Raw genomic sequence first — 144179 nt, forward strand, 5'->3', positions numbered from 1 at the left:
GTTTGCGTCCTCGCATTGCACGTGGGCCTTAGTGTCCGATCTCGGCTTCGTCGTTTCTTCAGGTCATGGCCGGGGCATACCGTAGTTACTGCGCTGGGCGGCGTGGTCTGCTTGCAGTATGGTCGTGATGTCGTCTATGACGTCGTGTGGAGCGGCGGTGAAATGGCTGCGTCGTCGTTAGTGGTCATCGGCGGCGGAGGATGTTCGTCTTTTCGCCGTTGAGCAACCTCACCTCCAAAGGTTGCTCTGTTTAGTTTCCCATGCGCGGGCTTGGGGACCTTCCGCGCATACTCTCATCATAGGTACGGCCTGGCGACGCAAAGCGGGCCCTGTACGGCGATGGAGATCTGAACCGACGGCTTGGTGGCGCAATCTCACTGCTACGCAGATAGTTGTCAATTTCTTGTGGTCGTTCACCTGGGCGTGGTCGTGGAGCGTCGACTGCAAATCCGCGGAGACCGATTCGTCGGTACGGGCAGTGTCGCAGAATGCGGCCGGTCTCACCGCAGTGGAAGCATAATGGCCGGTTTTTTGCAGTCCTCCAGGCGTCGGACTTTCCGGGGCTTGGGGGTCGTTGGTAGGCTTGGCGGGCGGGGGCCAAGGGGCGGCTTTCAGGAACAGGACGGTAGCGGCGAGGGCTCGGAAAGTCATCACGTCGGGGCGCAGGGCGACGTAATGCACCAGCGTAGTTCATTGCTGTTGCCTCTTGAGCTGGAACAGTCGCAGCCGTCGCTTGAGGAACGCCCAGCGCCTGCTGAACTTCTTCACGGACGACGTCCGCGAGCGTCGCCACCTGGGGTTGTTGCGATGATGGCAGCATTCGGCGGAGCTCCTCTCGCACGATCTCCCAGATTATGTCCCGAAGGTTCTCTCCGCTTGCAGATGCGCTGGGGTAGTGGCATGAGTAGTCTGGTTGAAGTGGTCGCTCGAAGTGGCGCATCCGGTTGTCCAACGTCTTCTCGATGGTCGATGCTTCACTTTCAAATTCTTCCACAGTTTTCGGCGGGTTCCGGACAAGCCCCACAAAAAGCGACTCTAACTCCTCGCATTAGTAATTTCACTCTTTCACCTTCGGTCATGTTAGGGTCGGCTCGGCGAAACAGGCGTTTCATCTCCTCTACGTAGACCAGGACGGGCTCGTTTGGTAGTTGAATTCTTGATTGGAGGAGGGCCTGAGCTCTTTCTTTTCGGGCAGAACTTGTAAAGGCCGTCAAGAACTGTGCTTTGGATGTCTCCCAATCCTTCAAAGAAGTCTCGTGATTTTCAAACCAAATTCGGGCATGTCCTCGATGAACAAAGTAGACCTGCCTGAGTTTCGCAGCGTCGTTCCAGCCGTTGAAATCTGCCACACGGTCGAAAAGGTCCATCCAGTCTCCCGCATCTTCATCCGGTAGTCCATGGAAGCAGGGGGGCTCACGGGGTTGGACGACAACCACCGGTGCTGTAGGCTGGGCCATTGTCAGCGTCGATGCCTTCAGAGATCGAATGGGGTCAGGCAGCAGACCGTGTTCGGGTTGTAGGCCTTGAAGTCGGCTGCTCGCTCGGTGACCTGTATGCTGGTCTTCCACGGCGTCAGGAACACGGCTTGGGTCTTCGCTTGAAGGATCAAAGGCAGCACCTCCACCAGATGTCACGTAGTTGTGACGAGGTCGACGACACAAATGAAGGGGTCGATAATTGCACTAAAGAAACTCTTTATTTGGGCTGACTTGCGCACGCAAAAGAACTAAGCAACTCGGTGGCGGCGATAGAAACAAACGTGCTCGTCGATTGTCTAACAAAGAATGCCCGTCACACTCGGCAACGCTCAATTTAAAGGCTGCACAGAACAATCTAGATAACGTCGCAAACAGCTACCAGCACGGGCTGGAACATTGTGGAAGGACACCCGAGTGGCCGGAACCTTCGAGACAGATCTCGGTGCGTCTTGCGCTACAACAAAACTGATAAAGGTGTGACTCGCGACATCGAGCAGTAACAAACAAAGATTACGGAACTGATACGCGGTCCAGAATCAGAGTGATAAGCCTGTATGCCGGCGGCTGTTAAAAAACAACAAATACTGTTTTGAAGGTTTCGCGGCAATATGACGGTAGGACAACGGTTACACTATACAATTACCTTCACTCTAATCAACTCCTGTCTTCGGTGAGTGTATGTTCCCTTTCGGTTGCGTTCAGACAGAGCTCTCAGCAACAATCACCTTTTAACATGCTTTAAACTCCTTTAACGAATTTACACCGCGTCGATTTTTGAAATTAACTTATTCAATGTCGCAAAGATGGTGCGGTGCACGCCACCCATTTCTTACGCTCTTTACAGTAAGTAGTTTTAATCCATTCAACCATTATATTAATATTTTATTTCAGTTGCCATACAGCTCTTCATGCTCAAACAAAACGTAGGGTTGTGTTTTATTTTTCAGTGACGCACCCGGCACTTCCGTTGCTGCAGTTTTCGGGAATGGCAATACGCGTCACAGACCAACCAGCGCACGTTTCCACGCAATCCCACTTCTGACACCACGCACACCTCTATCCTTCAACTACTGCGTCCTCGTTCCTCCGTGTTCCTCCGTGACAATATCGAACATAGGATCCTCATTCAGTTTAGGTTAATAGAGAAGCCTGAATACCATGCCTAAGTGGTTGCTGATGATGGCGATGACAATGAAACTCTTGAATTTCTTATCTCTTATCTGCTAGCAGTTCTTATTCGCAGGCCACGTGTCCCCTAAAGTATGTACTTCTACTCTTCGGAAATCCCGTCGTGTGCATCAAGAAATTCTTCAGCTTAAGGAATGTTACAAATGCAGGTAGTTGGTTGTGTATATTTAAATTATCAGCGCGCTGACACAGTGCTTAAGTGCTGCTCGCCTTAATCTCAAGAAATGGTCACCGTCATGTTGCAGTGAATATATTCACTTGTTTCTGAGGATTTTTCACATACTCCACACGTCTGATCTTCTTGATTAAATTTCCTTTTTTTGCGACACCAGCCAGCTCGGCTCGTCGCGTAGGCTCGTATGCTCGTATGCCGTAGCCGCAAATGACAGGAGCTGCCAACTTGGGTCTCTCGTTTCACATGCATGGGAAGGTTATGTCTGAATCAGCCTGCCAGGACACAGGTATTTACGTTACCCCTATAGGCCACTCAGGCACGTTCATACGGCTTGGTTAAAGCGGGGCTTTATATGTGGGATGGTAGCCTACGCTGTCGCGCGTCATACCCTTAATGGCAGTGCTTAAGTGTCCCCCATATTATCTGCAATAAACGCCTTTACCACCACCACCTAAAACGCCGGTGAAATTAGATGCCTTCAACGAAACGATGGTTGTGTTCAATGCAACGTTCGGTTGCCCGCAGCCAAAGCTTTCGCTCCACACTCGTAGGCCGTAGCCACAAATGGCGGGCACAACGGAACCTTCAGGAGATGACGTGCAGAAGAAATGGTCGAAGAGCGCGCTGCACGTCTCGAGAAAGGAAGGCAGAGGGCTTTGGCCGGAAACGTCGAAGGGAGTCGGCGCGCAGACTTTGCACAAAGAGTGGGCGAACACGAGTCGGCAACGCGAGAGTTTCACCGCCGCTTCACGAACAACCCCCTTGGAAGTGTGTGGTCTGTGTGCGACCGGCTGTTGCATAAAAATGATCTAACACCGGTGACGCAACTTATGCATCCGACTCGCTTGACCTCAAGCGTAGCCATGCAGCCATTGCTTTCGATATTCAACTACGGTTAACCAGAGCTCAACCACAGCCAACTTTTGTAGCTGCGTGTTCTAAGGCACCCTGATCTAGCTTCAGATCGTAGGGCACTGCCTCTTGAGTGGAAGGATATAATTTGCGAATTGAAGAGTATAGTCGTTAGCCACCCATGGTGAGGAAGCCATGAGAATGTAAAGAAGAAGACTACATACATTCAGCACTTTCTGAGCAAGTTGAAAAGCTTTCGCGTTACAAAGCTGTTCGAAAACAGCTGAGGTCGAGGTCAGAAGGAATGAGATTGTGAGAAGATCCACCGCTCAGTGCGTAAAGTTCAGGTCGCCCACTCTAGGAAGAAACTTCCCCCGTGATAGCCTTAATTAAATGTTTTGTCCTTTGTTCTCTAAATGGTGAGCTGTAATTTGCTCCTTTTTCCACCGTATATACTGTCCAAATTACATCTAATGACATTAAATAGCGGCATGAGCTGGATGAAATTTAGATATTCTTCAGCTTTCACATTTGCAATATATTGACTTTATATTGCAGCATTTATTTCAAGGGTTTTTTGCTGGCTCTCGCGCGTAGCTCGTAGCTGTCTACGATACTGATCACAATTACTTGAATATATTGGGACTGCTTATATGCACATTCTTCAGTGAATATCCGCAGTGGTTGTGCAGTTTTTTGAATTAATTTATTGTGGTAACTCTAGTTCATTTCGCCATTCATGTTGATCGCCTTCAGTCACCGGTTTATTTCAAGGACACGTTGTCATCCGATATATTGTGTGTAGTGCGTGTAATGTTCGGTGTTTTTCGGAATAACACCACAGCTCGTGAGCGTTGATGCCCAGTGGTCGCACAAAGGATAAAATATGCCGCTATGAGGCATCAAACTGTCGATAAAAACTTACGTCACTCATAAACGAAGGCTGGCAGTAATCACAAGACCTAAATTACACACCTAAGCCGGCAGTTTCACACTCAAGCGAAGTTCTTGCTTTGCTTATGTATGTCCGTGCCATATGCGTTAGGCTGCTCAGTGCGCTATTTACTTGCCTCAGTCCGCTGTGCAAATCACTATTTGAACCAATTAAGAGCGATTCACCCCGAATGAAACATTGTGTTAAACTGCGGATGTAAGGTTTGCATCTCTGTTCGTGCTTCCTCTTGTTGCCTCTTTCTTAAATATTCCATGGAATGTCTGCTAAAGTGGATGAGCAGAAGTGGTTGCGTTCTTTTAGACTTGGCAAATTATGAACGTAGGGAGTGGTCCTTTTTCAAGTATACTTCAGAATTTCGTCTAACATAAATCAGGATCGCCATGACCAAACTTGGCCTTCGCTTTATTGGCTCTTGGCACAACGAACGTCGAAGACGCAGAAGAATGCTGTGCGTGATGAAGTCATCGTTAACGGTCTAAGACCAATAAAACTAGGTAAATTGCCTCGCAGCTAGCCAAGCTTCCCTATCAGTGGGTTTTGTGCCGGGGAAATGACCTACCCGTAAAAGCAATGCCAGGTGTCAAAGAGAGGGGTGGTGAAACTGTCTTCGTGGGCCGCGCCATGCACAGCGATGATGTAATACCGGGCAAAATTCTCCGCTGCCGAGGCTTCTGCTACGTGTCCTACGACCAGTACGAGTACTACTGCAGGAATTACCAAGTAATCAATGCGCCATTGACGTAGGTATCCTTTCACGAAAGTCTGTATTTGCATATTTATAGTCGTCAATACTTCCAAGATCTGCTTTTGAAGGTTTGTGTTTTTGTGAGCATTTGGTAGCAGGGAATTCGTTCGGAATATGCAGCACACGTGTCGCAATGTAAAACTATTTTCGCTGGTCTATGAAACGTTGCACGTGTTATGAGGTTTTTCAAATTGACATCCCTCCGCAATAAATGCTGACTTATCCCTACACTTGAAGGCATGGTGTTGCGCCGGCTATCGATACGATGATTTAAAATGGCTTCGTCGCCATGCCACGCCTGAAAGAAATGATAAGGCCTCGTTTGGTTTACGGGGTTTAACGTCCCAAAACAACTCAGGTATGAGCGACGCCGTATATAGTGTAATGAAGGCCTCCGAAAATTTCGCCAAACTCAGTTTTTGAACGTCCACTGGCATCGCACAGCACACAGCACACAGGCTCCTAGCTTTTCGCCTCCACCGAAAAGCGACCGCCGCGGCCGCGATTCGATCCCCATCCCTGGTTAGTCGAGCACCACTGCGCCAACGCGGACGGTCGAAATGTATAATCCCTGTCTGCTATCTTCCCAGCCATCCCGAGGGGTGAAGCATTTGATGAACATTATTAGTATGGAAAGAACTTGAGCTTACCATATCTTAAACTCCCGTGTTGAACCCTTCGTTTGGGTCCCTTAGATTCCTTTTGTGTTCGTGTAACCTGGTCTTCAGGCATCTAGCTATCTCCCTGTTCGGCTTTATAGATGTTTCCGCAAGATATGGGAATCGAATATACATCTTTTTCGCAAATCACGAGACGTGGACGGCGCCTCGTAAATGCAGTCGGGTGCATGTTCGGTGTCGGAAGTTACTCCTTTACACAACTGATGCAGTTTCTTTGAGCCTGAGAAGACAGTATCGACTGCCGCTCTGTTTCCTTTTCTCCTCAGTTTATGGCAACCGCATGTAAGTGTGGTATCACCGCTACGTTAATTTGTTCGACGTTCCTTTGTGGTGGGCCCCTTTCCAGATGAACTAATCCCTTTCATGCTTGAAATTAATTAGCGTCAAGCTTTGGGAACACTATATGGGTTACAGCAATCACATTAATGCCCTAAAGCGGGTTTCTACGCAGAGTATTCGGCGGCGATCGATTTCTGTGCCACATGGAACCGTCGTTTCGCGTGAGTATCTCAAATCTTTTGAAGCGAAAAGCTTCCCTATGCTAGTCAACTCCGAGTCTCGCGTGTGGCGGCAGGCTGAGTTGACATAACCGTCCCTTGTGAAACGTGAGACCCAAGTTCACAGCTCCTGCCGACCACACAGCGACGAGCGGTTAGACCTGGCGTAGTATTGCTTTCGCAATAAAAGTCACAGCTGCGCATGCGCAAATCACGTGACGTCACAGGAGAGTCGCAGCTCGTCGGAGCCGCCGCTGCCGCCGCAACCGCTGCCGCGACGCAGCCGGTTGGTCTTTAGCCGGTGCCGCGCGCTTTCACCGGGCTGTGTTTATGTCTGTATAGAAGTGTAACGGTGATGATGATGTGGAATGGGAATAAAGTTTAATCTTATGTGATGTACAGCTGTAATCAATGTTTCACCGTGATAATAAGCCATGGAATATCTATAAGGTGCAACTGTGAACAACAAGATAAGCCACAACTACGCCAAGGAACCACAAGCTAAGCCATGGCATCTCCGAAGCTTTTGGCTTCTGATATCCAGGCTTAACCAAGCTAAGCCACCACCATTTTTGTTTTCTTCGAAAGTCCAGTTATGTGCTCACTGAGCCGGTTTGAAGCTGCATTTACCCCATGAATTACGGTCACGATATGGCGTTGAATATATCAGTCACGTTTAGCTCCTTTGCAGGCGAAGCATGAGAGGTTGGCTGCTGTTCTGCTTTGACAGCGTGTTGGATGCGAGGATCGGAGGCAATGCAACTGGCGGCTTCTCAGAATGACTAAAAGAAAAAGTCGGAATGGTAGGAAAACATTTTTGATGTTGGCTGAGGCTTTGATAAAGCGTTTAGTTCAGGAATTCGTTTTGGATAATGTGTTCGCAGGTACTGTTGTTCCAAATACATTAAAATATCCATGAGTATGATGAGCGTAATGACCACGGTGAAGACGATGGCCATGCGTGTGATGGAGGCTTCTGTGCTCTTCAAGCAATTTATAGTGGTCCCCATAGTTGCTCTGCCCGCAATGCCTATGCAGGAATGACCAAAATGCATTCCGTTAGCGTGTTTTTATTCACAACCATTTATGTTCGTTCATTTTCATTCCAATAATTCGCGATTTGTGATGCCACCAGAAGCGTAAGGCCATCGGGAGCGCTTCCGGACGGCGGCATTTTTGCGGATATTTTGAAAACTTGGGAGAATTGCCTGCACCATACTCTCCAACAGAGACTCTCATTGCTATGACTGCTCAAATTCAAGGCCATACTATCCAATAGAGACTCGAATTGCTATGACTGCTCAAATCAAAGCAACCTGCCCTTTGCTGCATGCGACGTTCACCAGAGATTTCGAGCAGGATTCACTCTTCCTTTAGGTGCAGGAGTTGTTTTAGTCTCTCAGAAGTTGACTGTCTTGCAGACGAGGACCTCGTACTCGGTGTAGCGATGCTCGACGCCGCCGTAGGTGATTACCGCGCAGCGCTGAGAAGGCTGCAGCCTGCTGACAGTCTTCATTCCCTTGTAGAGAGCGCGTGCAATGTAGAGCGGCTCTCCATCGGAGGTCACGCCCCCTTGGATGGCTCTTTTCAGGACTGCCCCATCAGTAGCCGCCTGCCACTCCAGGCAAGCACCATCGGAGACGAGTGCCTGCGAACCAGATCGTTACAACGCGGTGTGTGATTAAACTGGCTGTGATTGGCAACAAAGGATGTCATCGATCAAAGACATGAAAGGCGGGCAATAGGGTCTGAAGAACAAAGTCACCTCATTTTTCACATTATGGAAGCGTTCTCATTTTGATAGGCGAAACTGCAGAAATAGCGAGCTTCACTTGATTTGTCGCGCTTTACGATGAGCCATTTGCTGTAGCCGTACTGCTACTCTCTGCTGAGCTTGTTTTGAAAGCTTACGCGCTGCATTTTTACAATTGTAGTGGCCCACAAAGCGAGAACAATGTTCATACTAAACACAACGTCGCCTGCAAGTAGGGAATAAACCAACAGCACACAGAAGCAACCAAATGGCGCAGATGCGGCAATTACATATCCACCATCATTAAACATTTGACCTTAGTTTCTTGGCGGTTCGAACCCGCCGAAAAAATAAGGCACCGGTGCATTTAGGACATGGAGTCGACATGTACCAACTCGGACTTATCCCAACGCCGACATAAAAATCAAGCTACGGACCTGCATTTTTCAAAAAGGAAGAGAACCAGTAGATTTCTATTAGCAGGCCGGTGGCCTTTCTTTCTTTCTTTCTTTCTTTCTTTCTTTCTTTCTTTCTTTCTTTCTTTCTTTCTTTCTTTCTTTCTTTCTTTCTTTCTTTCTTTCTTTCTTTCTTTCTTTCTTTCTTTCTTTCTTTCTTTCTTTCTTTCTTTCTTTCTTTCTTTCTTTCTTTCTTTTTACGCACGCTTGCCACAAGGCATATTATAAAAAACCCGTGTAAATTATTATCCGTAAGGAACCGGAGACGGCTCTTATTGTTAAAGGTGAGCCATTTAGAGAAGTCCTCTTCCCTTGTTGCGGTTCTGTTCGGATAAAATGCTTGGACTGAGACGTTAACTGCTGACTTCCTTCGAAAGGTTGCTTGGAACCTACTGCGTGTTCAGCTACACATTTTTATCAGCTTTTAACCCTACTTTGTGTCTCAGTTTCTTGGAAAGACTTTTGTACCACTTTGCCATTCACACTTTGGGAAGACATTTCTGTGTCCACCCCTGCAGAACTAACCTGAACACCAATATCGGCCCGAGATCACATAGACAGCCGAATGGCGACCCATATGTCTTAACGGCGTACGATTGCCGTGTAGGTAGCAGGAGAGGTCAGCTGTGTTCTTCACGAGAGCGCAAACGAACACGAAGACGACGAAAAGGAAGGAGTAAACGAACGAAACAACCTCTATATGCAGAAAAGATGCGGACTCGGAGCTCCTGAACCGCGTACGTGCTGTGAAGGCGGGAGTATGAATGTGTTATCGTTAGTGACGTTTATTTTCCTTCCTTTCTATTTTTATTTTTGAATGCTTTGACTTTACTTTTTGTGTATTTTGTTATTTTAGTATATTTATTTCATTATTTTCCATTCTTTTATGAAACTTTCAACTGCACCACGCATTCACTAGATCTCCCTCTGTTTAGCTCCAGCCAACCGGCATTCGTGACCTGTGAATAGCGCGCGTAGCCAACTCGCAACCTTAAGGTGCCACGTGGTTTCGACTCCCACCCTACCTAAATGTTCCTAGTTTCAGCTCATTTACTTTACTTTATTTAAATAAAGCTTCGTCAGAACGTTGGTGCTGATTCAAATATTTTGACTTGCTTTTGAAGTGGTTCCAGCAACAACCATAGCCCTGCATAAAGAAAATAATAAAATTAACATAAGAAGCGGTGTTTGGAAAGGCGATAGGATACACGTAGTACTGTTAACCACATCCTTAAAGGATATATTGACATACGTGAATTGCGAGCAGTTAGGGTTAAGGGTTCATGGAGAACACTATAGTAATCTCCGAATCACTGATGACGTTGCGTTCACCAATAATGATTAGTGATCTAGACAGGAAAAGCAGAATGGAAGGCCTAAAATTAATATGCATGAGATTACAGTAATGGTGGGCATAAGATTAACATACAGGAGATTAAACTAATGTTCAATGGCCTGGGAACAAAACAGGAATTTACGACAGGTAGCAACATATTAATGTTGTATGCTAATATGTCTACTTGGGACAGGTAGCAACCGCAGATTCTGATTACGAAAGGGAGATAACTAGCAGAATAAGAGTGGAATGGAGCGCATTCGGCAGACACTCGCAGATTATGACTAGCAACTTGGCGGCATCGCTCAAGAATAGTATACAACACTTCCATATTACCGGTAACTCCCCTATATGGTGCAGAAAAGTAGAGGGTAGCCAAAAGGATTCAACGTAAGTTGAAGAGAGCGCAGAAGACTATGGAGCAGATATTTGTGTTGTGTAAAGTTTACAGACGGATATTGACAGGTCATGACAGTTTACACTACACTGCAAAGCATTGCAAGGGCCAAGAAAGGTATCTGCTTCAAGCAGAAATGTAACAGGTAGCATGGACCACGATAGTTAAATGACTAGGAGACTACTTTTAAGTGCGAGAACGTGAAAAAAATTAGGCTACCTTGTCAAGTGCAAACACATGCTGCGCTACATACACACAGAATTATGAATCATGACTACGCGTAATGTTTATACAAACTCTACACCTTACCTTCATTTCGTTTATAAATAAAGAGTCGCTAGTCATGCTACATTGCATAATGACTATGAGTCAGAAGACATGATTTGGACAGTGAGTCATGATTATACGTCGCGTTTGTATACCAAGCCTACACCGAACGTTACGTTACTTCGTAAGGTACTAAGTCATGCGACATTGCAAAACGAATTTGAGTCATGAGTGATGCGTATAACTGTGAGTAATGACTGTGCGTAATGCCTGTACAGACTCTCTACAACTTATAGTACGTTACGTTTCGAAGTACTCTTGTCTCGCTACGCAGCGTAATAAAAATGAGTAAGGATCTATCTCTGGTCATTCCTGAGTCACGCTTTAACATTCATGGCTATAGATATCATCTTACATACGTTGTGGCGCCGTTCATGGGCGTGATCACGTCATTCGAGTCTCGAGCCACGGACATCGTCGGATTTTGGCTTATGAGACTAAAATGATTTCTCATTAATAAAAATGAAATCAAGTGCATTGGCAGGCATCCGCAGGTCATGAATGGCAGTTTATTATCGACAGCTGTATCTTTCCAGTACTCACAAACTTAAAGGCTAACAAAAAAGAGTCGAAATTAGAGTCAGGACAGCGTAGTAACGTAAAGAGAAAATTTTATGTACAGTCTTTGTCAAAAGTCCAGAGCCCAGGGGGTGTGCTTCTGAGCCACTTCGGGCGGCTTATAATGCATTTTCTGTATTTCGAATCGTTTGATGGTAATATTTTTTGTCCTACCGTCTCCGATGGGAAGGACCTCCACTAATGCTAAATCAGCGCCACTGCATGGCTCAGTGGAATACTTCGTGGGATCTACACTTTTGAAAGGGCTGTATATGCAACGTACTAAGAGTCAGGAAGAGAGCTGGATTGACTAAGGAATAAACGTGAGTCAATGACATACCTGTTTAAATTGAGAATAATAAATAAGCACGACCAGACTAGGCAACTCGAAGGCAACATAACCGACGGTCCCTTAGTGTAATGAACTGGGTTCCGAGGGAAGGCAGACTAGACACGATGCCGCAGAAAATCACAGGCGGGGGATAAGTACATTTGCTGGGCAGAGGTGGGTACTGCAGCTGGCACGGGACAAGACTAACTGGTGAAAAACACTTCATTGGGAGCAGTTCTGATAATGACGATCATGATGATGCTGATAGCAATTATTTTTTGCCTTTAAAAAGTGCGCACGCGACCTTCGGACGACACGGACTTGGCTTAGACTGTGGAGAGCAAAACACATTCCTCAGTGGCATGCCGAGGTCGCTGGCCACCTGGCCTGTACATGTTCTAGACTTCAGCTGCTCTCATGAAGTTGCATTATAGTTCAGAGGAGGCCCAGAAAGGTGGGAGCTGTTAGCACTAAGCCACCTACTTGGCAAGGCAGAAATTTTGTTTTTGCTTAAATTATATCGTAATAGCCAATGATTTATCGAAATTAGAGTTTTCTGAAACATGGACTTATAATCATCGCCTAGCAGTCCAATGCGTATATCATCTCCCAGGAACCGTGAACTTGCGACAATATTACTTTATAGACTCTTGCCCTTTCGCCGGATGTGAAACGTTAGTTCTGATAGCTTTCATTCAGTGGTGTCTGAGTTTGCAGGAAACAAAGAGGGGGGAAAATGCAGCTTACCCTTAAGCTCTGCTTTTAAGTGCATTTGGCGCTATAGCGTTGAAGGCTCTCGTCTGCGGCTCCTTTTTGCGGTGCCTCTTTCGCGTACATGTAGTTTCTACTAGGTTAATTACCAATCTTTTAATTTTTGCCTCAGATATCTCATACATTATTAGCGTACAGTGTTAAACTACCACTTTATACATTTACCGGTCACCCGACACTCCGCTTTAACCAAGCCATATAAACGTGCTTTCATGGCCCAGGAGTAACGTGCCCTCGAAGGTTGATTCTTATTCCACCTTTGAGGGAGTTCTCAAATTATGAGAGACTCTTCCACTCTGGCGTCTCTCATGACCTGGGTCTATTAGGTACATTAAGCTTCTCATACCACCGTCTATAGGAGCCATTTCCCGCACCAAAATCCAAGCTCTCTACTTACACCCACGTGACTTGGACCACTGCTTCATGAGTGGTGCGTAAGTGGCAAGCGGCGGAACAGAGTTGCAAGATTCTTTCATTTTGCACACCTGGCAAATTTGCCACCATCACAGCGTGTGTTTCGCTGCCGACTCCGCCATGCGCGATTCTTCCCGCGCTTGTGATCGCAACTTCTGTATAATTAGGCGATCATAAATGTATAGTGGAGACCCTAGCAGCGTGATAACAATGCATGTGAAACAGTGAGAAAATCAACGAATCAGACCTGTTGCGCTGACCTGGTAGTGTTCAAATTTATCGTGACCCACGTAGCAATAGGCGAGGATGGTGAGCACCTTGCCAGATATCACGTTGCCCTCGTGCACCGCGCGTCCAACATACGTAATCTCGCCTCCCGTGTCGTCGCCTCCAGGCACCGCGTTTACCGGCACGTATCCTCCTTTGCAGATCACCCAGACGCATGGAGACTTGTAGCTGATCGCTGCGAGGCAATTTCAAAAATCCATCACATGCGTTGGTGAAGAATTTGCGTAATGCAACGCTTTAGAAAGAGAACTCCATTTGAAGTTATGTCTCCGCGCACGTTGTACAGTGGTTGTTCGAGTGCTCAACAAGACGCACTCGTTGCGGTGACACGAAACGCAGTATGATCGTGAATAGAAATTTCTAAGCTAATAAACATTTGAGTCTAAATCAACTCGGGCTGCTCTGCCTGTGGGACATGCACCACCGTTCACGCAGGCTCCCAGCCAAATGTGACTCGGCACTTATAGTATATACATAGCTGTCGAACATAAACTACTTATTCAACACCCTGCCGCATACGCCAAATTACGGCTGTCCTTCACTTGATGGTACAGATATTTTTTAGCTGAATTTGTTTTCGGTGCCTATAGTGAACAACTTATAGTGAACACCTCAGCCAACGGTACAAAAAGCTTACCAGAACAATATACTGTTCTGGTAAGCTTTTTGTACCGCTGGCCTTTAAACCATAACCACATCACGTCAATTGTTGTTCGCTGCGTTATAGGCGCTGACACACCGTGGTCCGTGGACACGTAGAATCATCTTAGAGTGGTATATAATCATATTCGTGTTCATCAGAAGCCCTAATTCGATGTATTATAAGAAGCTACTAACCCTTAATGGTGAAACTTGTATGCTCGCGGCGCCCGTCTTTGTCGCAGAAGCAGATATAGCTGATGCGTGCAGTACTAATGCAGTACCAGAGCGGAGGTGGAGGGATGTGACGCCAGAAAGGAAAGGAATCACTCCCGGCACAGTTCTGGCTTTGTGGCGGGCTCTGCCCACAGGAATCGTTTCCGGCACAGTTGTGGTCCACTAATGCTGGCTGCCCGCACGAGTCATTCTTGGCAAAGTTCTGGTTTGGCGATGCTGCCCGTTGAAACGGAAGCTCCTCGGCAGTGTTCTGGTCCCGCAATTCTATTTGCCTGCGTGAGTCGTGTTCGGTACAGTTCTGGTTCGGTGAGGCTGTCTGTCCATCTGAGTTGTTCCCCACCGCACAGTTCTGGTTCAACGATGGTCCTTGGTCATAGGAAGCGCCGTCAGCACAAATCTGGTTCGGCGGTGCTGTCTGCTCACATGAGGCGTCCATGACTCATCAGAAGCAGCACCCGAGTCACCAGAGTTGACTTGTACTGCAGGAGACGGAAGTCCACGACGGTCCAGCTTCTCTCGGCCTCTTTTTTCCAAATACTTGCGGCAAGGTGATGTCCGCAAGCTGCCGGCTCCGCTTGTTCTTCTTCTTCTTCTGCCTTGATAAATGGCACATACCCACGAAGGGGGATTGGGTTCAGTGTGGACTGCCAAGTGCCCTACAGATACTGAATTAGTGCATTAAATTAATCATCAAGTAAACAAAAACCTAAGATTTAAGATCACAAAAGTGAATGAAAGGAAAAAAATGTGAAGCAAAAAATTTGAAAGTTTGTAAATTTGGAATACAATTAGCAAGGGAATGTGTCCGTAGCTGCTCGCCGAACGTAAGTGCGCGCCCGAGTCCACGAGAACAGGAACACGATGCCTGTGCTACGCGTATTGCATTCCCTGCAAACTGCAGCAATGGAAGTGCCGGGTGACGTAGCTAAAAAATAAAACACAACAAAAAGGCAGTCAATAAAGCCAATAAAGGTATAAGTTTTCTGAGTATACATTGAAGGGCACAAGCTAAAATGCATACGCAATAAAATAGTTTTATGGATTAAAACTGCTTGCCGTAATCCTCTGGTCATGCCAGTTGCATCCGCCGCGCTATTATCAATATGTTGAATCAAAACGAAAAAGAGCGCATTTAAAGAACGCTTCCCGTCGCTTCTGTGGCGCAATAGATTCATGCCACGTACGTGACTGAAAGACATGTGCTCGATTCCTGTAGGTACAATTTTTTATTTTTTTTTTTAATTCACAACATTGAAATAAAATACGACCATATTTCCTGGGGTATGTTCCCCTTTAGGTTGCATAATACCATGTTTTTTTTCTTAACAGCAGCAAAACCAGCCACGAATGCAGACATAATATGATAGTATGACAACGGTTACACTATACAATTACCTTCACCGTAATGAACTCCTGTCTTCAGTGAGTGTCTGTTACCGTTAGGTTGTGTTCAGACACAGCTCTCAGCAACAATTGCCTTTTAACATGGTTTAAATTCTTTTTAACGGACTTACGCCGCGTCGAGTTTTCAAATTAACTTATTCAATGCCGCAAATATGGCGCGACGGACGCCATCGATTTATTACGCTGTTTACAGTATGTAACTTTGATCCATACAACTATTATATTAATATTTCATTTCAGTTTCCGTACTGCGCTTCATGCTGAAACAAAACGTAAGTTTGTATTTTATTTTTCATTGACGCACCCGGTACTTCCGTTGCTGCAGTTTTCGGGGAACGGCAATAATACGCGTCACAGACGGGCGCACGTTCCCACGCAATCCCACTTCTGACACCACGCACACCTCTATCCTTCAACTACTGCGTCCTCGTTCCTCCGTGACAATATCAAACATAGCATGCTCATTCAGTTTAGGTTCATGGGGAAGCCTAAATACCATGCCTAAGTGGTTGCTGATGATGGCGATGACAATGAAACTCTTGGATTTCTTATCTCTTATCTGCTACCAGTTCTTATTCGCAGGCCACGTGTCCTGTAAACTATAGTACTTCTACTCTCCGGAAATCCCGTCGAGTGCATCAAGGAATTCTTCAGCTTAAGGAATGTTACAAATGTAGGTAGTTGGTTGTGCATATTCAAAGTATCAGCGCGCTGACATAGTGCTTAAGTGCTGCTCGCCTTACTTTCAAGAAATGGATACCACCATTTTCCAGTAAAGATATTCAATTGTTTCTGGGGATTTACCACATACTGCACACGTCTGATCGTCTTGATTATATTTCCTTTTTTTTTTTTTTCGAAAACAACACTACATTCGGGAAGCGTGCCGAATGTGAGCGACCAGCTCGACCAAGAAACAAGACAAGAAACAAGAAATATTAATTTAAACAGCGTGAACATGAAGACAAGCAAAGTATCTTGGTAAGAAACAAGAAGCAAAAAGTCGCCACTGGTGGGATACCCACGACCACGTGCCGGCGGCGGGATCGCATCCCACCAGCCGCTCGTGGTCGTTTTTCCTCTACTTTATAATCAGTTATCTCAATGCTTGCATCATTATTTGATATTAACCCCTCCCCCCCCCCCCCCCCCCCCCCCGCTATAATATATACTCTTACGGACGAGGAAAAAGCGGGCAATGTCGCGGGCAGAAGAGCTTGCGCTAGGCCCACCGCAATTCATTAAATAATCTCTCAGTCATCAACCATCTTCCCTCTCTTTTCTCTGTGTGCATCGGCTTTGCCGCCTTGTAACGTTTGCTGGAGATGCGGGGTACGCCATCATCACTCGTCATCCTGGCCCGGAGCTTCGGCGCCCTGCGTCTTCTTGTGCCGTTGGTAGAAGGTCTAGAAGGCATCACGTAGCTGGTCCCCAGCCTGCCGGACCCGATGCGACCTCTTCTATTTATTTATTTATTTAGAACATATTGCAGGCCTACAGTAGGCCCAAGCAGGAGGGGCGAATACACAATATATGCAAAAAGAACAGGATTAGCAAATTGAAAAATGTTAAATACAAGTTGTAACACAAAATACAACAATAAATACAAGGCTCAGATGCAAAATACAAAAAGTAAACGTAGAAATAAATGGCTCTCAAATTAAATGCTATGAAGAAAACATTGAGTCAAAAGAATCAGCTCTGGTTAAAAGATCTGGCGGGCATCTGTTCCACTCCTCAATGGTGCGTGGAAAAATTGAGTATTTAAAGACGTTAATCCTAGCACTGTAAGGGGTTAATGATTGTGCATGATGATTTCGTGTTTGGCGCGTAGTGTTAGGTTTAAGGAAGGGGTCTGCATTCATAGACAGTTTATGGTTTTTTAGCAAGAAAAGTAGTTTCAGTCTGAATTTTCCGGCGCAGCTGTAATGTTTCAATACCGTGAGTTCTCATGAGTGTCGTTGGTGAGTCAGTTACACGATACTTTGAAAAAATGAAACGTACGGCTTTGCGTTGAATCATTTCGAGGGCCTCGATGTTACGTTTAGTGTAGGGATCCCATACGGTGCACGCATATTCTAGAGATGGCCTTATTATTGAAAAGTAGGTTAATTTTTTAAGTTCAGGTGGGGCAAGTTTTAGTTTATGTCTAAGAAAGCAGAGTTTACGAAAGGCTGAGGAGCATACGTTTGATACATGTTTATTCCAGCTCAGGTTTTTCGTTATTGTAACTCCTAGATACTTGTACTCGCTGACTTCGGTCAGAAGGTGAGATGAAATATTGTAAGGAAATGAGGAGGAAGCCTTTTTGTTAGTTATCTTCATGTATGCAGTTTTCTCTAAATTTAGCTTCATATCCCATTTATTACACCATGTATGTATGTTCTGAAGATTGGAGTTTAGTAAAACTTGATCATCTTGGCAAGTAATTTGGTGAAATAAAACGCAGTCATCTGCAAATAATCTAATTTGAACAGGGGTAGTTATAACGTTAGTAATGTCATTGATATATATATTAAAAAGAGGAGAGGTCCGAGGACGCTTCCCTGTGGGACGCCTGAAGTGACCGGCAGGTGATTTGAATAGCAATCATCAATACAAACATATTGTGTGCGGTGAGAAAAGTATGAGGAAATCCAACGAATTATGAAATTAGGAAGACCAATAAGTTCAAGTTTGTAAATTAATTTGGCATGAGAAATAACATCAAAGGCTTTGCTGAAGTCTAAAAAAAATAACATCCATTTGACCAGCGCTATTTAGTACACTTGCAAAAGTATGAATGACAGAAGTTAGCTGAGTGACAGTAGAAAATCCTTTTCGAAACCCGTGCTGATGGGGGGTAAGCTCCTTGTTATCGTTTAGAAATGTAGTTATGTAATTAGCTATGATATGCTCAGCAAGTTTGCAACATGTGGAAGTTATTGATATGGGACGATAATTAGCAATCAAGGCAGGATCACCCTTTTTCAGCACGGGCAGAATCCGCGCTTTCCTCCAGTCGGAAGGAATGTTTCCTGTTTCAAATGATTTGCGGAAAATAACAACCAGGAACTCTGTGATGGCTTCTGCATAACGGCGCAAAAAAATATTTGGTATCCCGTCAGGTCCAGCGGACGCTTTAGTTTTGAGGTTGAGTAGCATGGAGAATACGCCAGATGAAGAAACAATGTTGGGGGTCGAGTTGGGAGACATGGTACTGGGTTGAACAAATAAACCATGATGGGAAAACACACTCTGAAAATACTTATTGAATGCCTCAGAGATTTGTGATTTATCAGCAAGCTGCACACCTTGACATGAAATGCGCGTAATCGTTTTTTTCTTTTTCGATAAAAATTTCCAGAACTTATGTGGTGAGTCACGAAGGAAATTTGGCAGGCTATACTGAAAGTAATTTTGTTTAGCCTGCCGCAAAGCGCTTGTGAAGTTAGCCTGATGTATTTTAACTATGTTTCGACAGGCACCCCCACGCTACAGTCGTTTGATTTTTCTTTTCAAATGTATTATTTCTCGCGTGATCCAAGGAGTTTTTTTACACGTTTTCTTTGTTCTATTAGGAATGTAGTTATCAATGCAGTACGTACAGATTTCTTTAAATTTATTCCAGAGTTCATCAACATTAGTTCCTCGAAACATGTCAAGGCGTAAGCTGAAGTAATCTAACAAACTTTCATCATTAGCTCTGGAGAAGTTTTTCACGGAAATAATTTTTGCTGGTTCACTATCGACATTTTGTAGAATGGGACAAGTAAAAACCACCATGCAGTGATCAGATAACCCAGTTTCAACTGATACAGTAAAACGTTCTGTTTCTTGGCTGAGAAAGACGAGGTCGAGAATAGATGCAGCTTCACCGTGTATGCGCGTTGGGTGCTTAACTCCCTGTTGCAAATTATGCATCAGCATAATATCACACATGTATGAAGCATTTATGTCATTGATTGTACTAGGGAAGGGACTATTCCAGTCAATATTTGGGAGATTAAAATCACCGACAAGGTATACTTTATCACGGCGAAATTTAGACATGTGATCGGCCAGATCACATAAATATTGAGGTGGTGAATCAGGTGGTCTGTATACAGCAAAAAGCACAAATGATCTACAACCGTACGACAGTTTTAAAGGCACACTTTCATGATTAGCTATTTGCTGCAACGTGTGTGCCTCTGTGTTTTGATTCACCAGGACCGCAACTCCCCCTCCACGTGTTGCTCTATCACGGCGAAAAACTTGATAAGAGCGGGGGAAAACAGTTTCATCATCAATATCATCTCGCAGCCAAGTCTCGGTTATAACTACGGCGTGTGGATTGTGAATCAACAAGATAGCCTCCAAAGCCTCCGATTTATTTACAACACTACGTGCATTAATATTAAGTAAGCGAAATTCCTTAACACGAGGTTGTGAAAGTCAATCTTTGCTTTAATAACTGTTTTTATCACCGAGTTGAACTCTGCTGTTATCGCTGTCATCCCAGGCGTAAAGCATTTTTTCGATTCGCAGCTTGTCATTTATCAAGGTAACTTTTTTCCCTTCATCCCTTTCTGTTTTTGCGCTGTCCCACAGTAATTTACGCTTCCTAAGTGTGTTTCGTGAATAATCGTTCTGTATTGAAATATTACTGCCTTTTAGTTTATTGCAGTTTTTAAAGAGTTCTTGCTTTTCGTTATAGTCCTGGAAGAACACAATTACAGGGCGGTTTGTTGCCTTTTTGCCCAGCCTGTGTATTCTGCCCACAGAACTGCAAGATACTTTAAGCTTTTTTGCAAAAACTTTAGTTAGAACCTTCTTTTTCAAGTCAGCCTCAGATTCCCAATGTTCCTCTTTTACTCCAAAAACAATAAGGTTTGAGCGGCGGCTACTGTCTTCTAAATCAGTTATTTTCGCCTGGAGTTCATATATTGTTTGTTCTAGAGTGTCAATCCTGTTTGTCTGCTTCTCCAAGGCTGTAAACCTTAGTCTCATATCATTCATGAGTTTTTCCATATTGCTCTGTTGCACTCTCTAAACAGTCACTTCAGTGGCTAGGCCCTTTTGCCCTTCAAGTAATTCTTTCAGCATTTCATTAGAATCCGGACCGGGATTAGTTTCAACGTCTCCACATAGGAGCAGTTTGCACATACAAAAAGCATTGTAGGCAATTTCAACGCACTGCTGTGGGCACGGCAAAACCAGAAGACAGCGGCAATCACTTTTAACAGAACAGTAATCAGTACTAACCTGCACAAGGCAGAAGAGAAGCTTGTGAGACCACATGCCTACGCTGGTTCCGCCGCGCCAACTGAAGACAAATTCCTGTTGACGTTCTTTTAAAGGCGATTCGGACAAGGTCACGTGGTGGCTAGGTGGCGTTCCAGGCTTGATGTCACGCGGGAATGGACAATCAAAAAGAAGAGGCTCCAAAGGTGACGGTGCAGCCAGAAAACACGTATCGATTGCTGATCCATTTACTGCAGTCGTTGATGCGGCAGAACTGGGCAAAAAAAACCTGCACAAGGCAGAAGAGAAGCTTGTGAGACCACATGCCTACGCTGGTTCCGCCGCGCCCACTCAGTTTTCTCAATGCTTGCATCATTATTTGATATTAACCCCTCCCCCCCCCCCCCTCGCTATAATATATACTCTTACGGACGAGGAAAAAGCGGGCAATGTCGCGGGCAGAAGCGCTTGCGCTAGGCCCACCGCAATTCATTAAATAATCTCTCAGTCATCAACCATTTTCCTTCTCTTTTATCTGTGTGCATCCGCTTTGCCGCCTTGTAACGTTTGCTGGAGATGTGGGGTACGTCATCATCACTCGTCATCCTGGCCCGGAGCTTCGGCGCCCTGCGTCTTCTTGTGCCGTTGGTAGAAGGTCTAGAAGGCATCACTTAGCTGGTCCCCAGCCTGCCGGTCCCGATGCGACCTCTTCTTTCCACCGTCCCGTCCCTCGCCCCGACCACAAGACACGACGAAGGAGAGACTGACACGAGACGCCACCCACACAACCACAGGACACGAAGAGAGAGCCGAACACAATACGAACCCACTGACCCGATATGGCCCGAAAGCATCCTGGGCCAGGCTTCATCGGGAATCATCGTGTCGACAAGCCGTTGTCTTCTTCCCTTTTCCTCTTTTTCTTAGGCCGTTATAGTCACGCCCATTGTCATGCCATGGATCTCATCGGCATTGGCAAACTTCCTCGTCCACGATCGGGGCGATCACTTGGTGGCCCCGGGCAATGTTACGGACGAGGAAGAAGCGGGCAGTGGCGCGGGCAGGAACACTAGTACTAGTCCCCACCGCAAATCATTAAATCATCTCTCAGTCATCGACCATCTTTTCTTTCTCTGTTGTTTGTGTGCATCTTCTTGCCGTCCCGTAACAATATAATCTCCTACGCATTCATCTGCGTAAGTGGCCGTTAACTTCCTTCGTATTTATCTCGTAATGAGTCTTCTCATTTCCTCTACATTGATCTGTGGATTAGCTTAACAAGGGCTTCGAATCTGGAAGCCTTGATGTCATAGGTAGTATAAGAGGGTTCTCACAGCTGCCAGCCTGCCCGCGTTACATCAAGTTCTACATGACACTTGGGGTGTCACATGACGTCCTCGTCCGCTAGTGTGGAGGAGGGTGTTGGTAGCGAACATACCAAGAAGGTAGAAGATTGAGCAGCAGCTACCGTAGCCAATACCACTGGAATCATCTGTTCGTCAAGGATGTCCACTGTCTCCACTGTTGTTTGGCTTATATCTGGAACCCCTCTCTCTCAGTATAATTAACAGTGCAGCCATCCGTGGTTTCTCTCTGACTCAATGTGAAGTTAAGATTTTAACTTACGCGGACGATATCGCCCTCTTTTGTTCTGACAAAAAGAGTGTACTTGAGGCTTTACACTTGACTGAACAGTTCTGCGATGTATCAGGCGCGGCCCTTAATTTAGATAAATCCAAAGGTTTTTGGTTGGGACACTGGGGCACTAGACCAAGCCAGTTTGGAGGCATGTGCTGGGACTGTAGTCCTCTTCAGTACCTAGGGGTTCCGCTGCACCAAGTTCGTAACAGCGCAGCTTACTGGGATTCACAAATCGTACCTATGCGGCGACAAACGCAGGCTTGGATGGGTAGGGAACTCTCAGTGTTTGCTAGGGCACAGGTCTCTAACATATTTTCTTTTGCAAAGCTTTCGTATGTCCTTCAAGTCCTGCATTGTGCGAGGAGGAAAGTACAAGTTATATACAGAATATTTGCAACATTTGTCTGGCGCTCTCAATGGGAGCCCATGCGGCGTGACTTGTTTCTTCCCTTAGAGTCTGGTGGAGTGGGCCTTGTTCACTTGTTTGTGCATCAACTTGTTTCCCGTTTTTTTCTTTTTCAAATCTGCAAACCATCCGTTTCTTGTAACTGTGCTCACTAGGCGTCTTAGTCCACATTTGCCTTACTTATTCGCACCAACTGGGCAGGCTCGTGAGGGGCGTTTATGGGGATTCCTTAAGGAGGTTGCTGACACTTTCAATTTTCTCACTGTGCGTTTCTCTGTAGGTTACCTGTATAGCCTCTCGAGAAAGCAGATGACCCAGGCTCTCAATGAGTCTTTGTTCCCTACACCGTTGTATCGGCAGCCTTACCTGGGGTTTTTGGACACCACTGTTCTAAAGCGTGTTAGGCAAATGTGCATTCAGGCAGCTGCAAAAAAGTTCTTTTTCAAATTACACACAGCGACGTTGCCTGTCAAGACATTTCTTCACAATAAGGAGATGTTTGTGCCCTGGTCGGTAAATTGTCGTCTCTGTAACGTGCCTGAGACAATTGATCATTGCTTTATTCTGTGCCGTGATGCTATGTTCTTTTGGGACATACTACAAAGAACTCTTAAAAAGGACATTGAAATTACGCCTTATACAATTAGATTTTTGCCTCCTGACAAAAACTCTGTCGTGCCTTACGATCTATTTGTGTTGATGGGACTGTTCAGCCTTTGGAAAAGCCGCATGATCGACAGGCATGCAGAGCCACCAAGATCTTCCAAATCCGTGTTTCGGGAGCAGTGTGCTTTGGTGAGAAGTATATATGCTGCACGTGAAGAACCTCCAAACTGGATGCCGTATCTAGACGCATGTGTTTGTCTCCCAGACTTTTGATGTTCTGATGATTGCGCATTGTCGGGATGGGTATATGACGGGCTCGTATTAAGCAGCCCGGTAACTTTAGACATGGACAACATGTTTAAGTAAGTGGAGTTGTTCCTTTTTTACGGAAGTTTTTCCATGCAATAAAGAAAAAAAAAGCGCCGTAGCTCAGTTGGCAGAGAATTGGACGCGAAATTCGGAAGTCGTGAGTTCGAATACCACCGGCAGAAATGTGACAGCTTTTTTTTACTTTCTAGCCAGCTACATCCACAATGAATTATTTATTATCATTGATAAAAACATCTCCAACGCTTTCGTTTATGTCAGTGGCTGTTGGCTCCCTTTGTATACTACAGTAAGTACTAGAGAAAAGTGCAAATAAACGTTAGAAATAAACGATTAGGCGTTTAGTAGTATTTTGAGCATTGTTCTGGAGATTTGTTTTCTTTTTGCTGGAATATACCGAGGAACGTTTATAGGTGGAAAACGCACCTGTTATTCAAGGCAGTAGTGCCCAATAGCTGGCCGTCAAGTCTCTGGGCTGCAATAGTCCTTTGGTAGATTTGGTAAAGTAAATTTATTTCATGGCGTGCGATGTAACAGCATATAAGTCGCTCCTCCGATTTGCGATGGCACGTGTGAATTAGAATTCACAAAAAATACAACTAGTTATTCGCTCCAATACGTTCGACCCAAACTTAGAACATGCAAGTTACACGGCACAAATAGCTCCAATTAAAAGTAAATGGTATCAGTCACCGAAAGCTAGTCATTACGTTCTTCTTTTTATTTACCCTCTTTTCGATCCAGTGGTAATTTATTGTCAGGTACAGACAGTGACACATGCTGGGCTATTGATTATGACGGGACCTTGTGGCCCACTCCTGATAAGTAACATGAACGAAAGTACTTTCTCAGCACCCGCTCCGGAAATCGCCGCTCCTTGTTTGTCCTCCAATTTTCCCATGGGAAGATAACAGATCAATCATTTGGTACGGTAAGCAATTTTGCCGCTCATTCCCAACGAGCACTAATGTTTCATGGATTCCGTCACATCAGCCCATGGCTCCTCAGAAGTTGAGCGCGTCGCAGACAAGGACCTCGTACTCGGCGTACTTGTGCTCTTTGCCATCGTAGGGGACGTACAGACACTTCAAGGACGGATGGATCTTGCCGATGGTTAGCGTGCTTCCGTGCCGGGCACGGCCGATGTAGAGCGGCTCGCCGAGGCCGGTCACACCCCCTTGGATGGCTCCGCTCGGCACTTGACCGACAGATGCTGGCAGCCAAGACAGTGAAGCGCCGTTGGAGACGAGCACCTGTGAAACAAAGCAGCTATTTCCATATTGTGTGGTGCCACCCGTGTTTCTTTGTGTGCGTTCAGTCGTTTTTGATAGCGGCAGCGTAAGGTCGACCCTTAGATAACTGTGGACTTTTATCGCAAGCCATTTTAGTAAACACTCTACAAAAGAGAATTAAACTTGAAAAATTAACATTGCTGTTTACGGTTCACGACAACAAACAAATGGCTATTTTGAACTCATGCCGCTCTCATGCTGTGTTTTTCTATACATTTTTTGGTTATTGTGTACGGAAAGCAAATACGCAGCAGTTCTGAAAATTCAGAAACTTTTAAAGCCCCAGCTCCGACAATTTCTTCTTCTCGTACAAATAAATTGTCCAGCACAAAGTTCTAGATAGCGATTTCATCAGCGACACCCACAGGGGGCCAGTGGCCGGACATTTGAACCTTCGGAGAGAGAGAGAGAGAGAGAGAGAACCAGAAGGCCGGAGGGGGGGGTCAACATAAAGGATGTATGGTTACATTAGACCGAGGTCTGATATCTGGGGCCCCTTTTACTACTGAGGCATCTATCGGATACTGTCAGATAGACTGTTATACTCATGTTAATAGGAAAAGTCTAAGCTTCCGATGCATGGCAAAACGATACTTCTAAAAGTTTTGCTGCGCTCCTAGTGAGCAGTTAAAGCGGCATAGAAATCCAACGGGCGGCCTTTTTGAAATTAATTGTGAAGCTACTGCCGAATATTGCAACATATACCTTCATGGCCATATAATACAAATGGTCTAAGATTTCGATATGTAGAGAAAATTCGCTTTTGAATTTTCTGCTGTGCCGAAAACGTGAAGTTAAGGCTTTCCTCAGAAAACAATTGGGGTGTGTTTTCAAGTAATTTTGAGACAGCTGATAAGAATAGCAAAATACTTTATGAATATAATGAGAGAAGCGGTCTAAACTTGGATGCTTTGAAAAATTTTCCTTCTGAAAAGTGAGTCTGCTATAGAAAACCAATGGGGCACGTTTTTGAAAATAAATTCCAATAGAACTGTCGAAGATACACGGAGGTATTAATTGTTATCGTGATGTTTAACATTGCGTTCAGAATGTCCGAGAAATTGAGCACTTTCTGAGTGTGGGTTATAACTAATCATAACGCTGTTGCTTAAATAAGATAACTTTGTGGCCAACAAAAGGGGGGGGGGGGGAAGGAGGGGCTCTTTTTATTTTTCCCGCGGCTCTATAATGATAGTGAAAAGAAAACTGGAATGCGAAAAAAACAAAACATGTGATTATATGCAATAAATAGCGCATACAGCTTGTTCGGTCGAAGAGGCGCCGTCGTGTCTTAGGTTTGAGAGGAAGGCGACAAAACTTGTCGCGAAACAAGGCGCACGTAATTTTGGTATCAAATAAGGATGCAACCGTTTTTTGCACAAAGTTCAGGGTGGTGCCATATATATAATTTTTGTTTCCCGTTAGCGTCCATCTAGTAGTCAACCCGAGACGTATGTGCCTCCAAATCTCATGGCAGTAATTGTAAGTGTTGCAGTGCGCCGAGAAATGAAAGAAATACGGCACCTTTCGGTTTCCCAAAAATCTAACCTACTAAATATAATTAGCACTTTTCCAAACTCTGTGCCAATCTCCGAGTGCAAAACCACCGAGTAAAACCATGAAAAACCATGATTTTTCACTTCTTAATAACTTTGGGCAGGGATAAGCCCCTTCTAATCTTACGCGATAGCGTATACACCTCGCTCTGCCGAATGGAAGCTATTGCTCTGACTTGTGATCGCGCCAACAGTCGCCTAACGTGTCGGAAAAGCACGCACGCTATTGCGTCAATTCTTCGGCGCTGCTTAAGCGTCTCCAAAGATTTTTTGTTCGGACGAAGAGAATCAGTCATGACGACAGTTCACTTGCCTGGTATTCCTTGTACTTGTGCTCGCGATCTTCGAAAGACACATAACAGGCGCCTTGAGAACGGGACACTTTTCCCGGTAGCATGTCACCGCCATGCGCGACACGCCCTACGAAGAGGGTCGCGCCTCCCACGTCTTTACCGCCAGACACAGCATTGTTAGGGATGCTGTCTCCGCGGCACAAAACCCAGTGGCATGGTGGGCTGTACTGGCTGGCTGCGAGGTAACATGAGTAAGGGCTTATGACACCCTTATGTGGAAATTCCAAGCGCGTCTAGTAGTGGGTGTCTACCCCGGTGGGCATGACTGTCCTGAGTGCTCTCATAAGGGCCTAAGGAATTCAGTGCCAAGCCATGCCACTTCCTCCACCTCTGGCGCATTCACTAACATACATACCGTGCAGATTTCCAGACAACCAATCTATATACACCGCACATTGTGGTGCAACCACGCAGTTAAAACTTACGTCCGTAGTCGGCCATATGTGGCTGCCGTTGATCGGAATGGTTCTTTCTTCGCTGTCAGTGATTTCTCTCGTATAATGGGTGCTTTAAGTAGTGCGACTGCAGTAGCCTGTAAATGCTGAAATTCGCGATAAAGAAATCAGGAACATGGTGCTTTGGCAAACAGCGTTAAGCGAATCAACGCTACCGCGTTTGTTATCGCAGCATCTCTCTAATACTCTTTCTCTGCTTGTCGAGGGTGTTTGATTTCATGCATGTGACGCCAGCCAGGAACTCGTATTCGGGATCTACACGGAGTCCTTTTTGCCTGATTCAGCGCCCAGCATAGTTTTGAATCATACTGAATTTGCGTCATATCTGTAGTTCTGTTTATATATGTGATTGCACTCGGTTACATAAATCAGTGAAAAAAAAAAGTGTAATTTCAATTTTTGCTTTTAGATTAAGGATATTATGAAAATAAACTACCAATTTGTCACTCATGAATACCTTTGGGCTCAACAATGTCTGTTTCTTTAGACACAGGTAGTTCGCGGGTCGTAGTTGTCTCGTTTCAGTCTGTTTCTTTTTTTTTTTCCCCTTTCATGGCTCCTTTACACCGCGTTCATTTGCTGTCCTTTTTAAACTACCAATAAATACCATTAAAATACCATTAACTTGCTGTAACTGCCAAGATTACACGTTGTATGGGTACATGGGTCGCTACGCAGTGCTAAAATCAATAGTCTGACTTAGAGTCACTATGCTGAGCTGCAATTATCCGCGATCACAGCTCTTTTAGTACAACTGTCAGCTTCCGTGCTTTTAAGAGTAACGCAGTTAGCGATTTTTAAGGGATATATATTAGGAGTAGTTTTTTTTTTTTTTAATTTTCATCGCAATCTGCTAGATCGACAAAGTAATTTGTCTAAATTGACATTGTTTGCTTGAGCCGAAAGCATTACACACGACTTTCATCGACTTTTATAAGGATTTTTTTTTATCTGGTATCAAGAGCTGAAGTGGCCCTATGGAAGGTGAACCGTCATGTGTAGCTTAATATGACTGGATCTGAGTGCAGTGCCTACTCAAATTTGAAAAAGAAAAAGTTGATTTTCCAGGATAGTGAGCACACGTGTGAGCACAGCAATAACCGACGATTGAAAAATAGTGATTTTTTAGGCTAATGGATGTTCTTGGCATGTTCTTGGAAATCGTAGGATTCGTTTTGTACAATTTCCCAAACCCAGAGGCGGGGATGTTAGAGCGCGGGCCTGATTCCCTTTCGTGTAGTTGGTCTCATTTGCCAAATTCAAGGTACAATGTGCGCAGGCCTTAACGCGCTTAGGCTGGTTCACTAGATCATTGTGCCCTTGCGCTTCCAAGAACTTATTCTGCCGACATGTGCTTGCCATGTCCACCCGGTTTCGTGAGTTATGATCACCGTTGCATCTTCGACGGCGCTGGTGGAGCGGAAGGATTTGAGGTGCGACAAAACGTCGGCCGGCCGGCAGGAGCACGGAGCAGTCATGCCGTTTCCGGCTGGAAGAAAACAAAAGTCGCAAAAGCCGCTGAAGAGGACTGCGAAGCGCACTACGGGCCGAACAGAGGCGAACCCCGACAACGCGATGCCCCGTTCGCAGAGGAGGATGGCGGTGGATGCTGGTGAGAGGGACGGCGTGAGCGCCTGCGCAAGTTCGGCTCTTCAGAAGAGACAGTGAAGTCGAGCAGAGATAGGCGATTAAGAAATACGTAAGATCGCGCTGGTAGAGTCAGCGATGCCGGACCTCACCTCAGCCGTTGTAAACTGACCGCTAGCCGATACTTCCGAGAAGCCCAAGGCCCCGACTCGTCACATCGATGCGTGCCGAGACGCCCCGAGAAAAGAAAAAAAAAAACCGATCGCGTGACGCACCGAGCAGGCAAACACAGCTGACGAGATGAATGACACCCCGTCTGACGTGAGCGCAGCACCGGGGCCGGGCCAACGTCCCCAACAAGCTAGTGGGTGAGTGGCATCTGAGCCTTCACCCATCAGGCAGAGCAGAAAATCAATAAGGTTTTTGCCAGAATGTTGACTGTTAGCTCTGTTCTCCTCACTTCAGCAGAACGTAAGGTACTATCTGGAGTTGCTTTGTGATCGCCCTATGGGGAAGATCACAAAGGAACACTGGATTTGCTATGTAAGTCCATTGATCCGACACTGATTATGAGGGATGCCGTAGTAGAGGGCTTCAGAAATTTAGGCCACTTGGGGTTCTTTAGCAAGCACTGACATTGCAATATACACGCGCTCCTAGCTTTTCGCCTCCATCGAAAAGCGGCCGCCGCGGTCGGGGTTCGCTCCCGCGTCCTTGGGTACAGCTGTCGAGCGCCCTGATCACTGAGCCACAGCGGCGGGGCGGACCCAATAAAGCACCCACAGAAATCGAGGGCTCGATAAATTTCCGTCCCTATATTACTTCGCAGAAGTCAAGTGTATCAGAAAGAGGTGAAGATTATTATTCAGGATAAAAACATTCGAATGGTCATAGCCCTGGTAACAAGTGTACCGGCACTTTCACATGCGTAATTTTTTTAAGGAATCCATCGCTTCTATGAAATTGCACCCGCAATATATTGTCGAGCCCTCCCTCATCGTACTTTGCATTTCATTTTTCATTGACGCATTCAATCATCAGGTAACAAAACATGCTTCCTGCAGCTAAGCAATTCAACACTCACAAAAAGACTGACAGTGCCACCCCCCAACCTTTTTTTTTTTTTTTTCTTCCTAGGCGGTATAGGCAGGTGTCGGTCCGGGTAGCAATATCGCTTGCGCCACGTATACGCAACACCATGGCGTAAGTTTCTACTTTGTACGCGATTTATTTCAGTCGAGGACTTCCTTATCCGCACGCAGTTTTCTAATAATATTCGACTAAATTCCCTGCAGATATTGGCCTATTTTATGCCGCCCGCAATAAAAGCTCGTGAGATAGATGCAGCGCCCATACACTTCCGAGTTCACTCAAAGTCAAGTGCAGATAAGGATGACCCAAATTCCCTGTCGATAACTACTCGTCATGTAATAAGCCTACATATGGGCTGACTGCATGTTCTGCACAAATCAGCTCGTAATCTAGGAGAGGAACTGAAAAAAAGGTGACTAGTGAATGCTTTTTCTGCCCTGTCTTCCTTGCATTCCTTCTCCTAGCTTTTGCGCTAAAGCATTATCAAAGCGAGCTGACTACATTGTGCATGTACGTCGCTGTTCAGGCAAATAACTTGAGGTCTCCTCGCTATGAACTGATATCTTAGTGTACATTCGACCTTATCGCAGTGTACAGTCGTGCGAGTAAGCCCCTGTTTTATGGAACTGCCTCTGAAACAATTATATAGAGAGAATAATATTGGCATAATAATCGCCAATGGAGGCGAAGGGTGCATGAAGTAAGTGCACTACTGCTTTTTTTTTTTTTTTTTTATAACCGATGTGAATAATGGCTTAGTTTTTCCAGATGAACTGAGACATTCACAGTGTGAAGCATTTTGAACACATGGGTTTCCGAAATTACATGAACGCCCTAAAGCGGATTCACTGCAAATTAACTGACGAGAATACATATATGTGCCATATGCAACTATCGTTTCGCGTTTGTGTATTTCTAAGATTTTTCTCTGAACGTCCAGTTGGATGTGCTCTGAGCCGGTTCGAAGTTGCTTTTACAAGTGAATTAAGGTCACAAAATGGCGTCAAATATTTCCGTATAATTTAGCTTCTTTACAAGTGAATCATCCGAGATTGACTCCTGTTCTGCTCTGATGACGTTTTGCATGTGAGGATCGGAGGAGAAAAACTGGCTGCTTCTCAGAACGACCATAAGGAAAGACGCAATGGAAGAAAAACGTTGTTGGCGTCATCTGAGGCGTAGATAAAGCAATGAGTTAAGGAAGACTAGATAATGTGTCCTCAAGTAGTGCTGTTGTAAGTGCATTTGATAAAAATTTATGAATATGAGTGCGACAATCACGGCGATGATGATGTGGATGATGGAGTCCCGCTACTAGCGCTCTGCTCTCCAAGCGGTACAGAGTGCTGCTTTTAGTGGAACCGCCCGCAATGTGTAAGCATGCATAGTCGAAATACACTTATTCAGTGTCACTTCTTTTTATTCACAGCCAGCCATTTATTCTCGCTCAGTTTATTTCAATTTATTCACAATTTCAGGCATGCCGTCAGGAGCGCAAGGTAACCGCTCGCTCTTCCAGACAATGCCATCTAGCGCATATTTCAGTAACTGGGCGAATTTCCTGTACCTATTCATCCTTATGAATAAAGATTTATCTGTCTATCCCTATCTATCCATACTCTTCAACGAAGACCCGCAGTGCGACGACTGCGCAAATGAAAGCAATATGCCCACAGGTGCATCCGTCGTTCGCGACCAATTTCCGGCAGGATTCACTTAACTGTAGTTGCAGATGCTGTTTGAGATGTTCTCAGAAGTTGACTGTCTTGCAGACGAGGACCTCGTACTCGGTGTAGCGATGCTCTTCGCCGCCGTAGGTGACTATCGCGCAGCGCTGAGAAGGCTGCAGCCTGCCGACAGTCTTCATTCCCTTGTAGAGAGCGCGTGCAACGTAGAGCGGCTCTCCATCAGAGGTCACACCCCCTTGGATGGCTCCGTTCGGCACTGCGCCATTAGTAGCCGCCTGCCACTCCAGGCATGCACCATCGCAGACGAGCGCCTGCGAACCAGAGTTACAACGCTGTGTGTGGTTACACTGGCTCTGATTGGTAACACAGTATTCCATCGATCAAATGACGTGAGAAGCGGACAATAGGGTCTGATGAACAGACACCTCATTTTTCACATTTTGAAACGTTCTCATTTTGACAGGCGACACTGGAGAAATAACGAGCGTCACTTGATTTGTCGCACCTTTTCTTTTTGTTTTTATGAGCCATTTGTCGGATCCTTACTCATACCTTCTGCTGAGTTTGTTTTGAAAGCTAAACCACTACATTTTTACGCGAGTAGCGGCCCTCAAATTGAAAACAAGTTTCGCACTAACCCCCAAAATTTGCAGCAAGTGGGGAAGACACTAACAGCACATCGAAGCAACCAAATGTCGCAGATGCTGCAATAACACATGCACCATCATTAAACACCTGCCCTCAAAACACAAGACACCGTTGCATTCAGGGCATGCAGTCACCATGTACCAGATTCGGACCTAGCCCAACACCGGCATAAAAACCAAGCTACAGATCTTCGGCATTTCTCAAAAAAAAAAAAACAACAACCGACATCTTCGCCTTTTTTCAAGCCTCTTTTATGCCACTCCACTTCCATAAGCAGGCATATTTCCTTTCTGTTCGGATAAAATGCTTGGACTGAGTGGTTGACTGCTTGACATCAAAAGGGTGCACAGGAGTTACTGCGCGTAGCGCGGCACATTTTCCACAGCTTTTAAACCTTACTTTGTGCCTCAGCTTCTTCAAAACACATTTTTTCCCCTTTGCCATTCACACCTTTGAAAGATATTTCTGTGTCCGCCCTGCAGGACTGACCTGGTTAACAATACAGAGACAAGCTCAACTAGACAACCGAATGGCGACCCATATGTCTTTAACGGCGTAACATTGCCATGTAGGTGGCAGGAGAGGTCAGCCATGCTATTCACAACAGCGGAAACGAACACGAAGACGACGAAGAGGAGGCAGTAGACGAAGGCGATAGAAAAGACACGAAGAGCTCCTGAACCGCATACGTGCTGTGAGGCCGGGAGTATGAATATGTTAGCTTTAGTGATGTTTGTTTTCTTTGCTATCTATTTTTATTTTTGTTTTGATTTTGCTTCTTGTGTATTTTGGTAATTCAACTAATTTTTTATGTGAGTTTCTAGTCGTTTATGAAACTTATGACTCCACCACGCATTCACTAGACTTCCCTGTGTGCAGCTCTGGCTAAAGTGCATTCGTGACCTGTGGACAGCGCACGTAGCCATCTGGCAATCTGAAGGTCCCACAAAGTTTCGACTCCCATCCTATCTAAATGTTTCTAATTTCAGCTCATTTACTTTCCTTTGCGGAGGTAAAGCTTCGTCAGAAATTTGGTGCCCATTCAAATATTTTGACCTGTATTCGAAGTGGCTGCAGCAGCAACCATAGTCCTCCATAAAGAAAATAAAATTCACGTAAGAAAAGACGTTTGGCAAGGTAATTCGATACACATAGTACTGTTAACCACTTGCTTAAAGGAAGTATTCAGAGACGTGAAATGCGAGCACTTAGGGTTAAGGGTTCATGAAGAACACTTTAGTAATCTCCGATTCACTGATGACGTTGCGTTAACCAATAATGATTCTTGATCTAGACAGGAAAAGCAGAATGGTAGGCCTAAAATTAATATACATGAGATTAAAGTAACGGTGGGCATAAAATTAACATACATGAGATTAAACTAATGTTCAATAGCCTGGGATCAAAACAGGAATTTACGACAGGTAGCAACGTGTTAATGTTGTATGCGAATATGTCTACTTGGAACAGGTAGCAACCGCAGATTCCTACTACGAAAGGGAGTTAACAAGCAGAATAAGATTAGGATGAAGCGCATTCGGCAAACACTCGCTGAATATGACTAGCAGTTAACCGGTATCGCTCAAGAGGAAGATATACAGCAGTTCCATCTTTCCGGTAACTGTCCTATGAGGAGAAAAGTGGAGGCTAGCCGAAAGGGTTCAACGTAGGTTGAAGAGAGCGCAGAGAGCAATTTATGTTGTGTGATGTTAACAGACGTGGATTGACCGGCCATGACAGTTTACACTACACTGCAAAGCATTGCAAGGGCCAGGAAATATATCTCCTTCATGCAGAAATGTAGCAGCTAACCTGGATCACCGTAGCGAAATGACCAGGAGACTGCTTTTACATGCGAGAATGTGAAATAAATTCACTATTTTATCAAGTGCAGAGCCATGCTGCGTTACATACACTATGAGTCATGACTATGCGTAATGGTTGTACGAACTCTACACATTGCCTTCATTTCGCTAATAAATAAAGGGTCGCTACTCATGATCGGAAGTTCGGTATAATTAGGCGCTCATATATATTGCGGAGTCTGTAGCAGCGTGATACTCAATGCATGTTAAATAGTGAGAGAAAATGAAGAAATCAGTGCCGTTGCGCTCACCTGGTAGTCCCGGTATTTGTGTTCCTTTTTGTTGTGGCCCACGTAGCAGTAGGCGAGGATGGTGAGCACCTTGCCAGGTATCACGTTGCCCTCGTGCACCGCGCGCCCAACATAGGTGATCTCGCCTCCCGTGTCGTCACCACCGGGCACGGCGTTTACCGGGATGTTGCCTTCTTTACAGGTCACCCAGACGCATGGCGACTTGTAGCTGATCGCTGCAAGGCAATTAAAAAAAAAACCATCACATCAGGTGGTGAGAACTTTGCGTATTGCAAAGCTTCTGAAAGTAGAAACAACTAAAATTTGTTGTTTTCTCATAGAACAGCGGTTCTTCGAGTACTCAACAAGATGCACTCGATTCGGTGTCACGAAACACAATATGGTCGTGCATACAAAATTTCTAAGCTAATAAACTCTTGTGTCTAAATTAACTCTGGCTTCTTGTGGGACATACACCACCGTTCACGCAGGCTCCCAGCTAAATGTTACTTGGCACTAATAGTATATACATTCCTGTGCATTGTTGCGCTTACGTAGGAACTGGGACACAATCGGAGACGACACACGTAAGCGCAACAATGCACAGGAATAACAACCACCAACTAGCCCAATTTGAAACTCTCCTAATAAGTATATACATAGTTGTCGAACATAAACTACTTATTCAACACCCTGCCCCATACGTCAAATTACGGCTGCCCGAATTTTGACTTCACTTGATGGTACAGATATTTTATAACTGAATTTGTTTTCATTGCTTATAGTGAACACCTAGGTTATACAGTTCTGGCAAGCTTTCTGTACCGCTGGCCTTTCCACATTACGTCGACTGTTATTCGCTGTGTTATAGGCGCTGACACACCGTGGAAAGCGGACACTTAGAGTCATATTAGAGTCGAATATAACTTATTCGTTTGCATCAGACGCCTTAATTCGATGTATTATAAGAAGCTACGTACTAACGCTTGGCGAAGCTTGTATGCTCGCGGCGCCCGTCTTTGCCCAAAAAGCAGAGATAGCTGATGCATGAAATACTAATAAATGCAATTCATAAAGCCATTATTCATGTTGTGAATATGGTCAGATTTTATCACTAGGTGTTCATAGATGCGGAATATCCGATGCCTGAAACCACCGACGTGCTTTCCGAAACGCGCGATGTTGGCGTTGCTTTGTCGGCTACTAAGTCGTTGTTCGCTTCCCTGTCCCCTCAGTAAGTGCCACAAATTAATTCCGAAACCTCACTAATGTCCCCCTTGAGCCATTGAAAAAACAGATACCCAGCGTAACGTGTGTCATTGTGTGCCTGCTTTGAAGGTACGTATTACTCTTATATGCTGAGTTCTCCGGAGAAGCTCGTAGAACTGAGCGCAACTGATAGCTCATGTCGGAATCAGTGAGGCCTTGGACACTGGGTCAAGGAGCGTTGGCTTGACGGGTGCTATGCAGCACTGGTTGCAGACATATAAGCGAAGGACCCGAGAAAGAAACAAAATCTAAACAAGGAAATGAATTTAAAAAATATCATTTGAGGTAGCGACACCAAAAAGAAAATAACGACTGAATAAAGACGGACTTTTACAATTTGAACATGCAACCTCAAAACTATGGCTCAGTAGATAGGGAGCTTGTATACAATCGCACGAATATTCTAGCGCGTTGATTACTAACGGAAGGATCTGCCTCACGATCTCAATTTGGGGTATACACCGCGCCCAGTGCTCTCACACTTCAGGACTAGAATGGCAAGCGTTTGTACGTACTATTTCGACAATACAAATTAGCAATATATTCAACAGCCATGATGGATCTCTTTAGCCAACAAGAAAAATGCATCATGAAGCAAGGAAGCCATACTTACATCCGTAGTTCGCCATTGCTTATAAGCTGTGGTGGCACGGTCTTCACTACCACTATAATTTTCCTAGCGAAACGCGGTCTATATATACGGCAGCACAGCCAATGAGATCCACCAGACATTGCTGGAGATAAGCGAACCATGAACTCGTTATAGAGGTGGGATTAAGATTGGTTTGTATGCAGAAACGGGTCATCTCACTATTGTTTTAGGACATCGATTTTTACCTCTGGCTACATCAATGTTTTTAATGTTTTAATGTAGAGAGCATATCCTTAATATATAGGCTGATAATCGGCGGGCGATGGGGATAACGGCGTGGGTTCTAAGAGAGGATAAGCATTACAGTGGGCGGCACAGCGTCGGGGAAATGATGCGAGGGAACTTGCGGAGGTGAAGAGTCCGCTGCCGACGCAGAAAAAGCCGCATTGCAAATCATTTGGAGATGTCCTTGACCCGTAGCGGACGTACAACAATAAGGACGTTATCTTTTCAGTCTAAATGTAATGCATTGGCGGAGTGCTCTTGCTGACCGAAGGCAATTATCGTCCCTTCATAAACATATTCTGCTCTGCGATCTGTGCACCTGTGACGGCCTTAGCAAAATCTGTGCTTAGCAAAACCTTTTAAGCGTTGCATGCCTGCAGAGGGAGGGGGGGGGGGGGGGGGGAGGGTTAAAAGCGATTTTAACCTTATCGGTTTTGAGAATTAGTGGCATATATATTTGGGCGCAATGTTCGTAAATAGAAAACATTTTTCATTTCATTTCAAAAAACCCATACACAAAAATTGAGTTCTGCGTTTATCGAATGAAAGCGCAGTGTTTTATGCATATTTAACATAACCTTCAGCATTGATGACAAAAGACAAAGTGCAGATTAAATTTTGTCCGCCGGGGATCCGTTTTAAACAGAGTTTTCAAGGTTCGTACAATGTTGATCATACGTTTCTGCGTTTACGTTTTTCTTCTGGATTTTACTACGAATATTTAACGTACAAACATAATTAAATTAACGGAATGCAGTACCAATACCTTGCCATTGGACTGCAACAGTAGCAACCATATTATCTAGAATATTGTCAGTGAGGAACGAAGACGAAGTAGTTAAGGGACAGATGTGTGCGTTTTAGTGCCGGTGCTTCATCATTTGTTAATGCATAGCTTGTATCAACGTTCACAGGGGCTTATACAAGGCGAGATATCCATCGGCGTAGCATCACGGCTCCCGTCAACAAAGCTAGCAGGCTCTTGATCATAGGGTCTTTCTTCTGTGACTTCATAATGACTGAAAATCTGTCGTGGCTAGGGGCGTATACCGGGCAGGTGCTGGCAGGGTTCGTTCGGTTGCCATGCAGGACCACTGCAGTAGGGAAATAGCTAAAGCCCGGGCACGAACCAGAGCGGAGGTGGAGGGAATGTGAAGCCAGAAAGGAAAGAAATCACGCCCGGCACAATTCTGGCTTTGTGGCACGCTCTGCCCACAGGAATCATTTCCGGCATACGCTTGTGGTCCAGTAGTGCTGGCTGCCCACACGAGTCATTCTTGGCAGAGTTCTGGTTTGGCGATGCTACCCGTTGAAACGGAAGCTCCTCGACGGTGTTCTGGCCCCACAATTCTATCTGCCTACGTGAGTCTTCTCCGGTACAGTTCTGGTTCGGTAAGGCTGCCTGTCCATCCGAGTTCCCCACCGCACAGTCCTGGTTCAACGATGGTCCTTGGTCACAGGAGGCGTCGTCAGCACAAATCTGGTTCGGCGGTGCTGTCTGCTCACATGAGGCGTCCATGACACATCAGAAGCAGCACCCAAATACCCAGAGCTGACTTGTAGTGCAGGAGACGAAAGTCCGACGGGCCAGCTGCCCTCAGCCTATTTTTCGCATAAATACTTGCGGTAAGGTGACGTTTGCAAGCTGCCGGCTCCGGTCCTTCTTCTTCTTCTGCCTAGATAAATGGCACATGCCCACGAAGGGGGATTGGCCAGGGTTCAGTGTGAACTGCCAAGTGTCCTACAGATACTGAATTAGTGCAATAAATTATTGTCAAGTAAACAAAAACCTAAAATTTGCGATCACAAAGTTGAGTGGAAGGAGAAAAAAATACGGAGCAAAAAATTTGGAAGTTTGTAAATTTGGAATACAATTAGGAAGGGAATCTCTCCGTATCTGCCCGTCGAACGAAGTTCGAAGCTCGAGGTTTTATTGGTAGATTACGTCATCAGTTAAAATGCTAGCGCTAAAACACTTCACATGCATTACCTACAGCCTCTACAAATTTGAGTTCTCAGAATATCGAGGAATTCTCTAAAAGTGACGCAGCGGCCCTTTAAGCAGGACAAACCATCGTGTGAAAACTAGTACGTTAGCTTCGTCAGCAGTACTAAAGCAGGCCGTAGAACGAAGTGAAAATTCAAGGTCGCAACGCAACTTCGACGAGGCGTAATCGTGCGCTGGCTCTGAGCGGGCTCTTATATAGCTTATCATAAACTGCATAGCATTGTGCGTTCAAAATAGCATATAGATTGTCCTTCATGTGATCTCATATCGAAAAGTGGCTAAAGGCTCAAAAATTAACTCTCATTATTTGCGGCGCCCAACGCTGCATGAGTAAATTACAACAGGGAGAATTAATATTATGTACTTAACATGCGACTACTGATTACCGCTATAGAGCAATGTCGCGAACCTCGCATTTTCCACCATGCTTGCGTGATTGGTCTGCAGTCTGTGAACACATTCCATTATTCCTAATGCAGCAATAATTTTTTGCTGTCCTTCGAGAAAGTGGCTAGTTGATAGGGTCTCGAGAGTTATGGCGGCATGGATGCTTCCACATGAGCCATTCTAAAGTGCGCCGACTGTTTGGGGCAGTTCCCCGCTAAAAACTGAGATCGCATCGTATAGCGTTCAAACCACCTCGTTTCACAATACCGCAGTAAGCGGCAGAACGATTTCAAGGCGCTTTCAATATACCTCTTCATGGCCGCACTTCTTTTTGTGATCTCCTGTAGAAAGCTGAAACGACCCTGATCATAAAGAGATGATAATGTCAGATCATAATGTCACTGCTGGAGCTAGGTTCGCGATATTTTTTTCTAAAAGAAAACTGCGGCATCAAAAACAAAATACATATTTATAGCATTTTTAACAGTAAAAGTTGCAGTAAAAGGTGCAAGAGTAAACTTTCAACTTTACGAATTTTCAGGAACAACGTTTTCTACCTCTTCCAATATATGATTTGTGTGTGTAAGGGGGGGGGGGGGGGAGAGGACTACGGCGTGTTGTAAAACTAAGATTTATTCCTTTGTGTCTACAGATGTGCCATCACATATGAAAATTTCTTTCAGTACGAACAAGAAAAATATATCATATTGGACCTCGATCGCCGTACTTATCTGAACACACCAAAAACAAGATATATCAGTATTTTTTTTATTGCATGTTGGAGCAGGACATGACACCCGGGGCGAGCCGCCACATGATGCGACCCTATCGAGTCACGCTGTGTTGTGCTCTCCTGATACCTGCAGCGCGCACTGAAAAAGAAAGAAAAAAGATGGTGGGGGTTAAGGCATGGCTTGAACCTTATAAGAGAGTTATAAGAGAGAAAGCTCTAAGTTTCTCTGGCCACTCATGTCTATCAAACGCACGAATCCATTATTTGTAAAGGCGTCATCGAATCATTTCCTAGGAATATCCTTACTTCCCAACTATTATCGTCCAACTATAGCAGCTATGTCATCTGGCCACTCACCGTATAGTTTGCGCTTAGCATGGACAAGTAGTTATCTCTCGATATATCGATGTCGTCATCGACGAAGGAGCGAAGAAAATCTGCTGCTCCTTTTTTTTTCAGTCTAGCGATTAGCTGATATTATGAAAAGATATTCTAAAGTACGCATCACAGGGGTAGTGAAAACATTTAGAGAGCACTTAAAAGCTCTCAATAGCACTAAGGCACAATCCTCTCGGCGGCCATAATCGGTGGCGATGTTGGGCTCTCTTTGCGCCGCATTGTTTCACAGCTGCCGACAGGAGGCGTGCGGCGGTGTGTCAGCCTAGAGGTACTATAAAATCTATATAGTAACTCTAGGTCAGCCTAGAGCGACTGCCTATAGAGTCATCTGCAGATCAGTGGGGTGCGTTACGCGTCGCTGTATGGTCCTGACATCGGCGCAAGTCGGCTGCGGAGATGGTGCTGCCGACACCGCTCGGCGGAGTTCTTCACACGTACCGGTGCGGACAAATGTACACGATGCGCGCTGTTTGCTCCTAAAATTTTTACCGCATTGCATAAATTAAACTGGCAGGCGTGGTATGTGCGAACCGGTAGTAGTAGACGCCAGCTAGTGACCGCGTCCCTCGTAAAATCAGTTACAGTACACGGAGGGTTGCGTACATATCCGACGAACAGCTGCTCTTTCGCACCTTGCATAAGGTGACACACCTTGTTTGCCTCCGACATGGATGGATATTCGCGGTTGAAAAGCCGAGTAATCTCCTCAAACATCGCGACGCTCTTATTAGACCACTGCGCTCTCTACTGTAAGCCAGTTAAGCCATCTCTTTACTTTCATATCTGCCGAATATTCCGAGCAGCTGCCACCGTAAATCTTTCCAGAATAAACATTCAACAACTTGTGCTCCTAGTCCTACGTATTAAACGCAGAGACCCGGTCGTTGCTGCTCAGCCAGTCCTCACCGTCCTCAAATTTTTCGTGCGAACACTATCTGCCGACACTCTCTGTCCACAATTCATGTCAATGCGTCCCATATCTTGCAAGGACGTTATTACAGGCTAGTTGGTGCATTTCGTAAAGTATGTTTCAAGCTCTCAGTAACGGGAGACAAGAAAAAGAGTAGACAGGATAAGGCGACACGAAGCGCATAGTCCTGTCTACTATTTTTCTTGCGTCCCGTTGCTCAGCGCCTAAGACATAGTTTCTATATCTTTGTTGGTTATTATTTCGTTTTAATTTCTTAAGTTTGAATTGTTTCCCAAGGCATTGTTTCTGTAGCCGTCTTGTTACGCCTTGCTTCACTGTAGCTTAATTATTTGCATATTCACTGACAATCTTGGTGTATATTTATATACACTAATACATCCCCCCCCTCCCTCCCCAACCGAAAAAAAAAAGGGGGGTTTGTTCAAAATCTCGCTTCTGGGGTTATTGAAAAACGAGAAATGAACAGTACACAAAAGCCACTGCATTCGTGGCCAGATAAATTGAAACGCTCATGTTAATAGACTTATTCATTTAAGGGAATTGCCCGCCGTGTTGGTCGAGTAGTTAGGGCTCTAGACAGCTGAGCCCAAATCCCGGCCACGGCGGCCGCTGGAAGCGAAAAGCAAGGCATCTATGGGCTGGGCGATGTCAGTGCACAATGCTACTTTGAACGCTCAATGCCGATTTAGCAGCTCGTCGCAGAGCCAGCCCCAGCATATGTCTCGTGGAAGTTGCGTTGTGGCCTTGAGTATTTCACTTCGGGCGATGGCCTGCTTTCGTACTGCTGAGTGCTGACGAAGCTAACGTACTAGTTTTTACACGAGGGTTTGTCCTGCTTAATCCCTTCTGTTGCAGAGAGGTTCGGGTATTCATCGAGACATCGAGAAGTGACGCATATGTTAAGGGAGCTCACAAAAACTGACTTCCAAAAAAAAGCATAACGAGTTCTTTTTTTTTTTTTTGTTAAAAAATGTAAAATACCGATGTAATTATTTTATGACTGAAATAAAATTATTAAGGCAGCAGAGAATAAAACCACATGGCGCCGGTGGTATTCGAAATCACGACCTCAGAATTTCGCGTTTGGGGCTTTACCATCTGAGCTCCGCCGATGGCTGCTCAACCTTCTATTTTCGTAGGTATTTGTACTGCGTGTAACCAAGCCCTGAGAGTGTTCACCGGCACCACCCTCACCCGCAGCGGAGGACGTGGAAAGTCCTGCTTTACCGCTACTATATCGTGTGGAGCGTAATTTAACTGGGAGGCTGGGAACTGTGTTAAAACCCTCTTATGCTAGCTATACGGTGTCAATGTTGCCAGAATCCACGCCTTGGTCTAGCCAATCAGCAAACCAATGTGACAGTTACTGCACCCATTCGTTTCACTTAAAAGTGGTTTTCAATTTTCACGCGTTACTTGTACGCGCATGTTATATGAGTACATGACGTCCTGCACTGTTTCGATAATATAATTAAACAAAATTTCTTGAAAGTAAGGCGAGTAGCACTTAAGCACTATGTCAACGCGCCGATACTTTGAAGATGCACAACAAACTACTTGCATTTGTAACATTCCTTAAGCTGAAGAATTTCTCGATACACACGACGGAATTCCCGGAGAGCAAAGGTACATACTTTACGGGGCACGTGGCCTGCGAATAAGAGTAGCAGATAAGAGATAAGAAATTCAAGAGTTTCAATGTCATCGCCATCATCAGTGATGACTTAGGCATGGTATTTGGGCTTCCCCATGAGCCTAAACTGAATAGGCATGCTATGTTTGATATTATAGGTAATATGGTTGCTGATGTTGCGGTCCAAAGCATGGTATTGGTATTGCGTTCTGTAAATTGAGGTATATTTGTACGATAAATATCTGTAGTAAATTCTATAAGCACATTTCATTTTATATCATTACTCGACGATGCAACTTAGAAGACATTTATGGCCGCATTTTATCTTCCCATTCATTCCTTTTAATCTCCTCACGATTCTTTTGCATCTTTTCCTCCCCAATTCCCCTTCCTACACAGAGTAGCATGTCAGCGAAATTTAAACGCCGGCTAAAATATCTGTTCTTCATTAAAAGATCTCTCTCTCTCTCCAGAAGAAAAAAAAAATTAAATGCGGAAACGCATATATGATCCACCGTTTTTGCAAGTACTTTTAAATGTTATTTAATATGGAGCCCCGACGGAGAAAATTTAATTTACTCTTCTCTTGCCTGGACGTTGAAGGTTATCATAAAGTACATGCATAAAGTACAGCTCTTTCGTGCGATCAACACAGAACTGAATCTCTGTGTCTCGGTACTTTAAAATGAAATAAAAGAAAAAACAAATTCACTATTAAAAACATTGCACCCAAGTATATATGCAACTAATTTTGAGGCTAATAAGGTTAAAATCGTATTTAACCCCCCACCCTCCTCCCCCCAGCAGGCATGCAACGCTTAAGAGGTTTTTGCTAAGCACAGTCTTGGCAATCATAGGAGCAGAAATCATAGAACAGAACATGTTTATGAAGGGACGCTAATTGCAATCGGTCAGCAAGAACACTTCACAAATGCATTACATTTACACGGAAAATATAGCGTCCTGATTGTTGTACGTCGGCTACGGGCCAAGGACATCTCCAATTGATTTTCAATTCGCATTTTTCTGCGTCAACAGCGGCCACATCACCTGCACAAATTCCCTCGTGTTATCTCCTCGAGACAGTGCTCCCCACTGCAATGCTTATCCTATCTTGGAACCCACACCGTCACCCCTAGCGACCGCCGATCATCGGCCGATACATTCAGAATATGTTTTCCACGTTATAACAACAGATGTAGTGAGATGTAAAACCCTTTGTCCTAAAACAATAGTGAGGTGACCCGTTTTTGCACGCATACACCTCGGCCCTAATCCCACCATCATAGCGAGATCATGGTTCGCTTATCTCTAGCAATGTCTGGTGAATCTCATTGACTGTGCAGCCGTATATATAGGCCTCGTTTCGGTAGGGAAATTATAGTGGTAGTGAAGGCCGTACCACCACTGCTTATAAACAATGGCGAACTACGGATGTAAGTATTACTTTCTTGCTTCATGATGCATTTTTCTTGTTGGCTAAACAGATCCATCGTGGCTGTTGGATATAATGCTTATTCGTATTGTCGAAATAGTACGTACAAGCGCTTGCCATTCTAGTCCTTAAGTGTGAGAGCATTGGACGCGGTGTATGCTCCAAATTCAGATCGTGAAGCCGCTCCCTCCGTTAGTATAACTAACGTGCTAGAATATTTGTGCGATTTCATACAAGCGCTCTATCTACTGAGCCATCATTATGAGATTGCTGGTTCAAATCACAAAAATGCGTCTTTGTTCACTCGTTATTTTCTTTTTACATTCGTTTCCTGAAACGATAATTTTTTTTTTTTATTTATTTGCTTGTTTGTATTTTATTTATTTCTCGGGTCCCTCGTTTATATGTCAGCAACCAGTGGTGCACAGCACCCGTCATCCCAATACTCCGTGTCCCGGTGTCCAAGGCCTCGCTGAGCCCGTAACCAGATATAACATTCGGACATGCGCTATCAGTTGCGCTCAGTTCTACAAGCTGAAAGACATACGCTGCGTGCTGCATTGGATCGTCTGGACGCTCCCCCCTTAACGGAAGGGAAGATCTTATGACCAAGGCCACAAAATGTATCTGCGCTCAAAGCCTACAAGGCACTTCGCTTTTTCTGAGTGACTAGCCTGATTGACAGACTGTGACTTTCTCCCCTCCTCTTTTCTTCTACCCTCCCCCTTTAATCCCCCCATTCCCCTTCCCCAGTGCAGGGTAGCCAACCGGAATTATTTCTGGTTAACATCCCTGCCTTCCGCCTCCTTTTCTCCTCCTCTTTCCTCCGGATAATTCAGCATATTTGAATAATACGTCGCTTCAAAACAGACGCGCAATGACGCACACGTTACGCTGGGTATCTGTTTTTTCAATGGCTTAAGAGGGACTCTAGTGATGCTTCGGCATTACTTTATGGCACCTACTGAGGGGACAGGGAAGCGAGCAACGACTTGGTAGCCAAAAAAGCAACGCCAACATCGCGCATTTCGGAAAGCACATCGGTGGGGTCAAGCGTCGGATATTCTGCATCTAAGTAGCACCTGGAGATAAAAAATAATCATATCCATAACATGAATATTGGCCTTATGAATGCGATTTATTTGTACTGCATGCATCAGTTATCTGTGCTTCTTCGACAAAGATGGGCGCAGCGAACACAAGCTTGACCAAGGGTTAGTGGCTTCTTATAATACGTTGAATTAAGACTTCTGATGAAACGAATATGATTATTTCTTTCAAGCAAACTAAGTGGCCGTCGTGTCCACAGTGTACCGGCATCTATTACACAGCTAATAACATACGACGTGGGTTGAGTATGCTTTTAACGCCAGCGATACAAAAAGTTTACCAGAACAGTAACCTGTTCACTATAAACCGCAAAAAATTATGTCCTCTAAAATATTGGTACCATCAAGTGAAGCCATATTCCGGCAGTCATAGTTTGATATGTTCAGCAGGGTGTTGAATAAGTAGTTATTGTTCGACAACTATGTATATACTATAAGTGCCAGTCGCATTTGTTTGGGAGCCTGCGTGAACGGTGGTGCATGTCCCACGAGCAAAGCAGCCCGAGTTGATTTAGACTCAAGATGTTATTCGCTTAGAAATTTCTATGCACGATCATCTTGCATTTCGCGACACTGAAACGTGTGCATCTTGTTGAGTACTCGAAAAACAGCTGCTCAACGCGAAAACAGCAATTTTTAGATGATTCTACTTTCAGTAGCTTTGCAATACGCAAAGTTCTCACCAACACATGTGATGGGGTTTTTGAAATTGCCTTACAGCGATCAGCTACAAGTCGCCATGCGTCTGGGTGACCTGTAAAGAAGGCAACATCCCGGTAAACGCGGTGCCCGGAGGCGACGACACCGGAGGCGAGATCACCTATGTTGGGCGCGCGGTGCACGAGGGCAATGTGATACCTGGCAAGGTGCTCACCATCCTCGCCTACTGCTACGTGGGCCACGACAAAAAGGAACACAAATACCGGGACTACCAGGTGAGCGCAATGACTTGAGTTCTCCATTTTGTTCACTGTTTTACATGTATTGTCTATCACGCTGCTGCAGCCTCCGCTATATATATATATATATATATATATATATATATATATATATATATATATATATATATATATATATATATATATATATATATATATATATATATATATATATATATATATATATATATATATATATATATACATATATATGATCGCCTATTTATACCGAAGTTGCGATCACAAGCGCGGGAAGGATCGCGCATCGCGGAGTCGGCAGCAAAACACACGCCGTGATGGTGGCAAATGCCAGGTGTGCAAATGAAAGAATCTTGCAGCTCTGTTCAGCCGCTTGCCGCTTACGTACCTCTCATGAAACAGTGATCCAAGTCACGTGGGTGTAAGCAGAGAGCTTCGATTTTGATGCGTGAATTGGCTCCTATAGACGGTGGTATGAGAAGCTTAATGTACCGAAGAGACTCAGGCCATGAAGGACGCCAGAGTGGAGGCCTCGGTAATAATTTCGGTCAACTATAGGCTCCTATAGCTCCTATATGATTTAGCCTATATATGCACGGTTGACTAGTCTGCAGATGCGGCACCGCCATGAGCGCCGGCAGCAGCCATGAACGAAACTTGATGGCATGGAGGTATATATACTTATAGGCTATATCCGACTCAGATAGTTGGGCTCTCTCCTCTAATGCATTTAGTGGACCCTCACGGGACTGGTCTGTGCAAGCAATGCCGATGCCATCACTTTGTTCTCTTCCGCCCGTGTGGACGGCCCTTGACTTTTCACTTTCTGAGCTATTTGTTTGGCAATTTGGAGACATCTTAACGTTACAACTTTAAATGCCTCGTTATCAAGAAAATCCGGCGCCGGCGTCCGTGTTGTGAGCGAAAAATGACGGGCATGGAGATGGCAGGTTGTAGCTGGCAGCTGATTCATGGCCGGGCACTGATTCTTCGATGGTTTGTTCGACGACCACGTGATGGCATAAAGTTGGCAGGAGCTGCCAACTCGGGTTGCTCATTTGTAGTGGGAAGGTGGAATATATTTGAATCAACCGTACAGCTGGATGTCGAGTCAGGCAGGCAACTCCAGGGACACGCGAGCTCGTTCATATGGCTCGGTTAAAGCGGTCCTTTATGCGAGGTGTTCACCTACGACTGGTAGGCGTATAACGTGATATCTTACCGCTGTATGCTTATAATAATGTTCAAGCTATCAGAAGTACGAATTACAGACAGCTAATTAATCCTGTAGAAACTGCATGTACGCGAAAGAGGTATCGCAAGGGGAGACGTAGATGGGGACAATTAACGCTATCGTGTTACATACCCTTAAAAGCGACGATTAAGGGTCCATCATATTTTTCTTTGCTCTTTGTTCCCTGCAAAACTCAGACCTCACTGGAGGGACGCTATCAGCAATAAAATTTCCCTGACCACGAAGGGGCAAGAGTTGTTAAAGTAATATTGTCGCAAGCCTCAGGCTTGTGTCCTGTTAACATGATAAAATTAAGGTATAATTTGCACAAATATTACTCTCAGTCATGACTTATAACCAAGCAGTTATGTAACGCAGCATGCATGACCGGCAATTTACAAAGTAACATAACTGTTTTGCGTTATCACTCATAAGTAGTCTTAAATACCTCTGCCATTTTTTTTTCTAGGTCATTCACTCCCCATGGTCCAGGCTGCTAGCTTTTGCATACCTGCCTGAAAAAGATACGTTTGCTGGCCCTTCCAATGCTTCGTAGTACGGTGTAAACTGTAGTGATCTTCCGAAACTATCGAACATTTTACTATTTACTCTCATGCCCCACCATTTTCATTTGCCTTTGTGGGTTCTCTTTCATACTTTGGATTTCTTCCTTTCAGTTGCTTACCCAAGCAACATCACCAGCGAATCAGAAATTACTGAATTACTTGCTTTTATCCCCAAAGCTACCTAATCAAGTTATCTGAATGCCTCCTGCCTGTAAGCACATAATGAATAGAATATATACTGTTAGGCACAGCCGCCTCCTTTAAGGGGCCGTAGTAATGAAGAGATCGTCTCCCGGCCTAACACTAGTCCAAGATAGAATTATGTCGCTTTTTTTTATGGAAGGCTATGCCGCGGCTGTACAGCCGCTTATCAATATTTGGGAGTAAATTTCCTTATTTCGAAATTCCTGTTTCACTGCTGAAATTTTGACTAAGTTAAATGTTCCTTGCGATATCTATAAATCACTATACACCAACACTGTTTTCAGGGAAGTTTTATGATTTCACGGTATACCATCATCCAAAAACGGATTCTGAAAGTCTGAAACGCCGTTCCAAAGGCGCAGCTTGTTTAAAACACCGCGAAAGGTATTGCGGTAAGACTAGAGACTAGGGTGCGCGACTCATTAAAACACTTGTTCACAAAACTTATAGACAAAATGTTCTCGTTCCATAACATTTTTCTCGCTTCCAGGGGACCAATTTGCGAATGTAGTCGGCCGAGCGTTAAATAGTTGTGACGAAAGCGCATTTTTGAGCAGTTTCATTCGCCCCTACTGAATTTCGTCCACATACTACATCCATGCTCATAAAACAAGTTTTTTTGTTATCAGTATTCCTTGGAGTTGACAACCACACTACTTGTTAGATATGCTGCAAGCACCTTGGGTACCGCTTATCCAAGGGACTCACTGCCTACGACTGGTCAGCGATCCGATCTATTCTTTCGCAACTGTGTGCTGAAAGTTTTCTGGCCAGTGTGCACACTGTTTGAAATAAAAATTTGCAGGTGCGCCCACGATTCGTTAGGGGGCAACATTAGCGCGGAACGTGTTCCCACTGGTTCTCACAGAAGCCGCGCTATTATATGGCTAATGATCAATGAAACCTGTAGTTGCTGAGCGCCGAGCATAGTACGAAAACCTCAGATTCGTTAAGTGAGACAGTGACGTCATTACCTGGAGCACCAAGTTACAACCGGAGACCAAATTTCTCTTAGCTTACGTGACATTACAGTTCTTCATCAGTCTTTCTACACTCACCGCAGGGCAAACGGTTCTCCCTTATTCCCCCAACAACTAACCTTGTCCTGGACCAGTTGCAACCATGTAATCTCCACGAGCTTCGTAATCTCATTTGCCCACCTAACTTTCTGTCGCCCCTTGCCACGTTTGCATTGTCATAGTATCCACGTTTAGCGACCATCGATCTTGTTGCTTTGTGTTACATGCCCTGCCCATACCCATTTCTTCTTGATTTCAACTTAAATGCCATTAACTGGCATTTGTCTTCAAACCCACTCTTCGTGATCTCTTTTTGTTACCATTACACTATACCATTTTCCACTCCACAGCCCTCTGCGCTGTCCCTAATTTAAGTTCAACCCTTTTCGATAGCCTCCAAGTTTCTGCCCCATGGAACTGTAACATTAAGATACACCTGCTATATATTTTCCCCTTGAGGGAAACTGGCAAGCTGCCATTTGTAATCTGAAAGCTCTTCCCAAACGCGCTCCAGTTCAAACTTTTCAACTCAATGTTTTCCCTTCTTGGTTCAGACCTGTTGCCACTACCTTTTTTTAATAGACGCATTCGCCTACCACCTTCGGCCCCTCGCTATACATGTCGTAAACTACTGTTTCTTTCCGAAGTTGTTGATCGATTCTTTAGTCTCCTGCATAGTAATGTTTAGGCCTTCCGTTCTTCTTTGCCTGTCTAGATCATTCATCATTTGTGAGTTGTTGCCTGGATTGCTTAGCAATGTCAAGAGAAAATTGCTGTTAACAGAGGTATTCTCCATCAACTCTTAACTATACTTGTTCCCAAACCAGGCCTATGAAGACTTATTCTAAATATGTGATGGATTTCGTTTATAGGAATTTTATTTTATTTCTATATGGCTCGAGGACTATGTTGATGCGCAGCCACTTCAGAAATAGGTAAAGTATTTGGGTTAGTGCCAAATTTTTAAGGACCATTTATTTATTTATTTATTTATTTATTTATTTATTTATTTTTATTTATTTTTATTTATTTATTTATTTATTTTTATTTATTTTTATTTATTTATTTATTTATTTATTTTTATTTATTTATTTATTACATACTGCAGACCCTTGGGTCCAAGCAGGGGTGGGGGGGAGGGGGCAAGATGCATACGAAGTGCAAACAACACAGACAAAAAAGTGTTACAGATTTATACAATGTTAGTCGCTCTGTATAGCCATCTGTAAAATATTGTTTCAGTCTGATACTGTCCGAGGGAAAAAGGAAAACGTAAACGTGTCAGTTCCAGCATAATAGGGTGTCAGTGAGCCACGATGATGTCTTGTGTGGCATGTTATTGCAGGAGATACATAAGGGGAGTGGTTTATTGCAACCTTATTTCTTATCAGGAGAGAAAGGAAGAAAAAAAGATTCATGTAACCAAATGAAAGTGAATGAGCTGAAATCGAAAAAAAAAATTTGTTGGGGGTGGCAATTGAAATGAGGACCTTCGGAATGCCACATAAGCACGCTATCCACAGACCACAAATGCCTTTGTCCTGCGAGGAGCAGAGGCGGGCTGGTGGACCTAGTGAATGCGTGATGCAATCACAAGTTATAGTGAGATTGAAAGAAAAAAAAGAAGAAAATGATGGAAGATAATAAAATAAAGAATATAGATGAACGAAATACGTAAGCAGAAAAATTGAAGAAATTAATATTTAAAAAAAAAGGCCAAGAAAACAAACACAGCTAACGATACCACATTATGAACTTCGCCTTCTTTTAGCACGTACACGGTTAAAGTGCTGTCCGCATCTTTTCTATCGCGTCTGTCTCCTCCTTCATAAACTGCTTCCTCTTCGTCTCCTTCGCTTTCGTCCATGCTCACGTGAATAACACGAATAAGCTCGCCTCCTAGCTACGCAGCAATAGTGCGCCGTCAGTCCTCAGGACAGACACAGAGACATGTTCCCCAAAAGAGTGAATGTTAATGTGGCACAAAAGTGTTTCCATAAAGATGAAAGATCGGGTTAAAATCAGATGAAGATGTGTAGCGCACCGCGACGCAGGTCCCATGCAACCTTTCGTTTCGCGTCAGTCAGACAACCAGTCAGGCCTAACAGAGTGCCATCGGCCTGATTACGGAAATGGAATGGCATACGAAAGGCTTGTAAACCTACGAGGATGTGTATTCCTTTCTCAGGTCACTTCATTATAACTTAATTGTTTCAACCGGCCCCCTTACCTACCCTCTCCGGCACGGCACTCAAGTATCCGGGAGAGGAGTACTACTAGACTGACCATTCCTTTCTCTTTCTTTTTAAGAAACGCAAAAGGTTTTAAGCTTGGTTTTTGTGACAGCGTTTGGATAGGTCCAAGCTCTGTACAGATAGAGATTGCATGTCCTGAATTCAATAGTGTCTTGATTTGTTGGCGGTCGGGAACCACCAGGGCGGGCGTTTTATGATGGCGCATGTGTTATTGTCACATCTGCGTCATTTGGTTACTTCGGAATGCTTCTTTTTTTCCTCCACTTGCAGGCCCCGTTTGGGGTTAATTCGAATCTTCTACTCGCCTTGTGGGCCGCTACTTGCGTCAAAGCGTAGAAGTTTAGCGATCAGAGTAAACTTAGCAGGTGGGAGTGCTAAAGCTCCGACGAATGTCTAACGAAAAGCGCAACAAATAAAGTGAAGCTCGCTAATTCTCCGATATCAACTATGAAGATGAGAACTTCTCCAAATTAGAAAAATTAGGTAACTTTCAGCTTCAGAACCTACTGACTTCATGACTACTTCATGCCAGTGTAATAACACACCGCGTGTTAACTCTGGTTCCCAGGCGCTCATCTGCGATGTAGGTGACGTTGGGGTTACTGAGAAACTTGTTCTCGATTTGTGGGCCACTACAATTATAAAAATGCAGCGCGTAAGCTTTCAAAACAAGCTCAGCAGAGAGTAGCAGTACGGCTACAGCAAATGGCTCATCGAAAAGCGCGACAAATCAAGTGAAGCTCGCTATTTCAGCAGTTTCGCCTATTAGATGAGAACGCCTCCAAATGTGAAAATTAAATGAGGTGACTTGGTTCTTCAGACCCTATTGCCCGCCTCTCACGTCGTTTGATCGATGACACCCTTTGTTACCAATCAGAGCCAGTTTAATCACACACCTCGTTGTAACTATGGTTCGCAGGCGCTCGTGTCCGATGGTGCATGCCTGGAGTGGCAGGCGGCTACTAATGGCGCAGTGCCGAACGGAGCTATCCAAGGGGGCATGACCTCTGATGGAGAGCCGCTCTACGTTGCACGCGCTCTCTACAAGGGAATGAAGACTGTCGGCAGACTGCAGCCTTCTCAGCGCTGCGCGATAGTCACCTACGGCGGCGAAGAGCATCGCTACACCGACTACGAAGTCCTCGTCTGCAAGACAGTCAACTTTTGAGAAGTCCAAACAGCATCTGCAGCTACAGTAGCAGTGCATCCTGCCTGAAATCGTTGGCGAACGACGCATGCACTAGATGACATATTGCTTTAATTTGCGCAGCCATCGCTATGTGGGCCTATGTTGAAGAGTATGGTGCAGGCAATTCGCCCAAGGTTTCAAAATATGATCAAACATGGCGCCGTCTGGAAGCGCTCACGATGGGCTTACGCTTTTGGCGGCACCACAAATCGCGAAGATATTGAAATGAAAATTACCGAAAATAAATGACTGTGAATAAAAAAGCCATACTTGTGGGATTCGGGCTTGCCGTGGCTGCACTTTGAGCGGCCGCCGCCCGTGCCCGGTTGTTCTCTTCGTTCCCTTTCTCGCGCCGGAGGCGGTGGAGAGATGTTCGGACGACTTGTCACTGCCGTTCGGCCACAGCTCTGTCCTGGCGTCCCAGTGGCTGTTCTCATTGGCACCTTTTGGCGGGAACACGGCACCGCTTCGACGGCCGCGCTCGCGCAACAGTCCGAGCGGAGCCCAGAGAGAGACCCCTCCGAGAAATCGCAAGGTGCGTACACTACTGTTGTTGTATGCCGGCCTTTGTCCGCGAAGACCAGTGTGTACTCGAGTTCGCCCGCTCCGGGTCGTACCTGAGAGCGAAGCTCGAGCATGTCGATCGTGATCCAACGATCCATGACAGGCGTACCTTGTGGTGGTTGCCCACTCGCTCTCAAAGGAACCCTCTGGTCACTGAGAGAGAGAGATCACAGCACCCCCTTGCGTGCTTGCGGCGTGCATTCTTTGTCACTGCGTACGTTCAGGGGAGCCTTGCTCCTCGCGTGCTCCCGGGACGCGGTGACTGAATGTTTGTGTACCGCTGGAGGACGGTGTTGAATAAACGTCTTCTGTGCCAACTAGCAGACTTGTGTTTCTGCAGCGAAGCGCTCTCCTCCCTACAGAGGTTGAGTGCGCGCTGAGGTATTTCAGTGTGCGCGTGGTGACGGCTGATCAGGGTTTTGGCTCGCGCGACGCTCGAACCCGCGGTGGTTGGTGGCCCGTGACCACGTAGAAGCCAGATACTATAGGAGTGCATTTTGGCCATTCGTGTAATAGAGGTTGCGGGTGGGGCCACCATGAGAACCAATATAAATCGCTAGGAAAGCAAAGATCCATGCTCGTAGCACGCCTTCATCACCCACATCGCCATCGTCATCGTCATGGTAGTCACGCTGATGGCAATAATGGTTTTTAATGCATTTGGAACAGCAGTACCTGCGGACATATTATAAAAATGACTTCCTAAATTAATCGCTTTATCAATGCATCAGCGAACGCCAAAAAAAGTTTTCCTACCATTCCCCCTTTTTCATTTCAGTAAATGTGAGCAGCCGCCAGTTATATCGCCGCCGATCCTCACGTCCAACACGTCGTCAAAACAGAATAGCAGCCAAACTCTCATGTTTTCCTGTAAATGAGCTAAACTAACTGATGCTGGTCTATAGCCTTTAGTCTGCGAGAAAGGATTTGACTGAGTCGAAATTTAGTAGTAAAGCAAGCATTCCGGAATTATGCACGATGTAGACGAGGCATAGGAAAAGTTACTCCGAAATATTTATAGTGTCTCTTGCAGCCGGCATGGTCCTCCATTACGAAAGTAACAAAATCCAAGTCTAGAAAAGTATCAGGCCAGGAGGCGATCTCTCTAGCAACTACGGCCGCTCAATGGAAGTTGCCGTGCCTACTAGTATATATACTATTCATTGCATGCTTATAGGCAGGAAACATTGAGAGGAGTGGATTAAGTAAGCGTTGGGGACAAAAGGTATTAAACTTGTAATTTCAGATTCCCTGATGATGTTGCCTGCACAAGTAACTGAAAGGACGTATTCCGAAGCATTATCGAGAACCAAAAAAAAAAAAAAACAGAATGGTGCGGCGTGGGTGTAAAAAATTAAATATGCAATAGACTCGGAATTTCACGACAGTTTACACTGGACTGCAAAGCATTGGAAGGGCCAGCAAATGTATCTTCTTCATCCAGGTATGAAACAGGTGGCCTGAACCACGGTAGCGAAATGACGAGGAATAAAATACAGGAGAGACATTTATATTAGTGTTTTATGCATATATAACAAACCTTCAACATTGATGGCGAGAGACAAAGTGCAGATTAAATTTTGTCCGCCGATGGTCTATATTAAACAGAATTTTCAAGGTTCATACAACGGTTGATCATAAGTTTCGGCTTTTAATTTTTTTCTTCTGGTTTTTACTACGGATATTTGACGTACAAACATAATTCAATTTACGGAACGCAGTACCAATACCTTTGCCATTCGACTGCAACATTAGCAACGATATTATCTATAATATTGTCGCGGAGGATCGAACGAAGATGAAGTATTTGAAGGACAGAGGTGTGCGTTTTAGTGCCGGTGTTTCTTCATCATTTGTTGATGCACAGCTTGTATCAACGTTCACAGGGAGCTTACACAAGGCGAGATATCCATCGGCATAGCTTCATGGCTACCGTCAACGAAGCTGGCAGGCTCTTGATCTAAGGGTCTTTCTTCCGTGACTGCATGAAGTACTGCAAATCTGTCGTGGCTGAGGGCGTATACTGGGTAGGGAAACCACTACTAAGCGATGCATCCATTGGAGTAGCACCATCGCTCCCATTTACATCACTGGCAGCCTCTTGTTCTGAGGGTGCTTTTTCAGTCACTGAACAATGATGCTGATAAGGTTTCGTGTCTTGGGGAACATACCCTATAGGGCAACCATAGTAGGCTCATTTCCAATACTGCCGACAGGGTTCGTACGGTGGCCATGTAAGACCACTGCAGTAGGGATATAGGTGGAGCCCGGGCACGAACCAGAGCGAAGGTGGAGGGATGTGACGTCAGAAAGGAAAGAAATCACGCCCGGCCCAGTTCTGGCTTTGTGGCACGCTCTGCCCACAGGAATCGTTTCTGGCATAATTGTGGTCCAGTAATGCTGGTTGCCGGCACGAGTCATTCTTGCCAATGTTCTGGTTTGGCGAAGCTGCCCGTTCAAACGGAAGCTCCGCGGCGGTGTTCTGGTCACACAATTCTATCTGCATACGTGAGTCGTCTCCAGTACAGTTCCGGTTCGGTAAGGCTTTCTGGCCATCCGAGTTCCCCACCGCACAGTCCTGGTTCAACGATGGCCCTTGCTCATCGGAAGCGTCGTCAGCACACATCTTGTTCGGTGGTGCTGTCTGCTCACATGGGGCGTCCATGACTCATCAGATAGCAGCACCCGAGTCACCAGAGTTGACTTGTACTGCAGGAGACGGAAGTCCACGACGGTTCAGCTGCCCTCAGCCTATTTTTTTCACAACAATACTTGCAGTACGATGACGTCCGCAAGCTGCCGGCTCCGTTTCTTCTTCTTCTGCCTTCATAAATGGCACGTGCCCACGAAGGGGGATTGGCCAGGGTTCAGTGTGGAGTGCCTAGTGTCCTGCATATACCGAATCTGTGAATAAAATAATTGTCAAGTAAACAAAAACCTAAGGTTTATCATCACAAAACTGAATGAAAGAAAAGAAATACGACGCAAAACATTTGAAAGTTTGTAAATTTTGAATATAATTAGCAAGGGAATCTGTCCGTGCCCGTCCAACTAAGGTACGTGCACGTGTCCAATAGAACAGGAACATGGTGTCACAGACCAGCGCACGTTCCCACGCGATCCCACTTCGGACAACACGCACACCTCTGTCCTTCAACTACTTCGTCTTTGTTCCTCCGTAACAATATTAAACATAGCATGCTCATTAAGTTTAGGTTCATGGCGAAGCCTAAAAAACGTGCCTAAGTGGTTGTTGATGATGGCGATGACCAATCTTGGATCTATTATCTATTATCTGCTACCGGTTCTTATTCGCATGCCCCGTGTTCCGTAAAGTATGTACTTCTGCTCTCCGGAAATTCCGTCGTGTGCATCAAGAAATTCTTCAGCTTAAGGAATTTTACAAATGCAGGTAGTTGGTTGTGCATCTTCAAAGTAGCAGCGCGCTGACATAGTGCCTAACTGCTGCTCGCCTTACTTTCAAGACATGTTTGTTTAATTATAGTATCTAAACAATACAGGACGTCAAGCACTCATTTAACACGCGCGTACAAGAAACGCGCGAAAATTGAAAAACACTTTTAAGGAAACGACTGGGTGCAGCAACTGTCAGATTGGTTTGCTGATTGGTTGGACGAAGGCATGGATTCTGGCAACCTCGACATCATATAGGTAGCATAAGAGGGTTTTAGCACAGTTCACAGCCTCCCAGTTAAATTACGCACCACGCGATACTATAGCGGTAAAGCAGGCCTTTCCATGTCCTCCGCGGCGGATGAGGGTGGTGCCAGTGATCGCTCTAAAGGATTGGTTACATGCAGTGTAATAACCTACGAAAATAGAAGATTGAGCAGCCATCGGCGGAGCTCAGATGGTAAAGTGCCGGCTGCGAAATTCTGAGGTCGTGGGTTCCGAATCCCACCGGTGCCAGATAGCTTTCTTTCTCTGCTGTCTTATAATTATATTTCAGTTATAGATGAATTACATCGGTATTTTGCATTTTTCAATACAAACAAAGCTTGTCTAAGCTTTTTCTTTTTGAAGTAAGTTGCTGTGAGCTCCCTTAACATACATCACTTCTCTATGTCTCGATGAATAGCCGAACTTCTCATCAACAGAAGCGATTAAAGGGAAACTGCACTGGTTTTAGATTTCGATGAGTTTCGAGGGGTCGGACGTTTATAGCTTGCAGTTTAAGCATGCGAAATATCTTGGCGCTAGCATTTGAATCAGTGGCCCAATTAGCGATTCAAACCACGACCGTTATCAGGCTTCTCTGCCCCGCGCAGCTGTGGGTGGGAGGGGCATGATGACGTCATTGACGGTACCAGTACATTTCCCGCATAGAAACATTTGGTTTGAAAAGTAAAAAAAAAAAAAAAAAACTCTATCGAAAGCAAAGCCCTTTCTTTGTTCGGCGGCGTCAGGAAATGCACCGCTGGAAGTGAGCGAGAACAAGGATAAGGATGTTACCGTCCGTGACGTCATTACCAAGCTTCTCTGGAGACCTTGAGTGGTGTGAGGGGAAGCTCGAGTTTTAATCGTCGATGACGCCATCAGTTTGAATGCTAGAGCAAAAACACTTCACATGCATTACCTGCAGCCTCAATAAATTTGAATCCTTGAATATCGCGGAATTCTCGAAAAGTGACGCAGCTGCCCTTTAAGCAGGACAAACCCTCGTGTGAAAACTAGTACGTTCGCTTAGTCAGCAGTACTAAGGCAGGCCGTAGAACGTAATGAAAAAGTCAAGGTTACAACGCAACTTCGACGAGGCGTAATCGTGCGCTGGCTCTGAGCGGACTCTTATATACCTTATCATAAATAGCATAGCATCGTGCGTTCAAAATAGCATATAGATTGTCCTAGTTATGATCTCAAATGGAGAAGTGGCTAAAGCTTTCATTCACTCTCATTGCACTCAGTGCGCCGACTGTTTGGGGCAATGCCTAACTAAACTCAGATCGCATCGTAGCGTTTAACCCACCTCCTTTCACAATTCCGCAGTAAGCGGTAGAACGATTTCAAGGCTCTTTCAGGATGCGTCTTCAGGGCCGCACTTCTTTTTGGTCATCTCTTGTGACAGCTGAAACGACCGTGTTCAATGTCTTTGCTTGAGCTAAGTTCATGATTTTTTTTTTCTAAATCAGAATTGGGACATCAACAACAAAATACATATTTATAGTGTAGTGTCACACCAACGCTCGGTGAATGTCGACGGTGACAAAAACGACAAGCGTATGTGGAAAAGGCGCGTGCTACGAAGAAGACGGCTGACAAAGAAGAAGACGCAAGAGACTGACGCGCTAGTTTAACGTTCGACGAGAACACCGACCTCAGACTGAACGTACTCTTACAATAACATTTTTAACAGTTAACGTTGCAGCAAAAGTTGCAAGAGTAAACTTTCAACTTTACGAATTTTCAGGAACGGCGTTTTCCACCTCTTCCGATATACGATTTGTGTGTGTGTGTGCGGGGGGGGGGGGGGGGGGGCGGAGTACGGCGGGTCTTGTAAACCTATGATTTATTCCTTTGTGTCAACAGATTTGCCCATCACAACAGATTTGCCCATCAAAGTAATGTCGCGAACCTCGCAATTTCCAACATGCTTGCGTGAATATTGGTCTGCAGTCGGTGATCACATTCCATTATTCCCAATGCAGCAATAATTTTTTTGCTGTCCTTCGAGAAAGTGGCTAGCTGCTAGGTTCTCGAGAGTTATGGCGGCACGGGTGCTTCCACATGTCTAAAGTGCGCCGACTGTTTGGAACAATACCTCACTAAACTGAGATCGCATCGTATAGCGTTCAAACCATTTCGTTTCACAATACCGCAGTAAGCGGCAGAACGATTTCAAGGCGCTTTCAATATACCTCTTCAGGGCCGCACTTCTTCTTGGTGATCTTCTGTAGAAAGCTGAAACGACCCTGATCATAAAGAGTTCAATGTCACTGACAAAAGTTCAATGTCAGGGCTGGAGCTAGGTTCGTGATACTTTTTTTCTAAAAGAAAACAGCGACATCGACAACAAAATACATATTTATAGCATTTTTAACAGTAAAAGTTGCTGTAAAAGTTGCAAGAGTAAACTTTCAACTTTACGAATTATAAGGAACGCGGTTTTCCACCTCTTCCGATATACGATTTTTTTTTTCTGTGTGTGTTGGGGGGGGGGGGGGGGGAAGTACGGCGTGCCTTGTGAAACTAAGATTTATTCTTTTGTCTCAACAAATCTGCCCATCACATATGAAAATTTCTTTCAGTACAAACAAAAAAAATATATCATGTTGGACCTAGATCGCCGTACTTACCTGAACACACCAAAAACAAGATATATAAGTAGTACTTTTTTTATTGCATATTGGAGTAGGACATGACAGCCTGGGCGAGTCGCCACATGATGCAACCCTATCGAGTCACGCAGTGTTGGGCTCTCCTGATAACTGCTGCGCGCACTGAAAAAGAAAGAAAAAAAGATGCTTAGGGTTAAGGCATGGCTTGAACCTTACAAGAGAGTTATAACAGAGCAAGCTCTCTGTTTCTCTGGCAACTCGTGTCTATCGAACGCACGAATCCATTATTTGTAGAGGCGTCGTCGAATTATTTCCTAGGGATATCCTTACCTTCCAACTATTATCGTCCAACTAAGCGTTTGACTGCGTAGATCACAGCAAATTGTGGCAAGCTCTCCAAGAGATGGGAGCTCCAAATCACCTCATCTGTCTCCTCAGGAACCTTTATGAAGGGCAAGAGGCCACAGTCAGAACTGGGCATGGTCTTACTGATTGGTTTCCGATTGAGAAAGGGGTGAGGCAAGGCTGCATACTGTCGCCCTGCCTATTTAACCTATATGCAGAGTGCATCATGAGGAAGGCCGGTCTGGACGAGTCTTCAGCTGGAGTGAAGATTGCTGGAAAACGTATCAACAACCTCAGATATGCGGATGATACCACTTTAATGGCAGAAAGTGAAGTGGAACTCAAGAGACTTCTGATGCGCGTACAAGAAGAGAGTGAGAAGTTTGGGCTTAAACTGAACATTAAAAAGACGAAGATCATGGCGTCTTGCCCTATCAAGTCCTGGAGCATCAATGGACAAGAAGTGAAAGCTGTGACAGATTTTCTGTTCTTGGGCGCCAAGATTACCTCGGAAGGAGACTGCAGCCATGAAATTAGGAGACGCCTGCTTCTGGGAAAGAGAGCAATGGTTAGCCTTGACCGCCTAGTAAAAAGCATAAACATTAGTCTGCCAACCAAGATCCGTATAACCCGTGCTATGGTCTTTCCAGTTGTGATGTATGGATGCGAGAGTTGAACTGTGAAAAAGGCTGACCGCCGAAGAATTGACGCGTTTGAATTGTGGTGCTGGCGAAGACTCTTAAGAGTTCCTTGGACTGCCAGAAGATCAAATCAGTCGATATTGTCGACCATAAACCCTGACTGATCATTGGAGGGTCAAATTCTAAAGTTAAAGCTCAGCTACTTTGGTCATCTGATGAGAAGAGAGGAGTCGCTGGAGAAAGATTTGATGTTGGGAAAGGTTGAGGGTCGCCGGAGAAGGGGTAGGCAGCGAACGCGATGGTTAGATGGCATTCTCGAGGCATTGCAGATGAAGCTATGTGATGTTAAGAAGATAGTGAGAGACCGGAAAGCGTGGCGTGACATGGTCCATAGGGTCACGAAGAGTCGGACACGACTGAACGCCTGAACTGAACTGATAGCGGCTATGTCATCTGGCCAGTCACCGTATAGTTTGAGCTTAGTATGGACAAGTAGTTGTCTCTCGATATATCGACGTCGTCATCGATGAAGTAGCGAAATCTGCTACTTTTTTTTTTTTCAGTCTTCCGGCTCACGCTTCAGTCCCGGTATTGTTTGGGCCCTCTTCAATGAGCTGTTCCACTAGGAAGCGATTAGCTGACATTATGAAAATATATTCTAAAGTATGCATCTCAATAATATTGAAAACAATTTAGAGAGCACTTAATACCTCTCAAACGCCTTAACGCACAAAGCCTCTCGGCGGCCATCCTCGGTGGGGATGTCGCGCTCTCTTTGCGCCGCATGGTTTCACCGCAGCCGGCAGGTGGCCTAGAAGTGCTATAAAATCTATATAGTAACTCTAGGTCAATCTAGAGCCACTGCCTATAGAGTCAGATACAGATCACTGGGGTGCGTTACACGTCGCTGTAGGCTCATGACATATGGCGCAAGGCGGCGGCGGAGATGGTACTGCCGACGCCGCTCGGCGGAGTTCTTCATGTGTACCGGTGCGGGCAAAAGCAAACGAAGCGCGCTGTTTGCTCCTGATTACCGCATTGCATAATTGAAACTGGCAGTCGTGGTATGTGCGAACCGGTACTAGTAGACACCGTGCCCGCTTCCCTCGTAAAATCCGCCGCAGTACACGGAGAGTTGCGTACCGGACTGTAAGCAGCCATCAAATCTTTCCAGGTGGTGATACTAGACTCGTGTTTTTCGAGCCACATCTTGGAAGCGTACTTCAAGAGCAAAATAAACATTCGGCAACTTGTGCTCCTAGTCCCATGTATTAAACGCAGAGACCCGGTCGTAGCTGCTCAGCCAGTCCTCACCGTCCTCAAATTTGTAGCCATGAAGCGAGGAGCATAGAGGAACAGCGGCTGGGCACTCACAGGGAGCTGAACGGTCTGGATTGCCGCCCAGCTCGTCATGGTTCGTGGTATAGTAAGGCGAGGGGACCGCAATCAGGAGCTGAGCCTCTCAAGAGGGTAAAAGTGTAAAGCGTGGCGAAGAGGTTAGGCTGCACTCGTGTGCTCCATTAAGGTTTTCCCATGGTTGCGTGTACTCATTGGTGGGTTCTCGCTAATAAAATTAGCTCATTAGTTTCACTTTATTTGCAGAAATAACCCTAAATATTATACCTAAACTATATATTAAAGATAAGAAAAAAATGTTTCAACATTGCATGTTTTGCAGTTGTAAAATTTGAGCGGTAAAAGGCTGATAAAGGACTACTGGCAATAGTTACGTGATGTTTCGCATGCTGTATACGTACCGTGTTTTAATACACTCGGCATGTATACTGCTCGAGTCGTTTCCTGTGTCCAGCAATGTGGACAGTACTTCTTGGTCGCGTTTCGGTCGATTGCGCATGAGAAATTCGATTATTGGAGCCGTCGAAGCGGATGCCCGAAACCGTCAGAGAAGCCAACGCTTGTGCTAGATTGAGTCAGTGGGCCGTGCGTGTGCGGCCTTGCCTTTGCTCAAGAAGCTAAAGAACACAACCAACACAACCACCCGCTTTCACACGACATGCCATTATTTGTTCTGCTCAGTCAGTAGGCGCTGTAAAACACGCTGCCCGCTGCAGTTCGATACAGGCCACGTTATCTAACACTATCTCATAGGCACCCTAGTGTCAGAACAGTGTCACTATGTTTGCAAAACAAGGTGCCGAAAAGGATCGGGCATTCGGTTTCGTGTGTAAATTCTTTTTTTCTTTCGCTTCAAATGGGGATATCTCCCCATACCTGCGCTTCCTTAGGGCTCTAATTCTACAGTTTTTCACGTCTCGCTTGTTAGGGCACGCCACCACCTTGACCAACCTTCGAGCTCCCACAGTTGCCTAAACTTGGCAAACGAACTAGGGAGTATTCAGCTAGCAATATTGAATTGCGCCGCAGCTTCGTTCCATGCATCGCACCGCACGTAGTGCGATGCACGCGGCCTCCGTGGCATAGAGCTCTAGAATATTTCGTGGTACCGCGTTTTTCCAACGTTGCCAGGTTGCCACGCCGTAATTTGCGCTATTTTTGGTCCAAACGTCGCGTGGGAAGTTCTGGTTGCCATGCGCGAAGTACCATCTTTGCTGCGAACACGATTAACAAAATCGTAGAGAGAGTTTACATGGAGGTCCCGCCGCCGCTTTCGCTCTATAGTATGGTTTGCATTAACTCTATGAAGCCTCTCAAGCAGCGGCTCGCCTTGTGCACAGGTTGTAGCTGCAGACGCTGGAGGCACCCAGAAACTCTTCGTGCATGAGATGTACTCAGCAAGCAACATCAAACTGTCACAGAAGCCGGGAGAACAAGGAAACAGATTTACCGAGCGTCACGAAATCGGCGCACATTTTTATCAAGCAGGCGCGGCGCGAGGCCCGCGCGGCGCCGCATCGAAATTTCCACAAGGTTCTAGAAAAACCTCTTTCCCCGCGCGAGAGAGCGCGTAGCTTGTACGCGTCGCCGTCACCCTCTTTCTCATTACCCGGCGATGACGGTGGTTCATCCGTCCGGAAAATGCCAGACGTCTCCAGAAAATTGTATGGGACCTAGCCAATGACGACCCGCGGCTCGACGGGAGGAAGAGAGCGCGCTCTAACCAGCGAAGCTATGTGTGTGTGCGCGCTAGCCTTGGCGCGCCTTAACAGACAGACGCGGCTCGCCCTATTTATGGAGGCCGCGCCGCTTGTGTAGTCAGTCAGTCAGTCAGTCAGTGATTGCGGCGTGTTCGCAAGTGCGACAACTGGACTCCCGGGGATCGCCCGCTGCTGGCAAGCCCACGGACCTGCGAGGGAGCGGCGCTCGTCTTGTATGGCGGCCACATAGTGACCCTCGAGGCGTCGGACTGCAACAGTGCCCGGTGAACAATTTGGTGTTTGTTTATGTGACTCTCTCGTGTTTGATCTGTGTTGTAAAGCCTCTGTGTTATTGAATACCTTTGTAGTTGCATGCTTTGCGTTTGTTTTCTGTGAACCTCTCTCGCCTGTGCATTTTAACTGTTCTTGTGTATTGTTCTGTATCGTCCCTTGTTGTGTATAAAGTTTGTTTTGTTTGTTACTTCTGACTCCGATCCTTACTCTGGCTGGAACCGGCGACAGCTGGGCACCAAACGGCTACCCCCTTCTGTCACAACAAGGTAGTTGAATTCCGGTTGAGCTTGCCACGCGTAGAGGGCATCTCCTTTGCGACCGGAACAGCCATATCCCACTCACCATAAGGGTGTCTGAGAGTGTGCACACCGTTAAGGGCGCATCGTTAATAATACCCTCTAATTATTAACGGGTGACACCGAGCACTGCAGCACGCACAAGCTGTAGAAAGCAGACATGGCTAGGCTAACCTACCCTTGAGCGAGCTAGCTCCGAGAGCGAGATGAGCGCGTGCCAGTCTCCCGAGCTCGATCACATGACGGCACCAATAAGTATTTAACACTACGGCAATATGTACTAATTTTTTTATTAAATCCACATTCTCTAAACGTTTGTGTGGTGGAAAAAAAAATTAAATACTCTGGATCTCAGCAGACTTCAGTGGATTGAAGGAAACGTCCTAACTTTCTGAAAATCGATTATCAAATGGTTTCAATAAAACTTCATAAAGTAGTCTCACATATCATCAAACCACGGTGGCGAAACTGTAGACAGTAGCCGTCTGCACCTAAATGAAAAGTGCGACACGAAGACTTTTCTCAGTCATGTCATGCTTTGCTGCCTGTCCGCTATCAGGAATGTTGAAGCAGGGCTGCTCCGAAAAGGAACCCCTTTCGCGGCTTCTTTCGCGGGGAGACACGGCGGCGATAAAGCCTCCTCGCAGGCGTCGGCGTACATGGGCTGAAGTTTCGCCAGACTAACAGCCAAGCTCGCCATGAGCACTGCACCGTCTTTGCCAAAAGTAACCGAGCAGCCCCGCCAGCCTGCAGAGCAGGCGTGGGCGGAGTGGCGGCACGGTGATCGACGTTGGTGGCCGCTGTTCCCCGGCAGCGAGTGTAAAATCGCTGACGTGAGGCTGCCATAGAGAGACTGCTCCCTCATGGCTCCCTGGCTATTGTTGCTGGGATGATAAAATATAAGCTGGTAGCATATGCGGTTCCAATTTCGTGTTTTCGCGGAGCGTTGTGCTACTGAGAGAGGGCGCTGCGCACAGCTAAACTTACTAATCTCGCGCAACGCTCTTTTTTGACTATGCCTTGAAACAGCCATGGGCTGTTTGTTAGAACACCTTGCGTGTTTAATATCAGTACGCAGCTCGTGTAGATACAACGAGTAGGAAAACAAGTGCATTTTTCTCGTTTCGAGTGTTATCGAAGTAAAATGGGGCACGGTTCTCGAACATTCGATGTGGTTTTTTGCCGCGATTTCTATTTGACGGATGTGACGCTTCATTGAGGTGGAGGATACAGCATAACGAGGCAACATTTCCCTCTGTTTCAAGCGCGACTATTGCTGCATATGTAATGAGGCGTATCCTTCAGTGCCGCGCTTGCGGCCGCTAGATAACGCACAGAAGTGCGTTATGTTTTGGCGACTGTAACCTGAGCGCGGATGCCGTAAATTTGATTAAATAGTGCAACTGCGTCAAAATGTTTGGGCAGTATATCATACGCGTAATGTAAATGCCCCGTAACGTATTGTCCCCCAAGAATGTCTCCCTATTATGAAGGGCGACTACGAAGAAATTGTTTCTCTATTGCAATGAACCTCCCGCTCTCACCATGTTCCGGCGACACTTAGCAAGAGCGACAAGTTTTAGGCTCCGAATGTGATCTTGCGTGCAACTGGAAGGTTGCATAGAGCGTTTTAGAGTTCCTGATGCTACCATTCTCTCAGCGGGCGCTGTATCATCAATCAACTGGCTCGGTAATATATAGTAACACAAAACTAAATCGCATTTCTTGTGCCGCTTGTGCGGTTTTCGGTTCATGTCTGGAACATTCTTGTGAAAGCCGTAAAGAAACTGCTGCACGTATTGAGAAATTGAGTGTGAGAATTAAATTTTTTCATGCGTTGTGAACAAGAGTCATGCAGATTAATGTAAGAATCACCGCATGAAATGCATTACGCCCTTTTGCACGTTACTAAATGACATGCTGTACGCAACAACAGGTGCACTTGAAACGGCTCGAGATCTTGTCTAGCTTTTTTTTTTCCTCTTCCCCCCTTAACGAAGCGTAACAACAAAGCCGGTCGTGGTCAAAAAAGAAGTTTGGGACCAGCAGACAACTGAGCATCAAATTTCGGAGATGCGTTTTTTTTTTTTCTTCCTTTTTCCCCGATATGCCAGAAGAGTAGCAAAAATAACATTTGTCTTATCTTGACAGCTGTAGGAGCTTCGTGATGGTATTAAACGCGCAAGTTATTCTAACAAAGAGAGCAACTTCACAGCTGCAGCCAGATAGGAGCGTTGAGCGAAGTATGCTAAGCGAGAGAACCACGCGCACGTATATGCGGAAGCTATGCAGAGCGCGCAGTTCCGCCAGAACCAACTGATGATGATGCCGGAACGGCGAGATGCCTTTAAAAGAAAAAATAATGTTACGGACGTGCCTATTAGCTTCAGAAATGGCGCGAAGCTATGACTGGCATGAAGGAAGGAAAAACTTCATCCATGATGACTGGCACGCGGTTGCGTGGCCGCTACCCGCTATCGTCGCGGTTTGATAAGGAACCTCGTGGAACAAAACTATATTTGCCGTGGGCGTCGCTGATTGCCTGCTGCAGCGGGCAACTCAGAATTTGAGCAAGCGACGTTTTACCATGCTCGTGAGGAGCGATATTTGAACCTCTTTCTGCGCCGGTTGTACACTGGTTGTCTCACAATAATTGAGGCATGGTTTTAGAAATAAAAGGCACTTCGGACGGGAATGGAACCTGATGCATAATGTTGGCACTAGCCTAGTATTACACAGGCTGTTTTGTTTTCCCCTTAACTAACATATTAATTGTTTAGTTACTCAATTTTATAGGTGCTGGCTGCGTACCTCAAGTATGATACGCAAAGTTGTTGCGCGTCTTTAGAAACCTCCAAATAAAATGGTTTATGCACAGTTTTCCCGTCGTCTTTCCTCAGCGTTCCAAAGAAGCCTGCGAAATTATGAAAGAAAACGTTTTGTCGTTGTTCGAAAACATGGATGCTTTATTATCTCCGCGGTTCTCGGCCATAAACGCGCGTTTGCGCCATCGTGCGACATGCAGCGGAGGCCCACATAGAACTATAGCCTCACCCCGGTGGCCCATCACGCTGCAGCCAAGGTCGGCTGCATCATCCATCACACGGTTGAGAGCGCACATTAGCGATGCGAAAGCGTCTTTTCAAGAGGCCCTGTCAACTTCATATATAGTTAGCAAGCAAATAAAAAAGTGGCCTGATTATAATTCTAGACTAGTTGGAAATTAAGCCCCCGTTCCATACCCGTCCGAAGTGCATTTGATTTTTAAAACGGTTGGCTCAAGTCATGTGGGACAACCTCTATACTTGGACACGGTTAATTAATCGGCTGGACAATAGAAAGGGCCGGATTCTCTGCTCATGCTGCGCCACTAGCCTGACGTTTCGACTTTTGCCGCTGCTCTTTCGCGTTTAGATTGTTGAATTAAGCGAATTTGAAAAGCATTGACTGTAAACTAAAATCAGCCGAAAGAGCGAGTTATCGCGAGACTATTTTATGCAACCACCCAAATAAACATTTGAAGTTCTGATTAAAAAATTACAAGGATTCAACGCTGCTGAATCAAATATTGAGCGAAAGCATTAGCTGCGGGTGATTCTGAACGTGCCTTAGTGGCCTATAGGGGTAACGTGAATGTCAGGGTCCTAGCAGGCTGATTCTGACATAACCGTCCCATGTGAAACGAGAGACCCAAGTTGGCAGCTCCTGCCAGCCCGTGTGTCATGTGGGGGTGTGACGTCACAGCGCCACGTGAGTAAGACGTAACTGCGGCCGGGTCACGCGAAGGCTTAAAAATGCGAGTAGTATTGAAAAGAACTTTTTATAAGCAGCCTAACGCATTATATATTAAGTTAAGCCAATGGGCCCAAAATTTGGATATGCAGTGGTAAATGTTCAGCGTTAAAGGGACACTAGGGACAACTCTACCAAAATAATATTGTCAGCAAAATCCGATATTGGGTGGAAAAAAACGCATTTATTGCTGAACGATTTGGGTTCGAAGTTGGAAAAGCCTTTTTCCTAACGCTCTAATTTAGAGTTAGGACTGTTTTTTAACCTAATCACCGAAAAATAACGTAAACCCGGACTCTGTCATTACTGGTGGAGAGCGGTGCGGTCTAGCAGCAGCCGAAGTGAAGGTTACTGCTTGCCTGGCGTGGCAGGCATCTTTGATCAGCTGTCAATTCACTCGGATTAGCCTCCTATGGATCTCTCTCCCAATATCGAAAACGATGTTCGCGCTAAAAGCTACGGCCTGTACTTCAAAAACATCAATCAGCCCCAGAGTGCGTGCGATTCTTTACAGGCTTGAAGCGACTGGACCAAGTGGATAGCAAGAATACGTGGGCGTCGATGAGCCGCCACGCTGTTAGGCAACAAGAGAAGCTCTAGTGGTGCGGCAGCTGTCGTCGCCGAACCATGGTCACGACTGTGCGGAGTGGTTTGCTAATGTAGAGGCCCATTCACATTAGCTAATCGCAGGTGCTTTCCTCTGCGTTCTCTGAAATGTGACTGCAAAATGCATGGTAGCTGTTTCTCGGACCACTGCAAAGTATGGTCTTAGATGACACGAGTGGTAATAAATTATCGAATGCATTTGCCGCTCGACTAGGAATGAGTATGACACACCACCCAACCGGCTAATGGCCTGCTGCGATTCGGCGCACGACTCTTGTAGGACAACCTACGACGTCACATTGCCTGACCCTTTTCTTCGCAGCAGCCTTCATCTTCGTTACAACTCCGGCGCTGAAGGGTTCGACCAAAGGACAACCGACGGCGCAGTATGTCTGCGTATTTTGGCTGTGTGTGGCGCACGTGGAAGCATGAAGCGCGCAGTGCCATGGAGATCAGGGTAAAGTGAGGTCAAAGACAGCGCAAAGAGCGTTGCAAGTGATTGGTTAGGTATGAACTTCGTCAGAGGAGCACTAATAGGGGCACTTGGATTTCCTACGTTTCTCCCCACTGGTGAATAAAGGCGAACGCATAGCGGCGAAGTGCCGAAACCTACAGCAACGAAAATGGCCCCGGCGGCGCCACCAAATGCAGATTTTCATTTGGCTGCAACATTGAGGTAACCTCTCCTATGAATTCTGTGTGTGATAAAAATGCAATACAGTTTAGAAACAAAACTTCTTTTAATAACCAGATGTGTAAAACTCCTTCATGTTTATCAGCCTCTGATATACCTGATATTTCGATGTATTCGTCATCGCGCTATAGTTCTTGAGAAATTGGACTGCGTCCTCGACACCACTATTTTAATTCTTGCTTTCTTCAACGTTACAAGAACAAGTTTTCAGTAAGAGCAGTCTTTTTGTTATCTAAGAGCTGGTATTACATCGATGTAAGACAGCTTAAATGTCTCCTTACTGCAACTGTTATACATGAACAGATGGCGAAAACAATAAAAAGCCAAAGGTCATTAAGGTGCTGCCATCACAACACGAACAATGAAAGCTTTTGGTGTATGTTTCATACATCCACCCTTTTTTTTTTTTTTTGCATGTTTTACTTGTGGTTATAGACAATGGAAATAGTTAAATTAAAAAAATGAAAGGCGAAAAAAGACTCAAAATGGATTTCGAGTATTCCATATGTATCGGAACTGCGCTCGCACAATATCCCGCTTCTTGGCGCCCAGGCAGCTGCGTTCTCCATCTGCATTGCACAGCAGTCTGAACCGCAGTTCACACTGCTATCATACTTGCCAGTTGTAAAGTTCTCTCGTTGCTTCCTATTGTACAGACGGCCACATAGACTTCCGCATCCGTCCTCCTTGAGTTGCTGCGTGCGGCGGCAATCGCGAGCGTGAGACGCGAATATGGCGAACGCTCATTCCAATAAACAATTTAAACAATTGACAAACAAAAAGAAATGAATGTAATGGTAACATTCGCCTGATTGACGGGTGTTGTCCGCAGTCTGGTGAGCTCTGATTATGTTAAAACATTGCTTCCATGCACTCTGTGTAATACGATAAGGTCACAAGGCTAAATTCCCTTATTTTTTATTTTTGGTCGAACCTTTATGGAGTGATTAGTATCTTAGCTTGGTGCATAGAGCCTGATTTTGTGAGTTTGAAAAATTACAGGGGTGAACTTAAGTTTTCTTACATATGGAAATGCGAAACCATTGCGAGTTCTACCACACTACGTGGATTCGCTCGACGCTAGCCCAGATGGTGAATGCGTGAGAAGTATTGTACTAGGTTAAATCAAAGAGCGGCGCAAATGGAACTTCGCGAAGACCGAGATGTTCAGTGCAGATATGTTGCAGTTTTACACAAGACGTGACCGGTTCGGAAAGTGAGTGCTCGGCCCTAAGCGGCCCTTTAATCTTAGGCGAACTAAAAGATGCAGTTTACTAGCTACCACTTTTCAAGACACCTATCGGCCTGATGACAATTCTGGAGAATATTACAAGGCTTTTAACAACTCGTTCGTCCCATTTCACTGAAGATGTTCACTGTTATTCTGGATATCGGAATTTTGCCGCAGGCGTTAACAAACAGTCATGTTTTATTGATACCAGAGAGCACAGAGAAAGAAAATTTGCGATATGTAGAGGGCTATAGGCAGATTACGTTATTTAATGTTCAATATAAGATTTTTGCAAAAGTTTTGTCCAATTGATTACAGCTTGCAATTTTCACTGTCATTGGACCACATTAAACATGTGATTAGAGGAGCAGTCCTGGTCAAACTAACCTAAATATTTCCCGAACAGTTCTTCAGTTTTGCAGAGAGTCCCATGGAACAAGTGGCAATGCTTCAAGCTTACCCGCGAAGGCCTTTGAGCGTGTCCAGCATAATTTTATGTTCTCACTTTTACAGCACGTCAATATTGGGTCTGTAGTCTACGATCGAATACGTCTTTGCTACAATAATTGCTCCATCCGCTTAATTGCGAATGGTTCCCTTTCACAACCCGAATCCATCTCTTCGTTTGTCGAACAGGGGTGTTCATTATCCTCACTTGTTTGCACACTACTTTTAACAGCTATGTATGAGCATTCTGCAGAGTAGGGCCATTCGAGGCTTCCGCATCCCATACAGTGGGCTAAAAGTATTGGCTTATGCAGATGGTCTGGCTTTTTTCTGCGCAGACAAGCCTTGAGTGGATGAAGCTGTTCACTTAACTGAGCAGTTTTGAACAGTTTCAGGAACCCAGATGAACCATTCCGACACTTGCGGCATGTGGTTTGGATTGTGGGGATCTACACCAGCGAAATATTCGAGCATCTCATACCCGCGTGTACCGAATGTACGGTACCCAACGTACAATATACCCAACGTGCCCAACGTACAATATACGTGTGTCGAAGTATATCGGCGTCCAATTAAAACCGTACAGTCACAGTGAAATTTACTGGAAAAATTGGGTATCGACACTATGCCCAGACGTTTGTCCCCCATGGTTTGTCAATTTTCGGCAAAGCTAACGCTTAACTTTTTTTTTTACCAACAAAAAATGTGCTATTTTCTGCAGCTTGTTCAATGTGTCAGAGCACATTCATATACTCTTTTTGCAACTTTTGCTTGGGGCATTTCCATGGAACCTATGGGACGGGATTACCTTGCGTTGAGGTGCCGGCTAGTTGGTAATACTTTTCCGACCTAGTCTGCGCCGGTGGGCTAGTGACTTCATATTTATCTGCGAGAGTGCGTTGCTCGTTTGATATTTTTTCCTGATACATGCCACCCAATACTTCGACCCTTTCTGCAGACAAATTAAGTTAATGCTTAGCCCACATTGGCTGCGTCCTCTAACTTCGCTGACTGTCTTTATTTAGGGGGGTTTATGCATTAGGTATACATTTTCGGCTGCACATTTTCTGATAGTCCATTTTACAGCAGAGTTTTTATTTTTTTATATATAGCGGATTGACAGGGCATAACGTCTCAACGCGGGTACGAAAAATGTTACTTCCACCTTGCGTTAAGACTTCTTTTGCAGGTTACACCGGGAAACGTTGCTTGTGAAGACTTGGCTGCAGAAAAAGGGCATATTTGTCACTTGTGTCTCTCTGAACTGCCGCCTTTGTGACATTCCTGAAACAATTGAACCATGCTGCGTCAATTGCAAAGACGCAATTCTATTCTGGGACGTCGTGTGACAGACGTTGATAAAATAAATTTGTTTGACTTCACATCCCATTCGATACGTCACCGCAATGCAATTTCTTGATACTCCTCTTGTTATGTTTGTTATCTAAGTGGACGACATAGCTTGTGGAAAACAAGAATGATGGATCGGCACTGTGAATCAATTGCTTACACAATATATTATTTCTGTCGAATGATTCTTCAACTTATGGAAGTACATGAACAGGCCAACTTGGACCACAGTGGAACTGTCCCTTGGGGAAGTGCTCCTCCTTAACTCCCGTCCAGTGTTCTGTAATTCTGTATTTCTTAAGTGTCTTTTTTGGCATTTCATAAAACATCTGTAAATAGTTCATGAAAATATAGCACATTTTCTGTGTAAGAAATTTCACGCTTTAAAAAAGCGGCGATAGTGTAGCGCCCTCACGCTTGGGTCTGGGGAGCAGATCTGTTTCCTCAGGCGCGGAATCAAAACCCAGCCGCGGCAATGATTTTATCGATTCACACTTCGAGCGGGCACACTCACTCCGCCGACACTCTAATTCATGTCCATGCGTTCTATATCTTGCAAGGACGTTATTGCAGGCTAATTGGCGCATTTCGTTAAGTACGTTTTAAGCGCTGAGCAACGGGACACAAGAAAAACAGAAGATAGGATAAGGCGACAGGAAGCGCCCAGTACTGTCCACTCTGTTTCTTGCGTCCCGTTGCTCAGCGCCTAAAACATACTTTCTATATCTTTCTTGGTTATTATTTCGTTTTAATTTCTTAAGTTTGAATTGTTTCCCATGTCATTGTTCCGTAGCCGTTTTGTTACGCCTTGCTACACTGTAGCCTAATTATTTTCATATTCACTAACAATCTTGGTGCACATTTATACACAATAATACCCCCTCCCCCCCCTCCCCCCCCCCCCCCCCAAAAAAAAAAAAAAAATACAGGGTGTTCAAAATCTCGCTTCTGGGCTTATTTCAAAGAGAAAGATGGACAGTAAACGAAAGCTGCTGCTTTCGTGGCCAGGCAAATTGAAACGCTCGTGTTTATAGACTTCTTCATTTAAGGGAATTACCCCGCCGTGTTAGGCCAGTAATTATGGATCTAGGCAGCTGTGACCAAGGGTGAGGAATCGAATCCCGGCCACGGCGGCCGCTGGAAGCGAAAAGCAAGGCATCTGTATGCTGCGCGATGGCAATGCACGATGCTATTTAGAGCGCTCAATGCCGATTTAGACAGCTCGTCGCAGAGCTAGCCGCAGCATATGTCTTGTGGAAGTCGCGTAGTAGCCTTGCCTTCTTCACTTTGTGCGATGGCCTGCTTTAGTACTGCTGACGAAGCTAACGTACTAGTTTTCACACGAGGGTTTATCCTGCTTAATCCCTTCTGTTGCTGAGAGGTTCGGGTATTCATCGCGACATCGAGAAGTGACGCATATGTTAAGGGAGCTTACACCAACTGACTCCAAAAAAACAAAAAAACAAAAGCACAGACTAGTTTTCTTTTTGTTACAAAATGTACAGTAAATGTACAGTTTATATTATGACTGAAAGATAATTAATAAGACAGTAGGGAAAAAACTACATGGCACCGGTGGGATTCGGAACACACGACCGCTGAATTTCGCACCCGGCGCTTTACCATCGGAGCTCCGCCGATGGCTGTTCAATGCTCTATTTTCGTAGATATTCATACTGCGTGTATCCAATCCCTGATTGTGTTCACCGGCACTACCCTTACCCGCAGCGGAGGACGTGGAAAGTCATGCCTTACCGCTAGTATCGCGTATAACGTATTTCTAGGAGGCTGGGAACTTTGCTAAAACCCTTTTATGCTACCTATGTGGTGTCAATTGGTTGCCAGAATCCCCGAATTCGTCTAGCCAATCAGCAAACCAATCTGACAGTTACTGCATCCATTCCTCTCCCTAAAAGTGGTTTTCAACTTTCACGTGTTTCTTGTACGCGCATGTTATATGAGTACATGACGTCCTGCACTGTTTCGATAATATAATAAAACAAACATTTCTTGAAAGTAGTTGCGAGCAGCACTTAAGCACTATGTCAGCGCGCCGATACTTTGAAGATGCAGAACCAACGAGCTGCATTTGTAACATTCTTTAAGCTGAAGAATTTCTTGATGCACAAGGCGGAATTTCCGGAGGACAGAACTACAAACTTCACGGGACACGTGGCCTGCGAATAAGAACTGGTAGCAGATAAGAGATAAGAAATCCAAGATTGTCATGGTCATCGCCATCATCAGCAATCATTCAGGCACGGAATTTAAACCTCCCCATTAACTTAGACTGAATGAGCATGCTATGTTTAATATTGTCTCCGAGGAACGAAGACGAAGCAGTTGAAGGACAGAGGTGTGCGTAGTGTCAGAAGTGGAATCCCGTGAAATCCTCCCCCCCCCCCCCTCCCCCACTCCTTTCTTTTCTAGGTTTCAGGGCATCATCATAAATAAAGGTTTTTGAATGAATGAATGAATGAATGAATGAATGAATGAATGAATGAATGAATGAATGAATGAATGAATGGTTTGTGACATCGTGTTCCTGTTCTCGTGAACTCGTGCACGCACCTTCGTTCGACGGGCAGCTACGGACAGATTCCCTTGCTAATTGTATTTCAAATTTACCAACTTCCAAATTTTTCTTGCTCCCTATTTTTTTTTTCATTTCATTCAGTTTTGTTATCTTAAATCTTAGGTTTTTGTTTACTTGATAATTAATTTAATGCACTAATTCAGTATCTGTAGGACGCTTGGCAGTCCACACTGAACCCAATCTCCCCTTCGTGGGTATGTGCCATTTGCGTATTGCCGTTCCCTGAAAACTGCAGCAGCGGAAGTTCCGGGTGCATCACTCAAATATAAAACGCAACCTTATGTTTTGTTCCAGCATGAAGCGCAGTACGGGAACCGAGGTGAAATAATAATAAAATAGTTTTATGGACTAAAATTACTCACTGTAAAGAGTGTAATGCATTGGTGGCGTCCGTCGCGCCATCTTTGCGACGTTGAATAAGTTAACGTGAAAAATCGACGCGGCGTAAATCCGCAAAAAGAGTTTAAAGCATGTTAAAAGACGATTGTTGCTGAGAGCGTCTCTGAAAGCAACCTAAAGGTAACATACACTCACTGAAGACAGGAATTGATCACGGTGAAGGTAATTGTACAGTGTAACCGTTGCCATACCGTCACATCCTGGCTGCGTTCGTGGCTGGTTTTGCTGCTTTTAAGAACAAAAAGTTGGTATTCCGCAACCTAAAGGGGAACGTACCCCAGGAAATATGGTAGTAATTTATAGAAATTTTGTGAATTAAAAAAAAGAAATACTGTACCTACAAGAATCGAACACATATCTTGCAATCAGGTACGTAGTGTGGACCCATTGTACCACAGAAACATCCTTTTTTTCAGCCTGGCATTTATAACTGTATGCTGAATTTAAAATCATGTAATAGATTGCGCCACAGAAGCGACGGGATAAGCGTTCTTTAAATGCGCTGTTATCGTTTTCATTAAACGTACTAAAGATGGCGCGACGGACGCAACTGGTATGATCAGAGGATTTCTGCAAGCAATTTTAATCATGCAAACTGAAGTATCGTGTGATCGCATTGTGCGCGATTGGTATGTAGTGTCACGTGATGCTGTGACGTGTGTGAATGGCAACGCCGAGAGGGGGAGCGGGGCACTTGTTATGAAGTGAGCGCGCAGATCGCTCCTGCGGGTCTCTTAATCTGTACGGCCCAGCATGCCGAATAAACATGTTGCTTAGTCGCTCTGCCTCTGCTTCGCTCGCCGCGGCTACAACACAAACTATTTTATTGCGAATGCATTTTAGTTTATGCGCTGCAATGTATACTGAAAAAAAAACATATAGCTTTATTGACTTCCTTTTTTGTGTGTTTTATTTTTTAGTAACAGCCACCCGGCATTTCCGTTGCTGCAGTTTTCAGGGAATGGCAATACGCGTGCCATTTATAAAGACAGAAGAAGAAGCGGAGCCGACAGTGGCGGACGTCGTCTTACCGCAAGTATTTGTGAAAAATAGGCTGAGAGCAGCTGGACCGTCGTGGACTTCCGTCTCCTCCTGCAGTACAAGTCAACTCTGGTGGCTCGGGTGCTGCTTCTGATGAGTCATGGACGCCTCATGTGAGCAGACAGCACCGCCGAACCAGATTTGTGCTTACGACGCTTCCTATAACCAAGAACCATCGTTGAACCAGGACTGTGCGGTGGGGAACGACTCGGATGGACAGAAAGCCTTACCTAACCAGAACTGTACCGGACACTACTCACGTATGCAGATAGAATTGTGGGACCAGAACACCGCCGAAGAGCTTCCGTTTCAACGGGCAGCATCGCCAAACCAGAACTTTGCCAAGAATAACTCGTGCGGGCAGCCAGCATTACTGGACCACAACTATGCCGGAAACGATACGTGTGGGCAGAGCGTGCCAAAAAGCCAGAACTGTGCCGGGTGTGATTTTTTTCCTTTCTGGCATGACATCCCTCCACCTCCGCTCTGGTTCGTGCCCGGGCTCCGGCTATATTTCTACTGCAGTGGTCTTATATGGCCACTGTATCAACCTTGTCACCATGGAATGGAGCTATACTATGGTTGCCATATAGGGTATGTCCCCAAGACACGAAACAACGACTGAAGAGATACCGTTCTCATTATTGTTCGTCTGCTACGGGTCAAGGACATCTCTAAATGATTTACAATTTGCATTTTTCTGCGTCAACAGCGGCCACACAACCTCCGCAAATTCCCTCGTGTTATCTCCCCGAGACTGTGCCGCCAACTGCAATGCTTATACTCTCGTGGAACCGACGCCGTTATCCATAGCGACCACCGATTATCGGCCGATATATTCAGAATTTGTTCTCCACATTAAAACAAGAGATGTAGCGAGAGGTAAAAACCCTGTGCCCTAAAACAATAGCGAAGTGACTTGTCTTTGCACACGCACGCCTCAAGCCTAATCCCACCATCATAGCGAGATCATGGTTCGCTTATCTCCGGCGTTGTCTGGTGGATCTAATTAACCGCGTTTCGCTAGGTAAATTATAGTGGAAGTTAAGACCATACCACCACAGCTTATAAACAATGGCGAACTATGGATGTAAGTCTGCCTTCCTTGCTTCATGATGTATTTTTCTTGTTGGGTAAACAGACCCATCATGGCTGTTGGATATATTGCATATTGTACTGCCCAAAATAATACTAGCGCTTGCCATTCTAGTTCTGAACTCTTAAGGCCCAACTCCGACGACATATTCTGGGCGTCGGCGCTCAGCGTCGCCGCTGTTGGCGTATGCAGGAACCGGTTTGCGCATGCGCGAGGTACGAGACGCCAGCAAGCTCGTGCGGAGCGCTGAGATCTGTCCTTGCTAGATTTCGGCGTCATCGTTCACGCAGGCGCCGGAAGCTGCTCACCGACGTAGGTCTCTCATTGGCGCACGTCTAGGCGACGTACACCAATGAGAGGACAGGGTGGCCGCGACATCCGGATTGCCAATTCTCGCTGGCGCGGAGTCCTCGCATGCTTTTCTTTTTACTTTTTGTGTCATCGCTTCCCATCTTCCCACGTGGAAATGGCAACGAAAATAAACAACGAAGCGCTGATCGGCGCTGTAGAGAGGCGGCCATCGCTGTGGCTTGCCGGGCACAAGTCTCATAAGAACAAATTGATGAAAGAATCGCTGTGGAAGGAAGTCGCAGCGGAATTATTGCCAGGAGTGCCAACCGAAGGCAAGTTGATAAATAAGCATGACTAACCGCAGTGATTAATTGAAATGTGTTCACAAACTGTCGTTTTTTAATCATGCAGAAGGCATGATAATTGTGCAAAAGAGGGGAAATCTCTTCGGGACAAGTTCCGCTGACTCTACGACGACTCACAGCAAAGAAAAAAAAGCGGCGCCGGCGTTGAAGAAGTGGCCGACAACGACATTTCTTGGCCATACTATATTTTGCTGCTATTCCTGAAGGACACCATAGATAGCAGGCCGTAAGTTCACTGATAATTATTGATTTCCATATCGAGCTGTTCGCAAAAATTGTTAATTCTGCCTTGCCAACGCAATTTACACCTACGTAGTGAAGCAAGCATAATCTGGCGAAATGCACGACTTTGCATACAAACGTAAGCACGAACATGTACAGCCATGTTTAGAGCACTGGAGCTATTGTATGCTGAGTAAAATGTAAAAATGTTTAAAAGCAGGTTCTGCTTTTCGTGGAGAGTTCGCGCGCGCCGACTGTATATATCGCGGCGATATGAGCTATACCGCGCACCGGCCGCTCGCGCGGTGTATCTTTAGTTTTTTTATTTTTCTCGACTTTGCCATCAGGCATAACGAAAAAAAAATCTACATCGCGCGAGCGGTCGGTGCGCAGTACGTGTAGCTCATATGGCCGCAATAGTAGATCTGTGTGGCCTCAGTCGGCGCGCGAAAAGCAACGAGCAATGGTATGGTGGCCCCGATCGCTTAAGGCAGAAAAATGAATTGCAGGCAGAATCATACATTTATTTATGGCTTTCTATTTTTGATTACTGTTTTCTAACAACTTTTCCTATCAAATAAATTATGCAGTTGTTCAGGCTGGTTGCCTGTTAATGAAAATGGTTCTGTTATAGATATTTTAGTCGCATACATTCCTACTGATAACTAAGATCGGCAATTGTGCATATTTTAACTTGTTCAAGGTACTTTAGGCAAGCTTCACCATCACACTTGTCAGCTGGTAGAAGCCAACTCTATTTGTGATCGCGTTATATTCGTGCAAAATGCGGTACTTCTTTCAAAATATTTCAACCTTTATTTCTTACTTTTGTTAGGCTCATGAACATGTTTTCGTCTTTCTTGTCGCCATTTATTTTTATGGAGAAATACGTTATGCAGGACTACAGACATCAGTGTGATCAGCATTATAATAAAACACTAAGTGTAACCACAGCTTTAATGATGTTGTAATGGGAGGAATCCTCGGGGAAGACCTATATGTGTTTTGGTTTGCAAACTTGACCAGTTAAACTTGTCAGATTGAATTGTGCTCCTGGTTTATGCTTCTTTATGGAAATGGCAGATTCAGAAAAGTTTCCTTCACTGCTCTCTGCTATTTGTGCCTAATTACTCAAGCTAGCCTTCAAAACAACAATGAAACTTGGAATAATTTATAATACTTGGGGTTGTTCTACATCGCCTGATACTGCGCAGCCCACACATGAGCATTCCATGCACTTTTTCTTCCCGTAAACATTGATTCTAGCACTCTTTCTGGATGCAGTGACGCTTGTCTAGCAGCAAAAAATGCATTATTGCAGAGTTTACATTGGAAGAGTTTTGCACCACTTGTATTAGTCTCATGGTATTTAAACTAAAAATTGACTCTGTGGGGATAGTTAGGACCTGCATAGCTGTGCAGACTTGCATGTCGATCCGAATTTTCAAAAAGCTGTCATAAGACATAAAAGTATACTTCTATTTTCAGTGAAAGCAGCATTGTTGTTTGAATGAGGCAGTCAATCAGAAGTTGTGGGATTCTCTACGGGGCTGCGGCTCCGTTGTCAGAGCAAACAACGCTCCGCTAGCTCAGACCACAGTGGTGGCCCCCAAGAACAACACGAACACCGAGGACCAAAGGGTAACAGGTTTAATGGTTTTCCTCAGTCGCGCACGCGCGATCAAGCAATTCAGTTCACCTGGTTCCAGTCTCTCTTTTCCGGACGCGTCCGCACTGCTCGCCCGTCCGGTCCGCTCTGTCGAGGTGGCACACCACCACACTCCCTCGCCACAGCAGTCGAGGGAGAGATGAGGAAGGAGGCTGTCACGTGATGTGGAGAGGAGAGGCCGCGCCTCACTTTCGCCGCCGCGTCGTAGCCAGGAGGGGAAGGAGCAGTGGTATGGGCCCTCCCACACCCCTCCTACCTCAATCGAGGCCCTCCGCTCGGGGGTGCAGGCGCGCGTCACTTCCACCCTTTAGTGCCGTTGGTCTGGCGTCTCGCCAGTTCCCTGCCCCTGGACACTATAGGTTGTGCCCCGGAGAGGCAGGCTCTGCATCTGGGATCTTAGTCGCTGCTGCCGGGGTGAAGGCGCGAAGTTCGAAAGCTGGAATCGTGGTGCGCCGCTTGCTTCAAGCAGCGTCGACGCCCTGGGATTGTCAACCAGAGCAGGAGGCAGGGCTCGTTCATCTTCTCCAGCCAGGGCTGAACAGACATACTCGGGTCCGGGTAAGCCCAGACTGCGGCGGGAGAGGTCAGAGTGCACTGGTATCTCCTCGCCCTCCCGTTCGTTACTCGGTCGAGCTCGCATGCGAGCTGCTCCAAGAATTTTTGCAGGCTGGCGCAGCCACAGGGCGCGCTGTCTAAACATCACCTTCGCCGCTCTTGCCGCCTGAATGCAGACAGCGTGGCCCACGCGCCCGGAGTGCCGGTGTCATAAATAAGGCCAGTCGGCGGGCTAGGTCCCTCTGAACGTGCTCAGCACAGGCTTCGCGTACAGGAACACTGCCGGCTTGTGTATCGACACGTGCCGGATAACTTCACACGAGACCGCTCGTGCCCTTGCGGTTGACATTAGGCGACTTCGCCTACCTTCCGCACTGTAACATCGCGGAAAGGACTGCCTTCCCTTGCACGCGCTTGCGCGCGAACTCGCGCGTCTGGCGTTCCTCCCTCAACAGCTCGAATGCAAACTGTGCAAGCAAGGACCGCGTTTGAGGCCTGCATGTGCGCTCTCACGCATGCGGCCTCAACGATTTCGCTGGCTGCGGGTGTTATAGCGATGCCGGTAGAGACTGCTCTCAGCATCGCCCGCCTCGGCGCTCTCCGGGACGAGAGGCGTTTCAGCTTCCGCAGCATCTCTCTGTAAATACTGCTTCAGCTCTCCCACATGAATGGGTCCGCTTATTCGGCCCGAGTGCGGGTCTTTCAGTCGGTAAATCAGCCGCGACTGTTTCTCTGCGATCACAAAGGGCCCGACCCATCGGGGCGCAAGGCCGGCCGCGAATCCCGCGGATGCATGGCTGAGAACATGATTTCGCCTCAGAACCGTGTCTCCCAACTGGAACTCAAGGTCCCTGTGGGCTTGGTCGTAGCTCGCCTTTTGGCTTGCCCTGGCCTTCTCACGGCTGCGGCTCGCCTCCTTAATGGCATTGGCCAAACGCTCTCGTACTCGCCGTGCGTAGTCGTCGACATTGGCCTCGACTTTGCGAACATCGTCCGACTTATGGGTCAGGGCCGTGTCCGTTGGCGTGTTCAGCTGCCTGCCAAACATGAGAAAAGCCGGCGTGAAGCCGGTCGAGCGATTTACACTCGTGCGCAGAGCGAAGGATATGGCGTCCAAGTGCTCATCCCAATCATTATGCGACCGCGCATATGCGCCCAGGAGCGGCTTGATATCCCGATTGCGGCGCTCGCTCACTTTGGACTGGGGATAAGTGGTTTTCTGCTGCCGTACACCCATTGCCGCGCACGTATCACGAAACACCTTCGACGTGAAATACGTGGCGTTGTCGGTTATCAGTCGCTCTGGAAAGCCAAAACGACAAAACACCTCCGACAGCTTTCCCAAGATCTCCCGGGCAGTAGCTTTCCGCAGCGGGTACAGTTCAGCGAAAGCGCTGAAATGGCACGTAACGACGAGCACGTATTTGTACCCCTTTTTGCTGCGCGGCAGCGGCCCCATCAAATCGCACGCCAGGATTTGCCATGGCTTCATGCTTATGATGGGCTGGAGTAAGCCAGGTGGTTTGCCACCTCTTGGCAGATGTGGCATGTTCGCACGTAACGACATACGTCAGCCTTCATTCCGGGCCAGGTAGCGAACCGACAAAGCTTCCGCCATGTCTTTGGGGCACTCCCGTGATCGTCGGCGTCGTGATAGTGCCGGATAGCGGCGCGGCGCAGTTTGCGCGGAATCACAACTTTAAAGCACTCACTGGAGGCTTCTTTGTCTGGCACGTATTTTAGCAAAGCTCCTTCACAGTCCAGCAGGAAGTTCTCCAACTCACTCGTAGCAATACCAGCTACACTAGAGTTAGCGCCAACCACACTACCAGTGGCTTCACAGCGCAATTTGGCCTGAGTTGTCAGAGCATCCGTCTCTTCGCTAAGACAATTGATTAACTCCTGACAGTACGAGTCTTCCTGCTGAGCTTTGAGAAGCTCTTCTCTGCTGAACGCAACTTCGAGGGGGACTACTGCTCCCACAAAGCGCACGTGCTTTCGGGGCTCCGCAGGCGGGGTGCTGCCCGCTGCGCGCTCCTTACGCAGAGGGGGAGACAGCTGCCCTTCCGTCTCCTCCTCGTCTTCGCCTGCCGGTTGGGTGTCAGTGACCGGCGCCCGTGACAGCGCGTCCGCGACAGCATTGGCAGTCCCTTTTCGGTAGCGCACTTCGAACTCGAAGCGTTGTAGTGTCAGGGCCCACCGCGCAAGCCGACCGCTGGGCTCGCGCAGGCGTTTCAGCCATGTTAAGGCCATGTGGTCGGTCTCGACCGTGAACCTTGTTCCTTCTACGTACATTTCGAAACGTCGCAATGCGTAGATAATGGCCAAACATTCCTTTTCCGTCGCTGAGTAATTGCGTTCTGCCGGCGAGAGCGCGCGGCTCGCAAACGACACTGGTCGCAGCTGATCCCCATCCATCTGGAGGAGTGCAGCGCCCACTCCGATATCACAGGCATCGGTCTGGATAACGAATGGCTTGTTTAGGTCAGGCAGCTTCAGAGCTGCTGTCTCAGCGATGGCGTGCGAGAGCTGGCGAAAGCTCCTTTCCTGCTCATCCCCCCATTGCCAACGGGAAGACTTTCTTAGCAATTGTGCCAAGGGCGCTTGCAGGCGCACACAGTTTGGAATGAACTGTCGGTATTATCCCACCATACCGAGATATCGGCGAACAGCGCTGACATCTGTAGGCGCAGGAAACTCCAGGATCGCCCGAAGTTTCTCTGGATCAGGAGACACCTGCCCCCGTTCAACTCGATATCCAAACAAGCTCACCTGAGCCTGGCATATCTGCGCCTTTGCGGGATTGAGCGTAAGGCCAGCGGACCTGAGCTTTCCCAGAACGTCTCTGAGGTGATCGAGGTGTTCCTCGAATGTGTGGGAATAGACGATCACATCGTCCACGTAGGAGAGGGCGTGCTGCCATCGGGCATCGCCGCGTACGCAGTCCATTAGTCTCTGGAATGTGCTCGGAGCGCCGGACAATCCAAAGGGCATTCCTTTGAAGTGGAAAAGTCCTCTGTTACATGAGAACGCCGTTTTGTACTCATCGCTTGGTCGCATTTCGACCTGCAGATACCCCTTGCTGGCGTCAAGTATCGAAAAGAACTGAGCGCCGCCAAGATTGGAAACAATCTCGTCTATTCTCGGAAAGGGGTATGCATCTTTCTCCGTGACCTCGTTCAGATGTTGATAGTCCACGCACAAACGCCAAGTGCGGTCTTTCTTTGGAACGAGCACCACTGGGCACCCCCATGGACTTTGAGAACGGCATATAAGACCAGCATCGAGCAACTCCTGGAGCGCCTCATCGATCGCTTGCCTTTTTAGCAGCGCTGACGGGCCTTTGGTTACATTGCCAGGGCAGCGCGTCACCCGTATTTATGCGGTGCTGCACCAGATTGGTACATCCCGGCTGGTCTGTAAACATATCGTCAAAGTTGTGTAGCAACGACAAGAGTCGGTCACGTTGGTGTTCTGTCAGCGCACCGGCATCGGCCAGCAATCTCTGCATTTTCTTTTCCGAATGCGGATGAAAAGCGTGCTGACAGGCCGCCGCTGCCGATCGCGGCAGCTGACACGGAAACCCACTGTCTCTTTTTCCGCCGGCAGTGGCCGGGGTTGATGCGTTTTCTTCTCCGACTGCGGAGAGGGAGCATTAGCCCTGTATACATGGACTCGACAGCACCGGGTCGGGTAAGCGTCGAGTAAGCGAGGTCACCATTACTCGACCCGATTGGTGTCTACATGAACTCGCTTTCTAGCGAGTAAGTATCGCAGCGGCGCGTAGCGTCGAGATTTGAAGTTATTGTGCAAGTTTCTTACTCGTATTTGATTCCGTCGCCTTTTATTATCGAGAGCTTAGATTATTATTTTTTATCGTTGATGACGGCTAAAAAGCATTCAACTTCGCTGACGCTCCTCGCCGTTCCGGTTGCTTTTTAATCCCAGAGTTCGCCATAACTCGACTCCCTGATTCGACAGCGTCTACATGCTTTTAGACAAGCGGGTCAAGCGAGTTAACCTATTCCCTGCAAGCGAGTTAACGCGACCCGCTGCGCGGCTATTTTACTCGACCCGACTGCGTATACGTGAACCCGACAACTGTTTTTTTACTCGACAGGCTTACTCGACCCGACTCTGTCGAGTCCATGTATACAGGGCTATTGAGACGGGCCGCCCTAACCGAGCTCGGTCGGGGGGGCGAACAGCGCTCATAGGAGGTATGCCTCCCGTCTGCGAGCGGATCGGCCATGCGCGTGAACAACGATTGCGTTGTAACCGGCGGTTCGGCGAATGGCCTGAGCGAAGCACACGGGCTCTCCCGATAACCCCCACTGGCGATATCGATCACCAGTCTAGTTTTAGCCAAGAACTCTCGGCCTAGGATAATTGGTACTGTCAGGCCAGGCAGGTGAACAAAACGCATTCTGCGTACACGCTTATCGAAGCGCACTACGAGGCGAATGTCACCGCAGGAGCGCACCTCTCCGCTAGCGAGCAGGAGGGGCGTTGTTCGCTGTCGCATCCGAACGGACCGCCGTCGGAGCTGGCAAACGACCGCGTCTCCAATGAGCGAAATGCTTGCACCCGTGTCCAGCAGTGCCTGAAATATTGCTCCCGCTACGGCGAGGTCAACAAAAGGCGCTGGCGTGTTGACTCTCCAAATATGAATGCGGACGGGACGGATACAGGCTTCCGAGCGTTTTCAGCCTCGTTTCCCGATCTCGAGGGGCAGTTTCTGGCTATGTGACCAGTTTGACCACAGCTAAAGCAGCGCACAGATCGCCATGCTTGTTGCTGCGACGCTCGGCGGGTTTCAGAGGCACCCCGACCGTCTGGCCGTATGCGGCCCTCCGGGGGTGCGTTGTGAGTAGGTGCGGACTTTCGCGGCTGAACCCCGGTGAACTCACGGGGGTTGAAATCAGCACTGCGCAACCGGTACCCAAAGGGATCCAGGGCGCGATCCGATATTTCGAGCGGCAACGGCTCGCTCGTGAACCCACTTGCCTCAGGTGTGTACTCACTCCTTACCGTTGGGGCGCCGCTCCAGGCACACCTCGGCTCTAGTGATTCTCTAGCCGGTGGCGGGGACCGGTATTTACGGGCCGCAGAAATCTGAGCCTGGACTCTGCGAGCTTCAATGGCAAGCTTGTTCAGGTCGCTGAATCGGCAGCTGCTCAAGTAAAGCGCAAATGTGGGGTGGCACTGGCGGAGGACGCGTTCCACTCGCTCCGAATGCGAAGCTTCCGTGTCGGCGTACTCGTACAATTCCTGCATCGCTCGTACGAACTCTACAAGCGATTCATCAGGTGCCTGTGTCCGCAGCTCCAGTTCTCGCCGCATTCGCTGCTTGTAATCGTACGGAAGGAACTCCTCCCTGAACAAGCGTCGAAAGTCAGACATAGTGCTCGCTTTGTGGCCTACCAATAGGTACCACCGGGCGGCTTGATCGACGAGTGCAACTGGCAAAACTCGTCTCAAAATATCGCTCAGGTCACTCGCAAGCTCATACCGGCGCAAGGCCAGTAGGAAGTCATTTGCGCTCTGCGTGTCGCTGTAGCCACTGTATGTCGGTATCGGTACGCCGATCCGAGGGCCAGGCGAGTGCGCCTGCTTCAGCAGCTGTTGCAAAGCGAATGCGAGGACGTTTGCGGCGTCTCCCTCCGGGTGACATACTGCGCGCTCACTAGCCGTCGAATGTGATGCGCGTGCCGCTGTTGCGGGCGTTCTCCAATCGGGGCCAATGGGCCATTCCGACTGAATACCGGGGGGAATAAAGCCTTCGCCAACGGGCAGTAGCTTGTGATGCAACTCGGGATCTCCCGATGCTGGGTACGCTGCATGCCTCTCCGTCAAAGGACGGGGAGCGCTCGCAGCATTGGCGGGTGTAGACGCAATTTGGCCACCGGGCCAGCCTGCGTGCGCAGCGGGTGAAAGGAGCAAAGAGTAGCCGCCGCCGACGGGCGAGGGCTGTACGAGTAATTCAGGATTGCCTGTATTAAGACTCGTTTGGCGAACTGCATTGGCAGTCGCACCTGTTACATGGCGGAGCGATTGGGCCTGGAAGCCACTGCCACTGGGCACGGGCTTCGGAAGCTGGCCAGGAGTTCGCGGCGCGAACATACTAGTGCGAGCTGCATCGGCGGGTGCGCCAGGGGACACGTTCAAAAGAACGGAACTTCTATAGCCACAGCCATTGGACTGTTCCGGCTCGATGTGCTTACCGGGAATGCCCGGCGCAACGTTTCGGACGGCAGCCGCGCCTGCGGCATCATACAACACGTCGCATTGACCTCCCAACATGGCATCGGCGGTTGGATTTGATGTAGCCAAATGGCTAATGCTCGAGATCTCCCGAGCTTGGCCGCAGACGTCGGCCAACATCATTAGGTCAGACAGCCCATAGCGCGGGCTGGTCATGTTGTTCATACAGAGCTAGCTTTCCCCGCTGGAACGCCAACAAGGACCCACGTTGGTGCGCCAAAATGTGGGCTTCTCTACAGGGCTGCGGCTCCGTTCTCAGAGCAAACAACGCTCCGCTAGCTCAGACCACAGTGGTGGCCCCCAAGAACAACACGAACACCGAGGACCAAAGGGTAACCGGTTTAATGGTTTTCTTCAGTCGCGCACGCGCGATCAAGCAATTCAGTTCACCTGGTTCCAGTCTCTCTTTTCCGGACGCGTCCGCACTGCTCGCCCGTCCGGTCCGCTCTGTCGAGGTGGCACACCACCACACCCACACAAAGCGCACGCCTCCCTCGCCACAGCAGTCGAGGGAGAGAGGGGGAAGGAGGCTGTCACGTGATGTGGAGAGGAGAGGCCGCGCCTCACTCTCGCCGCCGCGTCGTAGCCAGGAGGGGAAGGAGCGGTGGTATGTGCCTTCCCACAAAGTTTATTACTGCAAATGTAAAGAAATGATAGCATGGCACTGAAATAAGTGCCTTCCCTGATATGTTGCACATCATAGGCCTTGCAGATCTGTCAAGCCAAACAGAAAGGCTGGAAATTGGCTCTACGACAGCATATAAGCTCCGCTAGTAACCAGAAGAGAGGAGTGGCAACAGTAGAGTACCTTTTATTATTAACTCAATGACTTAAGTTCCAAGGATGGGTAACCAGCTATAAGGCTTCCATTTATTACAGTTCCTAGAGTGCCATCAGAAAAATAGAGGCAAAAGAATGAAAGACAAAGCACTGCACTGATGCTATCAACACTTGTATTGAGCTAAAACTTAGGACACAGCAATGCACTGTGGAAAGAAGAAACGAATATATTACAGTTTGTCATATACTAAATTTGACTTTTTGGGGATTGTGGAAAGGCATTCAATTTAGTCCGTACAATGGCAGCCACAGAAGCATTACAACGGAATGACACGGTTTCAAAAAGGTAAAAGGGTTTTGTTCACATATGAGAAAGCCATGTAAACTGGGTCATGAAGCAATATAAACTTAATAATGTGTATGAGTCTGTGAAAAAAAAAAAGATGCAAAAATGGCAAGGATATACAGGAAAACATATACAGAAAAACAGCGTACAGGATGGAAGTAAGTTCAGGTGCAATGGTCCTAAGCGACCGGTAACAAGTGACTGGCAAAAGTTTGCGAGATGTACAGAAAACATTTTTACAAGCAGTGACATGTATTATGCAAGTTCATGCGTTATATACATGTTTAATGTTTGCTCCTTTGATATATGCAGGACTTCAGGCAACTACAAGCCTCGGCAAATGAGCAAAGAAGCTGGCTCCAGCAGCGCATCAACCTCGGTGTCCGAGGCGCACATAATGCTGAGCGCCAGTGTTGTTCCAGAGGCCAGTGTAGTGCTAGAGTGCAGTGAAGGGCATCAACACAGCACCAACACTGTAGAAGTTGAAGAAGTGGACCCTTTTGAAGACTGGGATTTGGATGCCTTGTCTCAGCATGCTTCTCCACAGCAGCACTCGCCAGTGCGGGAAGTTCTTATGCCCCAGCCAGTGCCTACACAAGAAAAGAGGCGTAAAAAACACACAAATAAGGCTGACGATGCCACGTTAGCCAGCCATGTTGGGAAACTTACAGACGCACTCCACACAATAAGCAAAGAGCATGATGAATGCGACCTTTTCTCTCTATCTGTAGCGAAAAGATTAAAAAGGCTACCGGCGGCTGAGCAAACCCGCATGCAAATAAGGATCCTGGAACTTTTCCAGGACCTGTCCCAATAAAAGATGGGCATATTGATATGCATTCCCACATATGAGTGAATGGGTCTTGCTTGAACATTTAACTGACTTTTCATCTGATGCACAGAATATGAAGAAAGCACGAATAGCTGCTTTGTTTCTGAGAAAAGAATCAATTATCTCTAGTGCATGTAGTACAAAGGCAGCACTAATATGGCTAAAAAAATTACAGGTGTTTGAAGAAGCATACATGCATTAAAATCCCCAGACAAGCTTGCAGGAACGCCATGATACAAAACAACTGACCATGCAAGTAGCATGCTAAATATGTGTACACAGTTAAAATAGCTAGCCCCAGTGTGCCCGTAACAGTTCTAACGTAACAGCAATGTTAATTTCCAAGAATAATTTCCTCCTTTTCTTGTAATAGACTTGGCATGAAAACAAAGAGCATACTCTAAATCAATAAATCCCCATTGGATGGAAATTCTCATCCTGCCCATCTTTTTCATGCGGAGCATTGATTGCTTTTTTTTAGCCATGCATGCATACAAACTTCATCAACCCAAGGCTTTTCTGTCCTGATCAAAAATTTGACCCTACTATGCTCATGGATTCCTGCTACTTCACTTCCTGTCAGCTTATTGCAATAGAGACAACACAATATTCAAGTGGCAAGGAAATACCCTTGCTACGATCAGGTTTGTGAAAAAGGAAAGGTACATGAAGATTCAAACACTTAAGCCTGGCAGGAACTTGTTACCTGGTTTAGAGAAAAGCCATAGCCTGTCAGCTTTGCTTGCTGTACACAAAGCTAGCCAACATTTTTGTCACAGAGAAATAGGTACTGCATATAGGGAACCTGCACTGCATAGGTAGCGCTGTAATTGTCCTGCAGCGTGACTCAAAAATGCTGCTGTTAGCCACTTGGTTCACGATAAATGACCGAGCACGTTCAGCAGTATTATAGATACGCGTTTGACAGATAAGGGCCCAGGCGCTTTGGATGTATCCTAATTATCTGACACACGTCACGCAAAGCTTCGACAGAGCGTGCTAGATGATCCTGTAAGCTCATGCAGGTGGCGTGAAAATGCCCTAAAAAGCTAAAAAGCCGCCTCAGAGGTATTTGCTCTTCTCGCTAGGATATGTGTTACGGCGTGGCGATCGACACAGCAAACTTCATTGCAGGTTGCCTATAGCAAAAAAAAAAAAAAAAAGAAAAAGATATGCGGGCTCTTTTCTCCACGTCAGTAAGCATAATTCGACTAATCTTAAGGTGTTGAAGAGCCTCGCGCGAAATGATATGTGCATGGTGTGCAGTCTGCTGTGGATGCTCGAATTTTCACTAGAACCTCCAGCTTTTCCCCTTACTGCTGGCTCCAGTAGTTGGTGTTGTCTGCTGTTCGCAATAATGCAAAAAGAAATCATTGTAGTAAACAGAGATATTGCTATAGGAAACAGTGCCATGACTGTTAACTTTTGTGTGGCCATACTTTGTAACCAGAACAAAGTGGGCTCGACTGAACCACCAAACCTGAGTTCCCAAATAGCAAAGCCTGTAAGCAGAAGGCACAAGTTAGAGCAGCACATCTTTATATGCTTAAGCATATGTTACCTTTGCTAGCACGCATGAGGCTACTGGTTTGGCACTCGTCTCAATGCAGCATCCATCGAGACTCCTGGTTGCTGCCACTGCCAGGAGACTTCGCCAACAGCGCTGTAGAAGTAGGCAGCAAACAAATCTCTAGCTGTAGCGGCATCAGAATGGTGGTTTCTGGCGTGTGTTGGAGCAAGTGAGAAGTACCGGGGCTGCGAACCATCCCCCAATGCCCCTTGGATGCCTTGCCGCCAGTGTCCTTCCACAACGTTCCCAAATGCGTCCTCTCTGTCTGTGAACGCGTCCGCCCGAGGATTTCTCACAGTTAGGAAGTTGTGCAAGACACAAGCGGCTTTGACAACATAGTCAACATTCTCGGGGCGCAGTGGGATAGTCCGCAGTAGTACTCGCCACCTGGTCGCAGTTATGCCGAAAGCATTTTCAGCGCACCTTCTGAAAAAAAAAAAAAGACCATTTCAGCCCATAGTAAAGTGAAAAGCTTGCCATGTTCAGCAAACATATATTTAAATGCATGCAGACAGGGGTATACGGATACAGTCAAGGGAATATGATACTATGAAAATGCATTTATTCGAACTTCTGGCTTCAAACCCTATAGCGAGAGCCAGCACCACTTGTGCCAGCATCCTGGTGCTATACCATAAAGAAAGGCTGTTCTTCTCCTAGCTTTTGTTCTGATGTTTCAACTTGGCCGGTGCAAGGGCGTGCTCACTAATGTGAAGGTCTTGTTTGAAGCCTGTGGTTTCTTATGAAAGTCCAACTCTCCCAACTAAACTCTCGAAAGAAGAAGCTGTCTTCATTCTCTATCCAGGTGTGCAAGGAGTTCAAACAATGCTTACCGAGACCAAAGTTTTCATTTTACATATGTCTAGGCCTCCAGTTTCCTACATTCTGACCATTTCCAAAATGATACTAGGACAAATGTGGCTCCAGCACATGCACGCTACTTTGCCAGCATTTTCTATCACCGTCAGATTTCCAGCGTCCCCAGCCAAAAGCAGTGTGAAAAACATACTGGCTTAATACTGGAAGATGCTGGAGGGCACTGGTTTTTACAATAATGAACCCAATTACTTTTGCACAGATGCTTCGGAACTAACCATGGAGACTATTGAAAAATATCTCATTTCAATTTGGGATAAAGTAAGAAATTTCCAAATTACGCCTCTTTCTATATATAACCTGATTACAATTACGCTTTATAAAGTTAGATCAAACAATGCTAATAGGGAGTTTTAGAATAGGGGGATGCAAGGCTTGGGGCCCCCAAGGAAATAGCGCGCGGCAGCGCAACGTGCTAGCCGAGCCGCGAGTTTTAGAATAGGGGTTTTCCCGACGCAGCGGAGCCGGGCTTACGTTCGTCGATTGCAGCGCCACGACGGTAGCCAAGGAAAAGCATTTTAATATATAAAAGCAAACAACGTTATATTATTCATCAAAAAGTACTATTATTGTGCAAAAACTATCTTAAGACTACCGGTTATATAAACCGTTTTCGTCAGACAAGACGAAATCGGCCAATAGTCAATCCAGGCCGAGACCGGGAAACCTCATTTGAACCTTCCGCGCTTTCCGCCGTCTGGTCCCCATGGCAACCAAAGGAGGCGAACTCGCTAAGCCTAACAGCTCGGTAAATCCGGAAGCAATCTGAAAATATAGCGCGTTTTATCGCTAAAATTTGGTTGTGCGGGCATCATAAGACATAGCATAAGCTTCGTTGGCCTTTCGTTTTCCATGAACGCGTAACACCATGGAGCGGTGACGACGAATGTGTGCCGAGGCGAGCGGCCGCCGCTTGGCCGAGCGCCGCCATGTTGCCGTAACCCAAGCGACCCAACGGCGGCTTGGGGCGAACGCTATTTTGGAAAAATAGGGGCCGCCCCAAGCGTTAACCCAAGACCCCAAGCGCGCCTTACGTTCTGCGCATGTAGGGTGCCTCGATGCCCGCGCCTCCGCTCAGGGTGAGGACAGCTGCGTCGTCTGCTACGGCGGCCGCCATTCTCGCGCCCGCGGCATACAGGTTTCGTTCTCGTGGGGGGAGGTCTGCTCGCTTCTGGCTTGCCGCGGGCGCTTAAAGTAAGAAAAATAAGGAATATTCTGGTGCGCTTTTGTTTTACATGAGAATATAATACTTAATTTTGTTGGAGAGCCTGCCTTGTGCTTTTAAAAACAGGACAAGCAGCCAACATCAAGGCGTCGACAGTAACAATGAAAGCGGGTATGCAAGATATGCGCCAAATATGTCAGTGAAGCTCTCCTAGAATCTATCGCTAGAGTTCAAAACCTATCTCTTATGCACTGAACCCTTTGGTGCGTGGAAACAGCAACCCGTCCCAACATAAATTTGCGTCGTCAGGTCGCTTACTCGAGTGAAGCGACCATACTCCTAGAGAAGCAGAAGGAAAAAAAATCCTGAAAACGTTTATTTACCGAGGTTTGCGATAGATTCCGATGAAAGGAACCGTTACTAAGCAGAGGATCATGAAATAAAAAGTTTTGAGCCGCTTTTCAGTTAAATCTCGATGACGGTTATGACAAGGCGTATTCTGCATACCACCACGGGCATTGGCAGCCCTGTTGGTGTTATCATTCCTGCGCATGTTTAATGTCGAGAACAAAACGCTTGAAAAATGCCACAATCCACTGCGTGGAGGAGGGGGGGGGGTTGAACATTTATTTTAGATCACATCTCCCTCAATTGAAAGCATTTAATTCTGTTCACTTGTTCTGTAGTTAATTTCAAACTACTAAGTTTATTAGAACTGCTGGAACACATCGGGTGATTTCTGCCCAAGCTTCTTTGGCGTTCTTTATTAAATTTGTAGCTATGAATGTCCCAATACAGGTGACTGCAATGGATGGGTAAGAAAACTGAGCAGACGCGGTCAATGACACAGCGTCTTGGTTTCGCACGTTCTGAAAAAAAAAACGATTATCAGCAACGGTAATAAAATATAAGCACTCGCCTGTTCGTCTTGGTATACCTGGATGAAAACAAAAACTGTTACCCAAGCAAACATGAAATCGTTTATTCAGTGGTTATGAAAACACACAATAAAGTTACCAATATTTCTGCTTATGGGAACGCGACCATTATTGCACTTTTTCAAAGTAGACATCTATGTTAAATAGATGACTGTAATTGACGAAACAGTTGTGATTGCATATATACATAGGTGCAGAATTCAGGTTTCGAAGCAAAACTTTCGCGGAACTTCATATTCCGGCTTGGTTACGCAAGGCTGACTCCAGCACAAGTTTTGCTTCCGTGGCCACTAGAATGAGGGCTCGGAATTTGGCGAAGATGAATTCGGAGCCTCACTCTGGCATACGCAGCAGTCAACATTTTTCTTATTCGCTCTTTGTGAGCCATGCAAGTCTTCACAAGGGGCTTGTCTATCTGTTCAAGATATGCGATCAAAGAACGAAGTGGCGACTTCATGGTGAAAAATGTGCCGGTACACCATGAATTGACGGCGGTAAAATGCTCTTCATAGTTTTTCAATGTTTTCATTACATCCCTGCTAGGATATACGAGGTTTTGTCCATCCCTGACGTACTCCTTGAGTGCAGTGAGGGAAGCATACTCATCGTCAGGGTTGCCAAGGAGAGCAGCCTTGCACTGCGCACAAGTTATGCATTTTAGAATTCCTTTCAAAATAAAACCGCCAAGGTAAAACAAGATACGGCACTCGGTTGACGTGAGCTCTTCAATGAACAGGATTTCCGAATCATTGATTTCATCGATTTCGTTTTCTGTACCTTCCTTCTTGGCGTGTGCAAGCAGATCGACAAGGTATTCCCGGTCGTCAAGCTCGTAACTTGTCGACCTAGGAGTGTGAAGAAAGTGGCTGACGCTGATGAGTCGAAGTGCGCACTTCAAGTCGTACGCAGTGGGCACTGGCTTCATGAGCCGCACCACAGAAAAAAGGTTTTCTAGGCAGTCTTGCAACAGCCTGCTCGTGAGAAGGAATTCATACCCTTCACTGCCAAGAAGCACATCTTGAAGGCGAAGGACAGCCGTTGTTGCAATTAGGACCCCTGCTTGCGATGGCTTCCACTGAGATCCAGTGCCCATTTTGAGTTCTCTGATCGTGTCTATTGCCATACGCAGTGTGTCTAAGGCGGCATGATATTTAGTCATGTTTCTGCGGCTTAGCGCCATGGTGGGATGACGCGCTGACATAAGGGCGTACCACCTAGAAACGAGGTCCATAAACCACGCTGTTGTTTCGGCCTCTGGCTCAATCACTCCTTCTTTTATTAGGAACCGAATAGCTGGCGGGGCTTCGCGGAAGAGCTGGACAGCGACTCCAACTTTCATCTTGGTGAAGTGTCCACCACTAATGTGGTTTTCTGATAAATTTGGTGCTACCTTAAGTTCATTGGCAGCATCATAATCCAAGACGGCCTGTACATGCTCTAGTTTCACCTTCGAGGAAGGCAATCCGTTCTCGCTTACTGTATCATCACTCAGTGTGAAAACTTTAGAGCTTAGAAGCTGTCCTTTCAGGTTCTTAAGGACATGTGCTGGGTCAGAGATGAAAAAAAGTTCCTTCCCATCTAGGGTTGGGTGGGGTATTGAGCACGAAGTTGTTGAATGGCGGTGACTCGAAAAGCCAAATTCTCTCCACATAGCGCGGTTCGCTGCACCCATGTCACAGGTGACTACCCGTACTCTTAGAGAAATCTGGCTGCATATCTGAACTATTTCCAGGACATATGTCTTGAGTACAGAGCCGTCCACGTGCCTACCAGTAAATTCATAGGCTATCACTTGCTTCCATCTTTGGTTTACCCCACCTAGCATAAAGACCAAAGCATGGTTGGCTGCCTCTTCAGGCTTCGAGGGCAAGGTCGTTCCTCCCAAAAGCACGTCTTCTCCACGGTCGAGTTCAAATCCGGGTGCTATCTCCATTTCATCTAGAAAGAGAACGCAGTCTTTTTCCACATCCTCCATTCCCTCTGCTTTGGACCTCATTACGTCGATCACTTCATGCAGGATACCTGGCAGAAACTTCAGGATCTCAATTCTTCTTGCTAACGTTCTGCTTGATGGGAGAGGGTAGCCAATCTTTCTGAGCGTTTCATACCCAGTGGTTCCACACGCAAATTTAATTTTTAGGCCTTGCTTTACTGTTTGCGCTGACCATGAATTGCCACGATTGTTGTTCCGAGAAAGGGCACGAATTTGGTCTTCATTTAAAAACTTCGTATTTCGTGAGAAATTAGCTGCCTCTTTCTGCAGCTTACGATTCTGCTTCTGTAGTTTTTTTACAGTGTTCTTAGATTCTCTGTGGTGTTGTTTCAGCTTATTATTGGCTGCTGTGAGATCTGCTATCTTCTTCCAAAGCTCTGCTGCCCCAGAATCAAAGGGTTGGGTCGCACGAGCCACTGCAGTTTCTTGAGGCCGTACATCCGTGGTGGTCGAAGTAAATTGCTCACTAGCATTGCTTTTTTCTGTAGCCACCAATGTCCCATTTATCACTCCGTCTGACGATGAATCTGCTGGAGGATCTTCTTGCGTATTTAAGGGAAGGACGTTTGTCACTTCTGGTGAAGAACCTTGTGCGGCAGCGTCATCACTAAATAATGCAGGCATGTGCACACTTCGGTCCCTCGGTGGTCTTCGCTCTTTAGGAAGTTCTGGAAGCATATAAATAAGGAAAAATAGCACATTACATATTTAAAATAGTGGTCCTTTTGCAAAACTCCGAAGTAAGCTTTTCTGCATTGCAAAGGACTCTTCACCATGGCGGCCCATCCTAAACGTCAGGTGCAGCTGTTTTTCACCCTCCTTCAAAAAAAGGAGTGGCTAGGCAAAACTGGTTCTAATCCCTTTATCCCGACAGCGTATCGTGCGAAGGAAAGGAACGCCGCATTGTTCAGACTATATATGTTTGCAGCATTCTACATTTTTCTGACTCCAAAGCTGGTTTGGCGGCCAAGGTGAAGGAATTTTGCTGTGCCAAGAAGCTGACCTCCAAAGTTTTGAAAAGGGTCCATAGAAGACGCGGCAGAAAATTTAACACGTATGCAAATCAACCACTTCATCACGTAAAATTTTCAAATGTAGACGACGAGGCGATAAGCAACATGGTAGCAAACACCAAGGTTAGGAGGTATCTGACCTTTGAATGGGAACACCGTTGGGACAGCATTGGGCTTGAGTTTTTTCCAACCGTCCGCGCGGTTTTGTTCGAAGCTCTTGTCTTCGAAATGAGCCTGCAGATGAATGTGTTATTGGAATTAGCCCCACATTGCCTGCTCGAGAATGAAAACAACAGCACGCAAGACAACAGCGTAGTCCAAATATATCAGTCGAATCAATCGAATGAGCTCCTTAATCTGCACATAACAACATATACTGTTTATCTCATTCACTGAATTAGTGCGGTGTCGTTGGGCGAAGCATAGGGCTAACAGGCAGCGCAAGCTACCCAACGCAGCATACGTGTCAAAAACTCAAAAAATCGTAAGTAAATGAATTCATGTTGGCTCCTAGACGACCCAGATGCAGAGTAATTGCCACAGCTTATGTGCCCTCGCTTGTGGTCGTGCTCTGTGCCTTGATTCGTGCCGGCCGCGGTTCTCTGACAAGCGCCTCGTAAAGGCAATTATTTTTTAATGAGCAGAAGCGGCGAAAGCACGTTTGGTACGCATTCACGAGCTTAAACATTGTGTCATGCAATTTAGGATGCAAACAGGCAAGCAGCAGACAATGACCGGTTCGGCGCGGAAGCGTGCCTTTTTATTTACGCCGAGCAAGACGAATAGTGCGAAAATGACATCTGACCAATACAAATCTTGTACTACACTTAGCTGGCTAAACGCAAAAGCGGTAAATCGCAACAAAAACAGCACTGAACCAACATGCGGCACTTACACTACAGACACATGAGGAGCTCGTCGGTTGCCACTTGTCACGCTTGATCCGGACCAGCCACAGAAGCCTTCTTTTCGGGTCTCTGGGAAAATGAAACATCCTCCAACCATTTCTCGCATGGTTGGAGCATTGAGGAACACAACATCCAGGCATTGCACGGCGATGAAAGCCGCGCGAACGCAGGCACTTAGCAGTGACGCCCGCACGACAGCAGAGCGGCGAGGTCGGCGCGGGCAACACAATGGCGGAGGGAGCGCGCGAAAACAGTTTGAGGCGGCGTCGAGTGGTTCAAAGGGTGACCTCACCCTAAGCGGGGGCGCGCGCATCGAGGCACCCTATGCGCATGCGCATTTCGACGCCCCAAGCTCCTTGGGGGCCCCAAAGCTTGGGGCCCCCTATTCTAAAACTCTCTATTATATACCGTGCTCTGCTCAATCTGTAATTGAAGATCCGCTTCTGGTCATTTAGGCACCTTAAAGGGTATGGCCGCATGAAGTCCGTGCGCAGCTGGAATGCCACGTCACCGACGAAACCATACGGTGCAACTGTTCGTGACCTGGGCAGTTTCCCAAGCCTGGGGATGTCGAGAATGCCATCATTCAGGTCACGACCAAAGTCACTTTTCTTTAACGTTCCGCCATCACTAAGCCGGCCTTCTGCGCCCACATCGATGAGGATGTACTTGCAATGGCTGTCCACAACTGCCATGAGCACCACTGAGTCCTAAAATGAAAAGCATAGCACATATTGAACTGAAAGGCTGTGCAAGTGACAGCACACAATACAATATAAATGTAATGACGCAAAGGCCAAATTCAACTGCAATAAATAATATAGCAGTCCATGCATCTACTAAAGTTCTGTAGTAATGAACAAAACTTTTGTGCCAATCGCGTGAAATGCACTGTCGAAGCAACTTTAGCTCTCGAGGTGAGGCATTATTCACAATGAGGTATAAGCTACCTTGATAAAAACCTGCAGTAATAATTTACATTGTGACCTGATAACATAAGCAGACTTGCTACGACTCGATTTGAAGAATTTTGCACATGTCGAAATGCACCTTACCAAGCACATGTCACAAACTTTAACCTACTGCCCAATGATAAAGCTAACTGCTTTACTCAACTATGATTTGCCCAGCTATATCTTGTTCCAAATGTCTAATCATGAATCATTTGGTTGATGCCAGTTCATGGACACATGACTGCCTTATGACAATAGTCGAATATGTGCAATTTTACCTTGTAGTTGTAGTATCGGCTTCCAGAATTTGGAGGGCAAACAATGGCAACATGTTTCCCATCGACTGCTCCCAAGCAGTTCGGGGACTGCCACCAAATGGCAAAATCTTCGGCAATTTCTTGCCACTGTTCCTTTGTTCGAGTCTGAAAGCAAACAGCAGCGCTATTTTAAGACGGAAAGCAGCAATCTGGCAAAATATGTCATCTTAAAGAAAGTCAAAAGCCAACAACAGATATGCATAACACAATTTTCTCAATTTTCACAGCCAAGAACCTTCTCAAAAGTATAGCTTGACAAAGATGATAACAAATATGTTTAGAGCCTCTTAAGTCGCCCTCTTTTAATCAAGTTCCTCTAATGCATAAACCTATAGCTGCACTCTGTGGCATAGATGTCCATTAAATCTGCTCGTATTTAATTGTAATTTATAAGTATTATAGGATAATACTGTCCTGTACAGTCTGTCAATAATATACAGCCCAGCGTGTTCACTTCTAAACCCTGTAACAAGGCTCCTGTAAACAATACTGGAATAGACAAGCTAGAGAAGAGTTCGGACGAGATTTATCATCTACAAGGTTTGGAACGCTGGAGATGTGCAACGAGCCCAGATATGGTGCTTAGAATCAAAACCCGTGGGCCGTATACTTTTGACAAAGACTGTACACAATGTGCATACCAACTCGTAGCACTGCAGTCAACAGACTGGAATGTAATCAATAAGAATGGTATATTGGGACACAAAAACAGTTTTGGATTTGCTAGCTGTAAGCTAGCAAAGAATACACCAGAAACTAGCAAAATGTTAAGAGTGCTGGGAACTCTCACAAAGCCTCTGTGAAGCTTAGAACAAAGCACTTTAAAATGAAGGGTACATATCTAACAGTCTACTTCTAATCACTTTCATAGCAGAGTGGGTGAGCATTAATGATGTTGTGCAGTAGTACTTGTCTCACCATACAGAAGTTTCAATGAAATGCAACGGGTGACAAAGTTTTCAGCAAAGGTGCAGCTCACCTGCATGAAAACTTCTTTCAGTCGTTCCCAGATGGCCCGGAATGTTGCATGAACGCAGCGCCTCGCAGTCTCGATCCCCACACGGAACGCAAGTGCAACGTTGCAGATGTCCTGTCCTGAAGCCAAGTAGCTACAAGACAAACAGAATCAATACATACAGAAATTTCATCTTGATCGTATGGTTTTTTTTTTCGATATTTGAGTTTTTCAAGCGTCTTTCGCATAGATAAGGCAAGGAAAGGAATTTCATTATATGAAACTTCTAGGTTTTAACAATGCAATGTTACATGTTTAGCACATTATTACGCTAATTATGCCAACATGATATAATCGTGTAAAACTATGCAACCTTTCGTTTCGCGTCAGTCAGACAACCACACAGGCCGAACAGAGTGCCATCGGCCTGATTACGGAAATGGAATGGCATACGAAAGGCTTGTAAACCTACGAGGATGTGTATTCCTTTCTCAGGTCACTTCATTATAACTTAATTGTTTCAACCGGCCCCCTTACCTACCCTCTCCGGCACGGCACTCAAGTATCCGGGAGAGGAGTACTACTAGACTGACCATTCCTTTCTCTTTTTTTTTTAAGAAACGTAAAAGGTTTCAAGCTTGGTTTTTGTGACAGCGTTTGGATAGGTCCAAGCTCTGTACAGATGGAGACTCCATGTCCTGAATCCAATGGTGTCTTGATTTCTTGGGGGTCGGGAACCACCAGGGCGGGCGTTTAATGATGGCGCATGTGTTATTGCCACATCTGCGTCATTTGGTTGCTTCGGAATGCTTCTTTTTTTCCTCCACTTCCAGGCCCCGTTTGGGGTTAATTCGAATCTTCTTCTTGGCCTTGTGGGCCGCTACTTGCGTCAAAACGTAGAAGTTTAGCGTTCAGAGTAAACTTAGCAGGTGGGAGCGCTAAAGCTCCGACGAATGGCTAACGAACAGCGCAACAAATAAAGTGAAGCTCGCTAATTCTCCGATATCAACTATGAAGATGAGAACTTCTCCAAATTAGAAAAATTAGGTAACTTTCAGCTTCAGAACCTACTGACTTCATGACTACTTCATGCCGTTTGATCGATGGCATAGTGTGTTGCCAATCAAAGCCAGGGAAATCACACTCCGCTTTTTAACTCTGGTTCGCAGGCGCTCGTCTGCGATGGTGCATGCCTGGAGTGGCAGGCGGCTACTAATGGCGCAGTGCCGAACGGAGCAATCCAAGGGGGTGTGACCTCTGATGGAGAGCCGCTCTACGTTGCACGCGCTCTCTACAAGGGAATGAAGACTGTCGGCAGGCTGCAGCCTTCTCAGCGCTGCGCGATAGTCACCTACGGCGGCGAAGAGCATCGCTACACCGACTACGAAGTCCTCGTCTGCAAGACAGTCAACTTTTGAGAAGTCCAAACAGCCTCTGCAGCTGCAGTAGCAGTGCATCCTGCCTGAAATCGTTGGCGAACGACGCATGCACTAGAGGACATATTGCTTTAATTTGCGCAGCCATCGCTATGTGGGCCTATGTTGAAGAGTATGGTGCAGGCAATCGCCCAAGTTTTCAAAATATGATCAAACATGGCGCCGTCTGGAAGCGCTCACGATGGGCTTACGCTTTTGGCGGCACCACAAATCGCGAAGATATTGAAATGAAAATTACCGAAAATAAATGACTGCGAATAAAAAAGCCATCCTTGTGGGATTCGGGCTTGGGGCGGCTGCACTTTGGGCGGCCGCCGCCCGTGCCCTGTTGTTCTCCTCGTTCCCTTTCTCCCACGGGAGGCGGCGGAGAGATGTTCGGACGACTTGTCACTGCCGTTCGGCCACAGCTCTGTCCTGGCGTCCCAGTGGCTGTTCTCATTGGCGCCTTTTGGCGGGAACATGGCACCGCTTCGACGGCCGCGCTCGCGCGACAGTCCGAGCGGAGCCCAGAGAGAGACCTCTCCGAGACATCGCAAGGTGCGTACACTACTGTTGTATGCCGGCCTTTGTCCGCGCAGACCAGTGTGTACTCGAGTTCGCCCGCTCCGGGTCGTACCTGAGAGCGCAGCTCGTGCATGTTGATCGTGATGCAACGATCCACGACAGGCGTACCTTGCGGTGGTTGCCCAAGCGCTCTCAAAGGAACCCTTTCGCCAACGCGAGAGAGAGATCACAGCACGTCCTTGCGTGCTTGAGGCGTGCATTCTTTGTCACTGCGTACGTTCAGGGGAGCCTTGCTCCCCGCGCGCTCCCGGGACGCGGTGACTGAATGTTTGTGTACCGCTGGAGGACGGTGTTGAATAAACGTCTTCTGTGCCAACTAGGAGACTTGTGTTTCTGCAGCGAAGCGCTCTCCTCCCTACGGAGGTTGATTGCGCGCTGCGGTATTTCAGTGTGCGCGTGGTGACGGCTGATCAGGGTTTTGGCTTGCGCGACGTTCGAACCCGCGGTGGTTGGTGGCCCATGACCACGTAGAAGCCACATACTCTAGTAGTGCATTTTGGCTATTCGTGTAATAGAGATTGCGGGTGGGGCACCAGGAGAACCAATATAAATCGCTTGGAAAGCAAAGATCCATGCTCGTAGCACGCCTTCATCACCCACATCGCCATCGTCATCGCCATGGTAGTCAGGCCATGGTCTGGCCTGATCCAGAACTTTGTGATCCCCCGATACAAAGGGGAATGGCCGCATCAGCATCAGCAATAATGGTTTTTTATTGCATTTGGAACAGCAGTACCTGCGGACATATTATAAAAAATGACTTCCTAAATTAAACGCTTTATCAATGCATCAGCGAACGCCAAAAATGTTTTCCTACCATTCCCACTATTCATTTCAGTAAATTTGAGCCGCCGCCAGTTATATCGCCGCCGATCCTCACGTCCAACACGTCGTCAAAACAGAATAGCAGCCAAACTCTCATGTTTTCCTGTAAATCAGCTAAACTGAACTGATGCTGGTCTATAGCCTTTAGTCTGCGAGGAAGGATTTTGACTGAGTCGAAATTTAGTAGTAAAGCAAGCATTCCGCAATTATGCACGATGTAGATGAGGCATAGCAAAAGTTACTCCGAAATATTTATAGTGTCTCTTGCAGCCGGCATGGTCATCCACAACGAAAGTAACAAAATCCAAGTCTAGAAAAGTATCAGGCCAGGAGGCGATCTCTCCAGCAACTACGGCCGCTCAATGGAAGTTGCCGTGCCTACTAGTATATATACTATTCATTGCATGCTTACAGGCAGGAAACATGGAGAGGAGTGGATTAGGTAAGCGCTGGGAACAAAAGCTATTAAACTTGGTAATTTGAGATTCCCTGATGATGTTGCCTGCGCAAGTAACTGAAAGGACGTATTCCGAAGCATGATCGAGAACCTAAAAAAAAAAAAAGAAAGAAAATAACAGAATGGTGCGGGGTGGGTGTAAAAAATTTAAATATGCAATAGACTCGGAATTTCACGACAGTTTACACTGGACTGCAAAACATATTGGAAGGGCCAGCAAATGTATCTTCTTCATCCAGGTATGAAACAGCTGGCCTGAACCACGGTAGCGAAATGACGAGGAATAAAATACAAGAGAGACATTTATATTAGTGTTTTATGCATATATAACAAACCTTCAACATTGATGGCAAGAGACAAAGTGCAGATTAAATTTTGTCCGCCGAGGGTCTATATTTAAACAGACTTTTCAAGGTTCGTACAACGGTTGATCATAAGTTTCGGCTTTTATTTTTTGTCTTCTGGTTTTTACGACGGATATTTGACGTACAAACGTAATTCAATTTACGGAACGCAGTACCAATACCTTTGCCATTCCACTGCAACATTAGCAACGATGTTATCTATAATATGGTCCCGGAGGATCGAACGAAGATGAAGTATTTGAAGGACAGAGGTGTGCGTTTTAGTGCCGGTGTTTCTTCATCATTTGTTGATGCACAGCTTGTATCAACGTTCACAGGGCTTACACTAGGCGAGATATCCATCGGCTTAGCTTCATGGCTACCGTCAACGAAGCTGGCAGGCTCTTGATCTAAGGGTCTTTCTTCCGTGACTGCATAAAGTACTGCAAATTTGTCGTGTCTGAGGGCGTATACCGGGCAGGGAAACCACTGCTATGCGATGCATCCATTGGAGTAGCACCATCGCTCCCATTTACATCACTGGCAGCTTCTTATTCTGAGGGTGCTTTTTCAGTCACTGAACAATGATACTGATAAGGTTTCGTGTCTTGGGGAACATACCCTATAGGGCAGCCATAGTAGGCTCCATTCCAATACTGCTGACAGGGTTCGTACGGTGGCCATGTAAGACCACTGCAGTAGGGATATAGGTGGAGCCCGGGCACGAACCAAAGCGGAGGTGGAGGGATGTGACGTCAGAAAGGAAAGAAATCACGCCCGGCACAGTTCTGGCTTTGTGGCACGCTCTGCCCACAGGAATCGCTTCGAGCATAATTGTGGTCCAGTAATGCTGGTTGCCCGCCCGAGTTATTATTGGCAAAGTTCTGGTTTGGCGAAGCTGCCCGTTCAAACTGAAGATCAGCGGTGGTGTTCTGGTCACACAGTTCTATCTGCTTACGTGAGTCGTCTCCGGTACAGTTCTGGTTCGGTAAGGCTTTCTGTCCATCTGAGTCGTTCCCCACCGCACAGTCCTGGTTTAACGATGGTCCTTGGCTATAGGAAGCGTCGTCAGCACAAATCTGGTTCGGCGGTGCTGTCTGCTCACATGAGGCGTCCATGACTCATCAGAAGCAGCACCCGAGCCACCAGAGTTGACGTACGGCAGGAGACGGATCCACGACGGTTCAGCTGCCCTCAGCCTACTTTTTTCACAACAATACTTGCAGTACGACTGACGTCCTCAAGCTGCCGGCTCCGTTTCTTCTTCTTCTGCCTTCATAAATGGCACGTGCCCACGAAGGGGGACTGGCCAGGGTTCAGTGTGGAGTGCCTAGTGTCCTGCATATACCGAATCAGTGAATAAAATAATTGTCAAGTAAACAAAAACCTAAGGTTTATGATCACAAAACTGAATGAAAGAAAAGAAATACGACGCAAAACATTTGAAAGTTTGTAAATTTTGAATATAATTAGCAAGGGAATCTGTCCGTACCCGTCGAACGAAGGCACGTGCACGAGTCTACGAGAACAGGAACCCGGTGTCACAGACCGGTGCGCGTTCCCACGCGATCCCATTCCTGACACCACGCACACCTCTGTCCTTCAACTACTTCGTCTTCGTTCCTCCGTGACAATATCAAACATAGCAGGCTCATTCAGTTTAGTTTCATGGGGAAGCCTAAATATCATGCCTAAGTGATTGCTGATGGTGGCGATGACAATCTTGGATTTTTTATCTATTATCTGCTACCGGTTCTTATTCGCAGGCAACGTGTCCCGTAAAGTATGTACTTCTGCTCTCCGGAAATTCCGTCGTGTGCATCAAGAAATTCTTCAGCTTAAGGAATTTTACAAATGCAGGTAGTTGGTTGTGCATCTTCAAAGTAGCAGCGCGCTGACATAGTGCCTAACTGCTGCTCGCCTTACTTTCAAGACATGTTTGTTTAATTATAGTATCTAAACAATGCAGGACGTCAAGCACTCATTTAACACGCGCTTACAAGAAACGCGCGAAAATTGAAAAACACTTTTAAGGAAACGACTGGGTGCAGCAACTGTCAGATTGGTTTGCGGATTGGTTGGACGAAGGCATGGATTCTGGCAACCTCGACATCATATAGGTAGCATAAGAGGGTTTTAGCACAGTTCACAGCCTCCCAGTTAAATTACGCACTACGCGATACTATAGCGGTAAAGCAGGCCTTTCCATGTCCTCCGCGGCGGATGAGGGTGGTGCCAGTGATCGCTCTAAAGGATTGGTTACATGCAGTGTAATAACCTACGAAAATAGAAGATTGAATAGCCATCGGCGGAGCTCAGATGGTAAAGTGCCGGCTTCGAAATTCAGAGGTCGTGGGTTCCGAATCCCACCGGTGCCATGTAGCTTTTTTTCTCTCCTGTCTTATTAATTATCTTTCAGTCATAGATAAATTACATCGTTATTTTGCACTTTCAATGCAAACAAAGCTTGTCTAAGCTTTCTTTTTTTGAGTAAGTTGCTGTGAGCTCCCTTAACATACACCACTTCTCTATGTTTCGATGAATACCCGAACTTCTCAGCAGAAGGGATTAAAGGGAAACTGAACGGGGTTTAGATTCGAGGAGTTTCGAGGGGTCGAACGTTTACAGCTTGCAGTTTAAGCATGCGAAATATCTTGGCGCTAGCATTTGAATCAGTGGCGCAATTAGCGATTCAAACCACGACCGTTATCAGGCTTCTCTGCACCACACAGCTCCGGGTGGGAGAGGCATGATTACGTCATTGACGGTACCAGTAGATTTCCCGCATAGAAACATTTGGTTTGAAAAGTAAAAAAAAAAAAAAAAAAAAAAAAAAACTCTAACGAAAGCAAAGCCCTTTCTTTGTTCGGCGGCTTCAGGAAATGCACCGCTGGAAGTGAGCGAGAACAAGGATAATGATGTTACCGTCCGTGACGTCATTACCAAGCTTCTCTGGAGACCTTGAGTGCTGTGAGGGCAAGCTCGAGGTTTAATCGTCGATTACGCCATCAGTTTGAATGCTAGAGCAAAAAACACTTCACATGTATTACCTGCAGCCTCAATAACTTTGAATACCTTGAATATCGCGTAATTCTCGAAAAGTGACCCAGCTGCTCTTCAAGCAGGACAAACCCTCGTGTGAAAAATAGTACGTTCGCTTAGTCAGCAGTACTACGGCAGGCCGTAGAACGAAGTGAAAAAGTAAAGGTTACAACGCAACTTCGACGAGGCGTAATCGTGCGTTGGCTCTGAGCGGACTCTTATATACCTTATCATAAACAGCATATAGCATCGTGCGTTCAAAATAGCATATAGATTGTCCTAGTTATGATCTCAAATTGCCCCTGACTAAACTGAGATCGCATCGTAGCGTTTAACCCACCTCGTTTCACAATTCCGCAGTAAGCGGTAGAACGATTTCAAGGCTCTTTCAGGATGCGTCTTCAAGACCGCACTTGTTTTGGTCATCTCTTGTGAAAGCTGAAACGACCGTGTTCAATGTCTTTGCTTGAGCTAAGTTCGTGATTTTTTTTTCTAAATGAGTACTGGGACATCGTGTCTTGTAAAACTAAGATTTATTTATTTGTGTCAACAGATTTGCCCATCACATATGAAAATTTCTTTCAGTACAAACAAAAAAAATATATATGTTATTGGACCTAGATCGCCGTACTTACCTGAACACACCAAAAACAAGATATATAAGTAGTACTTTTTTTATTGCATATTGGAGTAGGACATGACAGCCTGGGCGAGCCGCCACATGATGCAACCCTATCGAGTCACGCAGTGTTAGGCTCTCCTGATATCTGCTGCGCGCACTGAAAAAGAAAGAAAAAAGATGGTATGGTTGGTATAAGGTTCAAGGCATGGCTTGAACCTTATAAGAGAGAAAGCTCTCTGTTTCTCTGGCGACTCGTGTCTATCGAACGCACGAATCCATTATTTGTAGAGGCGTCGTCGAATAATTTCCTAGGGATATCCTTACCTTCCAACTATTATCGTCCAACTATAGCGGCTATGTCATCTGGCCAGTCGCCGTATAGTTTGCGCTTAGCATGGACAAGTAGTTGCCTCTCGATATATCGACGTCGTCATCGATTAAGTAGCGAAATCTGCTACTTTTTTTTTTTTTCAGTCTTCCGGCTCACGCTTCAGTCCCGGTATTTTTTGGGCCCTCTTCAATAAGCTGTTCCACTAGGAAGAAATTAGCTGACATTATGAAAATATATTCGAAAGTATGCATCACAAGAATAGTGAAAAAAATTTAGAGAGCACTTAACACCTCTCCATAGCCTTAACGCACAAAGCCTCTCGGCGGCCATCATCGGTGGAGATGTCGCGCTCTCTTTGCGCCGCATGGTTTCACCGCAGCCGGCATTTGGCCTAGAAGTACTATAAAATCTATATAGTAACTCTAGGTCAGTCTAGAGCCACTGCCTATAGAGTCAGGTAAAGATAACTGGGGTGCGTTACACGTCGCTGTAGGCTCATGACATGGCGCAAGGCGGCTGCGGAGATGGCACTGCCGACGCCGCTCGGCGGATTTCTTCACGTGTATACCGGTGCGGACAAAAGTAAACGAAGCGCGCTGCTTGCTCCTGAAATTTTTACCGCATTGCATAATTGAAACTGACAGCCGTGGTATGTGCGAACCGGCACTAGTAGAGGCCAGTGCCCGCTTCTCTCGTAAAATCAGCCACAGTACACGGAGAGTTGCGTACCCGACGAGCAGCTGCTCCCTGACACCTCGCATAAGGTGGCGAACTTTCTTTGTCTCCGACATAGACGGATCTTCGCGGTTGAAAAACCGAGTAATCTCCTCAAACATGGCAATGCGCTTATTAGACATGTGCGCTCCGGACTGTAAGCAGCCATCAAATCCTTCAAGGTGGTGATACTAGACTCGTGTTTTTCGAGCCACATCTAGGAGGCGTCTTCAAGAGCAAAATAAACATTCGGGAACTTGTGCTCCTAGTCCCATGTATTAAACGCAGAGACCCGGTCGTAGCTGCTCAGCCAGTCCTCACCGTCCTCAAATTTGTCGCCATGAAGCGGCGTTTGCATTCGAGGACCATAGAGGAACCGCGGCTGGGCACTCACAGGGAGCTGGACGGTCTGGATTGCCGCCCAGTTCGTCATGGTTCGAGGTATAGTAAGGCAAGGGGACCGCACTCAGGAACTGAGCCTCTCAAGAGGGTGAAAGCGTAAAGCGCGGCGAAGAGGTTAGGCTGCACTCGTGTGCTCCCTTAAGGTCTTCCCATGGTTGCGTGTACTCATTAGTGGGTTCTCGCTAATAACATTAGCTCATTAGTTTCACTTTATTCGCAGAAATAACCCTAAATATTATACCTAAACTATATATTTAAGATAAGAAAAAATGTTTCAACATTCCATGTTTTGCAGTTGTAAAATTTGAGCGGTAAAAGGCTGATAAAGGACTGCTGGCAATAGTTACGTGATGTTTCGTCTGCTGTATACGTACCGTGTTTTAATACACTCGGCATGTATACTGCTCGAGTCGTTTCCTGTGCCCAGCAATGTGGACAGTACTTCTTGCTCGCGTTTCGGTCGATTGCGCGTGAGAAATTCGATTATTGGAGCCGTCGAAGCGGATGCCCGAAACCGTCAGAGAAGCCAACGCTTATGCTAGATTGAGTCAGTGGGCCGTGCGTGTGCGACCTTGCCTTTGCTCAAGAAGCTAAAGAACACAACCAACACAAACGTCCGCTTTCACACGACATCCCATTATTTGTTCTGCACAGTAGGCGCTATAAAACACGCTGCCCGCTGCAGTTCGATACAGGCCACGTTATTTAACACTATCTCATAGGCGCCCTAGTTTGAGAACAGTGTCACTATGTTTGCAAAGCAAGGTGCCGAAAAGGATCGGGCATTCCGTTTCGTGTGTAAATACTTTATTTTTTCGCTTCAAATGGGAATATCTCCCCATACCTGCGCTTCCTTAGGGCTCTAATTCTACAGTTTTTCACGTCTCGCTTGTCAGGGCTCGCCACCACCTTGACCAACCTTCGAGCTCCCACAGTTGCCTAAACTTGGCAAACGAACTAGGAAGTATTCAGCTAGCAATATTGAATTGCGCCGCAGCTTCGTTCCATGCATCGCGCACCGCACGTTGTGCGTTGCACGCGGCCTCCGTGGCATAGAGATCTAGAATATTTCGTGGTACCGCGTTTTTCCAACGTTGCCAGGTTGCCACGCCGTAATTTGCGCTATTTTTGGTCCAAACGTCGCGCGTGAGAAGTTCTGGTTGCCATGCGCGAAGTACCATCATTGCTGCGAACACAATTAAAAAAATCGTAGAGAGAGTTTACATGGAGGTTTCGCCGCCGCTCTTGCTCTATAGTATGGTTTGATTAACTCTATGAAGCCTCTTAAGCAGCGGCTCGCCTTGTGCACAGGTTGCAGCTGCAGACACTGGAGGCACCCAGAAACTCTTCCTGCAAGAGATGTACTCAGCAAGCAACATTAAACTGTCACAGAAGCCGGGAGAGCAAGGAAACAGATTTACCGAGCGTCACGAAATCGGCGCACATTTTTATCAAGCCGGCGCGGCGCGAGGCCCGCGCGGCGCCGCATGGAAATTTCCACAAGGTTCTATAAAAACCTCCTTCCGCATAGATTTGTACGCGTTGCCGTCACCCTCTTTCTCATCACCCGATGATGACTGTGATTCATCAGTCCGGAAAATGCCAGACGTCTCCAGAAAATTGTATGGGACCTAGCCAATGACGACGCGCGGCTCGACGGGAGGAAAAGGGAGCGCTCTAACCATCGAAGCTATGTGTGTGTGCGCGCTAGCCTTGGCGCGCCTTAACAGACAGACGCGGCGCGCCCTATTTATGGAGGCCGCGCCGCTTGTGTAGTCAGTCAGTCAGTCAGTGATTGCGGCGTGTTCACAAGGTCGACAACTGGACTCCCGGGGATCGCCAGCTGCTGGCAAGCACACGGACCTGCGAGGGAGCGGCGCTCGTTTTGTATGGCGGCCACATAGTGACTCTCGAGGCGTCGGACTGCAACAGTGCCCGGTGAACAATTTGGTGTTTGTTTATGTGACTCTCTCGTGTTTGATCTGTGTTGTAAAGCCTCTGTGTTATTGAATACCTTTGTAGTTGCATGCTTTGCGTTTGTTTTCTGTGAACCTCTCTCGCCTGTGCATTTTAACTGTTCTTGTGTATTGCTTTCTATTGTCTCTTGCTGTGTATAAAGTTTGTTTTGTTTGTTACTTCTGACTCCCATCGTTACTCTGGCTGGAACCGGCGACAGCTGGGCACCAAACGGCCACCCCCTTCTGTCACAACAAGGTAGTTGAATTCCGGTTGAGCTTGCCACGCGTAGAGGGCATCTCCTTTGCGACCGGAACCGCTACCTCCCCTCACTCTAAGGGTGTCTGAGAGTGTGCACACCGTTAAGGGCGCATCGTTAATAATACCCTCTAATTATTAACGGGTGACACCGAGCACTGCAGCACGCACAAGCTGTAGAAAGCAGACATGGTTAGGCTAACTTACCCTTGAGCGAGCTAGCTCCGAGAGCGAGATGAGCGCGTGCCAGTCTCCCGAGCTCGATCACATGACGGCACCAATAAGTATTTAACACTACGGCAATATGTACTAATTTGTTTATTAAATCCACATTCTCTAAACGTTTGTGCGGTGAAAAAAAAAATTAAATACTCTGGATCTCAACAGACTTCAGTGGATTGAAGGAAACGTCCTAACTTTCTGAAAAACGATTATCAAATGGTTTCAATAATACTTCATAAAGTAGTCTCACATATCATCAAACCACGGTGGCGAAACCCTAGGCAGTAGCCGTCTGCACCTGAATGAAAAGTGCGCAACGGAGACCTTTCTCAGCCATGTCATGCTTGTCCGCTGCCAGAAATGTTGAAGCGGGGCTGCTGCGAAAAGGAAGTCCTTTCGTGGCTTCTTTCTCGGGGATACACGGCGGCGATAAAGCCTCCTCGCAGGCGTCGGCGTACATGGGCTGAAGTTTCGCCAGACTAACAGCCAAGCTCGCCATGAGCACTGCACCGTCTTTGCCAAAAGTAACCGAGCAGCTCCGCCGGCCTGCAGAGCAGGCGGGGGCGGAGTGGCGGCGCTCATCCCCGGCAGCGAGTGTAAAGTCGCTGACGTGAGGCTGCCATAGAGAGGCTGCTCCCTCATGGCTGGGATGATAAAATATAAGCTGGTAGCATATGCGGTTCCAATTTCGTGTTTTCGCGGAGCGCTGTGCTACTGAGAGAGGGCGCTGCGCACAGCTAAACTTACTAATCTCGCGCGACGCTCTTTTTTCACTATGCCTTGAAACAGCCATGGGCTGTTTGTTAGAACACCTTGCGTGTTTAATATCAGTACCCAGCTCGTGTAGATACAACGAGTAGGAAAACAAGTGCTTTTTTTTTTTCTCGTTTCGAGTGTTATCGAAGTAAAATGGGGCACGGTTCTCGAACATTCGATGTGGTTTTTTGCCGCGATTTCTATTTGACGGATGTGACGCTTCATTGAGGTGGAGGATACAGCATAACGAGGCAACATTTCCCTCTGTTTCAAGCGCGACTATTGTTGCATATGTAATGAGGCGTATCCTTCAGTGCCGCGCTTGCTGCCGCTAGATAACGCACAGAAGTCCATTATGTTTTGGCGACTGTAACCCAAGCGCGGATGCCGTAAATTTGATTAAATAGTGCAACTGCGTCACAATTTTTGGGCAGTATATCATATGCGTAATGTTAATGCTCTGTAACGTATTGTCGCCCAAGAATGTCTCCCTATTATGAAGGGCGACTACGAAGAAATTGTTTCTCTAGTGCAATGAACCTCCCGCTCTCACCATGTTCCGGCGACACTTAGCAAGAGCGACAAGTTTTAGGCTCCGAATGTGATCTTGCGTGCAACTGGAAGGTTGCATAGAGCGTTTTAGAGTTCCTGATGCTACCATTCTCTCAGCGGGCACTGTATCATCAATCAACTGGCTCGGTAATATATAGTAACACAAAACTAAATCGCATTTCTTGTGCCGCGTGTGCGGTTTTCGGTTCATGTCTGGAACATTCTTGTGAAAGCCGTAAAGAAACTGCTGCACGTATTAAGAAACTGAGTGTGAGCATGAAATTTTTTCATGCACTGTGAACAAGAGTCATGCAGATCAATGTAAGAATCACCGCATGAAATGCATTACGCCCTTTTGCATGTTACTAAATGACATGCTGTACGCAACAACAGGTGCACTTGAAACGGCTCGAGATCTTGTCTAGCTTTTTTTTTTCCTCTTCCCCCCTTAACGAAGCGTCACAACACAGCCGGACGTGGTCAAAAAAGAAGTTTGGGACCAGCAGACAACTGAGCATCAAATTTCGGAGATGTGTTTTTTTTTTCTTCCTTTTTCCTCGATATGCCAAAAGAGTAGCAAAAATAACATTTGTCTTATCTTGACAGCTGTAGGAGCTTCGTGATGGTATTAAACGCGCAAGTTATTCTAATGAAGAGAGCAACTTCACAGCTGCAGCCAGATAGGAGCGGTGAGCGAAGTATGCTAAGCGAGAGAACCACGCGCACGTATATACGGAAGCTATGCAGAGCGCGCAGTTCCGCCAGAACCAACTGATGATGATGCCGGAACGGCGAGATGCCTTTAAAAGAAAAAATAATGTTACGGACGTGCCTATTGGCGTCAGAAATGGCGCGAAGCTATGACTGGCATGAAGGAAGGAAAAACTTCATCCATGATGACTGGCACGCGGTTGCGTGGCCGCTACCCGCTATCGTCGCGGTTTGATAACGAACCTCGTGGAACAAAACTATATTTGCCGTGGGCGTCACTGATTGCCTGCTGCAGCGGGCAACTCAGAATTTGAGCAAGCGACGTTCTGCCATGCTCTTGAGGAGCGATATTTCAACCTCTTTCTGCGCCGGTTGTACACTGGTTGTCTCACAATACTTGAGGCATTGTTTTAGAAATAAAAGGCACTTTGGACGGGAATGGAACCTGATGTATAATGTTGGCACTGGCCTAGTATTACTCAGGCTGTTTTGTTTTCCCCTTAACGAACAGATTGTTTAGATACTCAATTTTATAGATGCTGGCTGCGGACCTCAAGTATGGTATACGTAAAGTTGTTGCGCGTCTTCAGAAACCTCCAAATAAAATGGTTTATGCACAGTTTTCCCGTCGTCTTTCCTCAGCGTTCCAAAGAAGCCTGCGAAATTATGAAAGAAAACGTTTTGTCGTTGTTCGAAAACATGGATGCTTTATTATTTCCGCGGTTCTCGGCCATAAACGCGCGTTTGCTCCATCATGCGAAATGCAGCGGAAGCCCACATAGAACTATAGCCTCATCCCGGTGGCCCATCACTCTGCAGCGTACTAAAGATGGCGCGACGGACACAACTGGCATGATCAGAGGATTACTACAAGCAGTTTTAATCATGCAAACTATTTTATTGCGAATGCATTTTAGTTTATACACTGCAATGTATACTAAAAAAACATATAGCTTTATTGGCTTCCTTTTTTGTGTGTTTTATTTTTTAGTAACACCACCCGGCACTTCCGTTGCTGCAGTTTTCAGGGAATGGCAATACGCGTGCCATTTATAAAGGCAGAAGAAGAAGCGGAGCCGGCAGTGGCGGACGTCGTCTTACCGCAAGTATTTATGTGAAAATAGCCTGAGGGCAGCTGAACCGTCGTGGACTTTCGCTTCCTGCGGTACAAGTCAACTCTGGTGACTCGTGTGCTGCTTCTGATGAGTCATGGACACCTCATGTAAGCAGACAGCACCGCCGAACCAAATTTGTGCTGACGACGCTTCCTGTGACCAAGGACCATCGTTGAACCAGGACTGTGCGGTGGGGAACAACTCGGATGGACAGACAGCCTTACCGAACCAGAACTGTACCGGAGACGACTCACGTATACAGATAGAATTGCGGCACCAGAACACTGCCGAGGAGATTCCGCTTGAACGGGCAGCATCGCCAAACCAGAACACTGCTAAGAATGACTCGTGCGGGCAGCCAGCATTACTGGACCACAACTATGCGCGGAAACGATACCTGTGGGCAGAGCGTGCCACAAAGCCACACCTGTGCCGGGAGTGATTTTTTTCCTTTCTGTCGTCACATCCCTCCACCTCCGCTCTGGTTCGTGCCCTGGCTCCAGCTATTTCCTACTGCAGTGGTCTTACATGGCCACTGTACAAACCCTGTCAGCAGCATTGGAATGGAGTCTACCATGGTTGCCATATATGTCCCCAAGACACGAAACAACGACTGAACAGATAGCGTTCTCATTATTCTTCGTCTGCTACGGGTCAAGGACATCTCCAAATGATTTACAATTTGCATTTTTCTGCTTCAACAGCGGCCACACAACCTTCGCAAGTTCCCTCGTTTTATCTCCCCGAGACTGTGCTGCCCACAGCAATGCTTATCCCCTCGTGGAACCCACTCCGTTATCCCTAGCGACCGCCGATTATCGGCCGATATATTCAGAATTTGTTCTCCACATTAAAACAAGAGATGTAGCGGTGTGTAAAAACCCTGTGCACTAAAACAATAGCGAGGTGACTTGTTTTTGCACAGCACGCCTCAGGCGTAATCCCACCATCATAGCGAGATCATGGTTCGCTATCTCCGGCGATGTCTGATGGATATAATTGGCCGCGTTTCGCTAGTTAAATTATAGTGTAAGTTAAGAACATACCACCACAGCTTATAAACAATGGCGAACTATGAATGTAGGTCTGCCTTCCTTGCTTCATGATGCGTTTTTCTTGTTGGTTAAGCAGACCCATCGTGGCTGCTGGATATATGGCAAATCGTACTGCCCAAAATAATACTAGCGCTTGCCATTCTAGTTCTGAACTCCTAGAGCATTAGGTGCGCTGTATACTCGATATTCTGATCGTGAAGTAGCTGGCTCCGTCAGTGACCGACGTACTAGAAAATCTATGTGGTTGCATTCATTCTTGGCGGGGCGCTAAGCTATGGCTGTTGAGACTGCTGGTTGCAATCGCAGAGCTTCTTCTTTTATTCACTCATTCTTATCGTTTTACCTTGATTTCCTCGAAGGACGCCTTTATTAACTATTTCTTGTTTAGATTTTTTCTTTTTCGGGTCATTAATTTCTAAACCACCACCAGTGCTGCATAGCAGTAGCTCCCGTCACCGCAACGCTCCATGTCCCCATGTGTCCAACGCTGCACCGAGCCTAAAATGTCATTCGGACATGAGCTATCAGTTGCGCTCAGTTCTACAAGCTTCTCCGGAGAATTCAACATATATGACTAAAACGTAGTTTCCAAAGCAGGCACGCAAAGACGCACACGTCCCGCTGGGTATAAGTTTCTTCCATCGCTCTAGAGTGACTTTAGAGCACTTTCGGTGCTAATATGTGGCACTTACTGAGGGGACAGGGAAGCGAGCAACGAATTGGTAGCCAACAAAGTAAAGCGAAAATCGCAATTTTCGGAAAGCACATTGGTGGTGGCAGGCATCGTATATTCCGCATTATATATTAAGAAGCACCTGGAGATAAAAGTGACCATAATTATAACACGAATCATGTCCTTATGAATGCGAGTGATTAGTTCGACACGCGTCAGTTATCTCTGCTTCTTCGACAAAGGTGGGCGCCGCGAACAAACAAGTTTAATCAAGGGTTAGTAGCTTCCTATATGTTGAATTAGGGCTCCTTATGAAAACGAATATTATTATTTCTTTCAAGTAAGCACTAAGTACCCGTCGTCCACGGTGTGTCAGCGCTGTCTTGATGCTAGGACTGGTGGGTGGTAGTGTTTTTGTTTTTAATAATCAAAAAGGAGAAAAATAGTATTGCCGGCCGCAGCAACTGCTATCTAAAAAACTGAAGGACTTGAGTGGCGGCTAGCGGGAAAGAAAAGGGGATAAGGTGAGGAGAGCGAGGGGAAGTATAGAAGGCAGCGATAGGAAGAAAGGACAGGGGGAGCTTTGTACATTATTTACAAAGTACAAACGGTCATCGAATTCGCGTCACTCGCGCGCAAGTGTCCGAGCACTGTCCACAAATGTCTGCGCGCGATCGGCCACTGCAATTGTTTACAATATATATATATATATATATATATATATATATATATATATATATATAGTACCGTTGATGTATATACATAGTCGCGCCCACGTAGCGTCCTGTCGCATTCACAGCGCGCGCGACACAATGCACCAGCTGCCGGGGTGGGGCGCCCGGCAGCCTACCTCGAGGTATACACACGGAGCGTTCAGGCCACGCACGCACTGCCTGGCGAAGAGCAAGCGAGGCTTCAAGCCCGCCTGCTCGATGAACGCGCAGAGGCTCACCATTGTCCTGTCACGGGTGCGCGCACTGCCTCGCGGCCATAGGAGCGTCTCGATGCTGTCCGGGGTGATTCCGAGCGCCCTATAAGCCGCGAGCATCTCGCGACGTGGCTCTGCGGATGCGATACAGCGAAGCAGCATGTGCTCTAATGACTCCACTGCACCGCAATCACCACACACGTTGCTCGACGAAAGTCCGTGGCGCACCCGTCTTACTTCAGGCCACACGCAGCCGACGCGCACTCGGATGAGCATTGCAAGCTGTAGGCGCGACAATGAGAGCGCGCCGACAACAGGTGTGGGTCCGGGTGTTGCTGAAGGATGTGGTCATAGACCACCGTACGCACGCCCTCCAAAGCGAGAAGTTGGTCTCTGAGAGGGAGCTGATGTGCGGCGGTGACGTGTTCATCGGCTTGCTCATTGCCGTGTATGCCGCAGTGGCCGGGCACCCACTGCGCGCGAATGCTGCACTTTCGCTCTGCGAGGTTCTCGAGGCGCTCGCGTATCGCGCAAAGCAGCGGTGTGCCACGGCCGGGAGACTGCAGGCGGCTGAGGGCGGCGCGGGAGTCACACAAATGTGCACACCTGAGTGGTGTCGAAGCAATGGTAAGCAATATGTCCTGGGCCAGGCGAAGGCCTTCACTTGGTAGCGTGCTGAGACTTCGGGTTGAGTTAGGATTGAAGCTTCGAAATGGGTAAAACAAAAACAAGTTGGTTTAATTGCGCTTTGAGAAAAGGTATTTACACGACGAAGAAGGTAGGAACTGCAAAAAGGCAAGAGTTAAGAGTTCATAGCGAAAAAGCGTCTGGATGAGCTGTTTACCCAGGGCTCAGAGCGTCATTTCGTGCTCTGCATGCACCAACCTTAAATCCCTTTATGTTCAGCCCCTCTCTGGCTGACCAATCAATTCCAGGCTATATCCTTCAGATATCGGCAACCAATCGAACACATCACCGCACTGATGGTCTGGTGCACTGACTGATCCAGTATTGTTTCATCGGGCGTGGTCACTTGTCGTCGTGTAGAGCATATAGGAACGGCAAGGAGGTAAACTCCGCTTCTTCTGCAAAGAGCCGCCATGACAGTGCAGGTGTGTTTCCCTCTCAGAAGCACACGTATACGAGCGGCGCCAAGGAGACGGCTCGCATCGTCGGGCTTCCAGCTGTTTCCTGCGGTCACTGGTAGCGGCCTCTAATTGCCGTAATCCCCAGGATCCTTTCTTCTGCCGAACGTCTGCGGAAGGGTCACTCCGATCGTCCCTCGCTGACAATGGGCGCCCCTCAACGGGACGGTCAACAGTCGAACGAAGCATGGGAAAACACCTCGGGCCGTTTCTCACGGGAAGTCGTTTCTTTTTATTTTTCTTGAAGTTCACCTCGTCAGGCGAAACGTCGCCAACTTGGCAGTTGTACGGTCACAACCGCGCCTATACCACAGCTAATAACATGCGACGTGGGGTGAATATGCCTTTAACGCCAGCAATACAAAAAGCTTACCAGAACAATAATCTGTTCACTATACAAGCAGGAAAAAAATGTCATCTAAAATATTTGTACCATCAAATGAAGCCATATTTTGGCAGTCATAATTTGATATTTTGGGTAGGGTGTTGAATAAGTATAGTTTATGTTCGACAACGATGTATATATAAGTGCCAAGTCACATTTGGCTGGGAGCCTGTGTGAACTGTGATTCATGTCCCACACGCAAAGCAGCCCGAGTTTATTTAGACTCGAGAGATTATTAGCTTAGAAATATCTATGCACGATCATCTTCCATTTCGTGAGACCGAAACGTGTGAAGTTTGTTGAGCACTCGAAGAACCGCTGTTCAACGCGAAAACAGCAAATTTTGGGTGATTCTACTTTCAGCAGCTTTGCAATACGCAAAGTTCTCACCAATGCATGTGGTAGGCTTTTTTTTTTTTTTTCACTTGCCTCGCAGCGATCAGCTCCAAGTCCCTATGCGTTTGGGTGACCTGTAAAGGAGGGAACGTCCCGGTAAACGCGGTGCCCGGAGGCAACGACACGGGAGGCGAGATCACCTATGATGGGCGCGCGGAGCACGAGGGCAACGTGATACCTGGCAAGATCCTCACCATCCTCGCTTACTCCTGCGTGGGCCAAGATAAAGTGGAGCACAAATACCGGTACTGCCAGGTCAGTGCAACGGGATTGATTCCTCCATTTTTCACACTATTTGACATAAATTGTGTATCACGCTGCTACAGACTCCGCTATATATATGAGCGCCTAATTATACCAAAGTTGCTATCACAAGTGCGGGAAGAATCGCACATCGCGTAGTCGAGAGCAAAACACACGCCGCGATGGCGGCAAATTGGTCAGGTGTGCAATGAAAGTCTTGTAGCTCTGTTCCGCGGCTTGCCACATATGTACTGTTCAGTTGAGTCGTGTCCGACTCTTCGTGACCCTATTAACCATGTCACGCCACGCTTTCCGGTCTCTCACTATCTTCCTAACATCACATAACTTCATCTGCAGTGCCTCGAGGATGCCATCTAACCATCGCGTTCGCTGCCTACCCCTTCTCCGGCAACCCTCAACCTTTCCCAAAATCAAATATTTCTCCAGCGACTCCTCCCTTCTCATCAGATGACCAAAGTAGCTGAGCTTTACCTTTAGAATTTGACCCTCCAATGAGCAGTCAGGGTTTATGGTCGACAATATCGACCGATTTGATCTTCTGGCAGTCCAAGGAACTCTCAAGAGTCTTCGCCAGCACCACAATTCAAACGTGTCAATTCTTCGACGGTCAGCCTTTTTCACAGTCCAACTCTCGCATCCATACATCACTACTGGAAAGACCATAGCACGAGTTATACGGATCTTGGTTGGCAGACTAATGTTTATGCTTTTTACTAGGCGGTCAAGGCTAACCATTGCTCTCTTTACCAGAAGCAGGCGTCTCCTAATTTCATGGCTGCAGTCTCCTTGCGAGGTAATCTTGGAGCACAAGAAGAGAGAATCTGTCACAGCTTCCAATTCTTGTCCCTTGATGCTACAGGACTTGATAGGGCAAGACGCCATGATCTTTGTCTTTTTAATGTTCAGTTTAAGCCCAAACTTCTCACTCTCTTCTTGTACGCGCATCAGAAGCCTATTGAGTTCCACTTCAATTTCTGCCATTAATGTGGTATCATCCGCATATCTAAGGTTGTTGATACGTTTTCCAGATATCTTCACTCCAGCTGAAGACTCGTCCAGACCGGCCTTCCTCATGATGCACTCTACATATAGGTTAAATGGGCAGGGCGACAGTATGCAGCCTTGCCTCGCTCCTTTCTCAATCGGAAACCAATCAGTAAGACCATGCCCAGTTCTGACTGTGGTCTCTTGCCCTTCATACAGGTTCCTGAGGAGACAGATGAGGTGAATTGGAACTCCCATCTCTTGGAGAGCTTGCCACAATCTGCTGAGATCTAGGCAGTCAAACGCTTTCGCATTATCAATAAAGCAGAAGTAGATGGGTTTCTGGAACTCTCTTGCTTTTTCCATTATCCAGCGAAGGTTGGCAATTTGGTCTCTAGTTCCTCTGCCCTTGCGAAACCCAGCTTGCACGTCCGGAAGCTCCCGATCCACATACTGCTGCAGCCTACCTTGGAGGATTTTCAGCATCACCTTGCTAGTATGCGAAATAAGCGCCATCGTGCGGCAGTTGGAACAATCTTTGGCTCTGCCTTTTTTTGGAATGGGGATGTAAGCTGACCTCCTCAAATCCTGTGGCCACTGCAGGGTTGTCCAAATCTTCTGACATAATGTATACATAACATTATAGCGTCGTCATGGTTAAGGTTGTGGTTTCTACGTGGTCATAGGCCACCAACCACCGCGGGTTCGAGCGTCGCGCCAGCCGAAGCCCCGATCAGCCGTCACCACGCGCACACTGAAACACCGCAGCGCGCACTCAACCTCCACCGGGAGGAGAGCACTTCGCTGCAAGGACACAAACCTCCAAGTTCACGAAGGAGGCGTTTATTTAAACGCCATCCTCCAGCGGCACACACACACACACACACGCACACACATACAAAATATACAAAACGCACAAGTGACACGGAGTGCGCGCCACAAGCACGCAAGGGCGTGCTGTGATCTCTCTCTCGCAGTGACCAGAGGGTTCCTTTGAGAGAGAGTGGGCAACCATCGCAAGGTACGCCTGTCTAGGATCGTTGGATCACGATCGACAGGCTCGAGTTGCGCTCTCAGGTACGACCCGGAGCAGACGAACTCGAGTACACACTGGTCTGCGCGGACAAAGGCCGGCAGACAAGAACAGTAGCGTACGCACCTTACGATGTCTCGGAGGAGTCTCTCTCTCGGCCCCGCTCGGAGGGTCGCGCGAGCGCGGCCATCGAAGCGGTGCCATGTTCCCGCCAAAAGGCGCCAATGGGAACAGCCACTGGGACGCCAGGGCGGAGCTGTGGCCCGAACGACAGTGACAAGTCGTCCGAGCCTCTCTCCGCCGCCTCAGGCGGGAGAAAGGGAACGAGGAGAACAACTGGGAAGCGGGTGGCGGCCGCGCAAAGGGCAGCCGCAGCAAGCCCGAATCCCACAAGGTTTTGAAGCAACTCAGCTGGAATGCCATCAATTTCGTTAGCTTTGTTCTTAGCAAGGCTGGCTAAGGCCCATTTAACTTCACTCTTCAGGATGCCCGGCTCGAGATCAGTAATCACAACTGTCTTATGTTGGGTTTGCACATTCGGGTCCTTCTTGTACAGTTCTTCTGTGTATTCCTGCCACCTCTTCTTTATCTCTGAGGCTTCAGTGAGGTTCTTGCCTCGTTTGTCCTTTATCACGCCCAGCTTAACACAGAAGCTTCCTTTGATATCTTTGATTGTCTTCTACAGAGCTCTTGTGTTCCTTAATTGGCTGTTCTCAACTGCTTGGCACTGTATGTTCAGGAAGGCATTCCTATCTCTCCTTGCTATTTTCTGAAAATCCGCATTGAGAACCTTGTATCTTTCTCTTTCCCCCATAACGTTTGCCATCCTCCCTTCCTCAGCTGTTTGCACAGCCTCTTCAGATAACCAGTTGGCTTTATTGCATTTCTTTGCTTTGGAACTACCTTAGTAGCAACTTCTTGTATTATATCACGAACATCAGTCCACATCTCTTCGGGCTCTCTGTCTTCTAGATCTAATTCTTGAAATCGATTCCTCACTTCCACAGCATATTCTGATGGAATTTCATCCAGATCATACCTGAAAGGCCTTCTAGTTTTCTGCGTTTTCCTCAATCGAAGCTTAATTTTGGTAACAAGAAGCTGATGATCGGTGCCACAATTGGCCCCAGGCCTTGTTTTTACTGCTTGTATAGCGCTTCTCCATCTCTGCCGGCAAAGAATATAATTGATCTGATTCCTGTACAGACCTCCGGTGAAGTCCATGTGTACAGGCGCCTCTTGTGCTGTTGAAAATGAGTATTCGCTATGGTCAGGTTGTTTTCTTGACAAAACTCTACTAGCCTCTGCCCAGCTCAACCATGACGCTGTTAACATTCTGCATACATTATGTCAGAAGATTTGGACAACCCTGCAGTAGCCACAGGATTGGAGGAGGTCAGTGTATATCCCCATTCCAAAGAAAGGCAATGTCAAAGATTGTTCCAACTACCGCACGATCGCGCTTATTTCGCATGCTAGCAAGGTGATGTTGAAAATCCTCCAAGATAGGCTGCAGCGGTATGTGGATCGGGAGCTTCCGGACGTGCAAGCTCGGTTTCGCAAGGGCAGAGGAACTAGAGACGAAATTGCCAACCTTCGCTGGATCATGGAAAAGCAAGAGAGTTCCAGAAACCCATCTACTTCTGCTTTGTTAATTATGCGAAAGCGTTTGACTGCGTAGATCGCAGCAGATTGTGGCAAGCTCTCCAAGAGATGGGAGTTCCAATTCACGTCATCTGTCTCCTCAGGAACCTGTATAAAGGACAAGAGGCCACAGTCAGAACTGGGCATGGTCTTACTTATTGGTTTCCGATTGAGAAAGGAGTGAGGCAAGGCTGCATACTGTCGCCCTGCCCATTTAACCTATATGTAGAGTGCATCATGAGGAAGGCCGGTCTGGACGAGTCTTCAGCTGGAGTGAAGATATCTGGAAAACGTATCAACAACCTTAGATATGCGGATGATACCACATTAATGACAGAAATTGAAGTGGAACTCAATAGGCTTCTGATGCGCGTACAAGAAGAGAGTGAGAAGTTTGGGCTTAAACTGAACATTAAAAAGACAAAGATCATGGCGTCTTGCCCTATCAAGTCCTGTAGCATCAAGGGACAAGAATTGGAAGCTGTGACAGATTTTCTCTTCTTGTGCTCCAAGATTACCTCGCAAGGAGACTGCAGCCATGAAATTAGGAGACGCCTGCTTCTGGTAAAGAGAGCAATGGTTAGCCTTGACCGCCTAGTAAAAAGCATAAACATTAGTCTGCCAACCAAGATCCGTATAACTCGTGCTATGGTCTTTCCAGTTGTGATGTATGGATGCGAGAGTTAGACTGTGAAAAAGGCTGACCGTCGAAGAATTGACACGTTTGAATTGTGGTGCTGGCGAAGTCTCTTGAGAGTTCCTTGGACTGCCAGAAGATCAAATCGGTCGATATTGTCGACCATGAACCCTGACTGCTCATTGGAGGGTCAAATTCTAAAGGTAAAGCTCAGCTACTTTGGTCATCTGATGAGAAGGGAGGAGTCGCTGGAGAAATATTTGATTTTGGGAAAGGTTGAGGGTTGCCGGAGAAGGGGTAGGCAGCGAACGCGATGGTTAGATGGCATCCTCGAGGCACTGCAGATGAAGTTATGTGATGTTAGGAAGATAGTGAGAGACCGGAAAGCGTGGCGTGACATGGTTAATAGGGTCACGAAGAGTCGGACACGACTCAACTGAACAGTACATATGTGGCAAGCCGCGGAACAGAGCTACAAGACTTTTATTGCACACCTGACCAATTTGCCGCCATCGCGGCGTGTGTTTTGCTCTCGACTACGCGATGTGCGATTCTTCCCGCACTTGTGATAGCAACTTTGGTATAATTAGGCGCTCATATATATAGCGGAGTCTGTAGCAGCGTGATACACAATTTATGTCAAATAGTGTGAAAAATGGAGGAATCAATCCCGTTGCACTGACCTGGCAGTACCGGTATTTGTGCTCCACTTTATCTTGGCCCACGCAGGAGTAAGCGAGGATGGTGAGGATCTTGCCAGGTATCACGTTGCCCTCGTGCTCCGCGCGCCCATCATAGGTGATCTCGCCTCCCGTGTCGTTGCCTCCGGGCACCGCGTTTACCGGGACGTTCCCTCCTTTACAGGTCACCCAAACGCATAGGGACTTGGAGCTGATCGCTGCGAGGCAAGTGAAAAAAAAAAAAAAGCCTACCACATGCGTTGGTGAGAACTTTGCGTATTGCAAAGCTGCTGAAAGTAGAATCACCCAAAATTTGCTGTTTTCGCGTTGAACAGCGGTTCTTCGAGTGCTCAACAAACTTCACACGTTTCGGTCTCACGAAATGGAAGATGATCGTGCATAGATATTTCTAAGCTAATAATCTCTCGAGTCTAAATAAACTCGGGCTGCTTTGCGTGTGGGACATGAATCACAGTTCACACAGGCTCCCAGCCAAATGTGACTTGGCACTTATATATACATCGTTGTCGAACATAAACTATACTTATTCAACACCCTACCCAAAATATCAAATTATGACTGCCAAAATATGGCTTCATTTGATGGTACAAATATTTTAGATGACATTTTTTTCCTGCTTGTATAGTGAACAGATTATTGTTCTGGTAAGCTTTTTGTATTGCTGGCGTTAAAGGCATATTCACCCCACGTCGCATGTTATTAGCTGTGGTATAGGCGCGGTTGTGACCGTACAACTGCCAAGTTGGCGACGTTTCGCCTGACGAGGTGAACTTCAAGAAAAATAAAAAGAAACGACTTCCCGTGAGAAACGGCCCGAGGTGTTTTCCCATGCTTCGTTCGACTGTTGACCGTCCCGTTGAGGGGCGCCCATTGTCAGCGAGGGACGATCGGAGTGACCCTTCCGCAGACGTTCGGCAGAAGAAAGGATCCTGGGGATTACGGCAATTAGAGGCCGCTACCAGTGACCGCAGGAAACAGCTGGAAGCCCGACGATGCGAGCCGTCTCCTTGGCGCCGCTCGTATACGTGTGCTTCTGAGAGGGAAACACACCTGCACTGTCATGGCGGTTTTTTGCAGAAGAAGCGGAGTTTACCTCCTTGCCGTTCCTATATGCTCTACACGACGACAAGTGACCACGCCCGATGAAACAATACTGGATCAGTCAGTGCACCAGACCATCAGTGCGGTGATGTGTTCGATTGGTTGCCGATATCTGAAGGATATAGCCTGGAATTGATTGGTCAGCCAGAGAGGGGCTGAACATAAAGGGATTTAAGGTTGGTGCATGCAGAGCACGAAATGACGCTCTGAGCCCTGGGTAAACAGCTCATCCAGACGCTTTTTCGCTATGAACTCTTAACTCTTGCCTTTTTGCAGTTCCTACCTTTTTCGTCGTGTAAATACCTTTTCTCAAAGCGCAATTAAACCAACTTGTTTTTGTTTTACCCATTTCGAAGCTTCAATCCTAACTCAACCCGAAGTCTCAGCACGCTACCAAGTGAAGGCCTTCGCATGGCCCAGGACATATTGCTTACCATTGCTTCGACACCGCTCAGGTGTGCACATTTGTGTGACTCCCGCGCCGCCCTCAGCCGCCTGCAGTCTCCCGGCCGTGGCACACCGCTGCTTTGCGCGATACGCGAGCGCCTCGAGAACCTCGCAGAGCGAAAGTGCAGCATTCGCGCGCAGTGGGTGCCCGGCCACTGCGGCATACACGGCAATGAGCAAGCCGATGAACACGTCACCGCCGCACATCAGCTCCCTCTCAGAGACCAACTTCTCGCTTTGGAGGGCGTGCGTACGGTGGTCTATGACCACATCCTTCAGCAACACCCGGACCCACACCTGTTGTCGGCGCGCTCTCATTGTCGCGCCTACAGCTTGCAATGCTCATCCGAGTGCGCGTCGGCTGCGTGTGGCCTGAAGTAAGACGGGTGCGCCACGGACTTTCGTCGAGCAACGTATGTGGTGATTGCGGTGCAGTGGAGACATTAGAGCACATGCTGCTTCGCTGTATCGCATCCGCAGAGCCACGTCGCGAGATGCTCGCGGCTTATAGGGCGCTCGGAATCACCCCGGACAGCATCGAGACGCTCCTATGGCCGCGAGGCAGTGCGCGCACCCGTGACAGGACAATGGTGAGCCTCTGCGCGTTCATCGAGCAGGCGGGCTTGAAGCCTCGCTTGCTCTTCGCCAGGCAGTGCGTGCGTGGCCTGAACGCTCCGTGTGTATACCTCGAGGTAGGCTGCCGGGCGCCCCACCCCGGCAGCTGGTGCATTGTGTCGCGCGCGCTGTGAATGCGACAGGACGCTACGTGGGCGCGACTATGTATATACATCAATGGTACTATATATATATATATATATATATATATATATATATATATATATATATATATATATATATATATATATATATATATATATATATATATATATATATATATACATTGTAAACAATTGCAGTGGCCGATCGCGCGCAGACATTTGTGGACAGTGCTCGGACACTTGCGCGCGAGTGACGCGAATTCGATGACCGTTTGTACTTTGTAAATAATGTACAAAGCTCCCCCTGTCCTTTCTTCCTATCGCTGCCTTCTATACTTCCCCTCGCTCTCCTCACCTTATCCCCTTTTCTTTCCCGCTAGCCGCCACTCAAGTCCTTCAGTTTTTTAGATAGCAGTTGCTGCGGCCGGCAATACTATTTTTCTCCTTTTTGATTATTAAAAACAAAAACACTACCACCCACCAGTCCTAGCATCAAGACAGCGCTGACACACCGTGGACGACGGCTACTTAGTGCTTACTTGAAAGAAATAATAATATTCGTTTTCATAAGAATCCCTAATTCAACATATAGGAAGCTACTAACCCTTGATTAAACTTGTTTGTTCGCGGCGCCCACCTTTGTCGAAGAAGCAGAGATAACTGACGCGTGTCGAACTAATCACTCGCATTCATAAGGACATGATTCGTGTTATAATTATGGTCACTTTTATCTCCAGGTGCTTCTTAATATATAATGCGGAATATACGATGCCTGCCACCACCAATGTGCTTTCCGAAAATTGCGATTTTCGCTTTACTTTGTTGGCTACCAATTTTTTGCTCGCTTCCCTGTCCCCTCAGTAAGTGCCACATATTAGCACCGAAAGTGCTCTAAAGTCACTCTAGAGCGATGGAAGAAACTTATACCCAGCGGGACGTGTGCGTCTTTGCGTGCCTGCTTTGGAAACTACGTTTTAGTCATATATGTTGAATTCTCCGGAGAAGCTTGTAGAACTGAGCGCAACTGATAGCTCATGTCCGAATGACATTTTAGGCTCTGTGCAGCGTTGGACACACGGGGACATGGAGCGTTGCGGTGACGGGAGCTACTGCTATGCACCACTGGTGGCGGTTTAGAAATTAATGACCCGAAAAAGAAAAAATCTAAACAAGAAATAGTTAATAAAGGCGTCCTTCGAGGAAATCAAGGTAAAACGATAAGAATGAGTGAATAAAAGAAGAAGCTCTGCGATTGCAACCAGCAGTCTCAACAGCCATAGCTTAGCGCCCCGCCAAGAATGAATGCAACCACATAGATTTTCTAGTACGTTGGTCACTGACGGAGCCAGCTACTTCACGATCAGAATATCGAGTATACAGCGCACCTAATGCTCTAGGAGTTCAGAACTAGAATGGCAAGCGCTAGTATTATTTTGGGCAGTACGATTTGCCATATATCCAGCAGCCACGATGGGTCTGCTTAACCAACAAGAAAAACGCATCATGAAGCAAGGAAGGCAGACCTACATTCATAGTTCGCCATTGTTTATAAGCTGTGGTGGTATGTTCTTAACTTACACTATAATTTAACTAGCGAAACGCGGCCAATTATATCCATCAGACATCGCCGGAGATAGCGAACCATGATCTCGCTATGATGGTGGGATTACGCCTGAGGCGTGCTGTGCAAAAACAAGTCACCTCGCTATTGTTTTAGTGCACAGGGTTTTTACACACCGCTACATCTCTTGTTTTAATGTGGAGAACAAATTCTGAATATATCGGCCGATAATCGGCGGTCGCTAGGGATAACGGAGTGGGTTCCACGAGGGGATAAGCATTGCTGTGGGCAGCACAGTCTCGGGGAGATAAAACGAGGGAACTTGCGAAGGTTGTGTGGCCGCTGTTGAAGCAGAAAAATGCAAATTGTAAATCATTTGGAGATGTCCTTGACCCGTAGCAGACGAAGAATAATGAGAACGCTATCTGTTCAGTCGTTGTTTCGTGTCTTGGGGACATATATGGCAACCATGGTAGACTCCATTCCAATGCTGCTGACAGGGTTTGTACAGTGGCCATGTAAGACCACTGCAGTAGGAAATAGCTGGAGCCAGGGCACGAACCAGAGCGGAGGTGGAGGGATGTGACGACAGAAAGGAAAAAAATCACTCCCGGCACAGGTGTGGCTTTGTGGCACGCTCTGCCCACAGGTATCGTTTCCGCGCATAGTTGTGGTCCAGTAATGCTGGCTGCCCGCACGAGTCATTCTTAGCAGTGTTCTGGTTTGGCGATGCTGCCCGTTCAAGCGGAATCTCCTCGGCAGTGTTCTGGTGCCGCAATTCTATCTGTATACGCGCGTCGTCTCCGGTACAGTTCTGGTTCGGTAAGGCTTTCTGTCCATCTGAGTTGTTCCCCACCGCACAGTCCTGGTTCAACGATGGGCCTTGGTCACAGGAAGCGTCGTCAGCACAAATTTGGTTCGGAGGTGCTGTCTGCTTACATGAGGTGTCCATGACTCAACAGAAGCAGCACACGAGTCACCAGAGTTGACTTGTACCGCAGGAAGCGAAAGTCCACGACGGTTCAGCTGCCCTCAGGCTATTTTTCACATAAATACTTGCGGTAAGATGACGTCCGCCACTGCCGGCTCCGCTTCTTCTTCTGCCTTTATAAATGGCACGCGTATTGCCATTCCCTGAAAACTGCAGCAACGGAAGTGCCGGGTGGTGTTACTAAAAAATAAAACACACAAAAAAGGAAGCCAATAAAGCTATATGTTTTTTTAGTATACATTGCAGTGTATAAACTAAAATGCATTCGCAATAAAATAGTTTGCATGATTAAAACTGCTTGTAGTAATCCTCTGATCATGCCAGTTGTGTCCGTCGCGCCATCTTTAGTACGCTGCAGAGTGATGGGCCACCGGGATGAGGCTATAGTTCTATGTGGGCTTCCGCTGCATTTCGCATGATGGAGCAAACGCGCGTTTATGGCCGAGAACCGCGGAAATAATAAAGCATCCATGTTTTCGAACAACGACAAAACGTTTTCTTTCATAATTTCGCAGGCTTCTTTGGAACGCTGAGGAAAGACGACGGGAAAACTGTGCATAAACCATTTTATTTGGAGGTTTCTGAAGACGCGCAACAACTTTACGTATACCATACTTGAGGTCCGCAGCCAGCATCTATAAAATTGAGTAACTAAACAATCTGTTCGTTAAGGGGAAAACAAAACAGCCTGAGTAATACTAGGCCAGTGCCAACATTATACATCAGGTTCCATTCCCGTCCGAAGTGCCTTTTATTTCTAAAACCATGCCTCAAATATTGTGAGACAACCAGTGTACAACCGGCGCAGAAAGAGGTTCAAATATCGCTCCTCAAGAGCATGGCAGAACGTCGCTTGCTCAAATTCTGAGTTGCCCGCTGCAGCAGGCAATCAGCGACGCCCACGGCAAATATAGATTTGTTCCACGAGGTTCCTTATCAAACCGCGACGATAGCGGGTAGCGGCCACGCAACCGCGTGCCAGTCATCATGGATGAAGTTTTTCCTTCCTTCATGCCAGTCATAGCTTCGCGCCATTTCTGACGCTAATAGGCACGTCCGTAACATTATTTTTCCTTTAAAGGCATCTCGCCGTTCCGGCATCATCATCAGTTGGTTCTGGCGGAACTGCGCGCTCTGCATAGCTTCCGCATATACGTGCGCGTGGTTCTCTCGCTTAGCATACTTCGCTCAACGCTCCTATCTGGCTGCAGCTGTGAAGTTGCTCTCTTCATTAGAATAACTTGCGCGTCTAATACCATCACGAAGCTCCTACAGCTGTCAAGATAAGACAAATGTTATTTTTGCTACTCTTTTGGCATATCGGGAAAAAAGGAAGAAAAAAAAAACGCATCTCCGAAATTTGATGCTCAGTTGTCTGCTTGTCCCAAACTTCTTTTTTGACCACGTCCGGCTGTGTTGTGACGCTTCGTTAAGGGGGGAAGAGGAAAAAAAAAAAGCTAGACAAGATCTCGAGCCGTTTCAAGTGCACCTGTTGTTGCGTACAGCATGTCATTTAGTAACATGCAAAAGGGCGTAATGCATTTCATGCGGTGATTCTTACATTGATCTGCATGACTCTTGTTCACAGTGCATGAAAAAATTTCATTCTCACACTCAATTTCTTAATACGTGCAGCAGTTTCTTTACGGCTTTCACAAGAATGTTCCAGAATGAACCGAAAACCGCACACGCGGCACAAGAAATGCGATTTAGTTTTGTGTTACTATATATTACCGAGCCAGTTGATTGATGATACAGTGCCCGCTGAGAGAATGGTAGCATCAGGAACTCTAAAACGCTCTATGCAACCTTCCAGTTGCACGCAAGATCACATTCGGAGCCTAAAACTTGTCGCTCTTGCTAAGTGTCGCCGGAACATGGTGAGAGCGGGAGGTTCATTGCACTAGAGAAACAATTTCTTCGTAGTCGCCCTTCATAATAGGGAGACATCCTTGGGGGACCATACGTTACAGAGCATTAACATTACGCATATGATATACTGCCCAAAAATTGTGACGCAGTTGCACTATTTAATCAAATTTACGGCATCCGCGCTTGGGTTACAGTCGCCAAAACATAATGCACTTCTGTGCGTTATCTAGCGGCAGCAAGCGCGGCACTGAAGGATACGCCTCATTACATATGCAACAATAGTCGCGCTTGAAACAGAGGGAAATGTTGCCTCGTTATGCTGTATCCTCCACCTCAATGAAGCGTCACATCCGTCAAATAGAAATCGCGGCAAAAAACCACATCGAATGTTCGAGAACCGTGCCCCATTTTACTTCGATAACACTCGAAACGAGAAAAAAAAAAAGCACTTGTTTTCCTACTCGTTGTATCTACACGAGCTGCGTACTGATATTAAACACGCAAGGTGTTCTAACAAACAGTCATTAGTAAGTTTAGCTGTGCGCAGCGCCCTCTCTCATATAGCACAGCGCTAAGCGAAAACACGAAATTGGAACCGCATATGCTACCAGCTTATATTTTATCATCCCAGCCATGAGGGAGCAGCCTCTCTATGGCAGCCTCACGTCAGCGACTTTACACTCGCTGCCGGGGATCAGCGCCGCCACTCCTCCCCCGCCTGCTCTGCAGGCCGGCGGAGCTGCTCGGTTACTTTTGGCAGAGACGGTGCAGTGCTCATGGCGAGCTTGGCTGTTAGTATGGCGAAACTTCACCACATGGACGCCGACGCCTGTGAGGAGACTTTATCGCCGCCGTGTATCCCCGAGAAAGAAGCCACGAAAGGACTTTCTTTTCGGAGCAGCCCCGCTTCAACATTTCTGGCAGCGGACAAGCATGACATGGCTGAGAAAGGTCTCCGTTGCGCACTTTTCATTCAGGTGCAGACGGCTACTGCCTAGAGTTTCGCCACCGTGGTTTGATGATATGTGAGACTACTTTATGAAGTTTTATTTAAACCATTTGATAATCGTTTTTCAGAAAGTTAGGACGTTTCCTTCAATCCACTGAAGTCTGTTGAGATCCAGAGTATTTAATTTTTTTTCACCGCACAAACGTTTAGAGAATGTGGATTTAATAGACAAATTAGTACATATTGCCGTAGTGTTAAATACTTATTGGTGCCGTCATGTGATCAAGCTCGGGAGACTGGCACGCGCTCATCTCGCTCTCGGAGCTAGCTCGCTCAAGGGTAGCTTAGCCTAACCATGTCTGCTTTCTACAGCTTGTGCGTGCTGCAGTGCTCGGTGTCACCCGTTAATAATTAGAGGGTATTATTAACGATGCGCCCTTAACGGTGTGCACACTCTCAGACACCCTTAGAGTGAGGGGAGGTAGCGGTTCCGGTCGCAAAGGAGATGCCCTCTACGCGTGGCAAGCTCAACCGGAATTCAACTACCTTGTTGTGACAGAAGGGGGTGGCCGTTTGGTGCCCAGCTGTCGCCGGTTCCAGCCAGAGTAAGGATGGGAGTCAGAAGTAACAAACAAAACAAACTTTATACACAGCAAGAGACGATACAAAGCAATACACAAGAACAGTTAAAATGCACAGGCGACAGAGGTTCACAGAAAACAAACGCAAAGCATGCAACTACAAAGGTATTCAATAACACAGAGGCTTTACAACACAGATCAAACACGAGAGAGTCACATAAACAAACACCAAATTGTTCACCGGGCACTGTTGCAGTCCGACGCCTCGAGAGTCACTATGTGGCCGCCATACAAAACGAGCGCCGCTCCCTCGCAGGTCCGTGTGCTTGCCAGCAGCTGGCGATCCCCGGGAGTCCAGTTGTCGACCTTGTGAACACGCCGCAATCACTGACTGACTGACTGACTACACAAGCGGCGCGGCCTCCATAAATAGGACGCGCCGCGTCTGTCTGTTAAGGCGCGCCAAGGCTAGCGCGCACACACACATAGCTTCGATGGTTAGAGCGCTCCCTTTTCCTCCCGTCGAGCCGCGCGTCGTCATTGGCTAGGTCCCATACAATTTTCTGGAGACGTCTGGCATTTTCCGGACTGATGAATCACAGTCATCATCGGGTGATGAGAAAGAGGGTGACGGCAACGCGTACAAATCTACGCGGAAGGAGGTTTTTATAGAACCTTGTGGAAATTTCCATGCGGCGCCGCGCGGGCCTCGCGCCCCGCCGGCTTGATAAAAATGTGCGCCGATTTCGTGACGCTCGGTAAATCTGTTTCCTTGCTCTCCCGGCTTCTGTGACAGTTTAATGTTGCTTGCTGAGTACATCTCTTGCAGGAAGAGTTTCTGGGTGCCTCCAGTGTCTGCAGCTGCAACCTGTGCACAAGGCGAGCCGCTGCTTAAGAGGCTTCATAGAGTTAATCAAACCATACTATAGAGCAAAAGCGGCGGCGAAACCTCCATGTAAACTCTCTCTTCGATTTTGTTAATCGTGTTCGCAGCAATGATGGTACTTCGCGCATGGCAACCAGAACTTCCCACGCGCGACGTTTGGACCAAAAATAGCGCAAATTACGGCGTGGCAACCTGGCAACGTTGGAAAAACGCGGTACCACGAAATATTCTAGATCTCTATGCCACGGAGGCCGCGTGCAACGCACTGCGTGCGGTGCGATGCGTGGAACGAAGCTGCGGCGCAATTCAATATTGCTAGCTGAATACTTCCTAGTTCGTTTGCCAAGTTTAGGCAACTGTGGGAGCTCGAAGGTTGGTCAAGGTGGTGGCGAGCCCTGACAAGCGAGACGTGAAAAACTGTAGAATTAGAGCCCTAAGGAAGCGCAGGTATGGGGAGATATTCCCATTTGAAGCGAAAAAAAAAAAAGTATTTACACACGAAACGGAATGCCCGATCCTTTTCGGCACCTTGTTTTGCAAACATAGTGACACTGTTCTCAAACTAGGGCGCCTATGAGATAGTGTTAAATAACGTGGCCTGTATCGAACTGCAGCGGGCAGCGTGTTTTATAGCGCCTACTGTGCAGAACAAATAATGGGATGTCGTGTGAAAGCGGACGTTTGTGTTGGTTGTGTTCTTTAGCTTCTTGAGCAAAGGCAAGGCCGCACACGCACGGCCCACTGACTCAATCTAGCATAAGCGTTGGCTTCTCTGACGGTTTCGGGCATCCGCTTCGACGGCTCCAATAATCGAATTTCTCACGCGCAATCGACCGAAACCCGAGCAAGAAGTACTGTCCACAATGCTGGGCACAGGAAACGACTCGAGCAGTATACATGCCGAGTGTATTAAAACACGGTACGTATACAGCAGACGAAACATCACGTAACTATTGCCAGCAGTCCTTTATCAGCCTTTTACCGCTCAAATTTTACAACTGCAAAACATGAAATGTTGAAACATTTTTTTCTTATCTTTAATATATAGTTTAGGTATAATATTTAGGGTTATTTCTGCGAATAAAGTGAAACTAATGAGCTAATGTTATTAGCGAGAACCCACTAATGAGTACACGCAACCATGGGAAGACCTTAAGGGAGCACACGAGTGCAGCCTAACCTCTTCGCCGCGCTTTACGCTTTCACCCTCTTGAGAGGCTCAGTTCCTGAGTGCGGTCCCCTTGCCTTACTATACCTCGAACCATGACGAACTGGGCGGCAATCCAGACCGTCCAGCTCCCTGTGAGTGCCCAGCCGCGGTTCCTCTATGCTCCTCGAATGCAAACGCCGCTTCATGGCGACAAATTTGAGGACGGTGAGGACTGGCTGAGCAGCTCCGACCGGGTCTCTGCGTTTAATACATGGGACTAGGAGCACAAGTTCCCGAATGTTTATTTTGCTCTTGAAGACGCCTCCTAGATGTGGCTCGAAAAACACGAGTCTAGTATCACCACCTTGAAGGATTTGATGGCTGCTTACAGTCCGGAGCGCACATGTCTAATAAGCGCATTGCCATGTTTGAGGAGATTACTCGGTTTTTCAACCGCGAAGATCCGTCTATGTCGGAGACAAAGAAAGTTCGCCACCTTATGCGAGGTGTCAGGGAGCAGCTGCTCGTCGGGTACGCAACTCTCCGTGTACTGTGGCTGATTTTACGAGAGAAGCGGGCACTGGCCTCTACTAGTGCCGGTTCGCACATACCACGGCTGTCAGTTTCAATTATGCAATGCGGTAAAAATTTCAGGAGCAAGCAGCGCGCTTCGTTTACTTTTGTCCGCACCGGTACACGTGAAGAAATCCGCCGAGCGGCGTCGGCAGTGCCATCTCCGCAGCCGCCTTGCGCCATGTCATGAGCCTACAGCGACGTGTAACGCACCCCAGTGATCTGTATCTGACTCTATAGGCAGTGGCTCTAGATTGACCTAGAGTTACTATATAGATTTTATAGTACTTCTAGGCCAAATGCCGGCTGCGGTGAAACCATGCGGCGCAAAGAGAGCGCGACATCTCCACCGATGATGGCCGCCGAGAGGCTTTGTGCGTTAAGGCTATGGAGAGGTGTTAAGTGCTCTCTAAATTGTTTTTACTATTCTTGTGATGCATACTTTAAAATATATATTCATAATGTCAGCTAATTTCTTCCTACTGGAACAGCTTATTGAAGAGGGCCCAAAAAATACCGGGACTGAAGCGTGAGCCGGAAGACTGAAAAAAAAAAAAAAGTAGCAGATTTCGCTACTTAATCGATGACGACGTCGATATATCGAGAGGCAACTACTTGTCCATGCTAAGCGCAAACTATACGGCGACTGGCCAGATGACATAGCCGCTATAGTTGGACGATAATAGTTGGAAGGTAAGGATATCCCTAGGAAATTATTCGACGACGCCTCTACAAATAATGGATTCGTGCGTTCGATAGACATGAGTCGCCAGAGAAACAGAGAGCTTTCTCTCTTATAAGGTTCAAGCCATGCCTTAACCCTAACCATCTTTTTTCTTTCTTTTTCAGTGCGCGCAGCAGATATCAGGAGAGCCTAACACTGCGTGACTCGATAGGGTTGCATCATGTGGCGGCTCGCCCAGCCTGTCATGTCCTACTCCAACATGCAATAAAAAAAGTACTACTTATATATCTTGTTTTTGGTGTGTTCAGTTAAGTACGGCGATCTAGGTCCAATAACATATATTTTTTTTTTGTTTGTACTGAAAGAAATTTTCATATGTGATGGGCAAATCTGTTGACACAAATAAATAAATCTTAGTTTTACAAGACACGATGTCCCAGTACTCATTTAGAAAAAAAAATCATGAACTTAGCTCAAGCAAAGACATTGAACACGGTCGTTGCAGCTTTCACAAGAGATGACCAAAAAGAAGTGCGGCCTTGAAGACGCATCCTGAAAGAGCCTTGAAATCGTTCTACCGCTTACTGCGGAATTGTTAAACGAGGTGGGTTAAACGCTACGATGCGATCTCAGTTTAGTCAGGGTCAATTTGAGATCATAACTAGGACAATCTATATGCTATTTTGAACGCACGATGCTATATGCTGTTTATGATAAGGTATATAAGAGTCCGCTCAGAGCCAACGCACGATTACGCCTCGTCGAAGTTGCGTTGTAACCTTGACTTTTTCACTTCGTTCTACGGCCTGCCGTAGTACTGCTGACGAAGCGAACGTACTATTTTTCACACGAGGGTTTGTCCTGCTTGAAGAGCAGCTGGGTCACTTTTCGAGAATTACGCGATATTCAAGGTATTCAAATTTATTGAGGCTGCAGGTAATGCATGTGAAGTGTTTTTTGCTCTAGCATTCAAACTGATGGCGTAATCGACGATTAAATCTCGAGCTTGCCCTCACAGCACTCAAGGTCTCCAGAGAAGCTTGGTAATGACGTCACGGACGGTAACATCATTATCCTTGTTCTCGCTCACTTCCAGCGGTGCATTTCCTGAAGCCGCCGAACAAAGAAAGGGCTTTGCTTTCGTTAGAGCTTTTTTTTTTTTTTTTTTTTACTTTTCAAACCAAATTTTTCTATGCGGGAAATCTACTGGTACCGTCAATGACGTAATCATGCCCCTCCCACCCGCAGCTGTGTGGTGCAGAGAAGCCTGATAACGGTCGTGGTTTGAATCGCTAATTGCGCCACTGATTCAAATGCTAGCGCCAAGATATTTCGCATGCTTAAACTGCATGCTATAAACGTTCGACCCCTCGAAACTCCTCGAATCTAAACCCCGTTCAGTTTCCCTTTAATCCCTTCTGCTGAGAAGTTCGGGTATTCATCGAAACATAGAGAAGTGGTGTATGTTAAGGGAGCTCACAGCAACTTACTCAAAAAAAGAAAGCTTAGACAAGCTTTGTTTGCATTGAAAGTGCAAAATAACGATGTAATTTATCTATGACTGAAAGATAATTAATAAGACAGTAGAGAAAAAAAGCTACATGGCACCGGTGGGATTCGGAACCCACGACCTCTGAATTTCGAAGCCGGCACTTTACCATCTGAGCTCCGCCGATGGCTGCTCAATCTTCTATTTTCGTAGGTTATTACACTGCAAGTAACCAATCCTTTAGAGCGATCACTGGCACCACCCTCATCCGCCGCGGAGGACGTGGAAAGGCCTGCTTTACCGCTATAGTATCGCGTGGTGCGTAATTTAACTGGGAGGCTGCGAACTGTGCTAAAACCCTCTTATGCTACCTATATGATGTCGAGGTTGCCAGAATCCATGCCTTCGTCCAACCAATCAGCAAACCAATCTGACAGTTGCTGCACCCAGTCGTTTCCTTAAAAGTGTTTTTCAATTTTCGCGCGTTTCTTGTACGCGCGTGTTAAATGAGTGCTTGACGTCCTGTATTGTTTAGATACTATAATTAAACAAACATGTCTTGAAAGTAAGGCGAGCAGCAGTTAGGCACTATGTCAGCGCGCTGCTACTTTGAAGATGCACAACAAACTACCTGCATTTGTAAAATTCCTTAAGCTGAAGAATTTCTTTATGCACACGACGGAATTTCCGGAGAGCAGAAGTACATACTTTACGCGACACGTGGCCTGCGAATAAGAACCGGTAGCAGATAATAGATAAGAAATCCAAGATTGTCATCGCCATCATCAGCAATCACTTAGGCATGATATTTAGGCTTCCCCATGAAACTAAACTGAATGAGCCTGCTATGTTTGATATTGTCACGGAGGAACGAAGACGAAGTAGTTGAAGGACAGAGGTGTGCGTGGTGTCAGAAATGGGATCACGTGGGAACGTGCACCGGTCTGTGACACCGGGTTCCTGTTCTCGTAGACTCGTGCACGCGCCTTCGTTCGACGGGTACGGACAGATTCCCTTGCTAATTATATTCAAAATTTACAAACTTTCAAATGTTTTGCGTCGTATTTCTTTTCTTGCATTCAGTTTTGTGATCATAAACCTTAGGTTTTTGTTTACTTGACAATTATTTTATTCACTGATCCGGTATATGCAGGACACTAGGCACTCCACACTGAACCCTGGCCAATCCCCCTTCGTGGGCACGTGCCATTTATGAAGGCAGAAGAAGAAGAAACGGAGCCGGCAGCTTGCGGACGTCATCGTACTGCAAGTATTGTTGTGAAAAAAATAGACTGAGGGCAGCTGAACCGTCGTGGATCCGTCTCCTGCCGTACGTCAACTCTGGTGGCTCGGGTGCTGCTTCTGATGAGTCATGGACGCCTCATGTGAGCAGACAGCACCGCCGAACCAGATTTGTGCTGACGACGCTTCCTATAGCCAAGGACCATCGTTAAACCAGGACTGTGCGGTGGGGAACGACTCAGATGGACAGAAAGCCTTACCGAACCAGAACTGTACCGGAGACGACTCACGTAAGCAGATAGAACTGTGTGACCAGAACACCACCGCTGAGCTTCAGTTTGAACGGGCAGCTTCGCCAAACCAGAACTTTGCCAATAATAACTCGGGCGGGCAACCAGCATTACTGGACCACAATTATGCTCGAAGCGATTCCTGTGGGCAGAGCGTGCCACAAAGCCAGAACTGTGCCGGGCGTGATTTCTTTCCTTTCTGACGTCACATCCCTCCACCTCCGCTTTGGTTCGTGCCCGGGCTCCACCTATATCCCTACTGCAGTGGTCTTACATGGCCACCGTACGAACCCTGTCAGCAGTATTGGAATGGAGCCTACTATGGCTGCCCTATGTCGTATGTTCCCCAAGACAGGAAACCTTATCAGTATCATTGTTCAGTGACTGAAAAAGCACCCTCAGAACAAGAAGCTGCCAGTGATGTAAATGGGAGCGATGGTGCTACTCCAATGGATGCATCGCTTAGCAGTGGTTTCCCTGCCCGGTATACGCCCTCAGACACGACAAATTTGCAGTACTTTATGCAGTCACGGAAGAAAGACCCTTAGATCAAGAGCCTGCCAGCTTCGTTGACGGTAGCCATGAAGCTTCGCCGATGGATATCTCGCCTTGTGTAAGCCCTGTGAACGTTGATACAAGCTGTGCATCAACAAATGATGAAGAAACACCGGCACTAAAACGCACACCTCTGTCCTTCAAATACTTCATCTTTGTTCGATCCTCCGGGACAATATTATAGATAACATCGTTGCTAATGTTGCAGTGGAATGGCAAATGTATTGGTACTGCGTTCCGTAAATTGAATTACGTTTGTACGTCAAATATCCGTCGTAAAAACCAGAAGACAAAAAATAAAAGCCGAAACTTATGATCAACCGTTGTACGAACCTTGAAAAGTCTGTTTAAATATAGGACTCGGCGGACAAAATTTAATCTGCACTTTGTCTCTTGCCATCAATGTTGAAGGTTTGTTATATATGCATAAAACACTAATATAAATGTCTCTCTTGTATTTTATTCCTCGTCATTTCGCTACCGTGGTTCAGGCCAGCTGTTTCATACCTGGATGAAGAAGATACATTTGCTGGCCCTTCCAATATGTTTTGCAGTCCAGTGTAAACTGTCGTGAAATTCCGAGTCTATTGCATATTTTAATTTTTTACACCCACCCCGCATCATTCTGTTATTTTCTTTCTTTTTTTTTTTTTTAGGTTCTCGATCATGCTTCGGAATACGTCCTTTCAGTTACTTGCGCAGGCAACATCATCAGGGAATCTGAAATTACCAAGTTTATTACCTTTTGTCCACAACGCTTACCTAATCCACTCCTTCCATGCTTCCTGCCTGTAAGCATGCAATGAATAGTATATATACTAGTAGGCACGGCAACTTCCATTGAGCGGCCGTAGTTGCTGGAGAGATCGCCTCCTGGCCTGATACTTTTCTAGACTTGGATTTTGTTACTTTCGTTGTGGATGACCATGCCGGCTGCAAGAGACACTATAAATATTTCGGAGTAACTTTTGCTATGCCTCGTCTACATCGTGCATAATTCCGGAATGCTTGCTTTACTACTAAATTTCGACTCAGTCAAAATCCTTCCTCGCAGACTAAAGGCTATAGACCAGCATCAGTTCAGTTTAGCTCATTTACAGGAAAACATGAGAGTTTGGCTGCTATTCTGTTTTGACGACGTGTTGCAGGATCGGCGGCGATATAACTGGCGGCGGCTCAAATTTACTGAAATGAATAGTGGGAATGGTAGGAAAACTTTTTTGGCGTTCGCTGATGCATTGATAAAGCGTTTAATTTAGGAAGTCATTTTTTATAATATGTCCGCAGGTACTGCTGTTCCAAATGCAATAAAAAACCATTATTGCTGATGCTGATGCGGCCATTCCCCTTTGTATCGGGGGATCACAAAGTTCTGGATCAGGCCAGACCATGGCCTGACTACCATGGCGATGACGATGGCGATGTGGGTGATGAAGGCGTGCTACGAGCATGGATCTTTGCTTTCCAAGCGATTTATATTGGTTCTCATGGTGCCCCACCCGCAATCTCTATTACACGAATAGCCAAAATGCACTACTAGAGTATGTGGCTTCTACGTGGTCATGGGCCACCAACCACCGCGGGTTCGAGCGTCGCGCGAGCCAAAACCCTGATCAGCCGTCACCACGCGCACACTGAAATACCGCAGCGCGCAATCAACCTCCGTAGGGAGGAGAGCGCTTCGCTGCAGAAACACAAGTCTCCTAGTTGGCACAGAAGACGTTTATTCAACACCGTCCTCCAGCGCTACACAAACATTCAGTCACCGCGTCCCGGGAGCGCGCGGGGAGGAAGGCTCCCCTGAACGTACGCAGTGACAAAGAATGCACGCCTCAAGCACGCAAGGACGTGCTGTGATCTCTCTCTCGCGGTGACCAAAGGGTTCCTTTGAGAGCGCTTGGGCAACCACCGCAAGGTACGCCTGTCGTGGATCGTTGCATCACGATCAACATGCACGAGCTGCGCTCTCAGGTACGACCCGGAGCGGGCGAACTCGAGTACACACTGGTCTGCGCGGACAAAGGCCGGCATACAACAGTAGTGTACGCACCTTGCGATGTCTCGGAGAGGTCTCTCTCTGGGCTCCGCTCGGACTGTCGCGCGAGCGCGGCCGTCGAAGCGGCGCCATGTTCCTGCCAAAAGGCGCCAATGAGAACAGCCACTGGGACGCCAGGACAGAGCTGTGGCCGAACAGCAGTGACAAGTCGTCCGAACATCTCTCCGCCGCCTCCGGCGGGAGAAAGGGAACGAGGAGAACAACAGGGCTAGGGCGGCGGCCGCCCAAAGTGCACCCGCCCCAAGCCCGAATCCCACAAGGATGGCTTTTTTATTCGCAGTCATTTATTTTCGGTAATTTTCATTTCAATATCTTCGCGATTTGTGGTGCCGCCAAAAGCGTAAGCCCATCGTGAGCGCTTCCAGACGGCGCCATGTTTGATCATATTTTGAAAACTTGGGTGAATTGCCTGCACCATACTCTTCAACATAGGCCCACATAGCGATGGCTGCGCAAATTAAAGCAATATGTCCTCTAGTGCATGCGTCGTTCGCCAACGATTTCAGGCAGGATGCACTGCTACTGTAGCTGCAGAGGCTGTTTGAACTTCTCAAAAGTTGACTGTCTTGCAGACGAGGACTTCGTAGTCGGTGTAGGGATGCTCTTTGCCGCCGTAGGTGACTATCGCGCAGCGCTCCCGTAATCTGACATGCCCTTAGGACATGGGCTATCAGTTGCACTAATTTCCACGAGCTTCTCCGGAGAAATCAGCATACACGGCTAAAACCTACCATTTAAAGCAGGCATGCAAAGACGCCCGCATCACGCTAGGTATCTGTATCGAAACGGCACTATAGCGCCGTGTCGGTAGTGTCGTTTCGGCGCTAATTTGTGGCAGTTACTGAGGGGACGGGGAAGCGGAAAATGACTTGGTAGCAACGCCAAAGCAACGCCAACTTCGCGCATTTCAGGGCGCATATCGGTGGTTAACGATATCGGATATGCCGCATCGTATATCAAAAAGCACCTAGGAACGAGAAGTGATCATATTCATATAGAATAAATAATGTACTTATGATGCGTGATTTATTGGTGCTGCATGCGTTGGGGATCTCTGCTTCTCCGACAAAGACGGGAGCCGCGAACGTAGCTTCACCAAGGGTTAGTAACTACTTATAGCACGTGGAATTAAGGCTTTTGATAAAAACGAATATGATTCATATTTCTTCCAAGCAAACTCTAAGTGGCTGCCACACAACAGGATGTCACACAACTTTCCCGATTATCTATTTTGTTCCAACAGTTTCGGACGGTGGACCGTCCTTCTTCAAGGTAGAATTGAGTATGTTGTTTTTCCTTCCCCTTTCCATATAATGTTCTTTATTCCAATAATCACCATTCCTATAAATAGTATACTATAAACAGTATAAACAGAAAAAAAACAGCGTTTGCATTGCACTCGTAGACTGTTCGCTCTTTTGTATATATATATATATATATATATATATAATCGGTTTTGTGGTGTATGTCCCAAAGGCAAAACAGTCCGAGTTGATTTAGACTCAAGAGGTTGTTAGCTTAGAAATTTCTGTGCACAATGGTCTTGCGTTTCGTGTCACCGCAACGAGTGCATCTTTTTTAACACTCGACGGACCGCTGTTCAAAGCGAAGGCAGGGAAGTTTAGGGGATTCCACTTCATGGAGCTTTGGCATACGCAAACCTTTCGGCAGCGCACGTGATGGGTATTTGAAATTGCTTCGCAGCAATCAGCTACAAGTCTCCATGCGTCTGGGTGACCTGTAAAGGAGGGAATATCCCGGTGAACGCGGTGCCCGCAGGCGACGACACCGGAGGCGAGATCACCTATGTTGGGCGCGCGGTGCACGAGGGCAACGTGATACCTGGCAAGGTGCTCACCAGCCTCGCCTACTGCTACGTGGGCCACAATAAAGAGGAACACAAATACCGGGACTACCAGGTGAGCGCAAGGACACTGATTTCTCCATTTTTCTCACTGTTGCACATGCATTGTTATCACGCTGCTACGGCCTTCGCTATATAGGAGCGCCTTGTATACCAAATTCACTATTACCAGCGGGAAGGATCACGCGTCGCGGAGACGGCAGCAAAACACACGCCCCGATAGCGGTATGTTTGTCTGGTGTGCAGTAAAAGGGTCCTGCAGCTTTGTTCCACGGCTTGGCGAGTATGTACCTCATCATGAAGAAGCGATCCAAGTCGCGTTGGTTCAAGTATAGAGCATAATTTCGGTACGTTTTTGCTCCTATAGATGGTGGTACGGGAAGTTTGACATCCCAAAGAGATTCAGGCTTTGAGAGACGCGAAAGTGGAGCACTCGGTATTAATTTCTGACATCTATAGCCTCTTTCAGCGCCGGGCGGATCTTGACGACATGGAGGTGTGTATAATGGCTATAACCGACTCGGAGCAGGCATGCGCTCTCTCCTCTAATTTATAGTATTTAATAGGCCCTCACCTGACTGTTCTGCGCAAGCAATGCCGATGCCATCACTTTGTTTTCGCGCCCGTGTGGACGGCCCTTGACTTTTGACTTTCCTAGCTATCTGTTTGGCAATTTGGAGACATTTTAACGCGACAACTTTAAAAGCCCCGTTATCCAGAAAATCCGGCTCCGGCGTCCGTGTTGTGAGCGAAAAATGACGGGCTTGGAGCTGGCAGGTTGTAGCTGGCAGCTGATTCATGGCCGGGCACTGATTCTTCGACGGTTTGTTCGACGACCACGTGATGGCATAACATTGGGAGGAGCTGCCAACTCGGGTTGCTCCTTTGTAGTGGGAAGGTGGAATAATTGACTCAACCGTACAGTTGGATGCCGAGTCAGGGATGCTACACATTTAGGCCACGCACGCTTGTTTAAAGCGACGTGGTCCCTATATATGACCAGTAGATTGATAACATTGTAGCATGGTACTGTATGCTAATGAGAATGTGTGAAATATCAGAGGCACAAATTAAAGGATTGGTAATTAATCAAGCCGAAACTACATGTAGGCGAAAGAGAAACCGCAAGCGGACCTCCATGAGGGGAGCTGTTAAGGCTATCGTGCCATATACCCTTAAAGGCGGAGCTTAAGTGTACGCTGCTTTTTTTTCTTTCCTCTGTTTCCTGTAAACTCAGACACCACTGAAGGCATGCTCTCAGCATTGACGTTTCACTGTTGACGACTGGACGAAGGGCAAGAGTCGTTGAAGCAATATTGTCGCAAGCTCACGGTTCCATGAAATACACATTGGACACTTAAGTGATGATTATGAGTGTGTTAAAAAACGCAAAATTCCACATATCATTTGCTATTTCTATATAATTTACGCACAAACGATACATTTGCCGTGCCAACGTTTTCCCGTGTTTCTGTGCCTTCTCTGAACAACGATGCAACTTCGCGAGGACACATGAACTCTAAAACATACAGGCCGGGTGGCCAGTGAACTCGGCGTGCCACTATGTGCTTTGCGGCCCACAGACTAAACTAAGTCCATGCTGTCCAAAATTTGCGTGCGCAGTTTTCAAAGAAGACAAAAAGTAATTGCTGTTATCATCATCA

At 46.7% G+C, this 144179-nt stretch overlaps 5 protein-coding genes and 1 long non-coding RNA gene across 7 annotated transcripts in view; 2 read left to right on the forward strand and 4 right to left on the reverse strand.

Annotated features, from left to right (window-relative positions):
- Nucleotides 1-7689: 7689 nt before the first annotated feature.
- LOC146206104 (pfs47 receptor-like) lies at nucleotides 7690-14736 on the reverse strand. Its single transcript, XM_084586990.1, has 3 exons — nucleotides 14038-14736; nucleotides 13173-13375; nucleotides 7690-8218 (listed from the first exon to the last, which is right to left on the reverse strand). The coding sequence occupies exons 1-3, from the start codon at nucleotides 14510-14512 to the stop codon at nucleotides 7970-7972; spliced, it is 927 nt and encodes a 308-aa protein (XP_084443116.1). The 5' UTR covers nucleotides 14513-14736; the 3' UTR covers nucleotides 7690-7969.
- A 9635-nt stretch (nucleotides 14737-24371) lies between these two features.
- On the reverse strand, nucleotides 24372-29113 carry LOC146206105 (pfs47 receptor-like). Its single transcript, XM_084590751.1, has 2 exons — nucleotides 26827-29113; nucleotides 24372-24918 (listed from the first exon to the last, which is right to left on the reverse strand). Exons 1-2 carry the CDS (start codon nucleotides 26908-26910, stop codon nucleotides 24670-24672), a joined length of 333 nt encoding a protein of 110 aa, XP_084446877.1. The 5' UTR covers nucleotides 26911-29113; the 3' UTR covers nucleotides 24372-24669.
- Nucleotides 29114-31399: 2286 nt separating this feature from the next.
- LOC146206106 (pfs47 receptor-like) lies at nucleotides 31400-36468 on the reverse strand. Its single transcript, XM_084590750.1, has 3 exons — nucleotides 36314-36468; nucleotides 34453-34667; nucleotides 31400-31999 (listed from the first exon to the last, which is right to left on the reverse strand). Exons 1-3 carry the CDS (start codon nucleotides 36327-36329, stop codon nucleotides 31751-31753), a joined length of 480 nt encoding a protein of 159 aa, XP_084446876.1. The 5' UTR covers nucleotides 36330-36468; the 3' UTR covers nucleotides 31400-31750.
- Nucleotides 36469-44034: 7566 nt separating this feature from the next.
- LOC146206107 (pfs47 receptor-like) lies at nucleotides 44035-101055 on the forward strand. 2 transcript variants are annotated; one of them, XM_084590753.1, is made up of 3 exons: nucleotides 44035-44104; nucleotides 45933-46147; nucleotides 100522-101055. In XM_084590753.1, exons 1-3 carry the CDS (start codon nucleotides 44089-44091, stop codon nucleotides 100768-100770), a joined length of 480 nt encoding a protein of 159 aa, XP_084446879.1. In that variant the 5' UTR covers nucleotides 44035-44088; the 3' UTR covers nucleotides 100771-101055. The 2 variants fall into 2 exon arrangements, with proteins under 2 accessions (XP_084446879.1, XP_084446878.1); XM_084590752.1 differs by lacking the exon at nucleotides 100522-101055 and adding an exon at nucleotides 52327-53480.
- On the reverse strand, nucleotides 87031-97725 carry LOC146206108 (uncharacterized). The gene is made up of 3 exons (XR_014704345.1): nucleotides 97587-97725; nucleotides 90226-90660; nucleotides 87031-88422 (listed from the first exon to the last, which is right to left on the reverse strand). It is a non-coding gene; the product is annotated as an uncharacterized LOC146206108 (long non-coding RNA).
- A 32819-nt stretch (nucleotides 101056-133874) lies between the features above and the next one.
- LOC146206109 (pfs47 receptor-like) overlaps nucleotides 133875-144179 on the forward strand; it is a 15752-nt gene continuing 5447 nt past the window's right edge. Inside the window, exons 1-2 of the mRNA XM_084608508.1 lie at nucleotides 133875-133986; nucleotides 142356-142570. Coding sequence (XP_084464634.1) covers nucleotides 133875-133986; nucleotides 142356-142570 — 327 coding nt within the window. The remainder of the gene's footprint in view (nucleotides 133987-142355; nucleotides 142571-144179) is intronic.

Source organism: Amblyomma maculatum, chromosome 1 (genome assembly GCF_055883805.1).
Source record: "Amblyomma maculatum isolate TAMU_Amacu chromosome 1, ASM5588380v1, whole genome shotgun sequence".
Taxonomy (NCBI): domain Eukaryota; kingdom Metazoa; phylum Arthropoda; class Arachnida; order Ixodida; family Ixodidae; genus Amblyomma; species Amblyomma maculatum.

Bases quoted from the DNA above. Each gene is read 5' to 3' on its own strand.
- LOC146206104 (XM_084586990.1), bottom strand. From the start codon at position 14,512: ATGGACGCCTCATGTGAGCAGACAGCACCGCCGAACCAGATTTGTGCT. The intron at 13,376-14,037 runs GTTAGTAGCTTC...ATTGCCTCGCAG, and splicing joins TACAAGTTTCACCATTAAGG to CGATCAGCTACAAGTCTCCA. The intron at 8,219-13,172 runs GTCAGCGCAACA...TCTGGTTCGCAG, and splicing joins ATAAATTTGAACACTACCAG to GCACTCGTCTCCGATGGTGC.
- LOC146206105 (XM_084590751.1), bottom strand. From the start codon at position 26,910: ATGCTACCGGGAAAAGTGTCCCGTTCTCAAGGCGCCTGTTATGTGTCT. The intron at 24,919-26,826 runs GCAAGTGAACTG...TTTGTTTCACAG, and splicing joins ACAAGTACAAGGAATACCAG to GTGCTCGTCTCCAACGGCGC.
- LOC146206106 (XM_084590750.1), bottom strand. The intron at 32,000-34,452 runs GTGAGCGCAACG...TCTGGTTCGCAG, and splicing joins ACAAATACCGGGACTACCAG to GCGCTCGTCTGCGATGGTGC.
- LOC146206107 (XM_084590753.1), top strand. The intron at 46,148-100,521 runs GTGAGCGCAATG...TCTGGTTCGCAG, and splicing joins ACAAATACCGGGACTACCAG to GCGCTCGTCTGCGATGGTGC.